Source organism: Pelecanus crispus, chromosome 7 (assembly GCF_030463565.1).
Source record: "Pelecanus crispus isolate bPelCri1 chromosome 7, bPelCri1.pri, whole genome shotgun sequence".
NCBI classification, from domain to species: Eukaryota; Metazoa; Chordata; class Aves; order Pelecaniformes; family Pelecanidae; genus Pelecanus; species Pelecanus crispus.
In genome coordinates this window covers 2,610,579-2,752,763 of record NC_134649.1, presented here as the reverse complement: position 1 = coordinate 2,752,763, position 142,185 = coordinate 2,610,579, and the positions used below count along the sequence as shown (strand labels likewise).

The window sequence follows — 142,185 nt, the reverse complement described above, 5'->3', positions numbered from 1 at the left end:
ATTGACTTTGGACGCCATTCACTGGCCCTGAATCAGAGCGCACTGCTTTATGGAGGGAGTACGGCCATCCTAATAATGTTATGTACAATAACCAGCAAACCAGGACCGCAAGGGGCATGCTATAGATTTTGGTCGCCTTTTATAAACATGGGACTTGAAATTGCCCTCAAGGCTGGACATTCAGTGTCCTGAGCTCCTGCACATGGTTCTGGATGGGCTTCCAGGCTGAGATCCACAACAGGGTCAGCACATGTGAGGAACTGCAGATCCACGAGCAGCACAGGACTGGGAAAACGTACGTACAGAAGCAGTTGTCTTCTGTGCCGCTCTGCAGAGAACATCAATATCTTACTGGTCCATCTAGGGAGTTTGTGTGCTCCCCAAGTGAAGTGCAGCAGTTCATGTCTCAGTCCCGGGAGTCACTGGTGGCCTTCGGAGAGGCAGCCCTCCCACTTGGCATAATGCAGCGGCAGCCTTCAAATTGCCACTGTGTTGCGGGACTGTACCAAGGGATGCAACTGAAAGAATCCCTTCTAGTGGGAAAGAGAGGCTTAGTGTTGAGCTCGCTTGATTTTTCTTTGCAGGAGAAGGAGTGATGATGCCAATTCTGAACTCAAGCATGGACTTTGCAGAGGTTAATGTACCCCTGGAGATTGTGGAACAAAACTGTCTGTCAAACAAAACTGTTTTTTGGGGCAGGGAGGTCGAGTGCATAAAAGTACATTATATTCTGTTGACCATTAATTGTATAAATAAAACACCACTAAGAATGTTTTTATATGCCACTCTGTTTTCTTATAAAATATAGGGATTCTTGAAGCTGTGTAGAAATTCCATAGTAAACACAAAATCTGTCAAATTATATCCATTCCACGGAACATGGACAGTTATTTGCAATTCTCTGTGGAGTAACAGTACCATGTGAGCAGGAGAGGCTGCAGGTCTTTCCACAAACAACAGGGACAGAACAGCAGAATAGAAAACTCCTGCAAGTCCGGCCCCACGTGCCCATCCTGGGAAAAGGATCTGTCATTCCCCAGATAGGGAATCCCTCCTACCTTTCGAAGACAGCGTGGGTGATGCTTCATGAGGATTAGTGATTTGAACATGATGTTCTGATCTTAAGACCCTTCCAGAGGGCAGGAGCGGTTGCAGTTTTTCCTGCGTATTTAGTATGGAGAAATCAGTGGTTTGTTCACAGTCATGGTCTCCAGTATTGCCTGGTGCCCAGCAACGAGGAGGCATCACTATGGTTTTTGGAAAACTTCTAGGGCATGTCTGGGTGATTCTGACAGGGGCTGCCTGCCTGTGGCTAATGAAAGGTTTTCACATTCCTTTCCATATGCTTTGAAATGCCAGAGGAAATGTCCCAGTGACTCAAATTATAGGTGTTACTTGGGAGTAACTGCTGCATTATTGTCGAACACCTGGAATTGGCAGCAGGCAGGCTGCACGCTGGAAAAAGAAGGAATTGGACACTCTTAGCCACCCCTTCCTACCTCCAACAAGAGCTTGCTAGGCAGCCCTGCCCCTGGCCTTTGTTCAGCTGAAGTAGGTGCGGAGGAGCTGCAAATGGTCACTTGGATGAACCTTGCCCCATTACCACCCTCTGGTCTGGTTCTGTCTCTCAAATCTTCCTGTTCCCTGCTAAAACACAAGATAATTTAGTTTTAGTGTCGAAGTATTCATTCCATGAAGCTAAGCCACGGATGGATTTGGGTAGGTATCTTTGCAGATATTACTGGATGTTCACAGAGGATAAAGCATATCTGTGTTCCATGGAGAAAGACAGCTGGGGATGTTCCGCGGTCCCCCTGCTATTTATTTAATTTATTTAACATCTTGACAGTAAAACCGTTGGAACCAGGTTTGCCAAAGATACTTCTTTTTCTTCCAACTTATCATCTCCTCTCAACCTGTCTAAGAAAAGCATTCTTGGCATGGCAGAGGCAGCCCTTTATCCCACTGCTTTGCCTTTGAAGTTGGGTTCTCCAACATGATTGGTACATGGCCAGGAAAGAAAAAACAAAGTCTGGTACTGCCAGTTGGCTGCACATTCGTTGCACAAAGGTGGTATTGAAGGAAAACCTTCCATTTCACAGAAGAAATAGTGGGAGGACAGTATTGTTGTTTCTGTTTACATTACCTGATGCAACACGGAAGCTGCATTCAAGATGAAGGGCCAGGTGTGCTCCGTGCAAACTCATATTGGCAGCCAGCTCCTGCACTGACGGATTTAATACAACAAACAAGTCCGTACCACAGTCAGGGTTCTGCATTTCTTACCGCAAGGTGAGATCTATCATGAGTGTGCCCTGGCACTGTTGGCTTCATCATAGAAACTACCTGCATCTTGTTTCCTGTCTTAGTCAACCTGCTGAAAAAAATCCCCTGACAGCGATAAGGCGGTTTGTACATGTCAGCCTGCTAAGTACATGTTGTTTGGAGCTGTTTGCTAATATGTATATGCCTGTAATTGCCTTACCTACATTGGTTTATACTGTTGGTGAATTAACATCTGGTAAAAATAGTGATTGGAATGGGACCTCAGAAGTACCAGTGTGATTGTCCCAGAGTATGAGAAAGAAAAAATACTACTGAGCTGGGATCCAGAACCTCTTACCCTGGTGAGAGCTTTGAAGCACCCCTCTGTGGTGCCAGTGTTGATCCATCTTGACCACGGGGTAGACATAACGCTGGGTGAAACCCTAGCAGACACACTCAAGGAGAACTGTAGGCAGCAAACAACCATGGGAATGGCTGAAAAATGGAAATTAAAATAAAGCAGGTCTTCCGTGTATAACCTCTTTGCGATATTGATGGCAGCAGCTTAGCCTTGTCCCTGCAAGGAAATTGTGGAGATTTAACAGGTGTTGGTTTGACTGGGGTCCTGCTGCTCTGTGGGTGCATTGAGGGAGAGGGGCCAGGGTGTATTTTCCTTCCATTAGGTGGTGCAGGATGGATCTTTTCTAAGTGCCTTGTGATGAGCAAAGTCACATCTACTGCTTGGAAACCACTCTTTAAGTGATCTAGTTAGACTGGTACAAATCTGTTTTCTAGATAAGGCTAAAAATTCCCAGTGTTCAGTTAATACAATCTTAAACAGCCCCTCTGCATTTGGTCTAAGACAAATTTGGGTGAGGGCGGTTTCAGCCACAGGGCTCTAATACTAACAAGATCAAATGGCATCTTTTTTGTTATGGTGGCAGCCTTTTTGTTCTTTCTCCTGATTTATGACAAGGATTCCCATGGGCTTCCACAGTCTGCTCCAGAGAAGTCTGAAGCAGTATGTGAGCCAGCGTGTGGTTAAGCCTTGCTCAGTTCTTGACCAGAAGCATCAGGGTTCTACTCAAGCTTTGTTTTCTACCTTTACACTGCTGCTCCAAAGTGGTTTGGTTGCAATATTAACAGGCTGCGAACCCTTAGTGTCCTAAAGCTACCACTGAGAATTTGTCTTTCAGGGCTTATGATAAACTCTTCTGGGATTTTTTTGGTCTTGATGGCCTTTTTTGTTTCTCTCCGATTTGAGTAGGAGGCTCCAAAGTGATAAATCCAGTAGTACCTTTATTAAGGTGCGTCTGCCATGTGAGATGTCATAGCTGTGTATTTCATGCAAAGACACTATGTGGGTAAGTCAGCGGAAATATCACATCTAAAACACAGGCCTTGGGGTCCTGTATGTTGTCCTTAGGGTTTAGGGAACGCCTTGTATTAGTGATCTGCTGAATGGCAAGCTCGTCCTTCAATTGGCATAGCCAAGTTTGGAGGAACAACTTTTCTGCAAGCAAAAAGGACTGTGCCCATTCACACCGAGCTTGCAATATATACAAGTCTTTTCCTGTGAGCACTCAAAAAATAAGGAAAAACTCAAAAGTAGTTACTTGGGTTTGCCGGCCATAGAAATCTGGAGCTAAGATGGACTCCAGCCTGCCAGAGCTAGGGAGCTAGAAGGTGGCATGTGTGGATACAGTCGCCCATTGTGTTTCAGTGTTGGTTGTTGAGCTTGGCTGTTGAACTCCTCCTTCCAGCTATGATTTGTCACCAGGATCCTGAGAACAGGGAACCCAGACAGCGTTGTCCTCAAACATTTTGCAATCTCCTCATTGTCCGTGTTGCAACCTACCCATCGGGAAGCCGATAACCCCTGCTGTTGAGGTTTATTCTCATCTCCTGACGTGGAGGTCTGTTCCTGTGGTGGTGGAGCCCCGTGAAAGCATCCACCCTGCTTTCACGGGGAGGAGGGCTGGCTCTGTATGAGGAGTGTGCTGCCAGCGTCTTGAGTTTCAACCTTTTTTGTTGCCTTGTTGCACCATTACAGCTGTGCTCTATGGAAATTGGAGATCCATGCTTGAGAGAGATAGGTCTGCCCGTGTGTCGTGTTATGTAGTGTGCTGAAGACTGCATGATAAAGGAGGTTCACAGGCGCAGCAGTGTTGTGGTACTTGAAAACCCGTCTGGGATAAATGCTGCTTTGGATCTGTTGTGAATTCAGACTTCCAGCCCGAAATGAAAAATAAGGCCTTGGGGAGAAGTGTCTGGGTGACATTTTGGATTGTGCTTATGAACTAGTGGGGGTAGAAAATCTGTTAAAGACCCGAGAGGCTTTAATAGCTTGGATGATGATTTACAGCTGTTTTATTCAGTGATTTATAGACTGCTCCTTATCACAGAGGCAGGATACAAATACTGAATTTAATAAAAGCACACAATTCTCATTTCTTTCTCAGAAACTTATAGACAGAAAGGACATTCCACAGTAAAAAGCAGTCTCTTCCCATCATCTAACCACCCCCTCACACAAAGATTTGAGATTACAGAGCACAGCCAGCACTGCCTGGGCATATCTCTTCCCATATAATTTCCATAATACAGCCCTTTCCTCTGACTGTAATGCAGACTCCCTAAATATACAGCCTGTTACCATAATGCTACATTCCTGCTCCCCCTGTCTGCGAGAGGCACCTCAAAATAACATACAAAGACTTAGCTCTCAGGAGTCCCAAAGGAAAGGATCGGGTTTTTTCTGGCAGTAGGAGCTCCACATCTTCGCGCACGCTCCAGCTGGCTGGGCCAGACCGAGATGGGGTCATCCTCACGTGGGCTCCAAGAGCACGGAGGAGCTGATGTCTAACCAGGGCTGCCCGGCTGTTGTACTGATTCAGAGTCCATATCCCAAACAGTTAGCAGTTGCCTCAACAAACTTAAATGGGTGAGGAAAGTGAGCTCTAGATCAGAGGAAGGACATGGCTGAGGTCACCCTGACCTCATGCTCTGCCTGCTAGGCCATGCTGCTTCCTCACAGCTGACCAAAACCCTCCTTAGAAACCTTCTTCCCTACCCTGGGAACCATAAGAGAAAAACTGAAGTGTCCCAGCTGTTGGACTGATGCTACCTCCCAGCACGTGCTCGGTTTCTGTGTGGAGGTCCCTCACCGTATCTCCACGGGTGTTGGTGATTAGCTCAAGCACAAGTCGCACAGGCATCAGCACCATCTGCTAATACCAAAAAAAATTGCATTTCCATGTGGTACCTCTCTGCTGGGAAGCCTAAAACACCGTGTAAACAGGAATTAAGCTTGGATCATCCCAGTGTAATGAGTCATTTTTATTAACCCTGTTTTCAGACTAGTACATTTAGGTTCAGAGGTGTTAGATGACTTCTCCAAACAAAACCGTGGGAGACCCAGGAAGAGACCTCCAGGATCCTGGTGCTCCCAGCCCTGCTAGAAGGTGCTGCTGCCTTGGCCCAAGCTCCTGCTATGGTACAATAACTGTGCTGGTGGTAGCCAAGAGGAGGTGGAGGGGTACTGCTATCCCTTTCCTAAATATCATTGTTGCTAAGTGTTTTCCAAGTGCTCTAATCTTTCCAGCTGTATTGTGATTCTTTGATTTCGCCTCCTGTCCTCAGTAATTGTTTTTTGCAAGTAGAAATAGCCTGAGGCGGAACTGGAAAGCAAATAGGATCACACTGAATAAATCCATCTTCACGGTTCTTTTTTCGTATACGCCTTTATATCAGTTAGGTTCAAAGAAAGTATCTCCTTACTCCGCCTGGACTGTTTAGCATTTTTTATTAACAAAGTCCTCTTTTAGGCTGTAGCCCATTGAGGTTCATTAATCAACAATTGCCATGAAGTGAAAAATTCTCAAACTTCCAAAAATCTTTTTCTTGGAGTGAGTTAATACTAACAATGAAGTTTTCCTTGGCTAACTGTCCCCTGCTTTGATGTGTCTGGGTGAGAAACTAAAAGCCACAAAGGTGTTATAAACTGGGCACCGATCACAGGTTTAGACAGGCTGGTATGTGCTTTTAACCAATAAATATATATAGTATCACAAGAATTAGTATTTGTTTTGTGTGAGAGAGAATTTTTGGCATTTCAATGATTTTCTTATCAGTTTTTCATTAGTTGAACTATTTTATTTTTTTTTTAAAGAACAACAAGTTCCCTTCAATGTCCTGAAAATGGCACTGAAACTGGTCACCCAAACCCCATTCCTGGAGTAACATTAGTTTACATTATTTCTGGCAGGAGCGATAATACAGCTCTTCTTAATTTTGGGAGCAGGCTGTTACTGAAACATATGCCTCTGCAGTTTTGAAAGCTTTTGAGTACCTCTGGAAGCCCTGGCGCGGTGAGCTGTATTGGCAACCAGCAGACGTGACCCTGTTCAAAGGTCCATTCCTGGGGCCAGGCGTGGCAGGAGAATGTGCCGCTGCCCTCCACATGGGTGCAGAGCTGATGTGCGGGGCTTTTTCACTGTTATTACTTACAGTAGTTAATTTTTTATAAAAATGCAGGCAGAGAAAAAGCTTGGGGCTTACTTCTGAGCGTGTAAAGTCCCTAAACCTGCTCAAGGTTACATCCCTAAATAAAGCCTTGCTCCTGAGGCCAGTAAAATAAATAGGAAGACTCCCACGCCTTTCTATGGGCCAGTGAATGGGGACGAGGGACCAAATAGCTCCTGAGAGCAGTCAAGCTGCTTAAGTGCTGTTTCAGGCCAGCCAGATCCACGCTCCGAAGGTCAGGAGGAGGCAGAGCATTCCGCAAAACCAAGATTGCAGAAGTACGAGCACTGCCCTTCCAGTGCCTGCAAACCACAGACTCCAGCAGTCCTCTGCCCTCCAGCCGAAGAGAGTGAGAAGTTTTGTGCTTCACCGACATGTTCCTCGGCTTTGCCTTGACTGCTGGAATTGTTCTGATGGTGTGAAGTTATTGCTTGCGTCATCTTTCCACAGCAGTATTGTTATTTTTTAACCTACTATAAAAAGCAAGCAGAAGAGGCACGGCTCTGTCCTGCATAAATAAGATGTAGTGTTTAACGCTGATAATAGTTACCAGGGTGCTTCTTCCTCCAGTGAGTCTGAAGTGGATAAAATCATCCATCTTTGTTCCTGTTTTTGTGTGCGTCTATTTTTGTTGCTTACATTTCAAATTACTGTATTTTTCTAACAGTTAAAGACTGCGTTTTGCACGCATAGCACATTCTATAAAACCCTTGGAAAAAAAATTGGCAGTGTGAATTCTCTCTCCAGTGGGGTTGGAAGGATTTTAAAGTCTCATGAAGCAAAGACCATGCCAGCTTTCTGCATACAAATTCTGAAATAAGTAGTGGTGATCAAATAGCTAATGTGCAAGTTTCATATGCGCACACACACGCGCGCACGCACAGAGGGAGTACCAGCTGTCGGAGAAAAGCAAGGCTTATGAACAAGAGCTTGTTTCTTATCTCACATCAGCTCATATTCAAACAGAGTAAATATTTCACTGCAGTGAGAGAGGTCTAAAACTTGCAGGGTTGCAAGAGCGAGGCCCGTTCGTTCCGCCTACGGTAGGGAGGTGCGTAGGGTGCGTCGGTGGGATGTGGGTTCTCCCTCCAGCTCTGCTGATTCTTTATTGCGTGGAGGTGGGTGACTCTCCATGGGCCTGGTGGTGTCCCCTTGGAGATCCACAGGAACCTCTTTGGGAAACATAAGCGGCTTGTTCCTTTTAGTGTATGTGCCTTGTTAGGGCCAGTTTGGGGAAAACAAGATAAAATGAATGGGAATGCCATTGACGTGTCCCGTCACTTGAAAACTTATTGCTGAGATATAAGTAGCAGTCGGTTAGTGATTTGTAGCGATTTAATAATTTCAATGCAGTAATATTTAAAACCAATCTAATAGAAAATAGATGGGAATTCTTCTATAGCTGGCAGGAATACTCCACCATTGTCCTTATTTTTATATCATTTTAATGAGGCTGTTTTTCCACCCTTTTTCCACTCTGTTGGTTTGCTTTCCCTGAAGAGAGTAAACAACTCCATGCAGGAAGGTGATCCGAGTTCCACTGTTAATAATTTGGGGCTTGAATAAGTGAGAAGTGCTGTTTACAAAGAAGAAAAAAAAAAGATAAATACAAAAATCAGAAGCTCTGTTTGGCTTTGCAAACAAAAGTAGCCCAAAAATAAACAGGCCTACCCAGCAGAAAAGAGACTCTGAGGGGAAGTGGATGCCAACTGAAGAGGCAGATGTAAAGAGCATTTCCTATTTGGTTTAGCAACTGCAGACTTTTGTCTCCAGTCTGCATGCATTTCCTCCAATGATTCATCATAAATGTGCATTTATAAATAAACTCCACCTTGGTCTGGCACATTGAGTGCAGGCTGGTTACTTAGGGGGGGAAAAAAAAAAGTCATACTCCCCATTTTTGCATGATACCTGTGTGGCAATATGTTTTTATAGAACTGTTTCCAGGCTGTTTATATTATTTATGTTGAGGGATTGTGACTCTGAGAGATGAGACCTGTGGTTTTCTCATTTCATCTGAGTAACGATTCATTAAAGAGCTTATTTAAGCCAGCCCCGTGTTGTGCTGTCTGTGTTGTACATGTCCAGGGACTTGGGTTTGGAAGGTGCTCCCAAGCCTTGGGCTGAGATGGCGGGAGGCTGAGAGCGGTGAAGCTGGGTGTCTTTGGGGCTGGAGAAAGGTGTCATTTAGCAGACTGTCTCTTCGGCGGCTTCCCCAGGGACATGGGGTACGACAGTGGCTGTCAGGAAGGCAGAGTGCGAGAGGCTGAGCAAACCCACAGTGTTTATCCCTCTGCATTTTTTATGTTTGTTGAAAACAACAGCCCAGGAGGATTCCCGTAGCGGTGTCCAAGAGAGACCCCATTGCAAGGCTTCTTGTAGCGAAGCCAAGTTGCAAGTTATTTCTCCCTCTGTTGAACTCCGGACTTGAACCTGGCCTTGCAGCCTTACCAGCATGGGAAGCCGCCACAAAATAGCTTAGAAAAGTTGTAACAACCATGCTACGTTTCTGTGGTTCATTAGCACTCTAGAAAGCCAGTGCAATTGCACTTGGGCTGTGCCCTTGATAGTTTGGGTCCAGATCCCTGCAACCCAGCCCAGCTATCTACACCCTCGACCCTCAGACTTGGCTTCTTACCATCCTCTCCCCCCAAAGCTCTGCACATCTCCTGCCCCGGAGGCCCTTCCCATCTCCGCTGCCTTCCCAGCCCCACGCCGTGCTGTGCTGGGAGCTGAGCCAGCTTGCCGGCGTCAGTCCTGGAGGGCCACCAGCAACCCCAGTTTTCTTTCCCTGCCTTGCTCCTATTGTACCTATAGGGCTTCTGTAGTACCTATAGTACTGCCATAGTATTCATCCTATGGGATGAGTTTTGCAGTCTGAGTACTGCAGGGGGGTGGGGTGTCAATTTGCACATAATAAGTGTAGCTGAAGTGCCTTTGAGGACAGCAGCAAGGTTTGATACAGCTGGGAGGAGCCCACGTCAGGTGGCTTAGGCTGCGGTGAGCCAATCTTACGGTCAAGTCTTCATGTAGACACATACCCTCAACGCGCTGTTTTCATGGGATTGGAGCCGGGTGTCGTTTTTCCCAAGCAATGTGCCATTCTTTTATGCCAGGTGCTATACTGAACGCTTCTGCGTTGAAGTGTATTGTACTGCCAGATGTGTGAGTGGCATTCAGGAAAGAGGGATCCCTAAAATTGTCCTGAAGGTAATATCAGCACAGGCATCGATCACACAAAGCTGCAGCTTTGCCATTTTGCTATTTAAATATCTCTCCGCTGGAATGAAGGTGAAGGAGCAGTTAAATAAATGTAAATCTTTTTTAAGAACAAGAGCTAGTCAACAGTAAATGTTCCTAACTTTTTTTAATGGGTCTAATCCTGAGCGTGTTCAGAGCACTCCTGAACTCTTACTGACTCGTGGAGCCGCAGCAAAAATCTGCAAACCAAAGGGCTTCTTTCTCTGCAGACAGTGTAAAGGTGCAACGCAGAGAAAACAAAGGCAAGGCAGTCTCAGACTCTGCACAGCACATGATTCTCTAATAAAAAATGTTTGGCCTCTTCTCAGGAATAACATGGCCATGCTTGTAGCTCCAAAAGAAGCCCTGAATGATATTAATACATTCATTAGAACAAGTTCAAAGAAAATCATCTTAATTAGCTTGCCTGGCTGAAACTGAGGTTCATTAATCTAAAGTAGATTAACCTGATGGTAATGCCATTAAAGCTGGCTGGGATATTAATGAAATATATGCAGTTGCAGAGAGCCCAAATGTCCTCCTGCCAGTCACGGACTGATAAAACTGCCTGCATTTTCCGCAGTTGAGGTTGTTTTAAGGAAGACCTGCCTGTTTTACAGCCACCACCCTCGTTCTGTAACTCCGCCGTGGCGTTGCTTTTGGGACACGTTAAAAGGGGGAGAGCATCCCACAGAGAAACGCAGCAAAACAACTCACTTGAGCCTTTTGTGCGAAAAACTTGCTCGAGCAGAGCGTGCACGTGCACGTTTGGAACAGGTAGGGATTTGCCCATGCAGGGAGCATGCAGGCTTTTTATAAGGCAAACTGTGGTGCGGGACTTCGAAAATTTGACCTGCTTTTCAGATATATGTTGGTGCACAGTATGCAGTAAGGATCTAAAAGCTTCCAGAAACCCAGTGAAGACCCAGAGGGCTTAAAATGGCCTTCTCCTTCTCCCCAGGCTCCAGTATTCTTAATCTCAACTCTTTTTAGTCTTTGACACATCATTAAAGTGACAGTTCAAGAACAGCTCCGAGATCAAAGGCCTGCAGAGCTTCTATCATGTTGCAACGCTTTCGGCAACTCTTTCTCCAGGCCTGCTTCTTAACTCCCTCCCTCCAGCCAGGAGGTTGAATCTCTCTTGCTGAAGGCCAGCAGGAGCCGGCAGCGCTGCCTACGTCCCTTCCCTGCCCCTTGGTCTCCTTGGGCTCTGCCTCTCCGCTGGGTCGCTCCGGGTTTCGCTGGACCAGGGCTCAGCCCCACCGCTAAATACGGTGTATTCACTGATTTTGGTGTATGTGCGCTGCCGAAACAACTTCAGGTTTGGGCATGGCCATATACAAATACATACAAATCTAAAATGCAAATAGGGAGGATTTGCAAAATCAGCTCTGATCCGGAGTGCCAAGAGAAGACATGGGATGGAGCATGAGATGGGGAAGTGGGGAGACCGGGGTTCCTCTCCCAGCTCTTCCGCTGGCATGTAGAGCTGTTGCAGAGAAACCTGCTAGTCTCCTGGAGAGGCTCCTGGGTTTTGCCACGTGTACCTTCGTGGTGCCTACACAAGTGCATCCGAACGGCTGGTTTCATGCTGTAATGTGCCCAGTGTCCGGCACAGGGTACCGGTGGTGCTGAGCAAAGGAAGCCCAAGGATCCTGAATTTTCTATTTACATACCCCGCACCTACCTAAGTATCAAATAAGTTTTACAGCTTCATTGATATATATTTGTAGAAAGCTTTGTGATCCAGAAGTGAAAGGAAATATATAGGTACAAGGTATTGTTCTTAGGACAAGATCTAAGGACCTTCCTTCCTCTGCAGTGGCTCCAACGTGGATTTTCAGACACGGAGGACTGAGCTCTGCCAACCTCACTGTATTGCCTCTCCCTAATGCTGAATATTCGGTGACTAAGTGTCTTTCTCTTGTTGCGCCGTAAAATGCTGGGTTGGCGCACAGCTTATTTACAAGGTAACACAGTGTGATGCATCATAAAGACACTTTTGAAGAATTTCTGTTATTAAAAACTGCCCATGGAAAGAATTAGGTCAGGTGTTTACAAGTCAAAGCTTTGGGGATAATTAGGTGGAAGGCAGCAACTTTAGAAAAGAGGGTTATTTTCCAGCCCTCCGAGAAGCATGCAGTAATGCGTATGTTAGCAGTAACCTCTCATCAGTGAGTTTCCCACCTCCTTACTGCAGGATCTGTTACAGCCATTGCTTTGGGGATGGGGAAGAAAGCAGGGCTTAGAAAAGCCTCCAAAAATGCACAACCCCCTGAGCAAACCTGTTGATGTCCAGGCTTTCTATAAACAGCCGTCAAAGTCCTCTTAAGGGGGCTTCTTGTAAATACAAGCTCAAGCTTGCTACTGCTGCGCAGCGAGGGTGAATTCTATACTACCTTTGAGGAAGGAAAGTTGTTTTCTTTTTTTTTTTTTTTTTTTTTTTTTAGAAAAAAAAAAAAAGGCCACTTGTTCCTGGTGGCAGAGCATGTGTGTGGAGAGGAGGGACGGGACAGGACGCTGGCTGTTTGTGCACTTCAAGCAGAGCGACCTCCTTGAACCCCACCGTGCACAATGATGCTTTCCATGGAAAGTCTGGCTGTATTACCTTTGGCAAGGGCTGAGGGAATATTTTTGGAAGCTTTAAAATCCTCTGTGGAACATGCTTCATTTTTGTTCATATACAGTATCTTTATATTTATTCAGTAAAAAAAAAGGTTTCTGTTTTGCTGCAATTGGCTGCCCGACTCTTCCCCTTCAGCTCTTCTCCAGTAGTGCCCAGGGTGTCGGAAAGGCTGGTCCTCGCGGGACGAGAAAAAGATCAGGCCTAAAACATCAGCCCCTGCCATATTGTACTGGTTAAAACTCAGCTGCCCCCCCTCCTAAAAGTTTGTTTAAAGTGGTAAGAATATAACCTGTTCAAAGTGAGACCTCCAAGGGCCTGGTTCCCATTTGCATTTAAGCCTTTATGCGGTGCTGGAGCAGGGTAAAGGGGCCCTCTGTCCTAAATGGGAATCAGACCCCACATCTGCGTTTTTCAAAGTGTCCTTCCTTTCTGCAAGCAAAGCCAGGAAACGTCTCTTGAATGGGAAAGGGACAATTTGAAAAAAAAAAAAAAAAAAAAAAAATTGCAAATCAAGGTTTGCAGGGCCGGATGGTGCGTGCAGTGTTACCTGGCGGTGGATAACCGTCCGGGCTGGGTCCCCGGATCTCGCCCTGGACCGTCTTGCAGAGAGGTCGAGGTGCAAAACACGGGAGGTGTTAAACCCAGTTTTAGCTTTGGGGTTGCATTTGGTAGCTGGAAGGAGCAGGGTGTGAGCAGGAATGTGGGAAGGCGAATGAGTATTAGGGCATCCTAAGAGGAGTTTTTATAACTTTTTCTTTGACTAGATTTAGGAGACAAGCGCGATCTGCTGGCTCTTCCTCCCTTGGGTCAGCTGCCATGGCTAAACCAGAGCGGTGCCAGGAGGGGAAGGTATCCAGGTGCCACCAGCCTGCGCATCCCGCAGCAGGATGGGAACAGAGCAGGACAGGCGGGAAGGCCACGTTCCGGCTGGGCTCCGGCCTGGGTCACGCTGCTCCGCACCAGGGATTTTTTTCCATATGTTTTGATGACAACAGATTCAGGCAAAGACAGGACTTCTAGCAGCTGCTTTAGAATTAGCCATTCTTTTATGTTTTAAGTATATTTGGCAGCGCCTTAGGAAGCAAGGGAAGCATTTGTATCCCCATGATACAGAGAGCAACAGCGGGACGGGATCGCGGAGCCAGCTGAGTCACCATCGGGGCCAGACGCAGAACCCGCTGTTCCTGGCTCCCGGGCTGGCGGGGTGCGTGTACCTGCACGCTTCCCTTTTCCCGAGGGGTGGGAATTGAGCACATAGCACCCCGTGCGACAGCCACCAACCCTCTGAGCTCAGAGCTGGGTCAGGAGGAGGCTCCTGCCTGCTGAGCCTGCGACCCATGTGCTTTCCAGCCACGCTCCTGGCTGAGGCGGGCCGGAGCTGGGGCTGCCTGCCTTTCCCCGAGCTGCAGCACGCTTCGCGCCGCTCTGCCTGATTTGTCTAGACTAAGTGAGAACTTGGCCTCGTGCAGAGAGTTTACAACCTGGATGATGGGCGAGTCTGGTCTTGACTGTGGCTTGTAGCCGTACCAGCGAAGGAGACTGGATGTCTCTTCTGCAGAAGCCTGTAATCTTCAGCGGGCTGGTAATCGCCCTTTGCAGATGATAGCACGAACTGATTTGTGAGGGGTGATCGCCGGCGTACAGGTGACGTGGCTCTGCTGCTGTCCTCGGGGCAGCATCACAGGGTATGTGGGCTAAAAGCTCCCTTGGAAAATCCACTCGTCCATCCCCGTCACAGGGCAGGATTGCTGTCTGGCAGATGTGGGTCTGACGTTTTCTTGCAAACATCCCTCGATGGAAATTCTACCTGACCCTTATAATCCCTTTTATAATTGTCCTAATATCTATCATGAATCTTCCTTGCTGTAGTTTTCCTTGTTCTGCCTATCCTAGACATGGAGGAGGGGCTACCCAAATATGACAAGTACAAGCATCTCCTCTGCGCCTATGCCAGTTTTGAGTTTGCAGGTTAAAATCACCAGAGTGATGCCTTCATAAAATGTGGTTACAATGGCAGAAATCTCTTCCGCTTCACCAAGTTTCAGCCCCAAAAGAATGTGTGAGGATGAGTTAAACTCCAGAGAATTGGGATCTCTAGGAAAAACAAACACGAACAGCCTCTTAGCTATGGCAAGTCCACTATCAAAACCCCTTTTCAGAAAATGTTTAGTTAAAGATTTAGTTTGGAACAAACATTGTTAAAGCATGACCATCGGACTGCTTATTGGAGCCAGATGTTGATTATAAAGACATTTGGGTCCATTCAGTGATTTTGCATGCCCTGATAGGCTGGGGTGAGCAGAAGGATTTGGAAAGCAGTGACTCAGATCCTCAACTTGCCCAAAAATGCACAACCCCACTGAAAGTGCCTCACCCTGTGCCATTACACGGAGATATTCCATAATGGCCAGCATCCTTTTTGTCTTTCTTTTTATTTTGAGATTTAATTATTTTTTTTAGGAATGACTGGCCTCTCTCGAGTTGTCCCTCTTGATTTTTCTGTTAGTCCTCCAGGCTTCTTGAACAGTCTTTTAGGAATACTTCTCCCTGAGGGCTGACTTTCTTAACAATTAAAAAATGAGTATCTGTTGACCTAATCCTGCAAGCTGTCTGGGTGTGACCATCCCACGTTAGCGAGTGGAATGGTGCCCTCAGAAGACGTGCAGAAATCTGACCCCTGTTTCTAAAGTGAAAGCCAGCAGAGCCAAGCACCCAGCAAGCTGCGTGCAGGTTTGGCCAAATCCACGTGCTGAAAAAAAATCAAAACCAACAAAAGCTTTGCAAGGCTGATTTTATTACTTCTTTTTTAGAACTGCTTCTTCGATTTTTACTGCTTGAACGTTGATTACTGGCTGCTTTGTGGATGGAAAGCTGGATGGAGAAGCTCAGCGGGAGAAAAATAAATGTGACGGTGGGCCAAAAGTGTGCTTCATTTCCTCCGGACCAGGCTCGCCTGTGCTTTTGGGGCCTGATCCTTGATGGAAATGGGGTTTGGAGCAGGTCAGGGTGCTGTGGGCTTGGCTGAGGTGCGGGCTGGGAGGCAGTCACTAGATGGCCATGTGGTTTGTCCCTACCTGTCCCCCCTGCTCCTGTGCAGGGCAGGGATGTGCCAGCCCCCAGCCCCACGCACGGGGGGCTCAGACAAGCTGAAGGGGCTGCAGACAAGCTGAAGACCCCTCCAGGGCTTTTGGACCTTCCCTAGGAACTGATCTTGTGTCAGGGGGGAGTGCTTGTGTGGAGCGGAACAGCAGTGCCCACAGTTGGGGACCTGTGACACATGGGAGACCCTGGTGCTCTCAAGGCTGAAGGGTCTGCGTCCCTGGGGAGTCGGCCTGGCTCTGACAGGGCTGAGCTGTCCCGAGCTCCATGGGTGCTCTGCAGGGGAAGAGGTGGGTGCCAGCAAGCAGTGGAGGTAGGACCAGGCTTCACTGGGAGCTGGGTGACAGGACTTAGCTGGGGTCTATTGCAGGAAGAGTTCTGATGTGCAAACCCATGTATTTTTTCCATCCTGGACTTCCTTGAGATTAGAAGAGGAGAGGAGAATATGGGGAAATAACAGAGAACAGCAGGGCAGATCCTCACAGCCTCTTCTGCCCAAGTGATGTAGCATTTGGGACTTGCACCCATTCCCACTTGGAGCACATCTTCTGCAGACTGTCCTGAGAGGCAAACCAGATGTGACAGCGGGGAAGAATTGGGGGATTTGCTTCAGAAGTGCACTCCGTAAGTAAAACACCATTGCAGGAGACCCCTGCTCTCTCTCCTGTCCTGCCTCAGGGGGCACGGGCCGGATGCTGCTGTGTCCCCAGAGCCCATAGCTACATGCTGCAGATAGGTCTTGGGCTTAGCATTGCTGGAAGACACAAAAGCCTTTGCAGAAAACCTCACAGAATGACCGAGGTGAAAAATTAAATCTGCGATGTGAAAAGGGAGTCTACGTTGTCACAAAAACATGCGTTTCCTTGTAAGTAGTACATCAGCTACTGAAACGTTGCATTCACCCTTTCACATGTCCTCTTTGCCTGGGATCGGGAGTGTTTTAGAGAGGCGTGTAGTTCCAGCTCATGCCGCGGATAGACACTAGCGTCCACCCAATGGGTGAATGACATGCTGTTTACTGGAAGGTTTGGTTCCTTAGAGCTAAGCTTGACAACGCAGCATGCCTAGACAACACAGCAAACTTTGCTCAGTGGGACAATTGTCCAAGGCTCATAAGACTTTCCACTGCCTCGAGATTCTGTGACATGACTCAGAGCTGTAAACATTGGCACCAGCTGCTCTTCTCACTGAAACCATAAACCCATTAAGGGAAATTTGTTTTCTAAAAATAATCTGATCAATGAAAGGACTCTCTCAGCATCCCCAGCCCCTTTTCCCCACCTCCCTTGTAATGAATTCCTCGTAAATAAGTTCAGTTAGAGGCATATGATGCCTCTTACCAGTCTCCCCATTGACCCAGTTGCAGTCCTCCAAGTGAAGATATTTAAGGGATAGTGTGGGGCCTTATTAAAAGATATTTAGCTCTTCGGGGTGTAACAGGGAGAACAGAAAGGAAAGTCATGACTGTAGCACAGTTCTTGTAGGAAGAGGCGAACATGGCCCCGGTGCATGGGAAGATTTATAATTTCTGTGTCATATTTATAATATTGATGCCTACAGATGGTCAGCACTGTGCAGCTGGTGAAGCCAAGCTGGAGGTTTGGCAGGTGCTTTTAAATGAATCCTGTGGCATTACACTCCCTGGATCAACTCTGCTTTTCTTTTACTGTATCACAAAAGGGAGTCTCAAGTCATCCTTCATGGTTTAAGGGAATCAAAGGATCGTCTCCGTATTGTTTCAGATGTCAGCGCAATCTGGATGAAGGCGCGTGGGGCTGGGAGTCAGGCAGCTCTGTTTTCTAATCCAGGCTCTTCACTTTGTACTCTGGTCCTCTGTCTGCTCTCTAGCTGTCAAGTGAGGATCAGGCTAATGCAAGGCCATCTGGCAGGCAAAGGCGGATTGGTTGGCTAATACTGTGGAATGCCAAATATTACTGTGTGCATGCTAGTAATTTTGGAAAGCCAGCAATAGTCAATCTATAATTTGCTCTTTGCTTAAGTAATACTCCACTCTATTCATGCAGTGTTGCAGAAGGCTCTGTTCAGATACTGCTGTGATTGCGTTGTGCAAGAATCTGCTAGAAAAAATGAATGCTGAATTCTGCACCGAGGTGCATGGCACGGACAGCTACACTTGAGGTTGGATGTGATTCTGAATATCCCTCAGCATGGATGCTGGTCTCAGATGCCTCTACCTTCATGACAGCTGATGGGGTGATGGTCTGGAAGGGGAGAGCTTTTCTGGTCCTGAAAGGCTGTGACTTTGTCCGGTGTGAGCAGAAGTGGACTAGAGCTCTCAATGTCCTAGAGTCATAGAATCATCAAATCATTTAGGTTGGAAAAGACCTTTAAGATCATCCCATGAAGACTGCCACGAACCGCCCAGACCACCCAGCTCCACAGCCCTTCCCAGGCTGGCAGCTGTGCTCTTCCCAAAAAACAGTATTACCAGTTCAATGGCTGACCTTACTCCTGGAGTTGTGGGTCACAAATCTTATCTCTTACCTTTTGAATGCATTGATATACTTTCAGAGTAATACATTTATGGTCCAATCTGCTGTAGATAGAAGGAGAGGGCAAGGTGCATTTGGCAGCAGTGGGGCTGGTTATACCAGCGTGTTTTGTGTTTGGTGGGAACCCGTGTAAAGGTGACCTGCACTGCTGACCCAACACCTGCCTCAAGGGGGTAACAGTCGGGGATCCCGCTGTCCCCTGCATGTCAGCTGGACGTGGTCATGCTAGTACTTGTGCAGTCCTGAGCTGTCTCAACAGCATCTTAGTGGTCTGTCACAGAGGAAAGCTAGGGAAAAAAATTGAAGACGAGCTGGTATAAACCATCTTTGCCTTCCTCTTGCTCCAATGCCATTTCCTCTCTCCGAATCTGCCCCTCACTTCTTCTGAAGGATCAATATCCTTTTAAATAAATGGAAAGTGATCACCTTGAGCCAGAATCCATGCAGGCATCTGTTGCTGGCTGCAAAGCAGTGCCATGCCGTCACTGTTTTCTGCATCATCAAGTACCATCCCACGAAGGTCACTTGGTGCTTTCATTCAGAAAGTACCGAATTTCATTACTTTTTGCTGCTGACCATGTTATTTGCAAACTGCAAGTGCAAACCTGTTTAATCTGCCTATTAAACAGAGATGTTGAAATAACACAGAACAAAACTGCCGGCTGAGAGGAGAGGTGCCAGCAATATATTTGTGGCCACAATAGAGAGAAACCTATCACAGGATTAATTCCTGGTGCCATGGGCTGATCTTTTCATAGGGAGGCTTGCAAAAAGGCTCTTGAGACTTGGTTTGGCTTGGCACACATGACTAGTAACTGGACAGATCTTCTCACCTTTTATCTGATCACGCTGCCCTGTACTTTGCTACTTGAGACACTGGGGGTTTATTATTTTAATAAACCTGCTTGGTTTTGCCTACGGCTAGCTTTGAAGCAAGCTCTGTCCCTGTAATTGGGGTCTGTGGTAGTTTGGGAGTTTTTCCTGCTATGCTGTTGTTCAACAGATGCTTGCAGCTCACTCACGTTATGCTGAAGACCTCAACTGAACCGAGGTGCAGTTTTGCTCTTGCTGTGCAGGGTCAGGTGAGCCTTCCTCCAGGCCAGGAAGGTGACCACACCTGGGGTGTCAACGCATGCTCCCATGGGTGCCATCAGCGACCCATGGGTGCCATCTCCCAGGCAAGCACCCTGGGGCAGACAGGGAGCTGCCACACGGGTGCTGGCCTCTTCCATCCCAGCGTTACTGGGAGAGGTGGGAGGGTGGTGGGCAAGCGAGGGAGGCTGTCCGGGACAGGACAGGGCGGGGAGGAAGAGAGCATCTATCATTGCAGCACGAAGGCTGTGCTCCCCCCATATCCTTCCCCACAGATAAAGGACTGATGCTTTGGGGAAGGGGAACGGTGTCTGCAGCCAAGCAGGAAGGAAGGAAAGAGGGAATATGGAAAGAATAGGGGAGTTTCCAAGAGAGAGATGGGAAAGGAAGGGATGTCTTCAGCAGGGGAGAGAAGGAGCTGGAAGATACGAGTGTTTGGAGCGGGGTGGCCTTAGAGCAGTGGAGATAACCCAGCCCTGGGCATGAAGGGATGACAGGAGGGGCACAGGACCCCTGAAGTGGGTGTGTGGGTGGGTGGAAGGGCCCCAAAGCAGCATCAATGAGGTGCCCTCAAATCCCTGTTTATCTTCCTGGAAGTTTCCATTGGAAGTCCTGGCCAGGTCCCCCCATGCCATCCTTTTGCAGTGGGACAAGCATCGTGTGGTGACCTTCGCCATCCCCAAATCCATCTCTTGGGGGAGGCACAGGGGCAGGGTGCATCCTGAAAGCCAGGCACCCAAGCAGCCAGGAATGTGGGTGCAGTCCCGACACGTAAAAGGATCGTTTCCACATGAGTTTTACCACTACTGTGGCACTGTTGCTGTCCTGATCCCAAGTCTCGGCAAAGATAATTAGTTTATTTTTAATGAGTGCCGAGATTCTTGCACAATCAAATCAAAGGGACTTTAAGATAAAGTAAAAAAAGTTACTAAATTAGGAAACTAGGGTTTGCGATCGGTGGAGACCTTTGGAAAGCTGACATAAATGCATGCTGGGTGTTTAAAAACAGAAGAGAAATAAAAAATAAGTATTATTTTTATTTTTTATTCTGCTGCTGCTGTTAGTAATAGTAGAAATCATAGCATGAGCATTTCAGCTCATGCTTTTTAACACATCCCATGGTTTCGAAACGGCCCGAAGAGTGATCTTTAAATTCCGGGAGCTGGCAGCGCTGCCCGTGCCGGGCCCAGCCTGGCTCCCGGCGAGGCAGCAGGCAGGGTGCAGCTCCCAGACCGTGCCTCTGCCTCCCATTCGACGCTACTGCGAGATTTCAGTCGTGCTTTGCCGTGAACAGCCGCAGCCCTTTCTTTTCTAAACATGTGTGCTTTGAAAGGGAAAAGGTTGTTGCCAGCATGTCTGACTCCTTCGTCCTGACAACATCCGACCATCCATGTTATCAAGCCTTACTGGGACCTATCAAGAGACATAGTTAAACAAGCTCGTGTTTATCTGAGGGAAGCTGTATTAATTGCGCAGTGGGATAAAGAACTGGCCGGCACCAGGCAAATCTCTCGCTGGCATGGGAAAGGGACAGCAGGCCTCCGCTTAACAATGGGCCGCAGCTAAAGAAAGTCGCTTAGCGTTGTAGGCTTTTTTTCTTTGCAGACTTCAGTATTTTTTTTTTTAATAGCTCTTACTCCCGTGTTTTGTTTGCCCATTTTTAAAATAAGAAAACAGTAGCAGCTCTGCCGGCTCTCGGCTCAGCGGTTCCCTTAGAAGCACCGTTGCAGGAAACGCTGTCGCTCCGGCGCACGGCTGCGGAGCCGGGCTGGAGCTCAGGTGCTGCGACCCCTCCATCCTGTTCCCCGTGCCTGGCGTCTCCCGTTCGCCGCCTCTGCTGCCGCTGGCGGCGGCGGCCACGTCTCACCGTAATCCACCCCGGGTTCGCTTTGGGCAGCGAGCTGCTGAGCTTCCAGCCAGGCGTCTGCAAAGGCTGTGGCATGGCTCTGCTCAGCAAGCGCCTGAGAAAATGTGTTTGGGGTTTGCTCAATGCCGGGGGGCTTGAGGATGGTGCTGGGTGTTGGGTTTTCCGTCGGGGTGCAGAACGGGCTGGGGAGCAGTGGTCACTCCTGGCCATGGGGAAGGCTCGGTAGTCCAAGGGGACCTTCTCAGCAGGGAATCCTTGGAGAAGATGCTGGGTTTCTCAAGGGAACAAGACCTGACAGCACTGTTGTTACCCCCATCTCAGAGCAAGTATAAAAGGAGGCTGTGCAGCTAAAGCCCATCAAATCATCAAACCGCAAGGAGTGAATAAGAGCGCTGCGTTCCGCATGGTTTGTGGGCTCATGCTGTTCATCAGGTACCTAGAAAACTGGGATGGAAATATTTCCAAATCCCCTCGTTTCACAGGTTTGAACTTGAAAATCGGTACTGAAAATATGTGGTTTGCTGTTTTAAAAAAAAAAACAACCCAACCCTCAGCCAGTCGGAGAAGCGTGGCAGCACCGGGTGAGCTCCGTGGGCAGTGCTGCCGCACGCCAGCCGTGTCACAAGCTGGGAGCTATCGATTAATTCCAAACAAGCCTCTTGGAAACAGCCAAGAGGCATGGAAATGACCCGCCTCGCCCAGCCAAAGGGAGAATTTCTCCCCGATGGTAGAAACTGGTTCAGTTTGGGCATGATTCGCTTATCAGATAAAGGGAGCTGCGTTTGCCTGCAGAGCCCGGCCCGGCGGGGAGGGGAGGGAAGCCTGGGCCATGCTGTGCCACGGAGGCAGGCGAGTGACCGCACCGGCACCGGAAAGCAGCACAGACCCTGGATCATGTCCTCTTGTGAAGAACCAGGCTATCGTCGATTGCCAGCTTTTGTCTGACGATGCTTCACTCAAAGCAAGATGTAAGAAAGGGGAAACTACCAAATGAATCACATCCCTTTTCTAATCTTATTTTCTCTTGGGGGTGGATTTGGGCATGCTCCAAAGCCACAGCCTAATTTAAATCAGGAGAAAGGTGGCTGTGAAGAGCAGAGAAGCAAGAAAGCTGGGAAAAATGGACAGAAATATTTGTCCTTCCATGAATGAATGTCTGTCCTGATGGGAAATGGCCACATCTGGTGATAGAAAACAGAGGTTTCTTCTAGACGCTAATCGCCCGCTTTTTATCTGGGCTTCACGAGCCATTTTAAATACTGTGTTGTGATGTGACTGGAGGCTTAAGAAGGGGAATGGTTCCTGGCTTCCCCGTGTCTGCTGCCCTTCCTAGGGGATGCTGACAAATGTCTTGGGGAGATAGCGAGCAGCTTGCAGGAAGGAGTCTCTTCAAAGTCTTCTCTCCCTTATCTCCCCGCTGGAGTTGTTTTGACAGCGGCTAGTTAGAGACAGGAGCCCTTGCTGGGATGAAGTCAAGATTGCAAGAAAAAAAACAAACCCAAGAGACTGCATCGGCAGCACACACTATAACTCTAATTTGGAGTGGGCAGATGGAGACTGTGTGATTGCTGCTAGGCCAGGGAGGCTCAGCCAGTCTAAATAGTACTAGAGGTAACGTGAAAGGTCATTCCTGGTGTAGTTCAGCAGTTTTGTGCTGCTAGCGCTCAAATTCGTGTTTCAGCTCTGAACAGGCTCCTAGGTTCGTGGTGGTTTTTGTGATAGGGGCAACAGCAGTCCCCTGCTTTCCCTTGCCCTGCTGGCTTGGTGAATGGCTCAGGGATCTCACCTGGTTTCCTTGCTCCCCACTATTTGCAGACGTGTGTTAGCCAGTCCCCGTGCACGTCCCTGGCTCGCACCTGCACCGTTGAGCTCGCTCGGAGGTCTCGCACTAACTTCTTTCCCCACCTTCGCTGCCAAGTGCAGTGTGCCTGACCCCTCCAGCTTGTGACTGAAATCACTGGCAGTAAGATCCCACGGATGGAGGCTGTCTCGGGGACTCTGTGCTTCCGACAAGCTGCGCAGCGCTCGCCCACAGCCCGTCAGTCCTGGGTACGGATGCTGGGGCAGGCAGCTGCTCCGTTGCCCTCACAGCCCATGGAGGTGCCCCCCGCTTGGCTGTGCAAAGGGCTTGCAGCCATGTAAACATGCCCCCAGATTCTTATTCTGGCTTTCCAATCCCATCTGCTGACCAAAGCCATGCTTGCAAGCAAAGCCAATGCATGCCAGGCCTAAAGAAATCCAGTTTTGATAAATGGTCGTCAAAAGACATTTGCTCTGATGGCTCTGCTGCTTCTCCCACCACCATCTCTGCCAGGTCTTCAACACATGGGTGAAAGGCACCTTGGCAAAAAGGACCCATGTCGGGCAGGATGACACCCATCTGTCCAGTCATTTCCATTTATCAGTGCAGTTAAAAAAATAAAACCGTGCCTCTCTTTTTAAAGCTTTTGGCAATATTTTTAGCCCCTCAAGCTATGTAATCACAGCTCCATGACACAGAGAGATAAGCTAAGTATTTAGGAACACAGACGGGATCGGGGATGTGGCCCAGCTAGTCCTATACCCTCTTTCTGACAGTAGCCGGCAGGAAATGAATCAGAAATTTTTGCAAAAATGGCTGGAAAGATGATAAGCCTCTCTCCCCAGATGCTGTCTCATGGACTGTTTCGCTGTGCATCCGAGTGTGGCTTCCACCCCTTGCCTCTGCGTAAGACAGCGGTCCTGGCTCCTATGGAGCTCTGAACCTATGCAAGAAGTCTTGGCTTTTTATGTTGCACGCTGCAGGACTTGTGGAGGCAGCCAGTTCATCCACCTTGCCAAATCAGCGGAGCCCAGGAGGTTGGTAGGTGCGCAAGCCCCAGCCGTTTGTACCTTGGAAGCTACCATGGCTCTCACAAGGCTGTGGCTCACTAAGCTCCGTCCTGAGAGGTTTCAAGTGCAAAACTATCAGTGGAAGTAAACCTGTTCTGCAGAGGTGGTTGAAGACCCTTTGTAATGGATAGAAACCCCACCGTTCACAAAATCCCTGTGATTTTGTACTTGGTCCCAAAATATCAGCTGACGGCGCTGAATTTGTTGTTCCTGCTAGCGTAGTTCATATCTATTCCTACTTACGTGCAAAAAACCCTGTCAGATGCAATTACAGACAGAGCTCTCCCTCATGCCTCCTTTGGCCCGAGCAACTCTGCCTAAGAAATTCTTCAAATAATACAATTTCTACATTCTTCAGTAAGAGCTACCTCCTGCGGGGCCCCTGGAGCCCCCCGTTTCAGAGCCCTCATCACCCGCTGCCAGGCAAACACCTTGCCTGCACTCTCCCCTTTGCCATGGGGGCAGTGGGATTGGGCAAAGCCGCTGAGGGCCGAGGGGCTTTGATGGTCTGCTGGAAGCCCAGAGCTTTGGGTTCAATGCCTCCGGAGCACCCGTCAGCAGCTGGCACGCAGCAGAAAACCGAGCGTGCAAACACAAGGTGCGCATTCAGAAAGGAAAGGGCTATTCAATTTTTGGCCGGTTTAAAGTAGCGTTGGAGCATCCTTGATGTGTCTATAAATAACGAATTATTATTTAAGGGAACCTTTGCATTAGTGGTTACTATGGCAATGAATCATTCGGTCCCTGCTGGTGCCAGATTGAACATTATTGTCTAACGTTCGTCCAAACAATATTCAGTCATGGTGCAGTTAGTTAAAGACTTAGCAGATGTTCTAAAGTAAATTCTCTTCAGAGCTGTGCGCCCTGGCAAAATGCCGTTTTCTAATATCTACGCTGAATATGTAAAGACTACTGAATTTCTCTGTTTAAAAAAAATGTTTGTTAATTGTCTGTACCAAGCCTGTCTAATTAATTGCACATGGATCCACCCTAATGTGCAGGGAGAAATGTAAGTGAATCCATTCTGCCACAATTTCCAAAAGTATAATAAGTGCATGTAAAAGCTGTAATCACTGGCTGTAATGGCTTCCTAGTTGCAGGCTGTTTCGTAGACTATGAAAGTATGCTGTGTGGAAATAAACCATTTGTGCATCGGACTGAATTAAAACCAAATGCTTGAACTTCTAATTAAAATTTTTCTTCAAGTCGGGGAAAGGAATGGCTTAATTACCACCAAAATGCTCTCCTTTTCTTCCTTTCTTTTCTTTTTTTTTTTTTTTGTTCGTGTTGTTGTTCATAATTTAGCCGTGTCCAATAGTTTTTGGTACATCTTGCATTACTGCCCAAGCAGTCCCCGAAAGCTAGGTTTGCTTTCCAGAATACCTGCCCATGTGGTCCTCATTGGCTCTGCTTTCAAAGTTTACTGCAAACACATGGATTGCTGCCTACACATTCCAGATGCTAAGTAAGCTTTAGGAAAATGAAAAAAAGAGGCAGAAGTGTGCGTGGGGTGGAGGCGGGGGGATAAACAGAGTTAAAGAGAGATACCGTTCCTGGCAGAGACGAAGATGCTAACTTCCATCTTGCATAAATGGCAGTGCTGGAATCAGTCGGGTTTGTTATTTCTCCCTATCTTGTACGCTGTGTAATAGAGGGCTTTTTTTGAACTTTAACATTTGGACTTCTTAACAGACTGTTCTTTAGTGTGGTTTGGGAAGGACAAAAGAAGATTTTTGTTGATTTGGCATAAATTATACAGTGGGTATTTTTGGCATAAATGTTGGAGTTTGATGCTTTTTGTTGGTTTGGCAAAATATACCTTGAAATCACAAAAATATGCTTCTAATTACAGAATGTATGTTGCAGTGATGTGGGACAGTGAAGTAAGGAACCTTTCAGTATTTATATTAACTGAATCAAAAAATTAACCTCTTCCTGTTGAATGTTTACAGCTGGAACCCAGTCAAAGAATCTGAGGCTGGAGCTAGTAATGCCTAATACGTTTCTGCCTCAACAGCAAAGATAAGTAATTCATTATTCAGATGCTAAGCATTCAGCAGGCCAGTCCCAGCACTTAGGGTTTAGACTTGCTTGCCAGGAGGACTGGCAGGTACCGTGGGCCCCAAATTTAAGCTGTATGGTGACGTTTTATGAAACCCTACATGAACAGAAATCTTGCAGGGAAATAAAAGGGCGAAAATGCAACAGAAACGGGTTCTTGTTTAGACTGAAACCTCCTCCTGCCACGTTTGTCGCTCAAGCATTTCGGCAGCCTGCTAGAGCATGACAGGCAGAAAGCAAAGCTGTTTTTACTGCCCAGGTAGAGCAGAAAGCAGACAAACAGCTTTCACAGTTCAAGCAAAGCCTGGTTTGGTCAAAGATCTTCTCAATGCCCGTGGTCCTTCAGCAATAAAAAGCAGGGGGAAAAGTGTTTTATGAGCTCGAACAGGACCTGGTTCTCCATCCAGCATCGCCCAGCCCAGCTGGATCCCCCTCTGCGAGCCGTCCGGCGCCGGTCCTCTCCTGCGCTCTTCGTCTGAGCAGGGTGGCAGAGTGCTGACTCTGCCTCCGCGTTGTTGATAAGGATCGTTCCTCCTCAATGACCCTAATTAACAGTGTATGTAATGTTTTGCCTGAAGAGCTTCCTGTGAATGGTTCTCCCAACATGTCTGTCTTGTTCAGAGATGCTCTTTCTGGAATTACCATTAAATTGCAGTGCTGCGTAATTGCTCCGAACAGTTGTAAATCTCATTTAACCCTTCTCGCTGCGCAGGTTATGGAATGTGAGCGCCGCAGAGCATTTCCAAGGTATTGGATTTGAGTGCACTCTTTATATAGCAAGAAAGACTTTTCTGTGGGCTTTTTTTTTAACGTATATATATTTCTCCTGAAGGGCTTTTTATTAAGCCAGGCAGAAAGTATTGAGTAGAAGTGCAAGACCAACTAACTAATTTAGTGCACCCTGGACAACTCTGAAGGAGATTGCAAAGGTTTACTTGACAAAACAGGCACCAAACATGTCAACATTTGGGAATGTTACAGAAAGACTATTATGGTTGCAGGCCCTTCAAACACCAGCAGTAGGAAACTACCTCGCCCTGCAGCGTATAGGCAGCAAGATGCAAAAACAATGAGTGTGAAACCCACTCTGGCTGTATATGTGCAACCTCAACTTGAGCAAATCATATCAGCTCTCACGTCATAAAATATAGAAAGGAATAAATGCTTTCCCCTTCCCGTTTCTTTAGGAATGGTTATACAATTCCTGTGGTAAAATCTGCTTTGCTGTGCTGGTTGCTAAGATAATATGATCGTGTTTTGAACAGGGGGGGAAGCAGTCTTTTTATTACTGTATATAATGGCTTTTCCTGTTTCTTGGTCATTATAGTTATTCTTTTTCTTTTCTTTTTTTTCCCACGTTTCTCAGTCCTTCTGAGAGACATCAGGGAAAGACTTAAGTTTTCTAAGGTGCTTGATGGCAGTAAGAAAGGGAGTCTGTGGAAAATCAGTGGGATGCGTGCAGGTAAATTATTGCCACTCTGGAAAATTTGTTGCCTCAAAACACCTGAGAAGTTGGTGGTAGTGGTAATTTTTCTGTTATTGTTGTCCTTTTCTTAAAAAAAGAAAAGGAGCGACGTAAGGAGCTATCATATGTGGGCCAAAAATGCCAGTTTTGCCCATGGTGCTCACTGGTGATGGTTCAGTTGGAGAGAGGTTGGGTTCTCCCAAAAACACTGGTTCCCCATTCTCAGGCAGCTTTTTGTATGATGGTGGGCAGGGGATGGCATCTCTCCGGGCCTCTCTTTCCCTACCTACAGTATGGAGATAAGGCAATTACAGGATGCTGAAAGGACTCGATGAGCTGGTGTTTTAAAGTGCTGTGTGTGGGGCAGGGACTATTTATTCCTAATAATCAACCAGCACCTTTTTAAAGTCTCCATTCGTTTTCCCCTTACAGTTCTTCCTGTATATTCTTAATTTTTTCTCAAATTAATATGAGGAACAGTCTTCCAGGGAAAGCAAAATGATGAAATGGAGAACTGCTGTCAGAGCACTGGGGAGCAGAGGTTTCTGAGGAGACCTTTGCTCAGCTACCGTCAGCCAAGCCTTTGCCCCACCAAGAACACGTTGACCACCACCCCGTCCTGGTGCGCGATGTGGCAGCCCGCTTTGCTGGTGTGCGCACACGACAGCAGCTGTCGTGCACGGGCAACGGGGTTCTTGTGTTTTCCAGCTGAAATTTCAGGCTTTGGCTTCGTATAATTGCCATCAGCATGGACAATCGATGGCGACTCTCCGAGCCCCTTGTACACAAGAGAGGGACCTCGGCTTTCCACTGATTTCTCCACTTGGGATGATTTCTCACGGAGATCTGAAGAGAAAAAAGTGATACGTTTCCCATTCTTTGAAGAGAGACCTTTAACTTCCGTGGATAAAATAATGTGTAAAACAATGTTTGGGAAAACTTCCAGGGGGCTCGTTTCGGCTTTACAAAGGAACCCTCCGCATTTGAATCCTGATGGGAAGATAAGATAATTCTCCAACACTGTTTAGTTATTGAATGCGGTATAAACAGCCATCCTCTCTTCATCTCCTGAGAATGCAGCGCTATTTGGGAAATAGTGTTACGAACAATTAGAGTAACTGGAATAAACTCCACATTCCCCAGGAGATCGTGGACTCTGTCCTCATCTCTGCTTGATGGCTGTCAGTAAGGCTGTGGATCTGAAGGTTGCTATTCCTATCTTCAGGGTGATTTGCTGAGGTCTCTAGATGATTTTAGTCTTTTAAAGTAACCCAAACTTTAATTACATGAGCAGTCATTGCCATTAGATCTTTTCTTGGCTTCTGTCGGTTCCCCAGAAGACTGTGAGTGCCGTTGCTGTGCTGTGCTGGGAGAAGAGCCGGGAGGTCTGCTTTAACGCGCTGGGATAATTCGTCGCACGCCGGGATGGGCGAGTAGGAGCACTTAACAGGCAGGAAGAGCCGTAGGGGAGACAGACCCCACGCTTGCTGCTCAGTCCACAGCAGTGATATAGCTGTGACAGACGCCTCGGCAAAAGCAGTTTAAGCCTGTGCGTGGCTCGACGCTTCCAGCGTGTGCTGTCTCAGAGGCTGCTGGCAGGGCAGCATGGCGCGGGTAACGGGAGGAGCGGGGACATGGCTGTGGCCGTTTCTCCTTCATGGGATTTGGCTTTTCTGGCCCGTGCAGCAGGGGCGGGAGGGGAGGGAGCACCGCTGGTCTTCACAGCTGCGGCGTTTTGCTTTCCTGTAGCACCGAGCCTGGGAGGAATCAGTCATCTCGGTTGTTTGCATCACATTTTGGATGTGATTTTAAAGGGAAAACCTTGCTCTGTGGAAGCAGCTGCAGTCAGCAGTAACAGCGATATGCCCTACCCTTTATCTAGAACTTTTTACTAATAAGTTTTAAAGCACTTCACAGAGAGGTCAGAGGTATTATCCTCATTTAACAAGAGAGGAACTATTACTCATTTTGCTCTTGACATTCGTCTCTCATTGCTCTTTTGTTACCAAGCCCCTGTAACAGCAAAGAGATCCCTTCCACTCAAATTTATCTGCAGGGAAGGATGCTGGAGCAGTGACAAAATGACAGTGTTGGTTGGAGACCTGTGACTGTAGCAGCGCAGTGGTTAAGTCAGCCAGAGGAATGTTTTGCCAGTTTGTCTGTTATTTTTTGTTTGTTTGTGTGTTCAGCAGAGCACTCTGTTATCTTCCGCCCGTCCTGACGCCATGCTTTTCCTGTTTAAAATTCCTACTTCTGATTTTCCCTTTTTTTTTTTTTCCTTTTTTGCTTCCCCAATTGTTCTAGTTTTATGTTCCCAGCAGCAATCACCAAATGATATCTAACAAAAGCATTTGAGGATATAAGCATTTGGTGCCTCTGCCTCATTCTAATATGTATTCCCTGCGCAATTCTTGGTTCACCTCTCTTGCTTGCAAGACTGGCTCAATATTTCTTTGCCTCATTAACTGAATTTTACCTGATAATTCATCTTTGCAAAGGGAGCTCATAATGCAAACACGCTGAGAACAAGTTGGTATCTTGCACTAGACAGTAAAAATGGGGGGAGAAGCACAAGCTCCTTTCTCTGGCGTCTCACGCGACAGACACTTGCCACACCGCGGGTAGGGTGCGATGCGCTGCGTGGTGCTTCAGGCAGGCTTGGCTCAGGGACGGGTTGTGCGTCAGACCGTGCGTTTATGTGGGGATGGACCAACATGCCTCAAAGTGGTCAGGAGGCTCTTCTGATATAGACTCGCCCTAAATTAGGAGGAAACTTGTTTCTGGTACGTCATTGCATGCTGGCACAAGGTGATGTGACCCTCTGCATTGCCCGACAGGGACGAGAGCGGGGCAACACTTGGTGAGGGGGTTGAGATGAAGAGTTCATTACTGGACAGTCTTGTTGCTGTTGAGTGCATTGAATGGTTTTGAAGGTGCTTTCAAGTGTGCTTTCAAACTCTGCTAGTGAAACACAGGAGGCATTGAAACTTGGTGCCCTGCAGGTATTAGTTATACAGTTGGTGCTTTCCAGGGCTAATCTTTGTGCCAGTTGTTGCACAGAAAAGTGGAAACGCTGTGAAGGGCCAAAACATCCAAAAATATCCAACGCTGAAGGCTTTGCAGAACGCTGAGACCATGAGAACATCGTGTAGAGGGCGCGTGAGAGACACCGGCAGGGCAGAGACCTTCTGGGTTGGTGTCAGACGTATCTTCAGAATAACTCACCCAAGCTGTGTACCAGAATACCGAGTCCATCTCCTTCCATCAGTGCTCGGAGACTGCAGCCTGCAGAGACTGGGCAAAAAACAGCCGGTACCTGAGCTTCTAGGCTGCCCTTCAGCACAGAAGACAGAGAAGGACTTCAGAGAAGCTGCCGTGATTACGGCACTGTGGATGTCCACTGCAGCCCAGCGCAGGAAGGACGTTACTGTGTATGGTGTCTGCACGGATCGTGCAGAGGGAAAGGACAGGCACTTCCAGTACTTTCTTACTTTATAAAGCTTAAATTTTTAATAATCAGCTTATGACTCATTTCACACATCATTTTTGGTTTTGTAGAAACGTCTGGCTGTCAGAGGCAGCAATGGTGCACCTTTTATGTAGTTTTGATGATGCCTGTGATGAATTTGGGCTATTTTGTCGGGAACAATGTGACAGAATTACAAGAGAGTGTGAAAGAATTGAAAACTCAACTGTCTGCAGATGAGTCAAAATAGAAGCAATATTGCTTTATTGAGGACTGAAGTAATCTAGGTTCATCAAAAAGACAAGTTACCGTGGTTTGGATCTCTGTGCTATGAATACCAGCAGGAATGCTAAGGAAGCAGTTCTGTGCCTCTCTCTCACACGCACACAAATACACTCAGTATTTTGTAAAGATGTTCTTTTGTCCCTCTCTGCATGGGAAAATGTGCTTTCCACCCAAACATAAATTACTGTGCAAACTGCAGCTTACAATTCAGAAGTCTGCGTTTTTAGTGGCACACTGTGCAGATCATTTTGGCAACAGCTCTGAGCAAACACACCAGGAAAAAGCACTTTGGGTGAGCGGCGAAGAAGCAAACAACCTGAATTCACTGTAATGAACTTTTTTGGAAGTCCCAAAGAACTTTTTCGTGGCAGGGACTCTTTTAAAATACATTCTGACAATACAGAGCTTGGCGAAACAAAAAAAAACCCAGCAAAACCCAAACCCAACCCCCTGACAACAGCAGAAATCCAGAAGCTACTCATGCTTGTTCCCAGATCAAGAATTAATGCCGGGGAGTAACGACCCGAAGGAATCATGATCCCCTCACCCAGACAATCCCAGACTTTTCAGGCTCCCTTAAAGACTCCTGTTCCAGTATAGTCCCTGATTTGTGGCGTTAAACTTTTTATAGTTTTGCTTATCCTAGCATTTAAGGTATTTTCAAACTTTCATACGCTTTAATTTGTTACATTTGGAATGAGACGCTGGGTTTAGCACATAAAAAGGGTATTTTCATTGGAGATGTGATGAACAGTTCAGTGAGGAGGAACTTCTGACCGTGGCGACCTGCCATCCCACAGGTAGAGCAAAGCACAGAAATGCACATGGCACAGCAGTCCCACCAAAAGGCTCACGTGGACGGGGAACGCCTGGGACCGTCAGCAGAGCCGAGCCCTTCACTGCCAAAAAGCCCTGCTTTGCCCAGTCCCCGGGAGCCATCGGGCTGGGAAGGCTTCCAGCCGGGCTCAGGAGAGCTCACCACTCAGCTGGATCTCATCCATTCCTCACTGAGCTGCACAGAATGGAGAAGCCCGGAGATCTTCTTGGAGGATAAATGTAGTGAAAGATCAAGGTCAGAGCCCATTTCGTCAGGTGGATAGCTGACCTCAGCCAAGGAGGGGTACCAACCAAACCAGCGATGTTCGGTAACGAGGGAGAGCGCGGCTAAAATGGTAGAAAGGAAGTTGGGAACGATGCTTGGTGGGCTGCATGTGTCAGCAGAGGATCTGGCACACAAGGGGACTGGAACATGGAGTTTGCAGAAAACTTAATAAACTTATTTTTAGGTGTTTGGCTTTCCCCTGTTCCTAGTTGATTCTGTGGCAGCTCAGACCCTGGGCTAGGGAATTGCATTTGAATTTACCTCTCTGTTTGTAACATCCCATTACACCTAATGTCTCTGATGGAAGGATTCAATCTGCTATTTTGGAACAACAGAACTATTTCAGAGGGACAAATCCCAAGTGAATCTGGGAGGTGTTGTGAAGGAACACCGTTTTACCCCCTCTGCCACGGAGTGTTATATGCTTCAGTGCCGCTCTTCTGCTGAGAGAATTGCCATAGAAAGTTCAACAGCAACAATATCATTTGCTTCAGGGAAAGATTCCAAACTTGGGCAACAAACAAAATTCATTGCACAGTTCTGCACTTCTGTGGATTCATCCCACACTTATTTAGGCATTTGATTGCATGGGATGCCTGAAGTAGAAGTGTAGTTGCTCTTGGCTCCCTCTGTAGTGGAGGAATGCAGGTGAACACCTCCAGGGATTAATTAAGATCTTAGGGAGTAATTAAGGTCTTAGGCAGTGCCCACTGGAGATGCATACAGCTCTCCACTTACTGTGGAGGGAGCCTAAGGTGACCAGACTCATAAGCTTGTGAAATGTCTGTAAGGTGGGTTGAATCTTGGCTTGGGACTCACTCACATACCCTATCTATCTGAGTTGTGCATCATCATAAAAAAGAAAATGCAAGTTTGTGGTTTGTGTATTTCTCCCACTTTACAGGTTACTGTATAATTCTCCTATTCAGGTAGATCACAGCAAACAACTATCCAAATAAATCACTACATTAGAGAGCAAGGCCTTGTAATGCTCTCTCAAGGGTTATTGTACGATGACCATTTTTTTCCCCTACACTGAAGAGAACTGCATGTGAAAGTGTAGCAGACAACTTTGAGGAGACACTTTGTGTGTGTCTCATCAGCCCTTGTGGCGATGCCACAGGGATTTGCCACCAGCAGAGAAAACAGCCCAGGGCTTCCTGGACAGGCTTCTGGGATCTTCTGCAAGGTGACAAGGTGACAGCTTCAGCCTGAACTGGAATTGAAGTTGGGCTGCCTACAGGACGGGATGGATGAGAGCTGCTAGGTGTCAGGGAGGTCCTGAGCTCCAGGACACCTCTGGCATCTATATCAAGAAGTCAGCATAAATGGTTGAATCCTCTGGGGGATGATTCCTGCAAATGATCTAGCGCTTGAAACCAAACAGAAGGCAAGCCACATGTTCATGCAGAAGGCCGAAAGTGTAATGCTTAGATGCGTGTTGTTGATTTAGCCGAGTTTGCTTGCTTGGAGGCTTGAGACTGTACAAGTCAGCAAGATGTGATTTGAAAAAACTGCTGTACCACAGAGCTCCTGGTCACCAAGTCAAACATCTGGGAAATAATATGAAAGGTTACGCGTGCAAAGTGCAATGATCTAGCGGTACCCTCGCTGCCTGGAAGGGGACAGCGCCGCCAGCATCGCGCCGACCTATCACTCCTATGAATTTTGATATAGTGCAAATGTGCAGCACACGTTGCACAACTGTTGCAATACTCTAAAAAGAGATTGCCAGAGTTTCAGTATTACACTTTTTGTTGGGTAAAGCAGCCTGCCGAGATCCAGAGCCAGTCAGAGGTTTGCTTCTTGCCTCATGACTCTCCAAAATTCAACTATTGTGAGCTCTTTGCAGGAGAGATCCTGCCATATCTGCATCGGGACAACTTGCACAGAAAGCCATCACACCTTTCCAGTAAAGCATTCATTATCATGCTTGGTGAACACAATGACAGAGATTGCAAAAACAAACAAACAAGACAACAAACCTTTGAAGTGGGACAGGGAGTGGCGGCTCTTGAGAAATGATCTTTCATAAGATTAAGAGGTTGCCGCATAAAAATGCAGCCTTCCCTATACCATTAAAATGCAATGCACCTCAGGCCAAAAAAACAATCTGTGCAGCTATTTTTAGGAAGCGTGTTGGTTTGGGAAAGTCTCTGAGGAATTCCCTTGCTCTCTGTCCCATCTAAAAAAAATTGCGGGTCCAAATTCCAGTTCTGTACAAGTGTAGCGTTGGGGATGAGGTCAAAATAAGTCATTTCCAATTTCTTGATTTGCATTTTCCAGCTAGAAAACAAGTAAATAAATACAAATCTGTATGAGATGACCTATATTCATGAAAGTTCCTTCTGAAGATTTTGTGGAAGATCAGCCCGTATGTACACAAGGATTTTGGATGAGGATTCAGATGAGGATCTTGCTGAATGAGCGTAGAGCAAGGGGCCACTTCCACCTCTGGTGGAACTTCTTCTCTCTCAGGTAGAAGGCTTTGGGGACAGGACTGGGAGCAGTGCGGCCCTGTTCATATTAGTGAAAGTTTTGCCATGGGTTAGATGTAATGTTAACCCTTGAAATTTGGTCTTTAAAAAAGGATTTTTACTCGAGGGAGAGCTGGCTCCCAAATCGTACCAGGGACCGTATCTTTTATCCAAGCCTTACAAGACTATCCCGTTCTGTGTCCCTTTGGCAAGTGTAAAAATAGGAAACGTTACACACGGGGGGAGCTTCCACGCACTTTGTTGCGTCTGTCTGCAAAATGTTAGCCAGTGCTTATGGTATCATTTTGGATGAAAAGTTCTCCTTGACATTTAATTATTATCAGAATTAGTCATTAGCACTGTCGTCATCACAAGGAGTTTTGCCACTGATGCAGTAGGACCGGACCTTGGAGCCAGAGTTAGGTCAGGCCTTCCCATGTGTTTGTGTTTGGGATGTAGCATGTGAAAAATACTGTGTGGGGAACAGTTTTAACGGAGGAAATTTATCAATCCCCAAGCTTCTCTTAGGGTCCTTTCAGAGAATTTGTTGACCTTACGGGAGTGTCCGAGAGCCCGTCTTTACTGAAGGACTCGAGATGCTAGACCCAAGATCCAGTCTTTATGCTTGCTGAGCTATTAGAATGGGAATCTGTTGCCCAAGTCTTGGTTGGGAAACCTGAAATCCAGAGAAAGCACTCACCTTCAGAGGAATGCTGGAGCACAGGAGCATCTTAGCCCATGGCTGTGCTCAGCTGGCTGGTTGCGGCAGCATCCTGTGCTGACGGGTTTGATGCTGAGCGCTGTAGAGCCTCTTTTCTTGCAGCAATCGCTGCTTCGCACAGCAGCCCGGGGGAGGCAGCTCCTGCTAAGCTTGCAGAGGGCCTCGTGCAGGGGCACGATGGTCTGCCCATGCAACCAGCCCTCTTCCATGCGGGCCAGACCCAGCAGTGCCTCCAGCCCTGCCAGCCCTGGGGCTCGGCAGGAGACGATGCCTCATGCCAAGGCAAGCATCCAGCGTGTCCCTTTGGGAATCGGGTGCTCCTGGCTCCCTCCCGGTCTCTTTCCGCTGCCCCAGGCGCTGACTTTCCCCGACTGAGATACCAGAGATTGGATGGATTATCTACTGGCTGTTTCCAGACTGCTGTTTGTTTGGAGAAATCATATTGGAGATAAGATGTTAAAATACAGATAATTAAGTTTCCTTGATATGAGTGTAATTCTGAATTGAGATTTAAATAGCCTGCTTTGAATTATGCCTTACATGCCTCTCTGTGGCTTTGCTTTGGGTCTCTGCTGAAGGAGACGAGGGGGAGAGTCCTGCATTGTTGACATTTGCTCTACAAAACATTTCCAGCTCTTCGTAGGGCCTTTTTCAGAGAAAGAAACCAGTTCAACCACTTCCCCATGAACATTACATTCTTTACACAGCCAAAGAGCAGACTGTACTGCTGCGAAGAGCAGACTGTACTGCTGGGCTGGCTGCGATTCTTTCCTTTGCGTTTCTCTCATTAACACCTCTTTGTCTCACACCGGGGAAATTGGGGAAGTTTCATCTCGAACAGAGGGCAAATTGAACTGCGAGGAAACCCTCCTTAACAATGTGCAAAGCCCTTACACACGAACGTAGAGGAAAATAGAAAAGCCTTCCAAACCTGAGGGCCCTGCTGTCAATTATGGCAACCGTGAAACGTAATAAACTTTTTAAACAGCATTGATTGATGTGGGATTCTGTTTACTCTGTTGCTCCAGCAATAAACCTTCTGTCACGCCAGCCCCTCCGTCGCATGGTCTGGGGTAACGCGGAGATGCAGAGTTTGTGAGCAGAGGGAGGTGCTGGCAATTCAGGACCTGCTTCTTCCCTGTCCAAAATCACTCTGTTGTAAGCAGGAGACACAGTTTGGGGGAAGTGAATAAGCAACTGAAAAGTGAGTTCAAAGCAAAAAAGTTTGGACCATCAACCAGTAGCAATTATCCCCAATCTGCCGGAAACCAAGCTGTCTCGGACTAATTTGAGCTTTCTTAAGATATTAGTCTTCTGGTTTGAATCATATTTCTGAAACTGGGTAAGAGGCATGTGAATACTGGGTAACTTTTAAACCCAGGGCAAATTAACACCGCAGCGTCCGACAGTCTCTGCTGAGCAGCTCTGCATGGTTATGGCCTGACCTTCATTCGCAAGAGCCGGACACGGGGGCAAAGGACTTGCCGTCTTCCTAACCTTGGTGCCCGTGCGCGGTTAGCATCAGTGCAGAGGTCTGGGGCTGCCCGGGGTCTTTGAACATGCCAGGGCCGATGCTGACAGTTAGCAAACATCTTCATCTGCTAGAAGGGCACCGGGTCAGGGAAATTTCTTGTAGGGGAAGACGTCTCCCCATGCTCTGTTTTCTGCCTCCGTTTCAGGCTGTCCGGCTGATTATGGAGAGATTACTTGGAGAAGAGGCAGACCAGTGCTTACCGACTCTGTTTTATTGTTAGGCAGAAGCTTTCTTTTCACTGTCATTAAAAAAGTGTGTGTGTGCGTGCGTGCGCACGCACAAAATCCTGTGTGAGGCTGATGGACTGTGCTGGGTAGCTTTGAAATTCGAGTGGGCTCCTCTAGGCTATGTTTACGCTACAGCATAATTTGTGCGTGTGAAAGAGCCTCTACTTCTGTTTCAGCAACATTACAAGGATGGAAGTAATACCCTGTGACAGCCTCTCCCCCCAGTCTGCGGACACGTTTCTGGAGTATTTGTTCAAGAGAGAGTCCTGGCTAAGCAGCACGGCGCAAGCGTGTCCCAAGCGGATGGGGAAACCATCTGAAAAAGCAGCTCCTACCCCAAAATTCACACGCAAAACCCCTTTTGTGGTCATTGCCCTGCCAGAGCCTTGGGTTGCGGAAGGCTCCGGATCCCTTCCTGCTTATTTCTCTCCAAAAAGTGTCATTGTGTCGCTTGGCCACTCAAACTTTGGTCACACCACACCATCGCAGACGTCGGGGGATGCTGGGGCAGGAATGTCACAGCCATTCGAGGCACCTGCCTGCTTCCCTGCAATATCTTAATAGGGGGAAGAGAGTTTACTTGATAAAAACGACCTATTATCTCAAGCAGAGCTTTATAGTGCTATAAAGCAATTTCTACGCTTTCAAAACTGTCGCGTCAGTTGTGAGATGGAAGTACCATAACAGTGTAAGAGAGACCTGAAAACGCAGGTGTAACCATCCTGACGCCACCAACAATTTTGCTAATGGTCAGTTGTGCAAGCTTCCGCAGAGAGAGACAAAATTGCATCTGTCTCCAAATCGGAACTATCTGAAAAACCACTGCCTCCCCCACCTCCCTGAAAGAGCATGGTTAAATGTGTGTTTAAATAAATTTTAAATGAGTTAATTGGAATTATTTGAACTCATTTGAAAAAATCACCATGTGAGAGTTCCAGATCCCACTGAAATTTTATCCTTAAGAGAGAAAAAGAACAGAAAATCCATGAATGCCATTAAAGGTTTGAGCATTGTGAACTATTTGATACAGGGAAGGGATTTGGGCACCACAGCGATGGGCAATGGTGTAAAAACCTAAGATGGACAGACAGCTTGAAATCCTTTTAAATTTAGGAGCAGACATGGAAGTGGGTTCACATCCAACAGTGACTGCCTTCCCATTCTTCTTACATTTACAGTAATGGATTTGAGGGCTTCCAAGTGTCCTGTGCTATTGATTGGAGATTTTAATGAGCTTTAAATTACCAAAGGGGTTTATGGGTCAGGTGCCTTTGGTAGAGGAATTGTTCGTAGGCACTGGAACTGGGGTTCAAAAGCTGCTCCTGAAGCCACGCAAGCAGGATGCCTGAGTCTCCGGCTGCCAAGCACCCGAGTGCCCTTGCCTTGCCCTACTTATCTGAAGAGGCTGTCAGCATGTTCTATAACTAGTGGAAACCACTTTAGAGCTGGAGCCAGACACCGAGGTGCCGGGGTCCACATTTCATTTCTGTGCATGGGAAAGTTCGGAAGCAGATACGGCCAGATCCTTCTCCCAGCAACATTTTCCTGCCTATCTGGTTCTCAGCCCTGAGCTGGCATGTCTGAAGATTGACATAGGCCCTGCTGTTTGTAGATATCTTTTTTTTCTAGGAAAGAGAAAAACGTGGCCATCAAACATCGTTGCAAAAGGTTAAACTGCAGCAATTTTTAGTGCAATCTGAGAATTTTAATTGTACATTTGCAGAGAATTTAAGCTTCACTGTGGGAAACGCGTTCCAGTGCACTGTGTAACCCAAAATCCAGCTAAACTTCAGTTGCAGGGTGTTTGAAATTCATCCTATTAACAGACCTATTTGGGTGTAATGACATCCAAGAAGCATATTGGAAAGTTGGTCTAAACTGGTTACTTTTCAACTGTGTAATTAAACAAGTTGTTCATTAAGAAGTGGCTTTAACAAAGCTTGGTTTCGTCGGGATTTGTAGTCTCTGTCCCTTGCATAGTTACTATAATAATCCTATCTGTGCTGGATGATTTCCCATGGTCTGCCCATCTCGGTCCCTGCCGCTCCCTTGCACGCTGCCGTGCAAGCAGGCAGCGGAAGGGGCTGGTCACTGCCCGGCTGCTCCCGGTCACCCTTTGGGGAAACGACTCTGCCTCTTGTCCCACGCTGCGGGGCAGCTGCTGTGAAAATTGAGGTCTCAAGGTCTCTGTTCTTCTCAGTTATTGGAAAACGGGCTCAGAAAGCGTGCGAGGAGGGACCGGCCTTGCAAATGGACACAGGGGCTGATGGCACAGGTGCCTTTAGGCAAGGTGAAAGCTTGCTTATTCGTAGGTACGCCCAGTCACGCTGTGGGCTCTGTGGAAGAGCCTTCCCTTCTCTCTCTGCGCTAAGCTGAGAGCGCGTTGCTCCCCGAGAGCCGGGCAAAGCCAACCTCCTCCTGCTGCCCCAGGCAGCGAGCAGACAGGTGAAGGTGCCAGTTTTATGGCAGGGACACGTTCCCAGACTGAGTGCTGTGTAATTTCTCACATCCTCCGAGCCCTCTCGTCTCGGCGCCCCGAGGTTCCCATGGAAGCCAAGGGCAGTTTGTCATTGACTCCACAACAAACAAACCTTGGTCAACGCGTGGGCTCAACGCGACAGGTTATGCTGTCACTTGAAGTAACCAAGATGTATGTTCAAAACAGCTGCCCTGCATTAAAGAATCAGAAATGTAGCAGCGTTAGCATCCCAACTTCTCTTTCTGGATTCACGCGTAGGGTAAACCCATCCCTAGGTCTTACTCCTGGGACACTGATGCTCAGTTTCTTCCTCCATTTCCTTAAAACTTTTCTTTCAGCACGACCTTGGGCAAGTCCATTATTTTTGCTTTATTTTCCCAAGTGTAAGCAAGACCGGCAGCACTTCCCAGCGTCGGAAGGGTGCTGCGGAGGTGGGTACAGCAGGGCTTCGGAGGTACGCGGGTGGTGCGGTAAGGGGAGCCCACCAGCAATGTTGTGTGAGCAAGTCGTCCTACATGTAAGCGATCACAAGATCTCACCTAAAGATGGAATAAAAGAGCTTTGAGTCATGAACGCTTTGCAGGTGCAGACATTTGGAGTTTCTTTGTCAGGCGAAGCGATATTATTTTAAGGGAAGGAGAATGTTTTCCTAGGGACAGGTTATGCTCCTTAAGAAACACTTCAGATATTATTACTTTACACAGATTCCTGGTTGGGGAAAAACAGAGTTTAAAACCAGCCAGAACTGTTAAAATTTATGGTATCAAAATATATTCTGTCAAAATATTTATACCATAAACTAGCATCGTTAACTGTCCCCTCATACTGCTCTTGGGAAAGGAGGGAGAGGAATCTGAGATGTCTGATGTGTAAATTCCTTCATTTATCGCTGGTTTATTGCCTGGCATAGCAACAAAAAGTGGCTTTAGAGTTTGAATGAATACAGATCTGAAGGAATTCCTGTTGTTGAACAGTGCTTCTGTGGGCTAAAGGGGTGTTTTCTAAGTGACATATTTCCAGAGGCACCTACACACATACTTAACGTCCCAACCCACATGCCGGCACACGTTATTAGCCTACAATTACTCTTCAGGAGTTGAGCAAGCAGATTCTGCTCCCATCGAATTGTGTAGCTGCAGAAAGGGACCTGGGGCTTTTGTGTGTGAAAATACGAGGCTGAAATATGTACGCGCCGAGACCCTGATGCTCTCATCTTCATGGCTTTGCCTTGCCTTTGATGTAAAGCTGTGCAAAGTTTGTGTAAAGCCGGCTACAGATCCTCGATACCAGCTTCCAGCACACCCCTGTGAAATCCCCTCTCCGCCTTTTTTTGTCCTATACTGTTCAATTAGAAGGACCCAGGGATATGCCCATTTTTTTAGAGGCCTCCACAGTGCAATGCTTGTCTGTCCAATGTGAATGGAGTTGCACCGAGGGAGGGACAGGCACCCTGCACCCTGCACCCTGCACCCTTCCTGTGGGCTGCAACAGGTCTGCAACACAGTGACCACGGATCTTTAATTCCCACCACCATCCACTCTCCCCACCCCAGCATTAGCAATGAGCTTTTTGCTACCAGACCACTCTAGGGAAAGCAAACAGTACCGCAGTCTTTCATAAAAATGAATTGTTCTGCTTCCTGGAATTATTACTTTCTGTCTTATCACTTATCTATTAATTACCAGTGCTTTTGGATGGAAAGCAGCAGATAGACAGGAGTGCATTACACACATGATTTAAGACGCAGGGTTACAGTGTCACCTTTTTTTATTATTTCACAGAAGTTTGGGTCTTACGTAGCGATTGTTAATATTTGCATTCGTTTGACTGTGAATGCCTGGAAAAAAAAGGCATCTATGAGTTTGTTTATCTTGGCAAAGGCAGTCCGATACGTACAATGCATCTTTAGTATTTGTAACAAGTTGAAAAGCAGCCTGGAAACGGTGATGTCTGGAGACTGTGGTGAAGTACTTCCCAGGGTAAGAACCCCCAGCGGGGAGTGGGTGTTGCACTGGACCCTATTTCCAAAGGAGGTGCTGGAGCAGGGTCCTGGGCTGCGTTCTCAAGCCTCTGCCAACCCCAGCTCGCGAGATTCCCTTAAAAATCCAGCAAATGCGTATTCTTTTAAATCGTTAACAAGGGAGTTCTTTTTCTCTGCCTTCTCCCTTTTGCATTATTGGGGTTCCTGGGTTTTATGCTTTTCTCTGTAACCGTGAAGGCTAGAAAATGACTTCTGAAAAAAATGAAAGTCGAGATTCTGGTGCATTCACAGGTCTCCCAGGACCAAGGCCTTACAAAAACCATCAACTATGAGGATACGTTTGTAAGAGTTGGCAATGGCAAGGTTTTTATGTCCAAGTGTTTGTGCAAGTGAAAGCCCAGATTTTCATTTGTCTGAAAATTATATGGTGTGATAAGGAAACAAAGTGCATGAAAAATATGGCCAAGAAAAAGCAGCCTGCAGTTTCAGAGATGGGGTGAAGGCCCTGTAAAAATGTGTTCCATTAAGTAAATGAAACGACGGTCTTCCACGTAATGCAGGGGGTGATTCAGCCCTTTCTGTTTTCTGGGACATAAGCATGTGAGGAGACACCGTTTGTAGCACGGGGATGTACAGTGAGGGTGTGCGAGAGGTACCTGTCAAAGTAAAATAAAACTTCTCTAAATATCTCAGATCAGCGCCTGCACAAGTGGGTGATCCAGACAAGTTTGTCCATGTTATTAAATGAAAGGGAAAAAGAAAAGAAATCTGCTGTTTCATTAAAGGGCAGATGAAATCCCGCAGATTTTAAGGGATTATCGGGCATTTAGGGCTGCAATCCCACAGCCGCCGGGGGTGCGCGGGGTCCGTGCCGGCAGAGACACCGCGCCGCAGCATTGCTGCGTTCCTGCGGGTCGCGGCGAGCCTGTAGCTCATCAGAGGTGACAGCAACGACTACGTGTCTCACCAGAAAATGCCATCACCGGAGTGATTAACCTCAGAAATACTTGGAGACGGGCTTTTTGTCAAAGGACAAAGGTAGTTCCAGCGCTGGGGAGAGGCAACTCATAAATAGAGCTGATGGAAAAACGCACTGATCGCTGCTCTCCGGGCTTCAGGCCAAGAGGCGGTGGGCCTGGCTCTCTGCTATCTTGTTTGACCATTTACACTGGTCCTGTGGGGATAAATGAAGCCACTGAGGTTTGATAGCGTGCTGCAAACATTTTGTTCTTATTTTGCAACGTGTCAGCTTTTAAAGACACCAGCGTGCGGAGTGCAGGGTGGTGGAAATGCATCCTCGCAACATGCAGAGCCACGGTTCCCAAACAGCAGTCGCTGGTGACCCCGGAGGCCATGGGAAGGGGCCTGCAGCTCATCTGCAGGCTGTCATCAACCATGAAACTCACCTCTGCGTCCCACCGCTCTCCTTCAGGGGCTGGCCGGGGCGTGCGGTGGTCTGCAAGAGGCTCCTGATGCTCCACAGTGAGGAGGTTTGGGAGCCATCGGGCAAAGCATCAGGCAGAGGGTTTGGGAACCACTGGGAACAAATTGTTCCCTTGGGGTGGCAGCGTCCGTGCCGGGAATAGCCCCCAGTGCCAGGCTGGGCAAGGGAGGTGTTCGGAGGAGCCTCTTCCAGCTCTGCCTCTCCTTTCATAGCACACTTACTCACCCCGTGGGCATCAACTTTGTGCTGTGATGGCCCTGCCTGCTCCTTTACGATTAGGATAAGCCTGGGACACGCTATGGACAAGCCCAGGGATGAGCCGAGGACGAGCCTTCGCTATGACCGCACATGAAGATGGGGCTCACCAAGCCGCTGCCTGCGGTGCCTGTGCCTGCCTCTGCCTTCACACTGCTCCCGTCGCTCCATCTCCTCTGATGCCGGGAGAGGAATTCCTGATGTTCGCTGAGACAGGAGTCCAAGACAGGCTCCAAAACCCAACTCAGCAGCTCTCACCAAGCCTGGCCCTACACGTTGCCAAGTGAGACAGTCACCCAAATACAAGCGTCCGCTGGCAGTCATCGCTGCCAGATCCCAGAGCCCCTTTGCAGAGGTGTGAGGGAGCAGGTTTGGCTGGCACGGAGGGAAGGAGAGGCATGCCGGGATTTTGCTGTTACTGGTATGCAAGGCCAAAGTCTTTTTTTTTTTTTTTTTTTCCCCCCCCTCAAAAATGTATATAATGGTTTACACAGACAGGGTTTGAATGTCCTCAGGCAGCAGATGTGTCAGTAGTTAGTGATCGCTTGTTACTTTCTGGCACCGTAACAGGAGCGGTGCCAAAGCTTTGGTTGTGAAATCTAAACCCACGTGAGCCAAGTGTCACTGACGTGAGAAAGAGGTCAGGTTCAGGAAACCTACAGAGCACGGGGGCTCGAACCCGAGGACGTCTTGGCCAGCCCCGAGCCATTCAAGACTAGGTTTCAACTTGCCCACATTTCCGAACCGTTTCTGCTTTCAGCGATTGATATAAGCCTGGGGTTTTTTTCAGCTCAGACTACGCCTAGGTTTTAAGAGGAACCGTAAAAAATGTCAAGCGTGTGTAAAACAGGGGATCCCAGAGAAGTTGTCTCGGATAACAGGAGCATTCTAGGCAGGAGATAACCTGACCTTGCGGAGCATGGCTGGGGCTGCGCTGGGGGTGCGGCGTCACCTCGCCGTGACCACGCGCAGGACCCTGCCCTCAGAGGCAACCTGCTAGGACCCCCCCAAAATGTGTGGGCAGGTCCCTTTCAGGTTGTAAGAGGCTTCTCCTGCAACTGGGGCATTTGTCCCTCTGTGTTTGTGGGATGTTGGCATTAAGAGGAAAGCAAATCTCCTTGAAAAGCTCTCGTTGTGGGCTGAGCTCCTGTTTTTCTTATGAAGGGGCTTAGTGGTACCAAGACAGCCCTTTGCAGGCTGACATATGTTCTGAAAGGACGTTCAAGCACAGATAAGAGTGCTTCCAAAGCTATTTGTGTCCCAGCCAAAGGGCCCTGGAATGGGAGCAGACCTGCATTTTATCTCCCAGTGGGAAATGAGTAAAATTAGTTTTCTGGAGGAGCAGGGTGAGACTGGATGCTTAATAGCCCAACCCCCTGAGTTACAGATCGAGCTAGCTGAAAGCTGGACTTCACTGGCCAGGCTTTGTGTTCCCCCTCTCCTAAACTGTCCCAAAGATGAATCAATAAAGAAAGTTTCACATGCAACTGAGGTAAGCACAGATCACAGATCGAGGTTTGAACAGGTCAGTGCGGTGCTGGGATGCAGCAGGTGTGACCTAAGTCACTGTAATATAAAAAAAATCCTCTGAACATTCACCCTGGGTTTTCACTGGATTAAACCCAGACTTTTATGGAGGATTTGTCTCCTTTTTCTGTTATTATTTTCCCTTCTCAGCACAAGAGGAATTGGGAAACCATGTGGCAGTGCAGGGCACGGGCAGGGTTTCTAGCTCGCCTGCAGAAGGAGAGGGGTGCAGGGGGACCAAAAGCCTTTGTATGTAAGTAGGATGAACCAACCGACCTCCAAAGGAAAAAACTTCTCTTTTCAGAAGCACTTAAAGCAACTGTGTGTCCAATTGTCGGGGGGATTTGAGCAGCTGATTCCAGCGTGGAGAGCTGAGTCATGTGAAGGCTGCAAATCTGATTCTCCGTCTGTGCCCAGACTTCTAGGCTTCAGTGGCAGGCAGGATTTGGCCTTATCCAGTCATCCACAATACATCTGCTTGTCTCAAGCGAAATCTAATTTGGCACTTTTTTGAGATTTGGCCATCGTTAATTATGCCGGCAATTAATGGCATAATGTAGGCTCCGAGAGCTGATGAACTTGAGTCTGCTACAGAGTCAGGGCTTGGCTTTGAAAAATGTTTTGAGATGCCATTCTTATGGAAGATGTTTTACCGGGCTCTTTATTTAGGACAAGTCCTAATGGGCATTTGGCTCAAGAAAGAACTAATAGTTACACAGGCTATTTAAACACGACCTGAGATATTATAGGTTGGCAGTGCGCGTTAAACAAAACTCTATACTTCTGCAAAATTGAAATGAAATTTAATCATGCAGCCAAAGCAATGCACCGAGAAGCAGTGAAACATCGAGCTAGCAGAAAGCTGGTAGCAGTTGTTTGCTGTCCTGTTATTAACTCTGATTTGTTACTTTAAAAAACTGCCTCTTACTTACTTGATCTTTCTAGTGTGATCTTACAAAGCATAGCCCTCCTACTCCTCTTGGAAAAGCAGGAAAGCATATTAAGAGCACTGATAAAAGGTAAACAAACCAGGAGACACAAAGTTTCTTGATATGCTCTAATTGAGCTAGTTTCCTTACTTCGGCTTTGAAAAGGAACAGCCATAAGGCATTCTTGAGAGAGCCAAGTGAACTGTTGTTATCTCAAAAAGGTCTCCTTAATGTCTCGCTCGTGGGGGCTCCAAGTCTGCTCCGGCCATTGCCTGGAAGTCTAAGAAAAGAAGTCTACTGGCCTCTGTGATAAAGCACCCATTTTTAGGCCTTGGGAAGGATGGGGTTGTTGACAGTTTATTCCTGTGAAAATTCAGTGCGGCCCAGTCTCCTGATTGTAAATGGAAGGAATATATGGCAGCACTAATGCAAAAGGTATGTGATTAGATAGTCCCGTCTGCTATCTGCCCCAGCTTTCTGCTGATAGGCAGCTCTCGCTGGTGCTAAATGGGAGCCATCAGAGTTGCCAGACTGACGCCAGGCCCTTCATCAACTGCCTCGCAGATAAGGGGAGAAGGCTGCAATCTTCACGTAACACAATGTTTCCCCAGTGGGTGAACTTGAGTATTCCTGGCTGCATCTTTCACAGACATCTTGCGGAGTCAGTGAGGGGCTAATATATAGTTTCATACTGTAAGGAGTCCAAAAGTTCAGTGTAGGAGATCCTGTCGCAGCCACACACGGCTCACAGTTATCTGCCCGGGCTTTAACCTTCTCTTGAACAAGACTAGATACGATGCTGGCAGAAGACGACCCCTTGGATGGTGCCAATGCTCCAGGCTCTGAGTTGCCCTGTATTCCTTGTCCGGTGGAAGCCTGCCCGGCCACAGCACACCCCGCACGATAACTCGCCTCAAAACCCGTGCTCACAGTAGAGGCAAAGATAGAAAAAACATGATCTGCTATAAAGGACCCACTTAGGCTCCATGGGGTTGCTCCGAGAAAGCGCTGACAGGGTCCCCATCGGCAGACTGGTGCCGGCTCTGCCCTTGCAGGTAAGCAGCCTCCAGTCACTAATGGTCTGAGCCCTGAAAGGCCACTGTAGGGCAGAGTGAAGGTGGCTTCAGCATGTACACGATGAAGTCTCCAGGTTGCACGTTGCTCCAGTTTGTTCTCTGAACTCTGTGTAACAGTATAGGGTCGGAGTGGAGCAGTTTCTTGCTTACCTGAAACTTTGTGTAGTGGTGGTAGACTTTGGTCCACAAACCTGCTGTGCAGACCCAAAGAGATACTCTTCTATGGGCCTCCCACCCACATAATATCCAAGTCTTTGGAGATGTAAGCCAGCAAAACCAGCTGTCTCAACCTGGGTGGCCGCTTCTGGTTTCTGCTACTGCTTGGGAGCTGGAATAAGGGTCACAGCCTGTCTCTGCCCTTTACTTGGAGCATGGAGCAAGTGGAGGTAGATGTTACTGGTGCCACAGCTGTCTCTGCAGATTTCCAAGGATCTAGGTAGGCACAGCAAAGTTTCTGCCACCATTAGCTTCACTGCATGCAGACAGCTCCAGTGAATAATCCTTCTAAAGGCTTTCGCATGTGGCCGTTAGGACTTAGGCAGTACATGAAGACCTTCATAAACCCTGTAAACCCCCTGCAATGAAATGTATTGCAATTAGGATCTCGGGTACACTAGTTCCAGTTAGTCCGGAAAATGATTTGAAGGCACCTATATGTTATACCACCAAATGCCAGCGGTTTCTAGGAATGTGCTGGAAGCACTAGGTAGACCTGAAAGCTACACAGACAATTACATTTCCTCCTTAAGCCTTATCTTTTTCCACACCCTAGAAAAATCTTAGAGCTTATTCATTCATTAAAACAGAAGGGAACTTTCCTCTAATCTTTTCCAGGTGACTCATACACTCTGTCAGAGCTGCCATCGGAGGCGTGACGAGACCGTGTGTACGTTGACCCAGGTTTTCTCTGGTCATTCCAGCTGGGGTGCCCCGAACAGCGTTTTCATGGCAGAGTGGATTTCCATGCTGGCTACCTGGCCATGTGCGTGCCAAGCCGTGGGGTAACGCTCGCAGCTGATCTTGGGGCTAGAATGAGTTACTTAGGTTTAAAGCAAGCATGTGCATGCCTCCCTTTGGTACAAATCGTCTCTTGTTTAGAAGGCAGCCATCCCCATGGCCAAACGTGTGATACAGCCAGCCGGGCAGCTCGCGAGGGACGGTGAGCACAGTGGTGTGCCTGATCAGAGCTATGTGTGGGCTCATGTCAGTCATTGTTTGCAAGTATTTGAGTGATGGCCAGGACTGATACAGAATCATCGAATCGTTTAGGTTGGAAAAGACCTTTAAGATCATCGAGTCCAACTGTAAACCTAACACTGCTAAGTCCACCACTAAACCATGTCCCAAAGCACCACATCTACACATCTTTTAGATACCTCCAGGGATGGGGGGACACCCACCTCTCTGGGCAGCCTGTTCCAACGCTTGACAAACCTTTCAGTGAAACAGGTTTTCCTAATATCCAATCTAAACCTTCCCTGGCACAACTTGAGGCCATTTACCTCTTGTCCTATCACTTGTTACTTTGGAGGAGACCAACCCCCACCTCACTACACCCTCCTTTCAGGTAGTTGTAGAGAGCGATGAGGTCTCCCCTCAGCCTCCTCTTCTCCAGACTAAACAACCCCAGCTCCCTCAGCTGCTCCTCATTGGACCTGTGCTCCAGACCCTTCACCATATAAATGTCTACAGAGCCTTGAAGATTCATAACTGTCAGCACAGAATAGCCTCCTACTGAAAATCCTTATCCTTAAATCCAGGAGTCAGGCCTTTATTGGCAGCTGTTTGCTGCAGGCACCCAGGGCAGTGCTGTGAGCGGTTCCCTGTCAGTCGGCTGGAAGTTCAGACAAGCCACATAGTCCGACATTACAAGTAGTAAGTGTGAAATTCCGTTTAACTGAAGAGGCCTGCAAATGGGAAAAAAAAAATAGGGATGACATTTGCAGCAAACATTGCACTCGGTAAATAACATGCCTCAGCTCACTGCACTGCATTTATTTGGTGCTTGTTTTATTCTTCTCTTGCTATGTGCTTTTCTTCCTCTGTCTCTTTTAAAAACTGCCTTGTACTTGCTTTTATTGTATTTTCCATGGAGTAACTGTACGCCAGTAATTTTGCAGCGAGATAACTGTGAGATTTCCCATTGAGTTTGTTTCTGATTTCTTTTAGCTTGCCAATTTAATAAGCTGTGTGAAGCTGGAGATAAGTTGGAGCAGTTTCTTAAAATGCACAACTCAGGTGCAATGCATTGCTTAATATAAAAAAGAAACAAGCATCATTTGGGAGGGCTGATGGATGGCACTAGCTCTAACACCCATGCATGGCTGTCTGGGTCTGGTGCATCACCTCCTTCAGCCAGAGAAGAGCCAAAAGAGTGCCCACAAAGGAAAAAGAAACAAAAATGCACTTCTTGCATGCCTGCTGGGAGCCTGTTCTGCATGTGTTAGGCCAGGTTTTAGAAGCAACTTGAGAATTTCAAGTTTCATTTTCACACCTGAAAAAAGCAGGGCTCCACACGCTTACCAGAGAAAGCTGCCTCATCGGACGTTAATATGTTATGGACATCCTGTCCGATGCTGAGGCAGTGGGGTGCGGGCCATTCATTTCTGGGAGCAAATGTGAAAGCCAAGTTTAAACATGCAGACCACTGTTTATTTCAGTGAATCATGCATGCTTAGGACCTGATCCTGCTAGCTCCAGAACATCTCCTGGGAGATCTTGAGAGCTCTCCCTGATAATGCAATTATCCCTTTTCAATTGGAAGACTAAGGCGGCAGCTCTGTTGCTTTGGAGAATTGCAAGAGAGGGCTCAGTGGTTTGGGTTCTGCTTATGAAAACCCGTTAGGGGCTAGCTCACCCCATTAATTGCCTGAGTAGCATCTTGCAACGTGCACAGATGTGCACAAACAAGTGGTTACATGAACAACAGATGCAGTGAAACACACACACAGGTGCACAGCCATGGGTTGTTTCTGCTTGTTTGCTTGCTGCATATACCACAGGATGAGTTTAAGGAGCTGACTTCAAGACCATCACCATTTGCAGCAGCAGAACCCATCCAGGGGGGAGACGACCACAGGCACAGCGTTACATTTTCTCCCATCACGTTGTCCGTTTCCAGCCTGGTGGAAAGCTCAGAGCTGCCAGTGGCAGGACTCTCAGGGATTTCTATGGGTTTTGAATCCAGCCCTGATTTACTGTAAATCATTCATCACCTTTTTCTTTTTATTCAGACAGAGCAGATCTTGGTGCTAACTGTTGGGCAAGATCTGATAAACCTAGAATGAGCAGGGTCCCTTCTGAAGCGAATGAAGTGCATACCTGTATTCAGGAAGTTTTATCTCTTTCTTTCACCGTACCTCCTGTTAGTTGCTTGGCAACTAGAATAATATTATTGCGCACACACACATTATATTAGTTCTTACCTGCAGTTAGAATTTATTTATCATTTTTATTTAGCAGCTTCAAACCCTGCCATTTTGAATACTGCACTAGCTGCCGTACGGAGCAGCTGCCAAAAAGGAGGTAGTTCACAGCGTTAAAGGAATGAGTCACATTCTTACACACTCGACAGGATTAGACATTTCACTCCTTAATGCTTAAATGGAAGGTCATTAAAACAAGCCTGCGGTTCGGGGAGGATACCAATTCCATAATATGCTTATTTTGGTGGCAAGTGAAAAGCTTGGTTTGAATCTAAATTGGCTCACAGTGTATCATGGCAGAGCAGAGCGGCACTGGCTCTGGTTTGTGTCGGAGGGTGCAGCCAGTCTTTGCTGACTCCGTTCTTGCCTCATTGCGGCCACCCATGTCTCAGAAAAGCGGGGACTTCCCTGAGACTATTTGTGATTTATATGGTGGTCCTGGCAGGGTCGCCCTGGAGCTCAGAAGCTGGTGGTGCCACAGGCAGGCGCACGAGAGCCCCTGCCCCGAGCGCACGCAGTCCGGGGGGCAGAGGAAACAAGGGGTGTGGGAAGCACTGGGGAGAGATCAAGGCTCGAGGGAGACTGTTGTGTTGTACGTAGGGTCAGTGGCCCACCTTTGGTGGACCACCAGTGGTCTACCTTTTCCAGAGAGAGGTTTTAGAAAGCCATTGGTGTTCCCCCACACCTTGGGAGGTAGAGTCTTTCTCTGTTTATTATGATAATAAAAATAATTTGCTCCATGAGCAGCAGAAATAATGAAGCTCTGGTTTCCTCTGTACTTTTGCCTTGCGATTGGATTTCTGGTAACAAAGAAAGCACAGCCTCCAATTCAAGCTTTTTCTGACACAGTATTTCCAGCCTGCCGGTGGATTCTTTGGTGTCACATCTTCTGAGCTCGTAGCGGTGCTCAGAGGCTGTCCTCCTCCCGGCTGCAATGTTCACGGTGCCCGTTACATGTGGTGCGGCTGAGCCTGCCACGCTGCTGCTAAATTAGATGGTGACTGATGCCTGACTTTAAAAGTCCCTGCCATGGTTGTGGGGAACATGTGCACATAGGCACACATGCACTGAGAATGACTACATAAGCTTTTGTTTTCTTAGAAGACCAGGTTAAAACATGAGAAGTGTTGTATACTGGGTAAAGGCATGTAAAGGATTATCTCCCAGTCTCCCAACTTGAGCCCGGAGAAGGGCTCGGGAGGAGGCTGGAGCAGCAGTGGTGGGGCTGGCCGACCCCACGGCTGAGCAGGACATGGAAAGCATGTGCTGAGAGCAGCAGCCGTGTAGGGCTGGGTGCTGTTACAGGGTACGAAGCATCTGCAGCAGTTTGAGAAAAGCACCGTGAAAATCGTTTTCACAGCTAAACATCCCCATATATCTGAAATATGTCAGTCTGTGTCTCTATCACGGACGCCGACTGTTGCTTCAGTCTGGTGGAGCTATGAGCAATTCATAAAACCCAATGCCTTTCGCCTTCTAATGGAGTGGTTGAAGCTGAGGGGTAGATGATGAAACGTGTTTCTCTTTAATCTGCCTGGATTAGGTATGTTTCATTGCTCACTGGGAAGAAACTTCAACAGGATAAGTGATGTTAACAGCAACTAATCTGATGGTGCCAAAGCAAGTTCCTACAGATCAGTCACATGAAGCTGGTGGAAGAGGCAAAGCCTTGCTCTGCGGTGAGCGAGGGGAACGCTTTCCTAGTCTGTCAGCTGAAGTACATGAACAATATGTTCTGAAGGCCAAGGGCAAGTACAAATGATCATGGTGATGGTGCCAGCCCTGATCCGTGGGCAAACAATGATTTAATTTAAGAACAGGGAAGAGAACAGAGGTGACCTACCACAGTGTCGGGGGCGGGGGGGGGGGGAGTTTAATGCCAAGGAGAGGCAGTTATTACTTCAAAATGAAGCTGCTATGCTTTCTTGATGGTGGAGATCCTTGAAGGAAGTGAAACCTGTAGTTATTTGGGGATTTTGTGTGAAAGACGTGTTGTTTTTAAAATTAATGATTTTTAGGCTCAGGTCAGGTTTGGGAGGTGGGGAGGGGGGCAGGTGCTGTTTTATAGTTTGTGAGTGCTTGGAGTTGAACACTTGGCTTGCGCCGTTTCTTGTTTCACCAAGATGTCTATTAATTTTATAAGTTTTAAAAAGGAAAAGGACTGAACCCCTCTGTTCTTTCAGAGATCCATACCAGAATGGCACGTGTACTCGGTGTTCAACCTTTTCTGTTGGTCTTACAACTGTGTGTCATTTTTGCATGCATCCCATTCCAAAATTGGTGCTAGATTCAGTTTTTGGCCTCTCTAGCACAGATCCAGAGCAACTCCATTGGCATCAGGTACCACTTGGAGCAAGATCTGGCACACAGTCTCCTTCCTTTTATCCTTTAATCATCCTTCTATGATTCTATGATTCCTTTTCTGTTTCCTTGGAAGCTCTGGTCCTGTCTGTAGGTTGGATGTTGTACTTGCCTTCATATAGTCTAAATATCATCTCACCCGCTACCGAAGTAGCTCTTAGCCCCTTCCTGTGATCCCTGTATGTTGCCTGCTGCTGGACACCCTTGGTCATACCAGAAGTGGCTTCAGCCTGAGAGTCTGATCCAGTGCCTGGAGTAAGATTTTAAGGTGAACAGGCAGCACAGGGTACAACTGTGCTTTCATCCACGTTGGCTGCTTGAATTGGACCTTAGACTCCCAAATAACTGAACAGTTTTTCTCTTTCAAACCTAAAGCTTATGTTCTGCAGAACCTGATGGGGCCAGCAGAGAAAATGTTGATACCAAAGGACTGTGTCAACCTCCTGCCGAGACTCCTGACTTCCAGCTCTGTGCCTTAACCACAGGGCCACCCCTTGTCCCCTTTGATACGACCATTTATTTGTAGACCAAAAGCAAGCTGATGAAAGCCACCAAACAGCATCCAACTTAGAGAAAGCATCTGCTGTGCATACAGACCTCCATTCAACCAAGCGCCAGGACGGGCAGACTGGACTGTTGTGTTAAACAGCTCCTCTGTGCCACCGCAGAGCTGGTGGCGTTTCAGCGGTGGATAATCACTACATGTGCTTTGGAAGGCTCTCGAGGATGAAAAGGCTCTATGCAATTGTAGATTTTTTTTTTTCCCCCCTCGAAGGGCCAGCATTTGGCTTGGACTATCCAAAGCAGTTAAGTTTATTAATAGTCTGTTTCTGGAGCCGAAGTGACTCCATAGAGGGGAGTTATTCTGTGCAAAACAAAACAGGAAAAGAAAACAATGTCCAACTCCTCCGTGCTGGAGGGGCGCTCAGAAGCGGCATTGTTCCACCTTCTCACGTGGAGCAGAGGAGACCTAAGACAGAGCAGCCATTGCAGGAGGAGTGCGATGTGGTCCAGCACAGAGACGCTCTGCGGCGGGAGGGACATAGAGAGAGCATTCAGGAACGAAATGTGACTGCCTCTTTTGAAAATGAGTCTGTTCCTGGCCAAGTCACTGGCTTAAGCATTCAGCAAGAGAATCAAAGCGGGGGACTTCACAGGCAGCAGCACAGTCTGTTATTTGATGGGATCCAAGTGCTCGTACCCTTGGAAGGGAGCAGGATACGTGGATTCCCATCATCGTTCGCGAGGTGTATGCCGGACAGTGAGCCTCGCTCCATCTACGAAAGTGCAGTGCAGCTTTTAAGTGTGTCTTAAACCTGAGGTTTTGTGCGGCTCCTCTATTTGGGAACCAGTTCACCCTTTTTTCAGCCCTCTGCCATTGGGTTCCATCCCTGGTTTCTCACCTTATACACAGCTAGTGGCCGGGGCTTGCAGACACAGGGAGAAAGCGCATCAGGACAGCAGAGGAGATGCAGAAGACCCAGGTGAAGACAACAGTCAAGGAGCAGGCAGACAGATGGCTGCTCTTCCAGGGACTGTGAAGATTAAAGGAAGCCTGTCAGCTCAGGAGAGCCCTGGGAGGATGAGGTTGTTTCTTTTTGCAACTGATGTTGTGGTTTTTTGATTATGACTTCCAAGTCTTCTTCCCGTCCTGGCTAATAAAGCTATGTGGGCTGAAAAGGACACGGAGAGAGAAAGTAGGTTTGCTCCAGCTCTCCGTAGTAAGCAACCTGGCATTGTGAAACACTGGAGACAGTTGTTCATTAGAAAAATAAAGCGTGGAACGTTTCCCATGGCAGGGAGCTCTCCCTAGAAATGTTCTTCATCATGAAAAACCCAACATCATCCGGCTCCTGCCTTTCCCCTCCTCTGACTAAATATAAAATATTCTTCACATGCCTCGTTCCACTGGGATTCTGCAGCGGTTTGAGCATTGCTGGCTTTTTTCACTGCCATATTTCAACATACGCCCCTTATGACAGACAGCAATGTGCCTTTCATCAGTTTTAGCTCTTGGGTTAATTTTGCCTACAGAGGAAGAATAAGCTGTAAACATCCCTCGGACAGGGGCGCTGAAGCCTGAGACGAGTTTGGGGAATTACGGGATTACAAAATGGCGTGAATTTTAGTGACAGTGCAAGGTATCCACTTAATGACAACTTCAGGTTCCAGCAGTTCCAGTAAGGAAGTTTTATAACACTAAATCTGGGATAAAAATGGATTATTGGCAGTTGCAGAGTTTTGGGGAAAAGGTTTTTTTCTAGTTCTGAATAAAACAAATGGTTTACAATTTTTCTGGGAAATGAGGATTTGAACAAAAATGTTGGTTTGGTTGAATGCATGATTGGACTTGCTCTCAAAACTTTGTAGCATTTTAAAAACAGAATGAAATGCCATTTAGAAATGGAGACGGCTTCATCTCAAAGTGTCAAAATGCTTCATTTTGAAATGCTTTGAATTTTCTTCTAATAGAAATTCAGCATCCATACTGATGTAAGGAAGTGACCAACCTTGGGCTGGCGCACGTCTGAGACAGCTCATTTTGGATCTTTAACTTAAAATCACTCGCCTGGGCGGAGGAGCGCATGACCCATCACCAGCGACGTCTGAGGGAGGGCGAGCTGGTGCTGGGCACCAGGTAGGCTGCAAGGCAAATTAACTCATTATACCACAGGCTCGTCAACTTGTTTTGCTCCCTTTGAACACCACAAAATTCCTCCTTGTTAGTCACTATTTATACAGTTGCACACAGATTCCTTCTTAAGCATTCACATATTTTATGAAGTTAGAAAAGACTTTTAAGATGCACAAACCCTGATGTTTTTAATGAGTTTAACAATAAACAGGCAGAGACTAAAGTGTGCATAGTCCTCGGGTCAAACCCACACCGAATTTCCACTGGCCTCAGCACAGAGTAGCTTCAAGCCCGCGCTTTCACTTCCAAATCACGCTGGGCTGGTGAAAACAGAGTTTTCACTGATGCTTCACACATAAATGAAGAATTTTGGAGTACTGGGGGTCCCTCAGAGCTTGCTAATGGCTCACTGGCGTGTGCTGGAGGCAGCTTTGGTTTATTTTATGCAGAGGAACTCTTGTTTGATGTGTCCTGCTGGCGTCCAGCGCAGCGCGGTGCAGAACTGGCAGCAGAAAACTTTCTTCACATGCCTTTACATTTAACCAAGGCAGCTTAATTGTTACTCAGTGAAAGCACAAATCTGCAGCAGAGGCATCGCACCCACTCCAGGGAGAGGAGCTCAGATTAAAGGGCTGACAGGGAAAGACCCTTATGCAAGTGCAGAAAGATCGTTCCGAAAGATGCATAAAACACAAGACGAATCTTTAAATATTTATTAAAAACAAAGCTTGAACGTTAATTCCGCCTCACACATCACCCGTAAAAGAGATTCTAGAGATGAGGAAATGAAACCACAAAGCCAGTAAGTGATTTGCCCGAGGCCTTAGCCATAAATCAGGCTCTGAACTTGAGATCAGCTCTTCCTGCTCCCTCCATCGCCTCTCCCGACTCCGTCGCCTCTCCGTGATAAGGCGAAGGGCCGTGCTTAGGCCCGCGTTCCCCGAGTGCCAGCCGGGAGTGATGCTCATCGAGCTTTCAGACCTGGGTTCTGCAGCGAGAGATGAACCCTGCAGCTACACGGGGAGCACCAGGGAGCGGCCATGGTCTCATAACTTCTCCCAAATGTTATCACGCTGAGATGAAATGACTTGCCTTCTCCAGCTTGTGAGTGTTTTCATGGCCTTATCAATGAAAACACACCTGAATTTGGTTTGGTAGGGTATTCTGTGTAATTAGTGGGAAAAATGATCGGTGTTGGCAGTTTTGTGCTGTGTAAGAGTTGTTAAGTCTCTTTTTAGAGTCTTTTTGATTTTGCCCAACTGTTTTGTGATTTCTAACTTGGGTGGCCCAAGTCCTACGTGTGCAACCATGAGGCCACCAACAGACCAGGAGCACCGGTCCTCCTCCTGGAGACAAACCCAGCTATCTTGATTCCCTTTTGCAAGTTGGCCTTGGCCTCGGCCTCGGCTGTGGTGAGCACCCATGGGCAGCTGGGCTCCCCAAAACTGCCTGGGTGCCGGGGCTGGGTCACCGTCCCCGCACCGTGCTGTGCCACGCCGCGCACAGCGGAGCCTCCCGCCAGATACGCTTCCTCCCGTGGGACTCTCCAGATAACTAGCTTGGGTATTAAAAGTTGTTTACCCTGTGCTTAAAGCAGGATGCTTTCCTTATCTGCAAGCAGAGTAAATTCCCCCCAGTGCCGCCGCGCCGTCATTCCTGGCCCGCTCCTGACTCCTGAGCTTGCTCAGCGCTGGTGGTGGCTCTGCGTTATCTCCCGTCTGCAGCGCAGACAGACCCTGCCTGGAGCAGCCTCCGGGCTCTGCAATACCAAGACCAATGTCTTCAAAGACTGAAAATTACTCTGTAGTTTGAATCTTTAACAGCACATGGAAAAAAGCTACAGGAACTGGCCTGTATCATGTCTCCGAATGGCTTCATAAATATAACACTGAGGAATTTGGATACTCTCGTGTGTGTCCATGATGGATGTTTGTATTCTAAGAAATGCGTTTTCTGCCTTTCTCTCTCTCTCCAAAGCAGCTCAAATCCACTGTGCAGCGTTTTTTTTCCTGTCCCTTCCTTACCTGCAACCCCCGTCCCACGTCGCCGGCGATTGCACCCGCACCAGAAGGCAGGGTTTAGCCCGCGTCACTGATTCCCGAGCCAGCGGGCTCCGGCGGCTCCTCCCGGGCCACCGCTGTTGTTGTCAGACCCCCATTCCCATCTGCCTGAGACGCAGAAGCCACATGTAGAAAGTTCAGATACAAAGAAGCTCGATGGAATGTATTTATCTAAAAACAATAGTGCGTCTGGATGGAAAAATCAGTGTTTTACACCAATCATGTGGTTGTTATTAATGTTTTCCAAAACATCCAGAGGTACCTTATGTGTTAAATAAGAGGGGCTGTGCTATTTTGCTTAAAAAGCAAAATGTGCATCTCTGCACCTAAAACTGCTCTTGTATTTCAGCCCTGTATTGACGCCCAGATGGCTGCCAGAGGAATTTCCCGTTCCCCCAAATCTGCAGTCACAGGGCTCGATTTCAGCCCAAGACGCTGCAGCAAATATTTATGGTTGCGTTTCAACGCTTCTTTTCCATTCCCTTCCTCAAAACAGGAGAGCGTCCTGGAAGCGCGGATCGAGCCTGAACTGCGTGGCCCTTGCAGCCCTGCTCTCTGCGTTCTGCTGCCCTGCGTGGGCCGAGGTGCCACCCCCAGAGCCGGGCAGCGCCGTGCCGAGGGCAGTGCCGGTGAGTGCTGCGGCGGTGCCGGGGGTACGCTGGGGGTCCGCCGGCGGGGACGATGCTCGCAGCCAGCGCAGGGCGGTACCGCGGGGTCCAGCTGGGTTTTGCGCCCCGTGCGTTAACCAGGCAAAGGAGCAAACCCAGCGCAGAGCTGCGACAAGGAGGAATTGTTTAAAGCAGCTCCGGCAACAAAGGCCAAGCTGGAGGGTTCATTTCCTCGGCTGCTGCAGCCCCAGAAACCCAAGATCCACTGATAGCCATTGAGCAAGGATTTCCATTTTTGGTGCGAGCTCAGCCTTAAAATAGACAGTCTTGAGCGAGGAAGAAACTCTGTTGACAGAACATAGGGAACATTCCTCCAGTGTACTTTTGCAAAGGACTATCTCTGTCTTTAATCTCCGCGCCGTTTCCTGCAGGTCTCCCGGGCCCAGCTTCCCTCTCATTGTTAGTGGCGCTTTTGGAAATGACCTCAGGCAGTTTGCAGTGACTGGCGACCCACGGTCAGAATGACTAACCCAGTCTGTCTCCATCCCTTGGACATGTCCCATTGACTAAATAAATGACAGGCACTGACATGTGAATAGAAACAAAAACAGCCTGACAAGTGAAATCTTAACTCTTTGGAGCAAAGAAACATCTGGAGCGGAGCGGAGGGGAATCGCTGCAAACAGTCCTGCCGATGGTGAAAATACAGCAAGCCTCCCCGATGGTGAAAATACAGCAAGCCTCCCCGATGGTGAAAATACAGCAAACCTCCCCGATGGTGAAAATACAGCAAGCCTCCCCGAGCTGCTCAGGACACATGCAGATTGGGTAGACAAACACCTCTAATATTATTTTTAATTGTTTAAAATTGTTTTCTGAAGCTTTTTATCTTAGCACATCTTTAATTAAAAGCGCGGCCGTGCGTTTATATGGCCATTTGTGTGTCTGGGTTCGGTGTGAATAATTCCACTGAACATTACAAGCAAGGGTTAACGACGAGAGCGCCTGTCGCAGGATCGGGGCCCTATGTTGCACCCATAACAGTAGCTCTATAACTCGCCATAGGGGAGCCTATAGGTGCTTCCCACCCATAAGCACCCGTCCGACAGCTGATCCTGGTTCCCCCAAGCCTGTATGGAGCCCGTAGGCATCCGCTGAAATCAGCTTTCGGGGGGACGTAAGGGGAGCTGCAAGCTGTAAGGGGGATGTACGTCTTTATGCTTCTCCTAAAGGCCGCCGGCGCAGGGTGCTGTCACACCTCAAAGACTGAATTCCTCATCTGAGCCCCCGCTAACACGTTCCGCCAAGCTCCCTCCAGCCCCCAGCCCAGCTCAGCGACACCCGACTTCGAGAACACGCCACGCCACCCCAGCGTGATAGATTTTTTTAGCTGCCTTTGAAATCTAACAATAGTTTTACCAATAAGAATAGAATTAGTGTTAATAAGCTACATCGGTGGATTTTTTTGGTTGGAAAAGTAGGAAAGTATTCTCTTTAATATAATCAAAATGTATTTGAAATGCTGTAATTACAACAATTAATAATGCTGCTTAGCAGTTATTAGCACTCGGTGCATTGTTAGGATGTCTGCATTAGCTAAGGTTTAATAATGAGGTTCATATAAATCCAAAAGAAGAAAATAATGATATGGGGAGTGGTTGTAGTGCTGTGGTGTGATGGCTTCTTGCTTTAATGTAAGTAACAAATAATTCCCTCTGGCTCTCAGTATTTGTGGATAAGGCCATAAAAAAGGAGGAAAAAAAAAAAAGAAAGGAGGAAACCTCAGCTAATAAAAATGCCACCCTTGCTTTATGACTCTGAGAAACGTTTGTTGTTTGGCTAATGACGATATTAATAACTCGTGTTGGGATGGTTGATGTCATTCTTTCATCCCGTGCATTTCACATTTGCATCCAGAGTACGGGGACTGCGGGCCGGCGTTTGGCAGCGTGCTGGTCCTCGGTGCGCGGCACCGTGGGTGCGGTGGGTCATCGTCACAAACACGGAGCCGGTGTCACAGCGAGGGGACGCGGGAGCAGGGGTGGGCAGCAGCCCTCCTTTGGAGGTGGCTTCGGAAGCTGTTGGCAGGTCTTGCAGCTGAGATGAAAATGATGTCCTAACCCAGCTTTGGGGATTTTTTTTTTTTTAATGCAACAGAATTTATCGTCTTTTCTCCCAAATTACTCTTGTCTTTAGCTGTTGTTGACCAGCTGCTGTCCCCTACCACAGGGCTGGATGAAGCTCAATGAAGAGAGAGCTGGTCCTATGAAAAGCTGCACAAGAATTGCTGGGACTCGGTTCTCTCAGATCCATCACCCAAGCCCTCAGCCAAGCTCTTCTGCACTCTCATGTGCTCCTCCTCTCTCTCTCGTTGCTTTTTGGTCTCGGATCACCACATGTGATCACCGGGAATTAATCATTATTCACTCACTAGCTGAATAAAGAGGCTGAGAGCTAAAATACACTCACTTTATATAAAATTTGGTTTTGGTCAGATATTGTCACCAGGTATCTGCTCCAGTCAGTGCTCCACCCTCTCGTTCTCATCCCAAATTATGCCAGGAGAGCCTGACGGGCCATGGGAAGCCTTCTGCTGTCTCCAGAGAGCAGGACAGTTTTGCATCCCTGTGCCAGGTCGGCTCTAGCGCCAGCTGGACTTTGGATAGGGTGGGTAAGAGCCAGCGCGCAGCGGCAGGCTGCGCGGTCGGGCATGGTCCCAGGTAGTCGCCCACATAAGAAGGTAAATAAATGGTCGGATTTTGGCTGGGACCTGTCCACCGAAGGTGATAGGAGCTACGCCAGTTTACACCCTCCAAGGGCTTGGCTGCTAGAGACGGCTGGCACCAAAATACCAGCGAAAGGGTTTTGTGTCATAAACGCATGCCGAACTATGGAAAACCCCAGTCGTGGCTCCAAAAGGATGATACGGGGTCTGCAGAGCAGACCTGCACCTCCAGCGCTGCCTGACTGGTGTTTCATCCGGGCACAAACCAACGGGTCCGTGCCCACGCGCGGCTGTGCTGGCGGCCAGGACGGCTGCCCGGCGGGGAGACGCGCTGCTGGCACCCAGGGAGCCTTAGGGAAGAAGCTGCTGCTTCTGATCATCTCGCAACAGCCTGAGAAGTTGGAGCCAGCAGTTTCCTGGACAGAGACGGCTTCTCAGCACAGTTTAAGGTACAGAAGGACCGACCCCGCGGGGTGCCTGCTCAGAGAGGGGTTTTCTCATTCCGCGGTGTGGCAATGGGACGGCGAAGATCCCCTGGAGACCAACCCCTGGCTTCCAACCACCATCTCCTTTCTCAGCAAAGCCTGCTCCATGTGCTGGGTGTCTAAGAAGCAACTGTGCTCTTGCTGGGGCAGACTGTATACTTCTGTGTCCTGGTGTATATTTAAGGATGATTTGCTCTCGGTAACACCCAGCAGTGCCAATGACTTTAGGGTCAGCTCCTTTCCTCCCTAGTCCTGCTTTCTATTTTTACATGCTTCTGCATGAGCAAGCCCTCGAGATCCTGCAGCCAGCTGCCAGCAGAAATACTCAAAATACAGTTTCAACACAAAAAGAGATGTAGTTTTGGTAATTTAGCAATGATTGCCTCTGGCTACCTTTGGTCCAGGCTCAAAACAGAGAAGACAATATTCTCTTTTTCCCACAATGACTTTGAGATCCCCATTTTGAGGTTGCAAGAAATTTGGGGAAGCATCAGACCAGTGCGTGCTGGTCCCACAGATGTGTCCTGGGACCAGCTTTTGAAGCCTGCATTTTTTTTTTTTTTTTTTTTTGCCCTTGCTGCATTCAGCCTCTCCAGCCAATGACTCAGTCACTATTTCTATTCTCTTCCCACTTCTGTTCCTGCCTCTCCAAAGTTTTGGTCAGTGGCAGCAGTTTTTGCTAATGTCTTGTGGCTGCTTCTCTCTGAGTTATTATTGGAGAAGCCTACGAAATAACAGTGCTGCTCTTTAAGACGCTACTGCACCACTGCAGAAAATATTTACCAAAGATGTGGTAAGCAGCTCTTTACTGGAGTGACTGGCGTCTGCTCTGAAGCGGACCAGACGCCAGTCACTTCAGCAAAGAGCTGCTGCAACAGAACAAATTGCCCAGGGCAGCAGATCTTGGGAAGGGAGAAAAGCCAGCAGCCCAGTCTGTCTGTCTTTGTGTTTTCTAAGGGAGAAAAATTATCTTTTTATAAGCCTGCCCTAGTTGGCTCTGACCAGCTCTTCCCAGAAAATACCATCGTAAATAGAAGAGCAAACTATTGCATAAACGGACAGGTTGCCATTTATATCCGACCTTTCTCAGATCTGCTTTGATGTCTTCGTCAACCTATGCGTCCTTCTCGTCCAGCCCCACCGTGTTTTTAGCTCCTGCTTCTAGGAGAGCACCACTGGACACAGCAAACCTCAATTAAAATCCATTTTTGACATATACGTATACTCCCTCTGCTCTCTGGACCACCTCCAAATAGAATAATCCTTTCTTTAATCCTGCCCTGCCAGGGAATTTCCAGGTTTGTGTTTGCAAATTCTATGGGTAAATATGGATAGGGGTAGATTTTTTTTTTTTTTTTAAAAGACACTGGGCTTGGCATATTATGCAGTTTACTGCTAGATCGGTGTGGTGGCAGCATGCAGCTCTGGACTGTTTTTCTTACTTGGATAGACCCTTCCCAGCTCAAAAATGACAATTCACCAAAGCCAAGCCAAAAAAAAAAAAGTAAAGGGCAGTCTCAGAACTGGGTGTTATCTGCATGGAAAAGGCTCCAGAAAGGCAGACTGTCTCCACAGGCTGCTGAATAAATGCTGATAAAAAGGACAAACTCCCGTGTGTTTGTTATGGGTGGTGTGGTTTTTAGATGTATCCTCTGGTGGACACGGGCGGTTGTAATTCCCTTCCTATTTGAACAGAGCATCTGTTTTATGTGATATTACTTGACTCCTATAGCCAGACCAGGACAGGAGTTTAATGGCTAGCCCTGCTGTTCTGCCTACAACTGGGGAAGTAAAGAATGAGGCTGAGGTAGTCGCTACGAGTTTCTGTGGGCCTAGAAATCCCCAAACTGCTCTCATGCAGACGAACGGATGGACTCAGCATGTCCATCTCCCTCCTGCTGGAGTCGCAGAGGCTGCACCATCCTTGGACTGGCTGAATGTGACTTCTCCTCCCCATCCACTTCTCCATCTTGCACCAGTACCTCCTCATGTGAGTCCTGGGAGCCCATCACTGTGCTCACGCTGCTGCAGGATCCATTGGAGGGTGGTTGCTCATAACAGGTAGGATGTCCTCCTGGATAAAGCACTAGATTAAGGCCCAGGAGTCAACGTCTCCATCTTCTCCATCCACATGCCTCATTTTATGAGACCGTCAGTTCAAAAGGACATAGAAAATTCCTGTCAGTGGCATCAGGAAAGACTCTGAAAGGTTTGATGACAGGTAGATCTTCCCCTGGACCAGCAAGCTTGGTTCCAGAGCCCAGAGGAGTAATGACGCCTGTCCTTCACTCCTGTGCCGCAGTGTGGTCAGGAGATCCACGTCCTGTAGCCGTCTAGTGAATCTGTAAAGTGAGGTAGGGCCACAAGATCCTGTTGCTTTGAGGAATTGTAGCTTTGCTTTCCAACCCCAAGAAGTCCTCAGAAACCCACATTCAGAAGAGCTGTGATCTAAGCCCCTCCGTCCACTCTAAGAAGAAGTCACATCTGTATTTTGTTAGTAGCGCTCGTTGGGTGTGTACAGCAGTTTGGGAACTTCTGCCCTTGGTCATCCTGGAGAGAAGCTGAGGGTCAGAGCAGGTTTGGGACATGACAGCTGGGGAGCCTCCTCAGAGGACAGTTCGGTCCCCATGGGCCATTTGGACGCTGACACCGGGGGCCACACTGGGACTATCAGCTCTGTTTCACTGAGCATCCAACCAGCAAGACCTACTCGTAGCTGCTGGGCACAGGACTGGCAAGACCGTCGAAACCTGGGAGTGGCGTTCGCTTGGCTGGTACCAACCTCCCGAGCGAGCAGCAGTTCTCAGCAGCTGCCGGTCTGAATCCAGTGCACTCAGCTGGGGAAAAATGGAAAAGAAAGGGACGGTTTTGGGCAGGGGCTCCCCAGCTGGTGAGTGCACGTGGCTGCTCGCAGGTGCTCCGTGAGGGGTGGGGACCCAGAGCAGCTCTTGTGTCCCAGCACAGTCCTCGTCAGGAAGGGAAAGTTTTTAGTGCTCGACTTTCACATGAGCTCTGTTCCCTTTTCTGGCACAGACTCTCCCCGTTACCTTGCGCAAATCACTTTCCCTCGGACCGGCGAAGATAATTAGACCTCCGCATCCCACCAGGCTCCACGGGAGCTGGGCACCGACGTGCCTCCAGGGATCCTTTCTGCTGCAAGCCCTCCAGATGAATACAAGAAAAAGTCAACAGCAATTCCTTGTCTCCCCAATGTTGTAAGAAAAAATACAGTGCCAGTAAATTAACAGTGCTTGCAGGGGATCAAGAGGGAGAGCGTAAGGAGGCGGTACAGGGAAGCTCCGGAGGCTTTAGAGTTGGGTTTGATTAGGCAGCAGGAATTGGCTGATAGATAGGATCTCGCCCAATTTGAGACTCTGCCCGGCTAGCCAGAGGACGGGCTTGTGCGGCAGATGGCGGCGTGCATTGCTGGTGCTGCCTGCGCTCAGGAAATGGAGGAGGAATAAAAGTTATTGACACGAAATTTGCTGAACCTCCGAAGGCGTTTGGCTTGGGTTCAGTTCAAGTCCAACGGCTTCTCCGTTTTCCCCCCGGCCGGTTTGCGCCTGCGCGGTGGGACCTGCCGCATGCCTGAGACGCGGCCACGCGCGGGCGGCCAGCAGAAAGCCGGGTGATGGGCTGGCCGGCCCGGGATGCCCGGCTGCCGGTAGCCCGTACTCGCCGATCGCCTTCCCCGTAACGCCAGCGAAGGGAAGCCTCAGCACGCTTCGTGGAACTCTTCGTCCTTTTCAATGTAGGGATAGCTCTGCTTTGCTGAGGTTACGCTGGATTTTATGAAGGTGTCTGCTTCAGCCCGCTCGGAGGCAAGTGGTCTTCTCGGCCGGGATTTTCAGCACCATTGGGAAAGACGGGAGAAGATGCCACTCCTTCTTCATGTTTCACCGTGTGCCCTACCACTGACGCAAGAGCCAAGGTGTCCCTTTGGCTTGTGCTCTCATCGGAAAAACTGCAGTTTTGCCTAGAAGAAACAGCAGACGCAAATGGTTTGGAAATTGTAAGAGGTCTGTGTTCATCGCTGTGGTATTTGCTGCTGTTTCTTCTCCGTGGATTGGATCCAGTGGGAAGCTGCACCCTGCATCTCTTTCTCCTTCAGCATCCTTTGCCCTCACTGAGGCTGGCAGCGAATGACTTCAGGCTGTGAAGCCACCGCTGGTCCAGCCCAGCCCCCTGGGAGCGAGACGCACCTTCTGCAATACTCCCCAAAATTTCTCTTTTCAGTTCGCGCCGCCTGGGATATATAATAATGAAACTTCATAGCAAGGATACATGTCTCGTTATTCTGTATTTTTCAGTGGAGAACGTGTGCGAATATTCATCTCTGGCTGAATGTGAAGCGACAGCACAAGGCAGCGGGACTGAACAAGGTCCCTCTGGCCGTGTTCGGGGAGAGGGGCAGCTCGAGAGAGATGGAAATACAGATTTTAAGGGGAAAACCCCACCTTTCTCTGCTGTGGAGGCTGGCATTAGGTTTGGATGAAGGCAGCCTTTCTGTCATAAAAAACCTGAGACACCAGCGCTTTCCTTGGATTGCAGCAGGACTTTACTGGGATGGCCTGAGTTTGTTTTCCTACAAAATGAAAGCAGCAGCACAGGGGATAATCCTGTACTCATGGCACTGGCCTGACTTGTGGTCCGAGCCCCGTTCGTCCTGACCCAAACCGGGGAACTGAACGTCATACCCCCTATCTCAGATGGGTCCTCTCATCTCCAGCATGAACGTCGGACTCTTTCTCCCTCAATAACCGCTTGATGATTTATACAAACTGGCCCAGCTGCACCCAGAAGGGATTTAAAGAAATGGGGCTGCGATCGCCCGTAGAGCTGGGTCTTCTCCTGCGATGTGAGAGTCCATGTCCCTGCTCCACGCAAAGGACCTCTCCTGGGGAGGGGACCACCATGGATGGGTGCCATCACCCACCAGTGAGTACCTGTTGGGAGATGATTTTACCTCTACGGTTTGACTAGAAATCCAGGCTTGAGCCCAGGCAACCTTTCCAATCAGCACTTCGTGGAAACTGGTAGTTTGCTACCAAAACAAAACAAACCAAAACAAAAAAAAGTTTTGGTTTTGCCAAACTGACATTTTCTGACACAAGCAAACATGTTGTCAAAAACCTTCCCAACCACTCTGCTGGGAATGTGCTCTTTGCCATCAGTCCCCAAGGCTGGAGCGCTGGGGTGTTGAAATGTTACTACAGCCCTGGAAACTGTGAGTCAGCTTGTCCCCACCCACAGCAGATACTCGTGGGAAGGGCCTTGAAAAGCCTGGAAACTCAGCAGCTCTTGCCTTGTGGAGTTTCCATTAACCCATTAACATTGATTTCAGGTCCGGTGAAATGCAGGATTTGGCGAATTTCTATCAGATTTTGTCCCTTTTTCCCCCCCGCCCCCTTCCTGATTCTGCTAAATTCTGGAGGATATGGAATTTCAACGCGTCCCTAAGCAATTCGGCTGCTGTGGCCCCGGTTCACCCCCCGAGCCCCGTGGGACAGGCAGCAAACGCAGCACCCACCGCGGTGCCACCGGATTCGGATGGGGTCGCTGGATGGCGAAACCTTCATCCCACTCGGAGGAAAGGTGCCAGGGCAAACTTTGCCAGTGCAAAACCCTCCCGGCGGTAGCGCTGTGCTAGGAGATGCATTGACTCGGGCATCTCCTGGCAAGGAGAAGGGTCGTGCAGCGATGTCCCAGCTTCACCAGGAGAAGATGTGCGGCTGCTCTGCTCCCCTCCGTGTACGAGCCTTGCCGCGCTGGGACACGAAAACCCACTTCGGGGGCGCGAGGTTGGCGGGACGTGAGCTGCGCTTCCCGCAGGCGAACTCAGCGCGCTCAAGCTAAGCCCTGTTTTCCTGTGCACACAGTTCAGAGCAGTCTGTGCAAACCAATGACCTCAGGCTATCTTGGAGCCATCTGCAAACTGCGCTTCTTGCCGACTGGAAAACACGTGAAGGTAGCAAATCCCAGGTCTTAACTCGGCGCAGGGTGATGGGAAACAACCCGCGCGTTCCCCTGACGCGCGCCCTCGCCTGCGTCGCAGGAGCGGTGGCGAAGGGCGGCTGCAATTCCAGCCCGGAGGAGCCGGGATGGGCTTTGCCGTGGCTGCATCCCAGCCGGGCCGGGGGCACACGCCGAGGTGGCGGGGTGAGATCACAGCCTCTGCACGAAGGGATTCAAGATGCCGAGGTCTGGCAGCACCGAGTCCAGCGGTTGTGAAATTCTCCATAAAGGAAAATTCTTCAAACATCTTTTTTTTTTTTTTTTTTTTTTTTAAACTTTGGATTTATCAAAATGCCTTGTTCTGATTTTAGCTTTTTCCATTTTGACGACGGTCCAAAGTCCTATCACAGCGTGTTACCGCACAGAATATAACATTTGCAAGAGTAAAACGAAAAGTCGGTTTGAACTGGAAAATCACGGCTATGTCATTAAAACAAAGGAAACGGGACATTCTGATGTTGTCAAAACTTTTTTTCTCTGGTTCCTTTCAAAATCAGCTTCCAGCAAAACCAGCCTGATTTTATGAGGCATTTTAGTTTTTGGCAGAGCCCCTCGCTCTGGCGCAGCAGTTTTGTCGTGGTTTCTCTGGCCGGGCTCCTACGCTCGGTGCCCCCGTTCCTGGATGGTTAATTCGGGGCGCAGTGTGTCCCCCCGCCTTCGCTGCCCCTCGGCATCGAGTCAGTGGGGTCCCCCGTCTCAACCCCATTTTCAAGGCATTAAAATAATCTACAAACAGCTGTTAAAACGTCATTTCAATGGCAATTATTGGTTTTGCGTTTTAACCTCTGCATCCTTCTCTTTGACCGGAAACGTATAAAATACTAGAGATTAAAAAAAAAAAAAAAGCAGAAAATGATGAGATTCCTTTTTCCTTACTGAAAACGCAGAGCGCAGCAGTCCGTGCCTTGCATTTTTGGGCTCTGCTGTCGCCCTCGACCGTGCCGGCGTGGCCGCGCTGGCAGCGCTGGCCCCTCTCCCCCCTTTCCCCCCACCCCGGCTGCAGTTTTGGCTTTGGGAAGAGGTCGGTGCCGGTGCCCTCCCGGCCACCCACGGTCCTCCTGGGTCCAAGAGGATTTGGCTTTATATAGTACCTGGGAGATCCGTGTCAGATAAGACTGGCAGGCTTTCAAAAGCTTCTCTCCAGCTTTTGTGCCAAGACCCATAGGATGTGTTCCAGAGCATCTCCCAGGAATGTCTGTTATTATGACAGGCAAAAAAAAAAAAGAAGGGGGGGGGGGGGGAAGAAAAAGGCAGTGAACAAGCACATTGCTGTTAATTACTAGAAATCCTTTAATAACCAACATTACTATAAATTATATGTGCATTATGACAAGTACAATTGAGCGCTCTGTTTTTCTTGCCCACATTAGAGCGCGGAACAATGTACTCTTGTTGCAAGAGCTGCCGTGGATGGCACTCGGGGTGAAATGGGGACTTCTCCATCGCATACCTGCGCCCGCAGCAGTGGTCGGCCGCCCCGGGTCCCGTGAAAGCGCCGTTGTTCTTCGCGCCGTATTGCGCGCACCACGATTATATAGAGTTGGATAAGCAGTGACACGCCGCTCGCCGCAATAATGACCTATCCTTCGTTTAAAGAGCGCTGTAGTTAAGATTTATATGTATTTACATCTGGTAATTGCACATTTGCGACATGTTATACTTTGGATGATTCTTTGTAACTACGATATTGGAAAGAAAAGCATGAGCTGCGTTTCGGGAGGTAAATCTCGGGGTCACGCGGGACAGGTCGATCGACGTGGCTTTTAAACAAGCGTTGGAACCTCTCCGGAGCAGCCCGGGGATGGGCAGGGATCCCGCGTGGCTCCAAGGTCCAGCAAACCCCAATTTCCGCTTCCATGTCTGAAGCTGAATCTATTTTGCAGCCCTTCCATGCCTTTTAACTTGCCTTTATTCCCTAACGTGAAAAAAACCCCGTTTTCCTACCACAGTGGGACGTTGGCTGGCTTTTGTAAACAGCTCCAAACCGGGATACAGGTGTGAAATGTGGCTGTGCCGCCGGCTGGGGTGGGCGCTGGGTTTGACCATGGCCATCCTGGGACGTTATTTCCGTACCAAGTGAGTCAATACCCAAATAATATCACCTGGTTTTACTCCCCGTTCGGTTTCTACGCGGGGAGGGAGCCGGTTGGAGGAGGACAGCGCGGCACGGGACTGTCAAGCCCCCCGACCGTCGCAGTTAGGAAACCCAATGGCGGAGGCAGCAGGTCCCTTACAGGATTTATATGATTTTTTTTTTTTCACCTTGCCTTTTTAGCGCGGCGAACGGCCCATTTCCTAAAACCCACCCAAAAAGGGCAGGGGAAAAGGAGCTTTGCCCTTGGTCCTACAGGTCGGTAGGGGCAGAAGTAACCCCAAAGTCCTGTTCATGTATTATAATCATGTCGGTGCGAACCTCAGCGGCGCACACGTATTGATTTTAAACGGAGCATTTTGGAACGCCTTACGTCAAGCTGATGCACGCAAACGAAGTTCGCCGTAAAAAAAAAAAAAAAAAAAAAAAAAGTCCAAACTTAACCAAGCATCTTTAAATCCCATTTTTAGGCGTATTAGTGCAGCCTTGGGGAAACGTGGGCGTAAGTTTTCAGTTACGGCAAGAGCTACCCGAGAGAAAAAGTACGAACGTCGGGGTTGCCTCCAATTTATTGGCTGAAATACTGTTATTGGGTTGGGTTGAGGTGGTTTTTTTTTTTTTTTCCCCTAGTTGGTCAGCTGCTGGGAAATAAAGATTTATTTTTGCTCATTAATAAAGGCTCCCCGCCGGCTCTGGGGCTGCCCCTCCAGGCACTGCTCCTTGCCCCCCTGCTCTTCCCCGCAGGCTCCCACCCACGCACGCCGAGCCGCTGCCCACGGGGCCGGAGCCCCCGGGAGCGGGGCCGGGGCGGGGGAGCGGAGCCATTTTAGGGCGATTTCATTTTATTTTTAATTTTTTTTTTTTTTTGGGGGGGGGGGGTGTCCCGTCCCCACACGCAGCCCCCCGCAGCAGCCTCCCGCCGCCGTTCCCACCCGGCCGCGTGGGGCAGGACGCGGCGCCGCTCCGCCCCCACGGGGCCGCGCTTCCCCGGGGCCGCCGCTCCCCGCCGCCCGCCTCCCCCCGCGGGGCCGGGGCACGCCGCTCCCCGCCGCCCTGGGCCCCCGCGGCGGCGGCGGCGGGCGCAGGGACCCAGGGCGGCGCGGCCCGCGGCACGGCTTTCATTCACGGGCACGCCGCGAGGAGCGCGGGGGGGGGGGGGGCGGAGGGGGCGGTGCCGGCGCGGCGCTCTGGCCAATAGGCGACGGCGTAGCCGCGCGTCACGCAGCGGCGGGCCAATGGGCGTGCGCCGGGCCTGAACTTTTGCCACGGCGGACAAGTTGATACATCGCGGGGGTGTGTCCCGCCGCGGCGGCTCCGGCGGGGGGGGGGTGGGGGGGGGGAGCGGCTTTAACCCCTGCGCCGCCGCCGCGCCGCCCTGACCTACTTTCCCCCGCGCGGCAGCGGCGCGGCGGCCCCCGCCCCCCTCGGTCCCGGCGGGGCTGGAAGCGCGGAGCGGCGTGGGGGGAGGGGGGGTGCTCCCCGTAGCGGCGGGGAGGGCGGGGGCTCCCCGCGTTGCGGCGGGGGGCCGCGGTGCGCGTGTGCCTTTAAGAGTTCGGAAACTTGAGCCGGTGTTTGCGCAAGGCCCGGTGCCGCGCGGAGCCGCCAAAGTGTCTAGACTGGCACATGATGGGCGGCAGCCAATCGCGCCGCCGCTCGCGAGGGGCCCTGCCCGCGCGCCCCCGGCCACACAAAAGCCAGCGAGGGCGGGCGGGCGCGAGCGGGCGCGGAGGCGGCGGCGGCCCCGGCAGCCGCGCGCGCGGGGAGCGCGGGGAGCCGGCGGCGGCGCGAGCGGGAGCGGGAGAGCGGGAGCGCCGCGCGCCCCGGGACCTCTGGGATACGTACAACTCACGTGCTGACACCGGCCTTCGCTCTGGGCTCTGCTGCTGCTTTTTTGCCTTTTCATTTTTTTTTCATTTTAATTTTTTTTTTTCTTGAGAAAAACCAATATTTTGGGAACCGACGCCTCCGCGCGCGGAGCCGGCGCCGCTCCCCCGCCGGGCGGCCCCCCCCGCCCCGCTCCCCGGCGCTGCCCCGCGCTCCCCGTCCCGCTCCCCGCCGCCCCCCGGCAGCCGATGTAGGGCACGGCGCGGCGCGCCCGAGCCCCAGCGCCGCCACGGGAGCGGCCCCGCACCGCCGCGGGCGTCGGCGCAGCCCCCGCGGCGCCGTCTATGCCCGCGCCGCGCTCCCTCCCCGCCGCCTCCCCCATGGTGCGGCCCCGCCGCGGGCCGTCGGCGAGTCGCTGGGCAGGGCCGCGGGGAAGCCGCCCGCGCCGCGCAGCCTGCGAGGGCGGCGGGGTCTGAGATGAGATAAAGCCGGCGGCGGAGCGAGGAGCCCCGCGCAGGAGGGCGGGGGGTGGCGGCGGAGAGCGACGCGACCCCCGGCCGCCGGCCTGTCGCATGTTCAGGTCCAAACGCTCAGGGCTGGTGCGGCGACTTTGGAGGAGCCGCGTCATTCCGGACAGGGACGGCGGAGATGGCAGCGCCAGGAGCGGCCGCGACCTCGGAGCCACCGGTAGCTGCAAGACCCCGGAGAAAAACCCCGCGGCGGAGATCCGCGCGGTAGCGCGCAGCCTGCTGCGGGAGGCGGAGGAGCGGCGCGGCGGGGCGGCGGCGGCGGGCGAGGCGGCGCCCGGCGGGGACCCCATGGCGGAGCGGCCCGGGGCCCGGCTCCGCGCCCCGCCGCGGCGGGAGGGGGCGAGCGACGGCCGGACGGTGACCTGCTGCCTCTTCAAGGAGCGGGAGCCGGGCGGCCCCCGGCCCCCCGCCGCCGCCGCCGCCGCCGCCGCCCCCCCCGACGGCGGCTCCCCGGAGCGGCGGGGCCGGGAGGCGCGGTCGCGGCTGCTGCTGCTGGAGCAGGAGCTGAAGGCCGTCACCTACTCGCTGCTGAAGCGGCTGAAGGAGCGCTCGCTGGACAGCCTGCTGGAGGCGGTGGAGTCCCGCGGGGGCATGCCCAGCGGCTGCGTGCTGGTGGCCCGCACCGAGCTGCGCCTGGGGGGCCAGGCGGCGCCCCCCCACCTGCTCCTGGGCAAGCTCTTCCGCTGGCCCGACCTGCAGCACCCCGCCGAGCTGAAGCCCCTCTGCGAGTGCCAGAGCTTCGGCGTCGCCGACGGCCCCACCGTCTGCTGCAACCCCTACCACTTCAGCCGCCTCTGTGGGCCAGGTGAGGAGCGGCGCTCGGGCTCCTTCCCGCCCCGCTTCGGCGACGGGGGGGCCGGGGCTCCCGGCCCCTTCCCCGGCTTAGTGGCACCCCCCGCCTTGCACCCCTGCTTGCACCCCTGCTTGCACCCCTGCTCGCACCCCTGCTCGCACCCCTGCCGCGGGGATGCCCGCCCGGGATGCGCCTGGCCCGGGGTCCCCGGGGCTGCCACCCCCCCAACCCAGTTGTGCCTAAAAAGCCCTTTATTTTTGGGGGGGGGGGGGGGGTTCGGCTGGTTTGGTTCCCCCCCGCCCTCCCGCGGAGGTCCCCCTGCTATTTAGGTGCAGAAGGGGCGATAATATGCAGTTTGCATCCTGCTGGCGCCAGGCTGGCTCGCTGTTCACCGGAGCGGCCGGGAGCCGGGCAATTACCGCCGCCGGCTTAAAGCCGCAGGGCCCCGCCGGGCGCACCGGGGCCGCGGCCGGGAGGGGCTGCGGGGGATGCCCCGGCCCGGGGGAACGCCGAACCGGGGGGAGCGGGGGCAGCCGGACCTCATGCATTTCTCGGGCTTTTCTTTTTTACCACCCCCCCCCCCACCCCGAGCACAGGGATCCTGGAGGACACCAACCTCCTGCTGACGGTCCCTTCCTTGGCAAAAGCTTTGAGATTTTTTCTTTTTTAAATTTATTTTGCAATCCGGGATCCTGCCTCGCTTTGCATCGCTTCTTTGAAAGAAACTTCTGCGCTGGGCGTGCTTCCCCCAGAGATCGCTAGAGGCTGGAAGCAGCTTTTTTGGCTTCGCTTGGGGTAGATGTGCGTTCGTAGGAGCTGTGCGTGTTCTGCAAGCGGGCAAAGTTTCCCAGTTGCTCTCCTGCAGCGGTAGTTGTTCTCCCAGCGGTGCCTGGCTGCAAGCCCTGTGCAGAGAGCAGTGGAGAGTAGAGCTTTTATCGAGTGGCTCCTTATCATTTTGATAGTGGGTGACTGTGCCAGGGCCCCACCCGCTCCGGGCGCCGGGGACGGTGGCAGGAGCCTGGGAAAGGCCTCGGTGCCCTTTTCCACACGTGTTTGCACGGCTCCTTGCAGAGACCGTCCGTGTTTGTCACCCGGTTTAGTGTGGGGTGACGTCGCTGAGCGGTGTGAAGACGCCTCGGTGCTTCGAAGAAGTCCCCTGTGGCAGCAGGTCTGGCTCTAGCGTGGGACCAGCCCACTGCGCGCACCGCAGGTCGGGCCGTTGCATCCAGATTGGGATGTTGGCGCCGTTATTTTTTTTATTTTGAGATCCTTGAGCACCCTGTGAGAAGAGCATCGTGCTGCTGGGCAGCTTGCTTGGTTAGGGGAGATGAGGAACGTTTTCTTAGAAGTGATAAATGGCCACAGGCCATCCCAGAGCCGTCACACGGGGGTTGCGGAGGTTGCTCGTAAGGAGCAAACCCAAGCTGAGCCGCAGTCGGTGGGCTGGGTGCGGCGCTTTCGGATCCGTGCGGGAACTGAGGAGCACGCCCTTGTAGTGGTCTACACTTGAAAGGTCACCCCCTTCAGTAGTCTGGGGTCAGTGTGATGCCATTGACTTTTCAGGACAGTTGCTCACTGACGTCGGGGTCTGCTCAACGCCGGTGCCGTGATAGAGCCCAGCCGGCTGCACGCTCCTCGATTTTAGCAAGTTATAGTTCAAGAAATGCATCACTGCCGTAATTCAGAAGGGGGAAAAAAAAACCCCAAACCACCCCTGTAACCAGCGTACGGAGTTGATGGAGGACCTTTGCCAGCCTTTCGCGTGGTCTTGACTCTTAGGAGGAGAGCAGGAGCCAGCTCCGTGGCCCGGTTCAGCACAGCCCCTCTCAGGACTTGCCTAACTTCAAGCGCCTGACTGCCGACGTGCCGCTGCTTAGAGCCGAGCGTGTGCTTGGGAGCTCTGCTGAACGGGGGCCGGGCTGCGCGGGGCGGGAGAGGCTGAGCGGGATCACGGGAGGCCTCTGCTGCTGAGCTGCTCCTGTGCCACGGGATTTGTTGGGATGGACCAAAGTTGCTTTGGCGGCTTGTTGGCTGAAGCCAGCCTGGTGTCAGGCTTCGTGTGCCAGGGGAGGAGTGTCTTTTCATCTCCCGACACCCTTTTTTCGGTGCGTGCGACGTGTTCGGGGAGCTCTTGTTGCGCCTGTGTGTGTTTGAGCTGTGGTTGGAGGGTTGTCTCCCAGCGCAGATGGTGAAAGCGTCGTTCTTTGGGAGCAGCGTGCCGTTCTGCGTGCTTCAGGTTGTGGGTGCGCAGGCAGGGGTGCGGGGCAGGGGCGTAGGGGAGGAGAACAGCATTTTCAGTGGTAAAGCCCCCTCTGAAAGGTCAAGGTGGAACCCCCCCCTTCTTCAAAGATTTGGAAAACTCCCGGTCTTGAGTTGCTTCCAAGTGGGTTTTCTACCATTGGGTGTTTATAACCTTGGAAGAGTTCCTACCCCAAAAGAGAAAGCCTGAGGGTTTCGTTGATAAACCGAACGCAGCACTAACATAAAGTTTTGTTTTTCCAGAGTCTCCACCACCTCCCTACTCTCGGCTGTCTCCTAATGATGAGCAAAAGCCACTGGGTACGTGTTTTCTCTCTTTTGATCTCCCGGCAGCTCTTTCATGCTGTGGTCCTGGTGTTGGTTCTAGGACATCCCTACGTGGCACGTCAGGCAAAAGCCAACAAGTCGGGATTTTATGGCTGCTCATTATTTCTGAGCAAGCATCAGCTGACGGGTTTTAAGAAGTAAATGGATGTCAGTTTATCACACCAAATTACCGTGTAGACACATGCATACTTTCCAAAATAATACGAAGCGCTATCTTTAATGAAGGCGTAATGAAAGGTTGCCAGACGCCATGTTTTGTCTGTGTGTGTAATCTGCGGGATGACGGAGCGGAGGGGGAGCCGGAGCTCCCGGGTGCCATTTGCATAACGCCCCGGCTGCGCAGCGCCGTGGAGGAACCGGCTATTACCCTTCCTCTCCTTATTAAAATGAGACGTAAACGCTTTGAAACTCGGCACTGTGTAATTGCTGAGTGGCTTTTCACTTTTCCTAATGAGTTATAAAAGCTTTTTAAAAAAAAAAGCTAGCGAAAGCAGCTGGGGTGGGTAGGCTGGGCGTGAAGGAAGGCTGCTGGAGAGCCTGGCACAGTGCGGCCTTGGAGCCCGGTTGTGCACGGTGCGCGTTGGCTTGGAGATGTCTTGAATTGGCATCGCTGCATCCTGCCCGTCCTTTCCCACCGCCCGCCTCTCGCTCAAGTAAATGGGAAGCAAAGGTGCCGGAGGAAAGGGAGGAATCCCACGTCCCTCTTGGGTTTCTTGCCAGGATCGGTGCAGCTGTGGCCACGTCGGGAGCGTGGGATTTCTGCCTTCGTCCCGTAGTCAGCGGCTCTGATTGAGAGAGGGGGTAACGACGGAGGCGAGCTGCTTTCGCGCCCCGTCGGGCAGGGACGGGGAGGTGGCGAGGGAGACAGGCGGGGTTTGCCAGGGCGATGGGAGCGGGGCAGCCTGCCTGCCTGTCCCACCCAGCCCCGAGGGGAGGCGGGAGCTGCCCGGTGCCAAAGGTGAGTCCCTGCCCTGCCAGGCCTGGGAGCTGCCCGCCACGCAGCCGCTCCGGCACCCGGCGCCCGCGCCCGTCCGAGGAATCGGCTCCTTCATCTCTGCGGCCGGTCTGCGGCATGGGGCGGTGACCAGGGCGTCCTGCAGAGCAAAATTCGCTGGTCGTGGGTTTTTTCATTTTTGGGTGCGTTTGTTTGCTTTTTTGGGTTTTTTGTTTTGTTTTGTTAGTTATGGAGAGGAAAAAAAAAAAAAGGAGTTGTCCCTCCCCACGCTCCCTTTTCCAAGTTAATTCGCTTCAGAAACTGCTTGTGCTGCAGGGAGAGATGATAGGGAGTGACACGTGACTTTATTAAAACAACAGCCAGGGATTGAAATTTGCTTCACTGGCTTGTTTGATTGGAAAAATAATAGTTAATCTGTGAGCAAACAGTTGAGCACTTAATTAGAGGGGTGTAAGCAAGAGAGAATAACAAAGACTCTTAACTTGTTAAAACAAAGTTTCCTTCGCTTCAGCAAAGAGGAAGGAAGGAAGGAAGCAAGAATAAACAGCTTCAAGAATTTTAATGGTGATAATTAAGTATAGTAACTATGAATTGTTTAGAGGCTTAATGTAACTTTATCCAGTAAGCACCAAGTTCCTACTTGTTTGATCAACTTAACTGCAGTTATTTTTGTGGTCGAAGCAATTCAAACTTTGCATTTGCATGGTGGAGCTGCAAAGTTAATCGCTGCTTTCTGGCCTGGTGGAGAGTTTCTCTCGGGGAGAGGTGGGCTGGTGACGGGAAGCAAAAGAGCCACGGCTGCTCACGTAGAGCTTGCAAACGCAGGAGGACTAAAAATGCTTCTTTTTTTTTTTTTTTTTTTCCTTTTTTTCTTCCCCCCCAGATCTATCAGATTCCACGTTGTCTTACACTGAAACAGAGGCTACAAACTCGCCCAACGTCACGCCCGGAGACTTCTCAGGTTGGCAGATTGCGCCTTCCCGCACACGTGGTCTGCGCCGGGCAGCTCGTGGCTGGGGCAGGACCGCAGGAGGAGACCGGGGGTTGTGGTCCTGCTGTTGGTTTATATTCTTGGTGTGAAAAGAAGGAAAAAAAAAAAGAGCAGCTATTTGAGCGGGTTGTTCAGATGTCTGCGCTCCGCCGGTTGCTGTAAGATGCTGCTTGGCCGATGAGCGTGCTGGGACAAGCGGGGACATTCGGGAGGTGGCCGGGGGGCTGTGCGTGACCCCCGTGGAAGCCGCCTGGACCTCACTTGAGCCCTGGGGTCGTGGGCTGGCGTGGGGCTAGGCTGTACGCCGTCACCGTTGTTATGGGAGCGGTGAGGCAATTTCAAACGGTGCTGCTTTGTGGTGGTTCTTGCCGAGTCCGTCCAGCTTGCGTTACCTGTTGGGTCCTCGCCCTACGGTGCAAACCCTGCTTTCCTGAGCAGAGCTCCCAGCTGCGATGCCATTGAAGCTCCTGAATACAGTTTTTGCTTAATTAGGTCCTGGTTTTTGCTCTGCCCCACCCCTGCAACCTTTCATTCATTTAGTGGTGCTCTGTAAGACCTGGCGTGGTTTTACCTGCGAGCAGGTAGAGTTGGGGCTTTCCTTTCCTTGGCGTTGGGCTGTGGCCTCTGGTGTCCCATCCCAGGCTGGGGGCTGACTGCGTGAGGGGCAGGAGGGGCCTGTCTATAGGACCAGGTTTAATTTCTATGTAAGAAATGGCCTGGTTAATGGTCTGAGAGCTAAGGTAGACAACCCTTCATCCTGGTGAATGAAGCCTCGTGTACCTCCTTCAGCAGTCGGGGTGGGCTTTGCGGTGGGGTAGGACTCGGGCACCTTGGTGCCCAGCTGCCGGGTTGCTGAGCGCGTGGAGGGGGTTTGCTGCTCTCTCTGGGGGATGCTGTAAGTCAGCGGTGATGGAGGGGACCCTTAGGGTAGTGGTCCATCAGCCGCAGCTGTTCTCTTCTCGTTCTCCGCCTGGAAGAGTTTGTGGCCGGTTTGGTGAGACCTGCGACTTCCTTGGGATGTTTAAGCCCATCCCGACTCCGCAGCCCTTTAAAGAGCGTAGCGTTTAAACAGCACGGCATCGCAGTGTCATGGCATGGTGGCATGTTTTCCTCCGGGCGTTTTCCCTTCTCCTTTTCCTTTAAGGTTCTCCTGCCGCGGTTGGTTTTGCCGCGGTGCTGCCGCGTGCCGAATCCAGCGTGCCGGCCCGCCTGGCTTTTGTTGTGCTGCCAAGTGTCCATAGCAGGGGAACAATTGATAGCCAGGACTTGGATCGTTCAGGGTTGTGCTATAATAAATATGTGTTTGCAATTCCTAACAAACATTCCTCGGGCTGGATACGCGTCCGTAAAGCTCCCCATGCCCATGGCTTTTATTGTAACTTGATAATTGCCATTAATTATAGCAGCCGAGTTTGAAAACCGGGGTTCCTGAGGATGTAATGGTTTAGCTTCTCTCCCAGCTGAGTCCTTTATGGGGCATCTGGTGGATTTTCTGGAATAGAAGAGAGATTGTAACTTTTACTTGAACAATATGATGATAACATGTGACTGAGATTGTACTGAAATCGGATACCTCCTCTCCCCCTGTGTAGTTTCCAATGGTGTAACTTTTAATAAGAGTCTGGGGCTGTGTGATTTATTTTTCCCCAGTGCTCATGATTGCTGAAAGAGGATAAGAGCTTCACTGAAGTTAACCCATACTTGTCATCACAGGGAAGTAAAAGGAAAAAAAAGAAAGCACTTAGACTCTAGTCTATCTGCCGTATTTCAGTTTGTTTATTCTCCATTTCAACTTATTTAATAGGTTTGCTTGAAACGTAGGCCTGTGTAAATGATACACGAAGCACGTGGTCTTCCCTGCCTTTTCTTGTGTGTACCGAAGGAGCTCCATGTGCATTTAACTCCTGTTCCAAAAATAAGTACATTTTGGATCTAGCATCAAGCCACTACTATTTATTGCTTCAGCTTTGATCATCAAAAAGGCTTTTCCTACTAAAACCACAAAACTCAATTTTGGATAACAAAGGGAACCATTCCTTCACTGTTACTCGTTTACTTGATGAACTTCTAAACAGGAAGTTTTAGCATGAAGTCAAAAGATCATCTCTGTCATATGTATAAATTTAAAATAAAAAAAACATACCCTCTTTTTGAAGTAGACCTTCTCATGCCTATAATACCACTGTTAAAAATAGAGAAAAATCTTCAATGAACCTAGCAGGCTTGCTATAAAATTCGGAGTACCGGTCAATGCTAAGTGGAAGCACAAGCTGTGTTCAGATGCGACCTTCTGTGTCGTGAGCTGGATCGATGGGTAATACCCCAGAGTCCTCCTCATCTGAGGCTCCAAGCGTTTGGGTCATGAAATGAGGCTGGATCAGTGTCCAGCCACAGCATTTCCCTCGGATGGGGGATGCTCCTGATTCCTCAGTGAGGTACAGCGGCTTGGGAAGAGCTGGGTTGGTGGGAAAAGGCACTTGGAGGTGTTGGATCCCGACGTTTCCATCTTCTGAGCTCAAGCAGCGTCACATTCAGGCTTGCGGGAGTACGAAGAGGGGCTCCATCTTTCCCTCATCAGATTATTTCTGCAGCCGTGTACGCCTGGCGAGCAGACGTGAAGAAAACCCGCTGGTTTGGGAGTTGTATTTTGAGCCCAGGTGTGCCCGTCCCCCGGCTGCCGGCAGAGCCTTGGGCCAGTGTCGGCGTCCCCGCGGCTCCCCCGGCCGGAGCTGGGGAAATACCAGGGAAAGAGCAAAATCCAGCAAGGCAGAAACAAAAGTTCATCCCCGTGACTCATAATTGGTGGAACATTTGTAGTAATTTTTTTTTTTTTTTTTTTCCCTTCCCCTCAGACTTGGCTCCTCTACCACATGCCAAGAAGCTGCTGTACCCGTTAGACTTGCCAGGCTTGTAGAGGGCTGTGCTGCTGCTGCGGGAACTGGTTCGGTACGGTGGGGACGTGCTGGAGCAGATGTTGCGGGCCACGGGCTTTGGGATTCCCTGCCTTCCCCTAAATCCCACAGGGCCTTCCATCCTTCACCTTCCCTGGGAAGGACCCTCTCTCAGAGACCATGAAATAGCCCCGCTCCTCGGCGCTCCCCGTGCACAGCACGCTGTGTCAGTCTGTCTTTTTGGCTAAAAAAGCCCCGTGAATTCCTACGAGTAGCGACCAGAGTTCTCGTTAGCGGTGGCATTCAGCTCTGGAGGCCCTAAGGCCCATGCAGGAGGGGAAGGGTTGAGCGCGGGTAGGAGGCAAGCAGTGGTGTTGCTGCTTGGGAACCTCCCGTAGGTCTCCACGCTGACTGGAGCATCGCTCGTGGCCGCTGCGGGTCTGGAGCAGCTCGTCCGTCCTCTAGAAACTGCAGAAATGTTGGGGCATCGGTTTTCTTTGGAGCAGTAATAAGTAAGGATGAGTAATTAGCTGTAGGAGCAGACAGGTAGTGATGGGTGCAGCTCACTGCTGCCTCGCAGCAAAGTCCCCGGTTGCCGTGCAGAGGTCCCGCACCGGCTGGGTGTCTCCACTGAAGATATTTAACAAAGACGATGCCTGCAGCAGCTGATGCCAAGCTCGTATGATGGCTATTTTTCCTCAAAATGAGCCACTCACCACTAGAGCCTGCCTCATGTGTCCCTACATGCCTGCTCGTTACTCCTTGCTTAATCGGGAGTCATACCGGTGTGCGCGCAGAAAGTTGCGTTGTTCGTATGGAAATGCCTTTGTGAACCCGTGTTGCCCGCGAGGCTCGAGCCCTGTGTGTGGCAGGGTTTTCCGGAGGGAAAGGGCTCCTTGCTGAGCGTGGGTGCCCGTGTCCGACCCGCCTCCCTTCAGTTCTGCAGCGCGTCGGAGGACTGCATCCCGCACCCCGTCCTCCTGCCGCGGACCGGCCGAGCCGCTGCCTGGAGTTAGGGGATGCTCAGCGCTGGGCGGATTCGGCTGGAGAAATGGGAGGGCTTGGTGCTCCGTAATGCACCTGAGCAGAGGGAAGAGGAGAAATAAGTGCTACCAGGGGAGAAGTGAGAGCTGGGAACGGGAGAAGGGCAGGAGGAGAGTGGGGACGGCAGGGGCTGGCGAGAGGGGTTGCACGCAGCAGCAGCAAGCAAGCCAGGGAAGATGCTGCTTTAGATTTTTCCAAAATTACTAATTTTTTTCTTTTTAGACTTTTGAAATCGATCCTCTTCCCATGTGCTAAAACTTTTACTTCAAGAGTTTCAGCTCTGGTGAACCCATTCGTAGCTGGGAATGTGCATCCGAAAGAAGCAATTGTGAGTTGGTGGTTTGTTGGAGGAGTGATTAATTCCCCTCCGCGCTGCAGAGCGGTGGGGAGCCGTGCCCGAAAGTGGAAGCGCACGCGTGAATCTGCTCCGAGCAGCTCTGCCGAGCCTAGAAGATAACGGGCTCCATGCACAGATGAGCTCTGCCCAGCGACTCTCTGTGTTACCCCCTCCAAAGCTGGCGAAGGATAAATGTGAATTATCGGAGAGAGGAGAAACAGAGAGACTGAATGGGCTGGAGCTTATTTTAGTTGTTTTTTGGTTGTGTTGGTTTTCTTTTTTTCCCCAAGGCCTGGGAAGGTGGAGAAGCTGCTTGCAGGGTGGTGGGACTGGGGGTGTTGGGTTTGGGGAGCAGGGTCCCCGTGCCCCGTCGGGAGGAGGAAGGCGGGAGCGTGCCTGTCCATCCCGGCTGATGACTCAGCCCCGCTGAAGCAATGCCACAGCTCCGGAGCGAGAGCCGGAGGGGTTTTTTCTGCTTCCAGCAATATTTAGGATGAACTTAAGGAAGCATATTTTAAAACCCACTGAATGGAGAAAGTGAACGTCTCTCTTCCTCTCCCCCCAGAAATAACAGACTGCAAGGATTTGTGCTAACAAGGAAATTTATGAAGATCCTGTGTGTTTTAGGAGTAGGAAAAAAAAAAAAAGCCTATAAATATGTAAGGCGGATATGTGTGGAAACTGGGCAAACATTGCCCTTTCCAGATTGGGGGAGAGATCATGAAATTACCTGTTAATAGGAAAAAAAAAAAAAAAAAGATATTTTTCTCATTAATAGGGTGGCAGTTTCTTCTGGGGCTGAAGTGTTGTTTTTGCAACTTTCTGATGATCGCCTCTGGCTTCGGCGTGTTCGGTGCCGGGCTCCCGCCGCAGCCCTGGGCGCAGGTGCCGGCTCGGGGTGGCAGCGCCATGGGCTGGGGGCTGCAGGATGGGTCTGATCCAGCAGCACCGTGGAGCCTTTTCATCCTTTCTTCCCCCCGTCCTATTGCAGAAACGTAAATCCATTTTAAAAAAAAAAAAAAAAAAAAAGCAGAGCATATCTGTGCATCCAGTTTAGTCACAGACAGATGTTTATTTAGGCCAGTAATGGTTTTGGTTTCCTTTTTCTTTCATATTTAACTTTAAGTTCACTGGCGTGCCTTACCCTGCGCAGTCTATAACAATCAGGGTTTGGCTAAAAACTTTTCTTGTCGGAGGAGCGAGCCTGTTGCCAAGAGCTACTTCTTTGATGCAAAAAAATACATCCTGGAGGTGCTTTGTCAGATGTTTTTATATTAAACATTTTTCCTCCATAGTTTTAGTTTGCCAACGGGAAATAAAGTGCATCTATTTTCCAGTGTGCTTCAGAGAGGAATTCTTTGCTCGATGCAAAGGTTTTCCCTGCGTGGCCGTGGCCGGCCGCGAAGGTTGGAGTCCCGATCGGAGAGCGTGACCACGCAGCAGCATCCTTCCCGATGGTTGGGAGAACTTCAAAACAAGAACCAGCCTTTGCTTTGGGTTTGTTCATGTGCGGCTTCTGGCCCTGCCTGGGGTTGACATCAAAGGCAACTTTGCAAACTCAGGGTGATTCATGGAATTAATCCCTGAAAGGGAAGGTGGGGAAGCTCTCGGAGATGGCATCCCTGGGCTTTCAGCGCCTGTCCCTTTCAGAGAGATGCAGGTGTGCTGTTTTATTCTACAACAAATGTCTTTCTGGGTTGATGCTAAATCTGCTGGAGCCTGTAAATTTACAGGAGGGCTGCGGGTTTTTTTTTGCATTGCGTTTGTGCTTGCCACGGTGGTGGCTCAGGTGGCAGCTCCTGGACTTGAAACACTCTTTTCTGTGGAGCAGAAGGGGAAGGGCAGCGATCATTGACCCCGCAGCCGGGTGGGCTCCTCGTTGTGTCCAAAGCCTGCTGATGGCGGTGCATCATCCACGAGCAACGTAACCCCGCGGAGAGTACTCCACTTGGATTGTTAATATGCAGCTGAAGATCTTGCCCAGAGCACTGAGACTGAGCGAATACACCCTTATTTACCAGCTGAAGAAAGCACCTTACATCAAGGGACGGGGCAACCCCCGGTATCAGCACAGGCTGGGGGATGCAGGGATGGAGAGCAGCTCTGCGGAGAAGGACTTGGGGGTGCTGGGGGATGAAAAGCTGGACATGAGCCGGCAATGTGCGCTCGCAGCCCAGAAAACCAACCCCATCCTGGGCTGCATCCCCAGCAGCGTGGGCAGCGGGGCGAGGGAGGGGATTCTGCCCCTCTGCTCTGCTCCGGTGAGACCTCACCTGGAGCCCTGCGCCCAGCTCTGGGGCCGTCAGCACAAGGACATGGAGCTGCTGGAGCGGGGCCAGAGGAGGCCACAAAAATGCCCTGAGGGCTGGAGCCCCTCTGCTGCGGGGCCGGGCTGGGGGAGCTGGGGGTGCTCAGCCTGGAGAGGAGGGGGCTGCGGGGAGGCCTGAGTGCGGCCTGGCAGCGCTGAGAGGGGGGCCTATGGGAAGGATGGGGACAAACTTTTTAGCAAGGCCTGTTGTGACAGGACAAGGAGTAATGGATTTAAACTAAAGAAGAATAGATTTAGACTGGATATAAGGAAGAAGTGTTTCACACTGAGGGCGGTGAGGCACTGGCCCAGGTTGCCCAGAGAGGCGGTGGAGGCCCCATCCCTGGGAACATCCCAGGTCAGGTTGGACGGGGCTCTGAGCACCCTGCTCTGGTTAAAGCTGTCCCTGCTCGCTGCAGGGTTGGGCTGGATGAGCTCTAAAGGTCCCTTCCAACCCAAAGCATTCCATGGTTCTATGATTCTAAGGCTGGGGAAGGCATTCCCTGTGCGCGGCTGTTGCTCCATTAAAGCCCTGCAGGGCAACTCATGTTGGGCCGCCAAAGCCAACAGCTGAAGCGTTGAGGTCTGCAGGAGCTTGCTCTTGCAGAGCTTGTGGATGACCACGCTTGGGTGACGATACACCTTTATGTTGCCACCTGTACCCAATGTCCCGACAAAGAGAAGCAGGAGAGGTGCCGGTGACCCCATCCGTGCAGAGCACGGGCCTCCAGAAGGAGGATGAAATTTCGGCAGTGGTCGTGCAGCTGTAGAAGGGTTTCTAAACCAAGGGACACCTGTTCATAAAAATATCCTACGGGTTATGAGCTTGCAATACAAGCCTTTTGGTCTTGAAATTAATTCGGAGCTGAGCCAGCTTAGTAAGGTGAGGAGGGGAAATTAATTTCGTGAAGGCTGAGGGACCACTGGGGAATTTGCTGGAGATGGGAAAAGAGATGGTTTGTGCTGAAGGTCTCCCGAGGAGGGAAATAAAGGTTGTTCTGAGGCTTGGCATCCCGCACAGTGAGAGAGCGTCATCACCAGCCTACACGAATACTGCCTTCCAGGAGGGAGGGTGTCTTCTGGACTGGGAGATGAAGAAACGTCCCTCTGTTATTAGCCGCACAAATGCTTTGCAAGAGCAACGCCGTTTTCCAGTGCATTGCCGAGCGGGGAGGACGGGAGGGAGCTCCCACAGCGTCCTGCATTTGACCAGGGGTGCTGTGTCCCAAGGACCTGCCTGCCCCAGACAGTATCTTTAGTTGAGACAGCTTCGGTGATGTTCCTCATCTGAACAGACGAAGCGGTGGTGGACTCCCTTCTTCCCAGGCGTTCTTCCCTGCAAGCAGCCAAGGACTCAGTGATTTTTCCCACGGTAGATGGGGCGGCTGTAGCAGAGCTGTGAACCGAGCCGAAATCTCCCCCGTCGCCATCCGTTGCCTGCACTGGTTCATGTGCAAGAACATCTTTCCTCTTTATGGCTGATACTATGGCTTTAATGCTCCAGCACAGACAGCGCTTAGAAAAACGTGGACAATCAGAGCTGTCCCTAGTCCACAAGAAGGAGAAAAAGGAAAAAAAACCAAAACAAAACAAAACTGGCTGCCAGAGCCTCAGGATCGTTTGTCTGGAGTAGCACAGAGTGCCTGTTGCACAAGGGGTGGAAGAAGGTTGGTCTTATCAATATTTGGCCCCGTGCCTAATGCGGGGATTAAAGCTGCTTTGCAGATGATACCTCTGCCTTTGTGTGCGTACGCATGGCTCCCCGGCTCTGAAGGAGAATTTGCCGTGACGGAGCCCGGCAGGATGATGCCCTCAAATGAATGTACCACGGGCAGTATTTGGGGAGCGCCATTTCGTTATAGGCAATACGCTGAATTTCTCAGGACGCTTCTGCAGAGAAGGAGAGAGAGTTGGCCTTTCTCTCCCTCCCTTTACCTGGAACCGGGATGGGTTTTCGCAGCTAGCCGGGATGTTTTCAGCCTAGAAGTTCTTGGAGTAAGTACAACACCCAGATAAAATATGTTTTTGTCTGTGGTTCATTGAGTAGTTATGATGCTTGGCCTTGAATCACAGAATAATCACATCCCTCACTTCTCCAAGCACCTAAGCATCACACTTAAAAAAAGAAACATCAGGAAGTAAGCAAGTTACTTAAAAGTAAATTAGTTTAATCTTTGTAGCCAAAACATTACATTCTTGCACGCTATTAGGAGTTGGATATGGCTTTCTAGGTAGTAAAACTTCTTTTGATGTAACTCCGGTTGTGTCTTTTAAACAGCGCATATCTGATGGTACATTTTTGTTTGAACTTTACTTTTTCTCTGTGCCTGTGTTTTGCTTTTTAAACGGATTTGCTGAATACTGGACATAGTGTATTTATGACCTTTGAAAACGGTGAATGTTTTGAAGGAGGAATTTTGGCTTCTCGTAGGGACCTGTAGAGAGAGGCTTGTATTCACAGTTACAGTAATAGATTTTTTTGTGGCACTTTGATGAGTGAGAGGTGTTTATAGGCTTGATTCATAACTGAGTTACTAAGGTTTTCCACGGAAATAACTTATTAAATCTGTGGCGCTCACCGAAACGATTGAAGTCTGTAGATTTGCTATTCATCAAAGGCACCTCCTTTCCCGAACTCCAATACCTAACTCAGCATTTTACCTCTGGAGGATGCTCAGACCCGAAAGGGCTGTGCGGTGTGGGAGCTTGAGATGTGTTTTAGTAAGAAATTAAAAAAAATACCGTAAGACAAACTGCAAAGGAGGGGGAAGGGGGAAAAAAAGGGAAAAAAAAAAAAGAACAACCCTGCAGGAAAAACATCCCCCGTCGTTCAGAGCTGCTGATGGTTAAACCTGGTTTTCTGGAACACTGCTTATTTGTGTGGATTTTACTTTGCTGCTCGACAGCCGAAAAGTACATCCCTTTACTGCTGCTGGCCGAGCTGCTGCAGGCTTTGAAGTGCCTCGAGCCCCTGGAACCGCAGGTTCAATTTACTGGCAAAGGAGACTCGGCTCTTTGTCCTTCCAAAGTGCTTGGGATCGGAGGGGATTAGGCATGCGGCTGCTGTGATTCCCAGCCTGCCGAGCGCTGCCGTGTGTCCTGCCGTGCCGTGGGCTCCGGGAGGGAGGAGAGGAGCGTGCTGCCTCCCCGTCCTGCTCCGGAATGGAGCAGGTCAGCGGTGCAAAGCAAAGCCAGCGCAGCGGGGGTCGAGGATGAGGAGGGGTGTTGGCTCGTCGATGCCCCACCTCGCTCACAGCGCATCAGATTTAGATGGTGCTTGTCCCAGCAGCGGGCCGCGCTCGCTCTCCCTCCTGTTTTACGCCTTTCCTTTGGTTGATTCTCTCAGAAAGTGGGTGTTTAGCCTGGAAAAAAAGCATTGCTATGGGGACTGAGCGCTCAGAGAGGGGAGGTTATGAGAAGTTGTGCAATGCACTGCCAGTGCTGGGGGTCTGGGCTTCGGATATTGCGAACTGTTGAATTCCTGTTCGGTTGGGGGTTTTTTGGGGTGGGTTTTTTGGGTGTTTTTTTTTTTTTTTTTGTAAGAACAAAAAAACATTTCACATGGAAATGCCTGTCTTGGCTGACCTCTTCCAGAGTTGCTGAACGCTGACTTGTAATGGCCTTGCAGCTCCTGGGGCTGGAGCAGGGATTAAATGGTCTCCAGCGTTGAAGCGCTGGAGCGTGTTGCTGCCCCACGGCCTCCTTCCCGGGGCTGCTTTTCCTTTGGTGAGAAGCTGAGCATCGCTTTGGTTCGTCATCCCGGGCTTTGGTTATGGGAAAACACCAGCAGCATCAGAGGATATAACTGCAATTAACACCAAAGCACTATTCCTGCCTGAGCATCTCCTTAATCAGCCTTTTTTCAGCCATTTCAAGGCAAGCAACTCGTGCCGGTGCCGGTTTGCTTCCCCAGCGGTGCCGTGTGGTTGCTTCAGTGCCAGCGCACAGGGCACCGGCGTTGAGCCCGTATTGGGGTTCAGGGTTGTGTCTCATTTTGGGTGGTAGCACAGGGATGCTGAGCTGTGGCCGGATGCTGAGCTGTGGCCGGGTGCTGAGCTGCATCCATCGAGCATCATGCCCGTGGCATGAGCTGCCGCCTTCTAACGCAGTGGTGATGGTGCGGTGCTCTATAGAGCATCGTGCCCCCACCTCGGGATGCAGCCGCCTGCTCTCGGGTGCCCCCGCACCTCATCACAGCCAGGCCAGCCCAGCCTAAAATACCCTAAAATACTGCGGTGCAGAGGTCCGGCCATGATCTGGACTCCTTGTTCAGCTGGTGGTAAATGAACAGATGGGCTGCGATGCTTCTCCGTGCAATCGGCATTTTGCATTTCAGGTTATGAAAGTCCGTGTACGAAACCTGCCAAAAAGTCAAACTCCCAACAGTGCAAGAGAGAGGGGTCCGTAGAAAAACTGTATTTTTCTTCGCAGCAGTTTTCTGTTCCTGGGGGAGTGGGAGGCCTTTCCTGATGGTACAAGGGCCCCTTGCAGCGGAGCCCGCGTGGTCCTGCCCTGCAGCATCTCCCAGCCCTCCCTGTCCCGCTCCAGACATGGTTCCCAGAGCAAACCCTGGACCAAAGCCCTCCTTCCCTCCCGACATGGCAATTAATGGAAGTGCCCTTGTGTCACATTTGCTCTCCCAGCTGGATGCTGGTGCTCAGCTGGACCCAGGGCAACTTGGCCGTCTCCCCGCCTGGGCTTTGAAGAGCTGTGCTGGTTGCTGCCCTCCCCTTCCTCCGCCTGCGTTCGGGTTTTATGGGTTTGGAGATGTTCCTCCTCCTCAATGCTCTTTAGCGGCTGAGGAGGATCAGGCTGCCCTTTCCTTGCGTTGGCGGGGTTTTAGAGGCTGGAGGAGGAGTTGGAGGCTTCATCCTGCTGCTGGATCTCTCGATGCAAGGAGGGCCACGCTGGGGATACCTGGGCAGGATTTCTCGCAGCAGCACTGCGGAAAGGTTTGAGACACAACCATGTCAGTTTTATCTACGTATTCCATTAGCAGGAGTGAAGCGCACCAGCAGAAAGGCTATTTTTCAGCTCTTTCCATTTATTAAGGTCTCATTTGCTAAGATTTTTCCATTCGAGGAGCCAAAGAATGTTAAAGACTTTTAAAAAAGTGCCAGCTGCTTTACGCTTTCACACATAGTGATGCAAACCACTGTTGTCTATTTAATAAAGAAAAAAAGCATTGACTGGAGGATTTGCAAAAAAACCCTGTAGATAGCTGCACGGAGGTGTAGCGCTTGGGTGTCCGGTTGGTGGGTGATGATAACGCTGCGTTGTCTTTAGATTTATTCCGCCTGTCTCCGGAAGGATGGATGTGCTGTTCAGAACACATCGCTTTTCTTTCCTTTATTTCCTTTTTTTTTTTTTTTTTTTTTTTGCTGCTTCTGGCTGTTACAAAGCATGGCCTATTCTGAAGGCAAGCGCCTGGTGCTGCGCTCAGACAACGGTCCATTTGTGAGATCCCGCGCCGGCAAAATGCAAGTTTGTCCACTTGGAAGAATGAGGCGGTTGATTCGTCTCCGCCAGCAGAAAGGCTGTGGGATCCCAGAGCATCCCTGCCTGCCCCGTCCCGCACCGGCGGCAGGGAAGGCAAACACGGGCGGTGATGGCTGGGAACTCCCCTGGTTCTGCTTTCCTTCGCTTCTGAATAAATGGCGTTGGTGTCGCTGGTCCCCAGCAATGCCTTTGCGAGCGCCATCGCATCTTCCCCCAAGCTCTGTAGCACACAGTCCTTGTGCCCTGAACGCCTCCTCTGGCTTTTGTATTTGTTGCCCTTTGAGCCCTAAAGTGAGCTGTGTGTGAAAATGAGCTATATGTATTTTTTTTTCCCCCATTATTCTTCTTAAGATCCAGAGAAGCCATGGCATAACCCGACTTTCGGCAAAAAGGGAACTGTGGAATTGCACTGAGTGGCCCCTTGCCTTGTGCTCAGTGCTGCAGGTTTCTTTAGGATCCACCACTTGGAAAAGGGAAACAAACGTGTAGGGAAAGGTCTTTACACTAATTAAGTCTAAGCAATACGCAAAGCATATGGGAAGTGCCGTACTAAAGTGTGAAAGACACTTTGAAATATCACAGAGACATAAATGATGCTGGGGGAGGTGAGACTGCGTGGGCTTGTTCCCGTAGCATCCTCCTCCTGGGCTTGGCTTGGCCGATGGGGCTCTCAGCTTGTGTCCAGGGGCCCATCGGTGCTGAATGCGTGTGCGTGGCGTTGTACGGTCTCTGTGTTGGGGTTTTTGATGGAGTAAAACTGTTGTGGCCCTTCTGGTGTTCGCAGGGTGTATCACTTTGACTGTCCTTGCCCATCCAAAAAGAGGAGCTCTCGTCCATGCAAGCATTGAGGTCAGAGAGCAAAGCTCTGCTGAGTCTCGCAGCTAATAGTCGCTGGTACTTAGAAAAAGCCCAGGCTCCAAGATTAGATCTGGTTGGTTTTGTCTAGTGCAACAACGTGGTGCATCCAGCTGTCGAGAGAGGAGGCAGATGTGAAAACGGGGAGTTTAATGTCTCAGACCCAAACTGGCCCTATAAAATGTGTGTCTGCGGCTGCCATTGAAGTCTCGAGCTGTTTCTGCCACGGGGCTGATAATGGTAAAACTGAATCCATGAGGTTTTGATTTTGGCCTATTCAAAATTAGAGAACTCTTTCTAATAAGGTTTTATGAAGCCCTGAAAACAAGACGCCGTAGTTCTGAGGGGGACGTAGACGCCTGTGCCAGGGTGCAGGAGCAGCCCTTCGTGGGGAGGCCAGGGCTTGTTTTTCCCCAAGTGTCTCAGGAATTGCTTTCTGAGATCTGCAAAAAACCTAACCGAACAAAAAAACCCCAACAAAACTTTATGAATCAACCAGGAAGCCAGTAAAAATTAGTAGTAACAAGCTCATTTCAATAGAAATGGGTTCGCTGCTCTGCCGGCTGCCAACCATTTATGAGACTGGCTGGGTGCCGGCGAGCAGGGTCCAGCACACTGCATCCTTCCACCCTCCTGCTGCTGGAAATAATTTGTGACTTAAAAAAAATAAATAACGCTATTGTGGAGCTTGTTTTATGGTTGGGGCCTGAGTTGGGCAAGGGTGACAGCTCTAGCTAGCTCCGGAGTTTGCAAAACCTGGCTGGGGGCTTTCTCCTCCATCTCAGGTGGGTTTCTGCTGGGTTTCCGCAGTGCAGGTGAGGACGCCGGGTGAGCGTTGCATCCACGGCGCATTCAGTCTCCTCGCCGGATCCAATGCAAGGGGAAGAGCTGGGTCGGGGTGGCCGTGCCGATGCAGGGAGCGTTGGGTGCTGTTGGGTGCCACGTGTTGAGTAGCCCAACAGCACTTGGCAAAAGCCTTTCCCGGGGCTTTGACACTGATGCCCCAGGCATGGCTGTTCAGGTCATGTTTTCTGCCCTTCTTGTTCAGTTTTCCTGCGGGGTGCGCGGGGAAGCGCCGCGTGCAGGGAAGTGAATAGGTCAGTCAGTCCAAATTACAGCTATAACGCCTTAACCTGCTGCGGTCTATAACCATCAGTGGCGATTGATTAACGCGGTGTGAAGGTCAGATCCCTGCGGTGGGATGGCTGTCGTGCGTGGGTATCTGCCAGCGCGGAGCTGCGGCCTCCGGGGATGCGGCGTTTCCCACAGGCCAACGTGAAGCCATTTGGGCAGCCCCCGAGGGGACCGAGCCCCGGGGCCGCCCCGATTCTGGGTCCTCATCACAGGATGGCACCAGTCTGGCTCTTACTCCATCACTCGGTCCCATCCTCCTAGTTCAGCCAAAGCCAGCAGTGTTCCTGTGGTGCGAGCTCTTGTCCTCATGGGATGGGGTGATCCTGGGATGAGGGGTGGGCGAGAGGAGACCCTCAGGGTATTTCATGCCCCTCAATGAGCTGGTGATACGGCGTGCACTTTGCTTCCCGGGCCCATGTCTCCGGGTGCAGACATCCCAGCCCCACCAAAATCCAAAGTTCTTTCCCAGTGAGCCAGGTACTGGCTTGTTCGGAGGACCAGACCCCATAGCAAGCCCTTTTCTGATTTGACCCATCTTTAAATATCGTGGGACGTTCCCAGCGTGGAGATCCATCCGACTTTCCCATTTGCACTGGGCTTTTCTTTCAAACGCTTGCACGGAGGGGTGGTCCGTACTGGAAGCCGGTGTCCGTGCCGCCCGTCAAAAGCCTTCGCCCGTGCCCGGCAGGCACGCAGGCGTCCAGCTGAAGCCGTGCCAAGCGCTGGGGACGGCTCTTGGGCTGCAGGCAGCCGCATCAGACGACGGCCGCCCCGTCCCGGCGGGGTGAGCGCGGAGCGGGGGGCGCGGCCGTTTGCACCCCGTTGGCAGCGCGTCGCATCTGTCTTCTCGTAGCCAAGCTGGTTTATACCCGGCCTCGAAAGATGTACGGCTGTCTCCTGGAAAAAGGGAGCGAACCAGTTTCTGGGATGCCGCGGGACGCTCTGCTAAAGCCACTCGTGTGTGAGTGTGGAAAGTTCCACCCCAGAGGAGAGCAAGGAAATTCCTTTGCGAGTACAAAGTAAGGTAAAGATCCTATGTGCATGGTGAGTTGCTCTTCCCCCCATTGTTGAGCTATTTTAATGAAAGGGAAATGTCAGCAAAAATATGTTTAAAAACAAAACAAAACAAAAAAGTCGCTCGCACATCACTGGTTTTAGAATAGGAGCGCTCTGGGCAGCTTCTTCGCCGCTGAAACAAGAAAACTAGAGTCATTTTTTCATTCCTAGGTAATTACGGCCACATATGTTGAAATATCCATGGTCTTTTCCACGTTGAATCATCAATATGGACCTTTAGAGCCGGATTGAATTCAGCTGTGCTTGAAAGGGTTGGTCATTTGAGACTTTTAACATTAAAGATCTTTGCAAATTAGTTTTGCTCTTGCCATGCTGAATTTGTTTGTGTAAAAAAACCTCAGTGGATTTGGTATGTGTCTGTCTTTGAAGGGCTTCTCTTCAAAGGCTGCTTGCACTTGGTATTTTATATGCTGAGCTCCGCTGTCCGTGAAGCTCCGCTGCTTCGCGGGGAAGCGTCAGCTAATGACTTCGTTAAAACCTGCAGGAAGGAAAAGCTGAGCGTAGCTTTTTGAAGCCATCAAGGAAACTGGATGCCCAGGGCTCGTTCCTGATAGGAAGCTAGCGCCGGAGCTCCGTCAGGGACTCGCGTGTGCTGGGGTACAATCCACCCCCCCATCCTGTAACGCACACATGAGGATGCACTTAAGCCTTCCCATGCACTGGCTGCGTGGAGGCAAGCAGATAGATACAGATTTTATATATATATATGTAGATGCAGCGGGGGGTATAGCTGGCTTTTTAATTATCCTAAATGAGGCTTGCAAGCATGCAGAGCTGGGGCAGGTTGGGCACCGGCCTGCGAGGTGTTTGGGGCTGGGGAGGTGGGCGTTTCGTCCGCGGGCGGTTTGGAGGGGTCACCGGTAGCTTGCGTTCTTGCCTTGCTGCGGCGTTTGCCGTAGCCGCCGGGCTTGCCTCCTCCCGGGGCTGTGCGCGGTTGCAGTCACCTTGGGTTTGGTCTCTGTGATCGATGCAGTCCTAAACGTGGTTCCCTCCCCGCCACTTCCCTGCTTGCTTTGGCTGCGGATGAAAGGAGACCGCGGGTGACCTGCGTGGCAGTTGGGAGATTTAGGGATAGCTGGTCCCAAAAAATTCGGCTGAGACCTTTGCAGTCAGAAGCCAACCGCAAGAGATGCAGTCGGACCATAGCTGTTGTTTAAAAAAAGGTAAACGGTGAAAATAATATTGCAAAGTTTCCCAATTCTTGGTTTGAAATCTATTTTTTTCCAAAAGTAATTCAATCTCGAAAGCAAAAATGCGAGAACCTGTCTAACATTGTGGTGTTTTGCATGTTTGGATCAGAACTGTCACCAAACAGGTTTTGTTCACGGTGGGGCAGGAAGCCCTTTCCCATCCAGCCTGACGTATGCGTGCACATCCCTGCGTGCTGCAAATTTTAATTGTTCATCTTAAAATACATAAGCAGCAGCAGTAAAAAAAAAAACCCGGTGCTTATGGAAGGGCTGTCACCTCCAAAGTCTTGGGCTGCTCAAGAGAGTTGCTTTTGGAGCCCAGCACAAAACCGAGGAAGGTTTATGTGAGCGGGGAGTGTGTTGTCGACGTTAAATGCAGCAGCGGCTTTGTTCCCGGGGATGCTTTTGGGCTGCCTTATCTTGCCGGCAGGAAGGGGCTGCCCCGGCTGGATGGATGTGATATGATTAATCAGGGTTTAAATGAGGACAAACTAACCAACACCAGAACATTTCTGAGAGCCAGAAGATAATCCCAGATCAGCCACGGCTCAAATCGCTGCCGCTCCGTCGCTGCCTTGCAGAAGGCGTTTGTTCCTCTCCTCTTCCCCCCCTTTTCTCCCTCTCATTGAGATTTCTACACAATATTATTTTAATCACGATACTCTCGCCCCTCCTTTTTCCTCTCCCCTTCCCTGCAGGCCGTCTTCCCCCCATGCAGGCTGCGAGAGGCACACAATGAGAAACAGCTGGCTCGCAAAGCGAATTTCCCCTCGGAGGCAGGAGCAAGCTGTGCGGAGGGGCCGGGCGAGGGCGAAGCTGGCACCGCGCGGTGCTGGGGCGTGCTCAGCCCCTGCTTCTCGCTGCCGCCTGGCTCTCCCTCAGCCTCCAAAATGCTTTTTCTCCTGGCTCTGTCCTCTTTGAAACACATGGTGTTTCTGCGCCTGGGGTTTTGGGCTGGCTTCTGAGCCGTCCCACGTCGGAGCATCGCCCGGGTGCCCGTGCGGGCGGTACGGAGGGAGGACCAGGATGCGGGATGTGCCGTACAGCTTTCCTGCTCGCTGCTCGCGGCCATCGCAGCGCAAGCTTGCTTGAATTAGAAGTTTGTTAAGACATGGCGCTTATTTGTTTCTCAAGCTCTTCTGCGGGTCAGGCTGGCTCGGTGCAGATCCCTGGTTTGCGTGCTTGTGGTGTGTTGAACACGGGAAGCCTCCGCTGGGATTTTGAGCCATGTTTTCCACCCTGTTCAAACACCCATGGAGGTCTTAGGCATTCAGAGGATGCTTCCAAGGCAGGCAAGCAAGTTGAGGTTTTAACTGCAAGTGAGGTTGGTTAAAGCATTAACAACTCACACCTGTCTGCTTCATTAAGTACAAAACGCCTGCTCACGTTCATCCTTCAGTGCCCACTGGTGCAGGCAGCGCAGCCTGGGAAAGTTGGGGTTCTGGCTAAAACATACATCAGGATTAACGTCTTGGCGTGGGCTCCTCGCCTTGGCAGGGGTCTCTGCCAGCTGCGCGAGGCAGTGCCCTTCGGTTGAGCCCCGCGGATAGCAAAGGGAGCCGCAAACGGGAGCCGTGGTGGTTTATTGCCCTGACAGAGGGATTTAACGTAGGGTTTATTGCCCTAACTGCCTTGCTCCAGTGCCTGGGTGAGGGAATTCACCTGAAGGAAACAGCACGCGCTGATCTTGGAGCTTTCACTACTTATTTTTCCTTTAAAGTTGCATTTAACGCTTGCGTCCTGTGAATAAGCTGAAATACTGTGTAAGGCGTGTAACATGCAGGCAGCAGAACTGGGTTTTCCAGAGTGCTGTATCTTTATCCCGTCCTAGCTGACGGTACAGGGATGGGACTGCATCTCCTCGGCGTGATGCTCCGGTGCCGCTGCTGTGCGTGGTGCAGACTCGTACACGACGGGCGACTTTTGCGGTCTCCAAACTGACTTGAATCGGTGCTACCAAGGCAGCACCAAGTGTTAGACGCCGACACAGACCCCGACTTGAAGTAATCAGGTCACCCTGATACCTTGAATTATTTTCCCCTGGTGAGATGAAGCAGACTGTGATGCAGGGAGAAATTCTCAACAGTTCAACGTTTCAGAGCTTCAGAAACCTGATTTTTCTGGCTAGCTCAACCCAGCAGCTCTCTGCAAAAGGGGTGATGAGACAACGCTTACCCGTGTGTGCCGGGATGCCTGCGTGCCCCTTGGAGCGCTCCCTTCCTTGAGGTGCTGTCCAGCCCGGTGGCGTTCCTGCAGCGAGGGGGAAAAATCGAGGCTGGGTTTTTGGAAATAAGGCGACTCGAGTACTCCAAGAGTGGTGCCTCTCTGTTTTGAGTAAGGTTGTGGGTGTTTATTTGAGGGAAGAGCAGCTCAGCCAAACATCCTGCTTTTAAACTTGACTTTGCAGCAGTCGGAAAGATGCCTGCAGCTATAATTGTGTGCAGCCTCCGACTGCCGCCGTTGCGAGCGCTCGTCTCTGGGCACGGACGGGATTTGCAGCGAGGGCTTAGGGACGGGCTCCCATCCTTTGGGGTTTTCTGCTTCATTAAAAGCTGTGATTGCCTCGTCTTTGCACTGGGGAAGTGCTGGCTGTTGTAGCACACGTCCATCAGGATGTCCAGCGTCAGGGGGGACGCTGGGTGTCTAGCAGGGCTCTGCAAATCTCACCCCTTCCCGAAGGAGGGTATTTGAGCCCTGAGTTTTGAGACAAAATAACAGGCAGTGGGAACTGCCAGTTTGGGGGGGCCAGATCTTGGTTTGGGGTCAAAACCGCTGTGGTTTTTTTTCCCCTTGTTTCAATCCCAAACGCAGCCCTGCCAGAAACTTGGCTCAGCTTCACCAGCAGAATTAGGAACGTATTTACGTTTCAGGGTTTGTAAGGAAACCTGAAACCAGGTGAGTTTGGCCGAGGCCGGGCTCTCGCCGGGGAAGGCGCGTGGGGCCGTGCATCGCTCGCCCTGTCCTCTATCGCGTCTCCTGCTGCGAAGAGGAGGGGAGCAAGGATGTGCATAAGGGAGGGTGCAAGCAGGACTTATTTTTGTAGATGTCTTTCTTAGCAAGAGGGCTAAAAAAGAATTGATGCTCTGCCTTTTACGTAGCATGCAAGAGGAAACCCTTTTTCTGCCAATGCAAAGACCCTTTCGTGGGTGGGATTGGTCTCCGCTCAGCAGCAGCCTGGGTTTGGCCATCGCAGGGTCCTTCAAGCTGCAGGAGAAGTTAGTGGCAGCTCTTATTTGTAAAAATTGATTCTAAGATAGGGGATGCATTAATCTGAGTTGTAACTTTACCATCTCCTGCACACCACAGCATTGTGCTTTTTCAGGCCCTGGTTCCTCTAAATAGTCCGTTTAAATCTTATATCGGCCACTTCAGTTTTTGCAAAGCTGGAGCCTGCGGGTTGCAGCTGTAAAAGGCTATCGGGATATCTCATTTACCTGCTTCAAGGCATGGGGGCGTGGTTTGTTTTTAGCAATACTGAAAAATACTGAATTCTGAGGACATCCTTTAGTTACGCAGGTGCAGCTAAGTGCCACCAATTGCACATCAATTTTGTGTCTGCCGGTAGAAGGATGCACTAATGTATTTACATTCACAGTCCCATTTCCAGCTTGATTTCACATCCAGAGTAACCTACGAGGATGACATACTACCCATAAGATTCAAATTACCTTAGTGAGATGTTGCTTTTACATGTAATTAAAGAGCTGATAATTTTTTGGGCCATTTTGATGCTGTCTGGGTAGCAGTCCTCGTGCTTAATCTTGGACTAGTACAAATGTCCGTGTCTGAGCTGTTCTTGTAGGTACTTAACTGCAGCCAACAGGGAGAAAAAGCCACTTGTAGGGTGCAATTCATCTTCTCTGTAAGGCAGAAGTCTAAAAGTCAGATGAGTTGTGCCCCAAAAGTGCTTATTTCTCATCATTTGCTGCTGGGGAGTGCAGCCGCGAAGCTCTGGGCTTGCTCACACGGACCCGGGATGCCATGATTTATCCTTGTGTCAGCCGAGCCAGCGGAGGGGATTTGGGTGGTTGCGAGGCATGTGGAAGAAAAAAAAAATCTGTTTTTAAAAGAGGGAAATGTACCGCGCTGGCCACTGAAACGAACAGCAAAGTTCTCCACGACTTCAACCAGCGCTGGACTATCTCCATTGTTTAATAGCGGTTGGGAGCATGATGTCATGGGCAGAAAATAGCGCCTGTTGTTATCAGAGTAAAAGTTTAATTTCTTGTAATCTTTTCCTGGGCTGCCGCCCCTTCCAGCCTTCCCCGCGGGAACCTGCGAGCAGATCTCCAGCCCCTTCCTGATTGTTTTTCCAGCTCCATTACACAACACGCGTTTGTTTGGCTTTGCAAATTGGTCATGAGCAGTGTCAATAGCTGGAGATACACAGAAAGGGGAATGGACTTTATTTGGGTTTTAGGGCCTTCTAAATGAATAGTGCCAAAATAAATACGGGGTTTTATACTGGGATGCGCTAACTAAACAGCCCTGCGAGCTCGTGGGGAGAGGTTCAGTGGAGTACAGCGGGGATGAAACCATCAGGGTACCCTGAGCGTTGAGCAGGGCTTGGGATTCATGAAGACTAATGTCCCCTTGGGTCTGGGTGGTTGTTTTTTTTTCTTTAATGATGGATTTACAAGGAAGTAAGAATGTGAGGGCTGGTAACAGCACGCTGGGTGACTTAGCCCAGTTGCCTTCTGTCTTTGGAAACAGCATTGTTTATCAAGCTCCATCTTAAAAGAAATTCAGATTTCCGTTCTTCTGCTACTGCGTTGTCTTGCAATAAAAACCTTGCCGGTGTTTCTATTCTGAATTGACTCATGGCAAGTTTATCCCCATTTATTCTGGATCCCTCTATCATTACTTGTTCCTTTAAGCTTTGTAGCACAGGCTGGGAGAGGGCAGGTTAGAGCTTCGTTGCGTCGCAGGGCTTGAGCGTTGTGCTTCATGGTTGCACGAGCTGTACCTCCTCAAGAAACTTAAGGACTTTAGATGGGCACCTCGGTGAATGAGACATCCCAGGTCTACATGGTCTGATCATGGCTCCGTAGTCATTTTAAAGCTCTCCCAGCATCTCACATCATGGTGGCAGCAGGGCACTTGTTTCTTCGCCATCACTGTTGTCTGCAAGCGTTAAAATGACCTTGGTGAGATGCTATCGCTGGGAAGCAGGGAATGGCCGAGATATCTGTGGCTGGACTCTTCCATTGGATGCAGTTGCATCATTAAAAGAAAAAATCGCACGCAAATGTTAAGCTTGTTGGAGCAGTTTTGCAGTGCTGATGGCAGAGCCATACTCCGTGTTTGGATGAGTAAGGCTGACTTCATCACCGATGGCAGACTGGAACGGCCCGAGTGTTTCTAAAAAGGACAATTTGAACGCCCAGGCCAATTTCTGCTCTGAGTTACAGCTGTCTAAATACAACCACGGTGAAGTCAGTTGAGTTACTTTGAATTTCTGGTCAATATTTGGAGCAGAACCTGGCTGTCCCCACGTGCAGTGTGGAAGTATTTATTTGTAAGAAAAAGAGGAAAATGTGATGGTGGTTGGAGAGTAAGTGTGGGTTGGAGAATAAGAGTTGGGCTACCTTGCTCATCATGAATTTTTACTGTCCTGCAAGAACTTTCCCTTTAGAAAACTGGTTGCCTCAAATAGCCGTGGTTGCTTGCTGAGGGCACTGGGTTATGACAATAAATAAAAGTGAACAGCGCTTCTAGAAATGCAAAGAATGTGAAAATGTTTAAATGATTTAGTACAAGAAAACTTTATTTAAACATTTAATCGGAGAGCGTGCTTTCATCTTTAAAGCATCGGTATTTGAACTCCCATCCAAGTTTTTTCCGGACTTTCTTTGCGCTCCATCATATACAACAGAAAGCCGTGCTTTGCAAAGTAAATAAACTTCCAATTCCCAGTTTCCATTTGTTGTCATTGCCTCAAACACACCTAAAGCATAGTAAAGAAACCGTTCTGGGGAAAGATTGCTAAACATGTTACTTCCTGCGTTAGATAGGAAGATCTGCATTTATTTTGAAGAGTTGGAGCTGGGAAACACCATGTCCAAGCAAATCTCATAAAGCTGCACGGCTTTCTGTATGGAAACCACCCTGAATACAGATGTGTCAGTCAGCACAACATCTTTTTTTTTCCTCATGCGGGGGAATAATCACCTCTGAGAAGTGCATCTCTCCAAACAGCACCCACGAGAGCGGCTGCGGTGGATGGTTGGCGCTGGTTTGGTTGCAGTCATCTGTACCGGTGAGGGATGCCAAAGTCGGCTGCAACAAATTAGGCTTTGTTTGAAACCTGCCACATGGCATTTGAAAAAAAAAATCATTTAATTCTTGAAATAGATGCGTATTAGTGGATGATTTCGGACTTATATTTGCCTGTATGACATTAGATTTGGTGCCGCATTTCTAAGAAAACTCAGGACTTCTCTCCTTAATGCTGTCCACTACGCAGTAACCGTAAATAGATTTTTTTTAAAAACAGTGACACTGGAGTTAGACTTGTTGCAATGACTCGTTGCACATAACCACGCTCCATTTTGGGGTGAATGAAGGGGATCAGCTTAGTAATTCTTTCCGTAAGATTGTGACCTTAGGGCCCCTTGGGTCCAGCATTAGCATTGGAAATGTCCCTGTTTGTGTTCTTAAAACCGTCTAAGCGTGCACCGCTGCGATAGCCTGCCGTGCTCTGATGGGGAGATTTATGCTTCCTAAGTACATTGTAAAATTTTATAAAGTAGCTTAAATATTTACACAATAAGCATTTAAGGAAACAGTTATGTCTCTAAAGGAGCTGCTGATCCTTTAGGTCCATCAGACCGTGGATGCGGGGTTCTTTTTAACTGTCTGACCTCCAGGAATTTCTTTTTTTCACCTAACTGTTTTTAAGCAGGCAAACAAATGGAAACTCATACACAGGAACCTATAAATAATGTTAATGACCTGGCTTGTATCCTCAAAAGCCAGGAAATTTAGGAACATGACGGCGAGCTGGCCCTTTAGCTCACCGAAGGGTGGGAAGCGTAGCTGGGGGGAGGAGGTGGCAAGGACAGCACGAGCCCTGGGGGTGGCACGTGTGTGTCCCCGAACAGGGAGGCAGGATGGCCACGGCCACCCAGCCCTGGCAGGAGGCACCTTGCTGGAGGTGCAGCAATTGCACGTGCAAGATCTCGTCTCCGTGCGGGGTTTGATTTATGCCTTGCAGCCCGGGGGGCTCCTGTTGCGAGCTTTGGGGGTTCAGGTGGTGCTGGCATCGTGGTTTGAGGGTGGCTGGTTTGACACGGGTGCTCTTTCTGACATGCGGGGTGTCCGAGACACAGGCAGTCGTTGCACGGTGGTTTTTTGGGAAGCATGAGCATCTCCAGCACTTTCACCCTGCCCTTGCAATTACCCTGATTATCCAGTCCTGCACCCCTACAGCATCCCCCTCGCTGCCGGGCGCTGAGACGACTCGCGCCACGCGGCTGGATGTGACTTGGGGTGAGCTTTGGCAGCAGGCAGGGCTTTGCCTGCTCTGCCTTGCGCTTGCCCCAGGACATGCACCTTTCTTCTGCTCCCAATTTCAATTTTGCAACACTCTAGCGATGCCGTATCTTCAGCGTGCCTACGAGGTGCCCGTGCAGCTTTTATTTCTTGCTTCTTCTGGCATGACTGCCTGTCGTTCAGCCTCAGGAACTGCTGAATTCTGCAGTAAGACCATGGCTTTGCAGCCGCTGGTGGCAACAAGCCGCACAGCCTTTGCCTTCATGGGCGTGTTAAGGAAGATGCGAGGGTCCGGCCAGGGGTCCTTCACGTGGTCTGCATCGAGGAGAGCAGCCCAGACCCCTCGGGTTGGCCGTTCCCTTTCGTTTAGTGCCGGCGCAGGATGGGCGTCCCCTGGGGTGGCAATAGGTGAGAACCTCGCTGAGCTGGCTCCCACGGGGTGGGTGCCTGCCTGCTCTCCTCCCCGTTGGCACCCGCCACCCCTTTCTTTGCGCTTCCTGAGATGCACGGGTTGGCTTGGGGTTGGTTTTTTTTTTTGGTTGGTTTTTTTTTTTTGTCCTCCTGCTTGCATGGCAAACGGATGTTTAGATCAGAAAGGAAATAGGATCGCTGTTTTCTCGGCTCCGCATGCAGCAAACAGCCCTTCAAAATAACTCGGGTGGCGTAAGTGCCAGGAAAAATAGCAAAGCCAAAACGTTGTAAGCAAATAATCGGTCTTTCTGTTAAAGGTCTCCTCTTCAGCTCTGAGTTTGCATATCAGACCAGTTGTTTTTAGGTTTCGTTTTGAGGTTTTGCAATTATTTTCAAAGCAAGCAGATTCGGTATGTGCTGGACGAGAGATTTTACTGATCCTGGAATGCTGCTTCCAGGTGATTTCCCTGGGACAGCAGAGCTTTTGGGTGGGGGGATTGTAATTACTGTAATTCAGGAGCTAAGATTTGGACCCCAAGTGCGCAGTGCTGGGTGTTAACCCTGGAGGGGGTGGCCCCAGGGGACAGTGGGGAGCCCACCCAGCCGGGCCCCTGCGGGGACAGCTCCTGCGGAGGCTTTTGGCCGGTGCTGTGGGAAGAGCACGGCCTCCCCGTGCAGCCCAGCCCACCTGAGTCACCCCGAGCAGGAAAGGTGCTCGGCAGGTTTGGAAAACTGGCTGGAAGGGCAGGCGATGCCCTGCCTGCTCCCTGCCTGCCCCAGGCGGTGCCGGGAGGGGCCACACCTGACGCCCCGGGGCTGGCGTTGCACCCGGAGTTTGTGCGCATGGCGCCACGGCCGCCCTAAAACGCCGATCCCAAAGGAAACCCCAAAAGCATCTCCCTGCGGGTGAGCACCACCGTCCTGCTCGGTAGCGGGACACGTGCTATCCCTTTAGGGATTTCTTTGGGATATCCGAGCCAGGAGCCAAATTGCTGCCGTCCCACCCTCCCTGCGGCACCCAGACCCGATGGGCACCCGCGCAGGACCACGCTGCCCGCACGGGACGGCGTAGGTGCCGCCAGCCCTTCCCCAGGCACCGGTCCCTGGCTGGCTCCTGGTCTTGTGCAGAGGAGCAGGATGTATTTAAAATAAGGAAAGTGATGAAGTGTCGCCCGGACTGAGCTCTTTCCCAGCCCCGCAGCCATCTAATCCCAGGTTTCGGCTGCTCGGCCTCCAAGCGAAGGGCTCGCTCGCTGCTGGCTCGGCCCCATGGGCTGCAGACCCACGGGGGTGCACCCGAGCCCGCTCGGCTCCGAGGGCTCCACAGACATTGTCACCCGTCACCCCCCCACCGCCGCACAGGCATCCGGCTGCTCCCGTGGTGGAAAATCCTGGATTTTGCAGGTTTGGTGGATTCGACAGAGGATGCAGGGCCGGGAGCGGGTTCCACTCCCTCTTCATCTCCCTGGGGAAGAGCTCGTTAGCGTAATGACTGCAGACACTGTGGTGCGCTGAGGGGGGCAACAGGGGCAACAGGTACTTTTTTTTTAGACTTTATTTTATTTTTTCGTTTGGAAATGCAGCCTCTCACAGTCATGCTGTCACAGTTAAAATAAGGTTTAAATTACAGGGCTGGCTGTGGCTTTTTCCCTTTCTTTCAGAATTTTTGCCAACTTGCAATTTACTTAATGAAATCCTGCTATTTCGTTTAACAGGGATATTTTTTGCAGATGTTGATTTAACCCAGCTTTATAAAATATGTGAACTGTGCAGTTTCTTTCCTATTTTTAACAATTTAAGGATTCTAGTGCAGGAACTTGACAGAGTTGATAACGTCGATAGCGTTGATTTGTTCGTACCGTACAAATACCGGGGTTGAACGATGAGGCTTCCGTATCATCCGCATCCCCATCAGAAGTACTCAGAAATGTTGCAATAATGAGCAAAAGTTGTCCAAAGTGGGAACTGTGTTGCTCATTGGAGCTTTGTGAATGTATTTCTGCAAAATATCTGAACCTGATTTTGCACTCAGTTATTCTTCAGGTTTCTTGCAGGGGGGTTCTTTGCATCCATGTGGATATTTTATATATATATATGTGACCTCTAGGAGAGTGGAGAAGAGAAATGAGTCTCTTTTAGGCTGCTGGCGGGCTCCCTTTTTAATGTATAATACCAGGCGTATTTCCCCCCAATATGCCTTGCTTTATTTTTTAAAATCAATTTCCCTTGAGGGGAGGGGAGGAATTTGACGTTTCTCTTTCAGCGCTCGGCTGTGTTCGGGGTGTGCAGTCTTGAACTCGTTAGCTATAACGAAGCGTTCACATGCTCCGTTAATCTCCCTGTCCTTGATTTACAAAGAGTCCGACCTGCTGTCCTTCCCATTTTCCTCTCGATGGGGAAGTCGTTTACTTTGGTACTTAATTTGCAGAGTTTATAACTGCAGCCTGTGCATTCCCCTCCCAAAACGTCTCGTGGAGGAGTTGCAACCACGAACCCTGCATAGGCCAGTCCTGAAAAGGTTATTTTTAGCTCTAAATTTCAACTGCCCTGTAAGAAGGATGAGAGCTTGTCCAAGAAAGGTGGGAGGGTTTTTAATCTGAACAAAGACTCTTCCTGAGCTCTGCTCGTACACCCCAAAATTATTTTAGCTGGGTTATACTGAATAAGCGTTGCTGGAAAAAAGGAGACCCGGAGCTAATGCTGGCAGCGTTTCTGCCGCGCGTCTCTGGCTGTGTCCGTGCTATAACTCATTAATCCTTTTCTCTTTCAACATCCTGAGCGAAGCTGGAGTATCGGGGTGTCTGGGATTCATATTAGTGCAGCAGGACAGGATGTATCCCATGGAGTTGTGTGTGTATTTTGGTATTTTCCTATTTTTTTTCCCCCTTTTCTATAAGAAACTGTGGTTTTTAGAAATGAAAACAAGTCCTTCTTGGCCAGGGAGGGTAATTAGCATGAGTCACCTCCACTCTCCATGTGCAAATACAGGGTTAGGAATTTTGTCATCTGGGAGATTATTGTGAAGATGCTTTCGGGGACTTTTGGAGGCCACACGTCGCTGCCTCGCTGGGCCGCAGCGATGCTTGTGGATGTTGTGGAGTTCATGCAAATACATCGGTTTTCATCCCTCATCCCCTGCTTAGCCCTTGCACAAATTTTCTTGCTCTTTATCTGAACATAAATAGACTTACAGCGCCATTCCAGGGAGTATAAAAACAACCCGAGGTATGTTTTTGGTCTGTGGGGGTGATCTTAGCCCAGGCTAGCAGAAATGCATGCGCTGTGCCGCATCTGCTCCTCTGGGTTGCTGATTTGGGGATCTGACAGGAAAAGGGCCAGGAGACCCCTCCCGGTGCATCCACCATGGCACGCAAACGCCACAAGGATTATTATCCACCATGTTCACGGCGGTGTAGGTCCTGCAAAGCAGAAACTGCTGGCACAGCATCCCCCGCTGCTTCGACTGTGAATGTGCAGGACCAACTATGGGGCTTAAATCCTGAGATGTTTAACTCACTGTTTAGTCTTTGCTTTAAGTGGGAGTAAGAGCCCATGGATGCTGGCCACGAGCAGTTGTCAGTGGAGCAAGCTGCTCGCTTGGAGTAAGGGCTGGAATAGACCCAGAAAATGTTTACACATAAATACATGAACTAGCTATTGGAAAATCTGGCGTGTGTGGGTGCACACGCATGCACGCATCCCTCTGCACGTCCCTCCCGGCCCGGCTGCGGCCGTGCAGACGTGCGCGCGTCTGCGTGAGCCGGGGGACAGGAGCCGTCCCCGTGCTCCCCACCAGCGCTGCGGGGCCGGGGACTGCCTCTGCCTCGCCGGCCGCCCGCCGCTGGGCTCTTCGCACGGCTCTTCATGCCGCATATTGACTCCATCCCCGTTGCTTTTAATTCCTCTCCAACAGATAGGAGCCCCAGGACCTCCCCGTACAGGTTTATCCTTGTAGCGTGACCATATTGGCTTGTGCACCGAGGGGATTGTTTCCTTGCAAAGGCCACGCTGGCACCCAAAATCCTCTAATTCCCTGTAAAACTTGGGCAAATCCACCACGAGAGAGGACTTGAAGCAACCGCAGGCGGCGTGACGTGCGGTGGTGACCGCGGAGCCGTGGCTCCCGGTCTTGCAGGGCTTGCTCAGACAGCGAGTCTCGGGGAGAGCTTTATCGGGAGAAGGATCTTGGGCTTTGGCCAGGGAGAACAAAGCCTGAATTTCCATTTCGCTCGCAACCCCTGTCTGCTTCCCATATACGTGGGGGCACTGATACAGTGCTGGGAGCCTTTTTTGAGGATGCTGGGGGAGAATGGTCAGGCGAGGGGAGGCATCAGCCAGAGCCCTTTTTGGGGAGCAGAGGATGGGCTGGGATGGGGCACCCGCAACCGGTACCAGCGGGGGTTTGGGATGAAAGCCCAAGATTTTTGCTCCCCCAGAGATCCCAGGCTGGGGTCTGGCGGCGGCCGGGGGCCGGACTCTGCACCCAGCTGGCCATGGAGGAGCAAAGCAGCTCATGCCTAGCCCATATGGAGAAAAACACTCGATGGGCTCCTGCTCGTGGCCCCCGGGAGCCTCCCCAGCCCAGCACTCCTCCGTCGCAGCTTGTTTTCCAGGTCGGTGATAGTTTTCTAAAGCTTTCGCAGTCCTTGATATTTGCGGTGGTATTGGCATGGAGCCGACAGACATCTGTCTCCAGCGCCTCGGTCTTCTCTCGAGGATGCTGCTTGTGGCTGCGCGGCGTCCTCGCTTCAGAGAAATCAGGGTGGCCTTGGGTTTTTTCAGCCCGCTTGCTGCTTCTCACGTCGTCTGCCTCTGCTCCGAACCCCCGTGGCTGGTTCTCAGTCGTAAATTCGATAGAGGTGCGATAGCAGGGTGAGGCTGGCTTTGTTCTCGCTCTGGAGGGAATGGCTCGGGCTGGAGCGCAATTGCAGGCTCTCAAAATATATCCGACGGTGACGTTTTACTTGGTTTTGCTTTGATTTTCCACCCAGGGAAGCATCTCCGCTCATTTTCTGGTTAGTAAAAATAGGAGAGCGTGGCAAAGCTGCTACAGTCGCAGCCTGCTTCGTTTCCCATGTCCTGTGCAAGCTCTTAAGCCCAACGTTTTCAGCTTTGCTGGCATTTTTGGGGAGCAGGTTTTGCACGACCAGCCTGGGACATCTGAAGGAAGCCTCGGGCAGGGGAACCACTAAGCATTCACCTTCTGGAAATGCCAAATTTTGGGCGGGAGCTGAGCTATAATTCGGGGTTGGGGCTGTGCTGAGCGCGCTGTGAGTAGGTGATGGCGTGCTGCCTGGCTGTGGCCTTTGCAGGACAGCCCTCTTTGTTCAGAGGAGCTCAGTGCCCTCATATTATCTACCAACGGGAGAAGAAAAGGGTTTTTTTTTTTTTTTTTTTTTAAAAAAAAATCTGTTGCTTTTCTCTGGAGAAGGTGTTCCGCAGTGGCCGGGGGGACATGTGTCCTGTGCTGGGTTAGCGGTCCTGCTGCCGGGGATGCTGCGATGCTCTGGGCGAGCGTGGCAGCGCAGGGGGAGGGGAGGCTCGAGCATCTTCAGAGGCACCTCTGCAGCCGCCTCAGCAGCCTCCTCGCCAAGTCAGCGTCCCAAAACACCTCCGTCACCTCAGTGTCTCCTCCACCCCGGCAGAAACCCCTTCATTTAATGCCAGCGTGAACCAGGCAGGGCTTTGGTTCAGCTGCAGCCTGAGCCTCGCACCTCTGGACCATCACCGTCCAGAAAAGCAATTCCCAGGCTCAGCCGGGAGCCGAGTCCGGCACCCGACGTGCTCTGCCCGAGAGGCATGATGGAGGCGGAAAGTGGTGTTATTCCTGTTTCTCTTCAGAGAGGACCTACTAATTAAGTTTCTGGTTTTAAAATGCTTCGAAGCGCTCGGCTGAAACTCCTCTACGAGCGAAAACTATTATTATTTATTTATACCATTTTCCAGAGCGTCTCCTCCACTGCGGGATGCTCTGGTTTGCCGCAGCTCTGGTCAGTGAGCAGATTATTTCCCTCCCCGAGGGCATCCGTCGGGATGTCTCAGAGCACCCAAAATCGCTCTGCAAAGGCAAAAAACGGCTTCGGAAGGGAGAAGAGCTCAGGAGGTCCCGCGGGATTTAGCCGGCCCGACTTCTGCCCACCAGCCCAGCCCAAGTCGGATGCGGTTGGCATAGCCGGGATTGCAGCAGGCGGCCCCCGGATTAATTAATAGCGAGGGCTGGCGTGGCGCCAGGCAGGAGCGGCGCGGGGAAAGGCGCGCTGGACGTTGCGGCGGCGGCTAAAAGGGAAATCTGCCGTCGGGTGATTTATGGGGTGATTTCTCCCGGATTCTCGGCGTTTTTCAGGCTCTGGGAATAAAAAAAAAAAAGGGGGGGGGGGATTGCGTACACAGTTGTTTGGAGGAGCTGAAAACGTGCGAGTTCTCAACCTAAAAATGAAAAAAGGGGATTTTTCCCCCCCTCCTTTCTTTTTTTTTTGTCCCAGTATCTCCTCCCCTCGCAGTCCAGCCCTGCAGAGAGCATCTGGGGAATGAGGCTTCTCCTGCCCTCGGCGTGCAGTCGGTGCCTTGCCCAGCTGGCAGCGGGAGGCAGAGAAAAAAGCCAACCCCAACTAGATGATGCCGGGAAGATTGTCAGCAAACCTTCTGATTTTACAGAAGATCAGCTAGTGGAGACCTTCCCCTCGGCCTGTCCCCCGTGTCTTTCACCAGCTCGTTTCTCTCCCCGTTTTTTCGGCTGGTTGGGGCGCAGGGTGGGGGCACCCACGGCCGGGCAGCAGGGATGCTGCGGGTGCTCAGGGAGGTGCTGAGCATGACCCCGGGATTTTGCCGGGCTTGGACTCACCCAGGGCTGGTTTCCAACAGCGGAGAAGTCTCAGCCAAATTCTGGTTGATGACAGGTCTGGTGCTTTCGTAATTGGCAGCCAACGCAGGTGATTACGTTTTGGGCTCCTTTTGAAGATGTATTTACATTGTTGTGTTAACTTTTACATGCCAGGTATAAAGCAGTTACATGCACAGCCCAGGAACTTAAAAGCGATGAATGTGCCTGCGCAAGTTGTGAGCAAGGGAAGCTGAGATTATGTGGAGACCGTTCGACTTTAAAAAAAAAAAAAAATTACCTAAATCTCTGAAAACATTGGCCTATAGAAGTAACGCATAAAAATGTCAGTGAAAAATACCTGAGTTGGGCTTTTCCAGTTTTCTTACTTTCTAGGACTTTTCACCCTTGGCTGAAAAGACCTTTGTAAACCATGCAGGGGAGCTGGGAAAAAAACTCATAAAATACCTTAAAATCATGTTCTGGACTGCGTATTTAATGGCCAGAGAAGGTACATTAGAAACAAACTCCTTGAACTTAGCTTGAAAATAAGCTAAGTGATGATGGCTTACAAATTTCCGGGCAGAACTAAACATGGCATGTGTTTTTCTTTGAAGGATATAAAAAAATTAGCGTGAGCTGATGATTTTGCAGAGTGGTTTCTTTTATGCAGAGAAAATTGTTTTCATCCTAATTCTTGGCATTGGCTCCTGTCCTGTGTTGCTTTTGTTTCTTGGGCTGCCATGGAAATGTCCCCCTTTCCCCCCCAGGCCTCTCCACGCGCCTCTTCCACCGGCTCTGTTGCCCGTCAGACCCTTTTTGGAACTAATTTAATTAATTAACCCAGTGCAAGCGTTCTTCTGAGTTAATCATCTACTGGGTTAACGAATTAAATTGGCTCATGGAAGGGGGGCTGGGGAGCACCAGAGCTCTGCTCCAAGGTAAAGGCTGGAGGTGAAGGAGGAGGAGGAGGAGATGATGGAGGAGGAAGGTGCCCCCTCCGTGGTGGGTACGGTGGCAGCGAGCGCTCTTTTTGGCTGTCTGCAGGGCTTTCTTTGGTGTTGGTTTTTGCTGGATGAGTGAGCGTCGCTGGTCTCAGCACAACAGCCACGTCCAACATGAGGAACATGCCAGGAACCATGCTGGGGTTGGAGGAGTTGGGACCCTTTTGCGCCACAGCAAGGGTGATGACACCAGATGAATTGTGATATGAAATCACACTCTTCTTTTATAATTGCGGCATGAGCTGGGCTGAATCTTTACATCTCTGTCAGCAGAGCAAACCAGCAGCCTGGAGAGAGTTTGATGCTCTGGAGCACGGGGAAGGTCTAGACTGCTGTCCCTATGGACATCGGCTGGGGACCTGGTGACGGTTTTTCAGGGCCTCTATGAATCAGGGAGCAAGTTTGGCTTGGTCAAAGCTGGGACATTAAAGGATCCTCAGTTGATCCTGGGCCCTCAGGAAAAGGTCCAGGAAGAAGACTGTGGCTGTCCAACCTCCTGCTTGCACCCATCTGTCTTCTCCTGGCATGAGCCTGTTGTCCTTCCATAACACACAGCTTCTTGCTTCAGTGGAGAAACCAAGAAATTATTAGAAAAACGGACTAAACTGTCCTTGTCGGGGCTTTACCTGACTTTTGCTGGGAGACAGCATGGAGAACCTCCGGCTGGCTCCGCTCCTCTGGTGTCCCCAAGGCCACCGCAGCCCGGCAGCCCAGGTCCTGCCCAGCCTCCTGCGTTCGTTTGCTGGTGGGCTTGGGAAGTTGCCGTAAATATCTATGGCGGAGCCAGCGCCGGAGCACTCCCGTGCGCTGACAAAGCGGCTGCTGGCCAGGATGCGGCTCACCGATGGCTGCAGCTCCTCCAAGGATGGCAAGGTGCCTTCGAAGTCCCACCCCACCGCTCCCAGTGAGGATGGGCAGAGAGATGGTGGCCGGTTTGCGGCTCTGTGTCGCCGGGGCATCTGTGTGGGGGAGCCCCGTGCTGGGGGCAACGCTCGGCTTCTCCCCAGCCCGGAGGGGCAGGGTCTCGTGCCAGGGGTGGTTGCAGCGCGGGGGCTCACGGGGGGCCGCAGTGATGCATTCCAGCTGAAACTTGTAAGGCAGAGGTATTTTAAGTATATTGGCTTAACAAAAATAGTTGTGAGCTTTGCTGGGGCAGATTGACAATTAATTTTTTTTTTTTTCCCCCTAGGGACATTAAAAAAAATCCATTTCTGCTGTGTTTTAACCCCTTCCTTACCCTGGGGCTTGTTTCTAAGAGTATTAATGGGGGATTATTTTAACTGATAGCTCCCCGGTGAACAGTTAAAAGATTTTTGGGAAATGTGCATGTTCTTTGTGCCGGGCTTTTTATCTGTACCTTGTTCACAGTGACCCACGTATGGCTGTAACCATCCTGCTTCCACGCTCCTGCATGTTGGGTAGTGTAAGCATGTGTCTGTGCTACGGCAGAGGGGAGAAAAAAGACTGACAATATATCTTATAGAGTTTAAAGGGTAAAACTGAAGACCTTTGCCATTGCGAAAGGATGTAACTGAGCTTCATGGCCAGAGGAGTATTAGGCGGACTTGAGATGCAGGAGTACGGGAGGGTGGGACATGAAAATGGGGTGTGGGCCGAGTCGTGGGGACACTTTTGAATATCCCGCTTCATCTCTTCGGGTGCCCAGCTGTGCATTCGAGTCCCTGTCACGTTTGGAGCATGCAGTGATTTTTTTCTTTACATGCATGGTCTTCCCTGTGGGCGCCTCTTAAATGTGTTTTGAAAAACCCATGAGCGTGGTTTGGGGTTAGGTGAGGAAGGGGGTAGAGGGGCTGGCATCACCCGTTCCTCACAGAGGGGGCTCTGCTTGGAAAAACAACGTGGCGCCACTTGCGACTGTTTCCTTAGGAGTCCGTGCAAAAATGGGAATATTCCTGAACGCACTGCAGCAAACTTCCCGTCTCACCCCCGTTTCCTTGCGCAGCAAGATCTTACTTGCAGCCGTATATCGTGGGGGTGTTTGACCTGCTGAGAAGAGGTTTGGTGGCTTCGGAAGAGCCGAAGCATGAATCGGAGATACTTTAATCGTGTGTTTTGTGATCTGCCCATGTTTTCCATCCTGCTTTTAAGTGCAACATCAAGCAGTGGGACTGTGCAGCATTTTGGTTGGGAAAAAAGCATCTTTCTTTTTTCTTTTAATGCACTGCTTTGAACTTCACTGGCATAAAGCACTGTCAAATCATAAATAATCTAAAACCTCAAGTTATTTTCTTTACCTCCACACTCTGCGGGGAGCGAAAGCAGCAGTGCTGCTAACGCCATGAGGATTTACAGTATTTGCTCTTTGCATTTATTCCTGTACCCGTATTCCTGCTGCCTGAGCTGTGCAAGACTTTTCCTGTTAAGTTCTGGTTTTGATTCTCCGTCTTGCTTCCTATCTTGTTTTTTTTATCTTAAATTGTTTGAATTTCCTTTTGGATGTGACTGCTGCGAGGCATTGCTGCAGCGGAGGAAACAGCGACTGGGAGAAACACGAGTAAACAAGAGACAGAGTTTCAGCCCGTCCATCTGATCGATAAAGGTGGCTTTGATGGAGGAGATAGCCCTGACGCCAGCCTAAATGTAGCTGTTAGAAGTTGTAGCTGCCTACAATGATAGTTGTTAAAAATGCGGCGTATACCATCGAGGGAGGCACTGCAGGACTAAAATATTTTTCTTTTTTCAAAAAGAAAGCTAACAAGCCTGCCTCTGTTCCAGCAGAAAGGGGAAAAAAAAAAAAAGAGGGGAAAAAAAATGGATTTTCTTGTCTGTGCATAAAGGGCAGCATGGAAAAAGAGGAGGAAAAAATGGAATATTTATTTAAAAAGCAGAGGACATGCTTTTCTGCCGGCCGCCCCTGCTGTCTGCCGAGTGGTAGTGGCTAATAGCTGGAGGCGAAACTAATACTTGGCAGGGGATAAGACACAGCGCAGGCCCCCTTGTATTAGGGGCTTGCTAAAGTGCTTGCTTTATGTCAGGGCTGCGAGATGAGTTCATCTTTTCAGGATTTGGTTGAGTGCGCTGGGAGATAAAAGAAGGCAGAGGAGCCCACCGCGGCTCGGGGGAGGCGGCCGGCAAGGGCGGCGATGGATGGGGCTGGGGGAGAAGAGGGACCCTGCCGAAAGCTTTCCGGAGGCAGAGGCTTTTCAGATGAGCCTTTTAACTGTCTCCTTTTGGGGTGTTTTATTTGCCTGCGGGCCACGGGCAGGTTGCTTTTGCAGCTGGTGCATGGCTTTTAAAGCCTTTCTTCACCCCCGGCCAGGAAAAGTGGGGCGGAAAGGAAACTTTTGGCTGCTTGATGTGCAGTTACCTAAACCTCACGTCCTCGCCCGTTTGAAGGAGCACAGGACATCTCCAGGAGTGCTTTGAGCTGGCAGAGCTGTCACTGCCGGGCAGGAGCCGTGACAGGGTGACAGAGATGAGAAGCACATTGGCAGGGGGGGATCTCGCCCCCCGAGATGCGTGCATGCATGGGCGGGCTGAAGCTCATGCCATAAACTGCATGGAAGTGATTTTGGTAAGGCTATTTCAGATGCATGAAAGCAGGAGGCGTAATAAAAAAAAAACCTTCCCCTGTTTTCAGCATATGTGTGGATTGATGATTTTGCCAAAATATTTGCCGGTTCCTGGAAAGCAGAGATGGCACCAGGAATGGTGGCACCTACAGCGAGATGTTCTTGTAGAATAGACGCTGGTTTCCTCCTGCTTTGCTTTCCCCCACTAGGTATGTTAATTTGCAATAAACCATGGGAAACACCTATTTAAATGTTTATTGCTCACTATTCCCCTAATTAATTCAACGGTAGGGGAAACTTGAGTTTTGAAGTTGTCCCATTCTTAGTCTGTAAGGGAAATTCAGGGGCTGAGTGGTAGTTTCTAAAAAAATGTAATAACAAAACCAACTTAGCTAATGGGCATGCAGGGCTTTGTGGAGGTTGGGAGGTTAAACAGATGCAGAGCTCGGTAATTGCTACCAGCCTCCGGGCCCGGCAGATGAAAAGCTCTGAGCTTGTCTGTAGCCCCCCCCAGCATCACTCGAGTGGGACAACAGCAAAATTTAGCATTTGAGAAGAGTTTTGGAAAGGCACTGTGGGCGTCTCAACTGTATGATGTCCCAGGGGAAAGATGACTGGAATCTGGACGCTGTGGAAGATGTACCTGCAGATGAAGCTCAGTTGTTCAGTACCATTTCTTTCTGCTGTCCTGCCTTTTTCATCATTTATGAACTACATCTTGTTTCACCTCTTAAAAGAAAACATGGAATTATTTGCTGTAGTGTATTTTAAAGAGCAAAGTATGCTGACAGTCTGCACAGTGGTAGACCAAGGGATGTTATCAGAGAAGGTCAAACGATTTTCATCTGTGCCAAGTTGTTGATTTCAGGGGTTTGTACAGATGTAGCTAAGGATGGTCTTGTTTCAGTAACATTCAGTTAGATAAGACTGTTTGGGTCAGATTTGTGTTAATGCCATAAACTTGGTTAACATCATTTTTGCAACTGCTGCAGAAATACCGCAAAGAGGTTCTGAAACTTTTTATCACCAGTTTCATCAAAGTTTCTGTTCTTGGTGGAGGCCTTAGTGCATCATATTGGCACTGGGCAGCTGGGAGGGGTTTCTAACACAGCACTGCATTTGAATCTTCTCTTCCTTCCCTAAAACTTCATGTTCGCATAGCTGGTACTTCGCAAGGCATCATGAGATACTTCAGGAAGAGTCAAGTCCAGTTGTCAGTATTTAATGATGTGCTTGGGTACCATGTATCTATCATGTACTTGCCGATGAAGTCATTACCCTTTCGGAGCAAGTTGGGTTGTTCGTTTAACTCGTCGTGTCCTGGTGATCCAGACGCAGGAGGGTCATTTGAGATGGCAAAGGAAGTACAGTTATTGGCCAAAGAGTAAGAATGGGAAAAACCCTTTGTTTTTGCTGATTTTTGTCATTAGCAGAGTGCAGCATTAGGATGAACTTATAACAGAGTGACTTGTGAGTGGTTTCCACTGAGGATGGCTCAGAAGCACAGAGACACAAAGACCCACTGGTGCCACTGGGACGTGGGGAAGCGTCCCACCCCACCACAAGGGCTGTGGCTGGGGGACAGGACCTGGTCCTTGGGGAAAGAAACCCAAGTTTGCCTCACCCAGCTCCGGGATGCTGCCATTGCTCTGACCAAGGGTCTTCAGCCATTTTCCTGCTGTGCAAAGCCACTAACTCTGAATTTAAGGGGCGCATCTCGCCCAGTTGTGTTCAGCAGTGCTTTTCCCATGCCTTTCGGAGGCCCAGGACATCACCTCCAGTATTAGGGACACGAAGCTGTTGGCTCACTCCTCACTATGGAGGATTGCCGTAAATGCAGGGAAATGGTGTTTGTTTTCCCAGTGGGTTTGAAGTGTGTGATTGCTGCAGGGTTTCCTTCCCAGTTAAATGCGCATCAAACTGAAAAGGGACTGTTGGCGGCCATGCTGGGTTCTAAAAATAATTTAAACAGACGATGGGGGAGGAAGGGGCCAATCTGACCTTTTCGGGGTGGTTTAGACCTGTGACGGGTGAAGGGGTCGGTGCAAGACGATGAGCATTGCCCCCGGCAAAGGGCATCCTGCCGGCCTCGCTGCATCCCTGCTTGCCCAATTACCCCCCTTTCCCCCATCTCCCTCCCCTTAAATTTATATAGTTACAACTCAAATTAAACTCTAACAGAGCCGCTTAATTCAAAGATTGTTAATGGGGAGGAGAGCCCGTTCCCCTCCGGGGTAATTTGAACCTGAAAAGAAACGGGGCTGTAGGGCTGCGCTTGAAATCCGGTGCGTCAATAGGGTCTCTGAAGCAAAATAATGGCATCACCCCGTGTGCGAGTTAATCGGACATGATGGCACGAAGGCAGAGGGGTCAGCAGGCTGCGGGCGCGTGATATATTGTCAGGGAGCTTAATGCCGGGCATGGAGCAGGGCTGGCTTGAAGCAGAGCTCCTTGCTTGAAATCCCAGGGTGGTTTTCTGTTAACCGGTGTGGTAGGAGCAGGAATGATGTTCAGCAAGAGGTTAATTCACCCTCTTTGGGGCTCTTATGGCTGAGAGCTCCCATCTTCCTTCTGGAGGCATCGTAAATTTAGGAGGCATCATAAATAAATTAAACAGATTTCTGGCAGTCTGCATCCCTCCTGTCTTCCTTGAATGTAATTCCTAGAAAGAGGAGACATTTCTCATTGTTCTGGAGAGAGTTCCAGTGGCTTTGTACGAGGACATGTATAGTTCATAGCAACTACTCCCCCTTGGCATGAAATGCCTCCTCAGATTTCATGTTCCCCGTGGGAACATCAGCATCGCTGTCAAAGAATATTACATAGCAGAGATAACTGTCGGGTCAGTAATCCAAGCACTTCATGGACATCCCCTGTGTTTCAGCCCGACACAAGTTGGCCTTTGAAAATGGGGGTACACCACCACAGCAATGCTGGAGGAGCCTGGGGACCCGCCAGGCTCAGGGGTGGCTGAGTTGCAGTGGTACGGTATCCGTGCCGGCTCTCGGTGGTAGAAGCGCACGTATCTTGAGTACAGAGGGTTCTGGCTGCTGGACGCAGGATTGAACATTAAGTTAAAGAGAGAAAGAGCCGTTGAGCTCCATGGGAGCTGGTGGGTGGCCCGTTGGGTCACCAGCCTTTCATTGAGCCTTCCTTCTTGGTGGTATTTGACATAGTTGAAGATGGGCGTTGGGTTGGAGATGGGCTTTGGGTTGAACACAAGTTTGGGTTGAACACAAGTTCAGTTCCCACATGAGCAAAGCTGGTGGGTGGGAAGAGCCTTTTGCTTACCCTCCATACCTGTTTTTTCCCAGGCGGTCACAGCAAACCCTGACTCTTCCTCTGCTTTCCCCCACAGATGCCAGTACGTCGCCTGATGCCGTGAAGAGGAGCCATTGGTGCAACGTGGCCTATTGGGAGCACCGGACACGCGTTGGCCGCCTCTACACAGTGTACGAACAGTCTGTCAGTATATTTTATGACCTACCTCAAGGAAACGGCTTCTGCCTCGGACAGCTAAACCTGGAAAACAGGAGCGAGACTGTGAGAAGGACTCGAAGTAAAATCGGCTACGGGATTTTACTTAGCAAAGAACCGGACGGTGTGTGGGCTTACAACCGCAGCGAGCATCCCATCTTCGTCAACTCCCCGACACTGGACATCCCCAACTGTAGGACTTTGATAGTGCGCAAGGTGATGCCGGGCTATTCCATCAAGGTGTTTGACTACGAGAAGTCCTGCCTCTTGCAGCACACGGCCGATCTGGATTACACGGACGGGCCCTACGACCCGAACAGCGTGCGGATTAGCTTCGCCAAAGGCTGGGGGCCATGTTACTCGAGACAGTTTATCACGTCGTGTCCTTGTTGGCTGGAGATTTTACTCAGTAACAATCGATAACGGTCAGCCTCTGACGAAAGGAAAAAAAAAAAAAAAAAAGACACAGACTATCCCAAATATCATCTACCTAGATTTAATATAAAGTTTTATATATTATATGAAAATATATATTATACTTGTAATTATGGAGTCATTTTTACAATGTAATTATTTATGTATGGTGCAATGTGTATATGGACAAAAAACAGAAAATGCACTTTGGCTTATATAATTCTTTCAATACAGATTTTTTTAAAAAAGAAAAATTATACAGCAAAAATAGGAGAAAGCCCTAATTTTGATGTATGGTTTTTTGAAATATTATTAATACCCAGACAAAAAGCTAATACCAGTCACTCATTGATAATAAAGTATTCGCATTATAGGGGGGGGGTTTAATTGTCTTTTTTGTTTTTCCCCTCCCCCTGACTGAAGTCCGCAGCAGTGTCTGCTCGGGCACTCTGCAGTCGGGGGGTTTCCAGAGGGGTGACCGCTGTCTGCCGTCTCAGCCAGGACCCTTAGAAAAACAATAAATGAGTTGCTGGAAGGTTGCCCTTATCTCCAAGAGGAGGGTAAATGAAGACAGTTTGAGAGCCAGGGAGCAAACGGAAAAGGTGAGAGGAAAACCTCCCGTAGCTGTTCTTGCTCAGGGCTCTGTGATCTCTCTGGTAACACAAAACACGATGGGGACGTCGTGAAGAAGAGCGTGCATGTTCGGTTTTGTGCAAATCAATGGTTATCAGTGCAAATCAATGGGTACCAGTTTTGGTGGGAAGAGCAGAACAGAGAGTGGCCCTAAAAAACAGCCCAGTAGGACCAGTTTGCATTATCAGCCTTGCACGGGGGTTGTCTGGGAGTCCCGTATCTCCCAGAGGTGTTTGATGGTTGAGAAACAAACGGTGGTTTTGGACAGCTCATGGTTGGGTGGATCCTCAGTTGGAGACACTGTAGCGTGGCCTGAATTTCAGGAACCTCTCCAGTAACTTGAAATAAGGCGGAGGTGAGTTGGATGAGTTGTGTGCAGATTTGTCCTGTAGATCTCCCAGTCTGTCGTCCAGGCAATAAACTGATACAGAATTGTTTGGGAAGAACGTGTTTGCTCTGAGGAGCAGTTGCAGCCAGAAGTCCTGGTCAAATGAGTTTGTCTCGGCTCATTTATTCTCTGGAAATCCTGGATAAAATCAGGCACTCCGCTGACTTCTGCGTGAGCTTCATTGCTGTCAGCGCTGTAGCACCCATGCACTTGCATGGGCAGGTTGGACGTTGTCTGGCTTCGCTTCATTAGTAAAGTTATTTGTTGCCAGTGACTAGTGTTGCCAAGGCTTAGAGTTGTATTGCAACTCCCTGTACATTTGATTTTCATAAAGTCCTGGCCTCTGGAGTCCAGTGGCTGACAGAAACACCTCAGCTTTCAGTGTTACAGAGGATGTTTCTGTAGCTCTCATATTTGCAGAGAAAACCATGCGATGAGACCTCCTCAATGGCTCAAAACTCAGAATGTAAAATAGGACAACAACTTACTATTAAAAAGCCCTCCTGATGCACGTCAGGGTCATACATTTTGGCAACCGGACTTGGTGTTCCTACAGCAGTTGTGAGCGAAGATGGGGAAAGTGGGGACCACGTCCCGCTACGGAAGGGAATGGCATCCCGCCAGGGAAGCGCACAGACCCGGGGTGGACGTCGGGGAGAGACGTGAGCAGGGAATGTCGCAATGACGTTTCCGCAGTCATTTTTCAAATTATAACCGTACTTGATCTTTAATTGGGACCACATTGGTTGAGTTCATGCAGCATCAGTATTAATACTTGACATCATGAATTTTTGTTTGTGTTACAGCCATTGTTGTCAGGGAACGGTGTCAAAACATGTCACTATCGTTTAAAGCCAGCTTTCAAGAGCTTTGCAGGGGTTTTTTTATCCCCTTTGGCTTAAATTTGGTGTGTCCTGCCATACCACCTACATCACTCACTGTATCACTTTCACGCAGCCGGTCAAGAGGCCGTTTTTATGTTTGTTTTTTTAAAGAGATTTTTGTTAATACTGTCCTCATTTTAACTGGGAAGAACCAGCCAAAAGCTGAGTTGCTTCTCCCTGTTTCCTTCTGTCTCCTCCTCTTGCCCGACATTTCCCACCACCACCCAGGCGGCTTTGCATTCACATCCCGAGCCGGCTGCTGCCTTCCTCCCTGTCCTCTTCCTCCTTGCCTGCACACAGGGATGCAGCAATGCCATCATTTCCCACTCTGTACTGGCTTCTTCTGTAGTTTGGACCAAATAGCACCAAGGATGGGCATTGTTCTTTGCTTTTATACCACCCATGAAAGACCACATCCCAGCGCCCACGGAAGCTGTCATTCACGTGCCGTTGATTTTCCCTAACTTAACTCTCTGTATTTGCAGTGCGGCCAGGCTGGGCGGGCAGCTTTCAGCTCCGTGCTGGGTTTGCATCAGTGAAAGGATTTTGGTGGGTTGAAATTTGAGGGTTAACTTTGGGGTTTCCCTTGTGCAATCCATCAATCGTGCTTAATTTTTCTTTTTTTTTATTACGCATGTGCTTCCCCAGGAATAAATCTGGGGTTTTATTTCAGTTGACAGCAAGGCTTTAAAGGGAACAAAAAAGGATTTTACAGTGAGGCAATGAAATAAGACATCAAATATTTTTTTCTGTCCCGTTTCTCGCCTTTAATGCCTTACTGTGATCATTCAAACTTGGGACCCTTTAATGCTTTAGGACTTCCAAGCTATTGAACTCCATTCTGGACCCTCACAAAGCTCAGCTGAAGCCTTCCCTGTGCGATCCCCTGCACGAGGTTTGAACCCGGGGGGCTGTTCGGTGACTGTAAGTCGGTGCTTGGAGCAGCCCTTGGGGTGGCTGTGGATGGAGAGCATTTACGGCAGGGAACGAACAATGATTTCCCTGCCGGGGTTTGCAGGAGCAGCTGGGCATCGTTGGGTTTTGCTGATGACCCAATGGGTCTCTCATATGCTGACACCCACAGCTGCTGGTGTTTGCTCATCTGCTCCAGCCCCTATAAAAACAAGATGGCCACAACCCCCTGCCCTCTGGGTAGTCTTCTGGGATCTGCTAAATGTGGTTCCTTCTCCCTCCAGGAACAGTCACGGTCTTCCAACACCCAAGGTAAGTGGCACGTTCTCTGTTCTTGTTCCTTTAAGGTCTATATGGGGTTACACTCTTTTCAGGGCAGAAATGAAAGCAGTTTCTTGGCAGGAGGGTGCTGGGGTGTTTCCCCCTGGGCTGTGCTTGGACCAAGCTCCTGATGCTGCTCTGGGTGCCCTGATACTGGGGTGCTGCAGGGCTTTGTGTGATTGCTTTTGAGCTGGAGCTGGTTTAGTTTTGTGCTGGGAAGATTGTTGGGTCACCCATGTGGCCATGTTATCACTGAGTGCTTTTTTGGAGAGATGTGTTGGGCAGTGCGGCAGGGAAGTGGTTTTCTTCTTCCTGTAGTAGTGCCTGGACAACCATCATGCTGCTCCAGGGGGTCGAACTCTGAGCTGAAGGAGCCAGGTGTGCCACCACTCAGTAGCATGGTAGGATCCCTGTAGCACCCCACAGCACTGCATGGTCAGAGGAGATAGAGGGGCAGCAAATCCCTGAGCAAATGCGCCTTTCCACCTTGTGCTGAAGGGCTTCAGCAACTCACCGACCTTTGAGTTTGCTCCAACTCATCAGTTATCTGTATGAAGAAGTTGTGGTTTTGTTGTAGGATAGGGTGTTGCATGGGTTTGGTGCCTCAGCTGATCTTAAGCTGGTGAGTCTCACTCCTCCAAGGCAGTGACTCCTTCTCAGGTGGAGCTTCCCCAGACCACAGCCCTCAAACTTCCTTGTCAATGAGGAGTAGGATCTTGATTCTGCAGAAGAGTCTGAGGTGAATGGTCTGACTCACGCTGGCTGCTTTATGGATCATCTGCGGAGGTGGTGGGTCACGGAGGTGTTCTAAGGTGTTACTCAGTGAAACTTGTTGGACATCTTTATCTGTGAGTGCCAAAGCATTGACGGAGGCATCAGCTAGTTTCCCATGGTGTTACGGGTGTGACTAGGAGGTTGAAGGCTGCACAGTCTGTTTCTGGCTTCCCTGTGCCAAATACACCCAAAGACTACTCAAATGGAAGTCCCAAATTAGTAATTCTCCTAGTATTGGACCTGAGTCCTTATCAGCTTTGACTTGCAGAATGTATTTATTTGACAAGATCCTCTTAATTTGAGTAATACTGCATTTTAAAACTGTGCAATAGGCTGATGAGAAGCAGCCAGATGCTGCTGGTAGGTCCCAGAGGCTGCAAGATGATGTTCATCATCCCTGTCCTTGATGTTTGTTGCTGCTGTGACTGAGAAGTACCTTTTACTAGCCAGAATGGGAAAGAAATCAATGCTAAAAGGAACCCCATTTAGCTCCTCTTCAAAAGAGTGGCTAAGATCCCTTTGTGGCACAGGTTTTGCCACAGTTCTACAAGGTCTGTCAGTCTTTAGACCATAATCCTTCTTCTCAGGATTTTATCTCTGCAGTAAAAGTGCAGGGGACTTGTTCAATGCATAATTGAAAGCTGAATATTGCCCCTCATGCATGGGCTAGCAAGGGAAAAAAAAAAAATCGCTTGATGCAGAGGAAGGAGCTGGATGTTTGTCTCAGGGTGTGATGCTGCTTGACTTCATGGTTTTTGTAAGTAATGGAATGTCTCCAGCAATTTGGGATGTGAGTTAATATTTTTAACAGAGCCAGTGGAGTTGCTGAAGTGTGCGTACATGTACCTGCACTTCCCAAAACTTCAGTGGGTCCTATGGGCTCAGGCTTTGTGCCTGCTCCGGTGTTGTAGCTGTGTGTAGCTCCAAGCCAGTGGGTGGGATTGAAGCAGAGGAAGAGCTTTTAATGGCTGCCCAGGACACGGCACGGTCCTGGGTCAGAGGATGAAGCAGCCATGTGGTTGGAGCTGCTGCTCTCCTGGTGCCCCTGAGGGGTGTGAAATGAGCCCCAGGAGCCAGAGTGGTTTGGGTTGTGGTTTTTTTTCCTAACAAACACCAGGACCAAAAAATCAAATGTCTCATCCAGGTAAATGGCCTCGTGGAGGGAGCCAGCTGCAGGGACGGGGCTGTGGGCTGTGCAAAACTACTGCTGGTGCTGTGCGTTGCCTTGGGTTTTGAGCTGTTGAATTTGGTGAGCGGGGCTGGTGGTGAATCTGCTGTGCTACCTGGTTGCCTTGGCTGGTTTTAAGCTCAGTTTTCCAAGAAACTGAGGTGGCTGCGGAGATGTGCTGGGGGGGTGAGAGAGATCCTGGTGCTTTCACCCATCGTGTCCCTCCTGTCCTTTGAGTTTGGGAGCGGGAGCTGCCTCGTGGGTGAATGTGGAACTGGTCTGACAGATGGCCAACATGGACCACTACTTTCCTAGAAAGCAAAAATAAAGATTCATCTCCATTTCCCCTCACTTGAGGTGGACTGGCTTGCCGAATCTGGCAAGCGCCCAGGACGGGAGGTGCGCTGGGGGTGACGTGGCACCGCATCGGGGTCCGCAGCATCACTTGGTGCTGGGTGGCACCCTGGGGCTGGTCCCTGCAGCCGCTGTCCCAGCACCGGCACCCCATGACTGGGTCCAGGAGTCTGAGATGCAGTGGTTAACTGTGGAGCATCCAGAGTTATTTCCTGTAAATAACATCTTTTGCTTTCCTCAAAGGTCTTATTTTCCGTTTGCTGCGTGATGAAGCATTGCTTGCTGCTTTGTGGATAATCCTTTCTATATTCGTGATTTGTATATGTGCTGGTGCGATGCACAAAGTAGCATCTGTACTATATACACTGTGGGAACAACCCAAAATTGCTCTGAAACTTGACTGGCTTACAATTATATTGGATTCTATTAAATTAAAACACATAGCACATATATTACACAATAAACCACAGCTATTTCATGGATCAAATTAAGTTTTATTTGGGCAAATTACAACCTTTCTTACAGTTGGGCCTTTGTGAAACCATTCCTTTTTAATAAAAGCAGGCATTTTTGGCAAATGCTCTTAAAGTGTGCATTCCCAATAATTGCATATACTGTTGCTATTCTTTCTGGGATATATGTGGCTAATTATCTTCTATTTAGGATAGGTTCAAATGAGTGGTATCTTCCCTTTCCTCCTCCCCCACACCTCCCTTCTGCTGGAATTTCTTATTGCTTTCCATTTTTATTAGCTTGGCTATGGAAGTTGGCAGGAAAAAAAAAAATCTTCTCCTCGTTAAAAGCAGGAGTGCCTTTCCCGGAATTTCTTGGGGAAATGTGACTCTCGCAGCCACCCTCTGGCCCTGGCTCAGGGGGATGTGGGGTTTGGGGGACAAAGCTGAAAATGAACCTCTGAGAAGCGAGATGAAACCTGGTGTGTGCATGAGGGAGCTCCGGGATGGGGGTGTAAAATGTGTCCCATTTGTGGAGGCTCCTTATTAAATAAATGTTATTTGTTTCTGCCAGCAAGGGGCGTGTGAGACAGCACACCAGACCCTGTGAACTGGCTTTCATGATTGCTCACCCTCACGCAGGTTTTGCTAAAATCAAATAAATGGTTCAAAAATTGTGGGGATGGACAGACGGGGGGGGCTTGCTCCCACATTTCCTTAGGAAACTCAGTTAAAAAAATAAAGCCCATCAGCTACTTTCTAGTTTTGAGAAGTGCTGCTCTGCTGTTTTTCCTGCTCTTGCTTTCCATTTGCTCTCAGGCCAGGCTTATAGATACCAATATTTTCTGGGAATAATTTTTCCCATAGTATTTTCAGCCTGGACCAGGACACAAAAGAAACGTCTGAAGTGCAGTCTTCCTTGGGTAACATCAGTGAATTCTAGATCAGTGAGACCGAGATAAACAGCAGAGCAGCACCAAGCTTCCCGATGCCCGAATGCATGGTGTGAGATGTCTGCAAGTTTTAGGCTTGTATTTCTTTACACAGCAGCACCTCTGGGTGTGGGAAGGGTGCTCAGCCCCTTAGCCGGGTGGGACAGAGACGATGGAGCTGTCACTGTGCAAGTCCTAGCACATTACATAAAACTTCAGAGCTTTTTGTCAGTTTTCCAAATCCTTCTGGGCACTATTGTCAGAAGATCAAGCACTATTATTTAGCCTCCCAAATCACATCTGGATGCTGTTTATGGGATTGTGTTCTGCATGATCGCATCTGAGGGGGGCAGGGGTTTACCACTGGCAGTGGGAACTGGTCTCAGGGATGCCAGACTGTCTGCTGCCAGGGCCCACGGACCGGTGGCATCTCCCCATCCCGCTCCGAGCCTGCAATCCCAATAAAGGCTCCTTGGAGCTAATGGTTTCCCTGTTGCTTTAGAGCTGCTGCCAAGCATTTGCTCAGAGGTTCCTCATCTGCCTGTTGGTGCTTCCCAGCTCCTTCCTTCCCCAGTTCCCTGTGTGTGACAGCCCTGTGGGTGCAGGCAACCTCAGCCCCCTCCAGCTGCCAATTTGGGTTGGGTGACAATCTGATGGCCCTGTGGCATATGTGATGGGACTGTCTGGGTCTTCCGCAGTTCCTGTAGAGAGTGGACATCAACCTGTGACACAAGGGAAAGAGGAAATGGGATTATTCTGTCCATATAAAAAACTCCCAGAAATGTCTGTCTTGATTTATTTTTTTCAAATAATAAATTGAGAGCATCTCTGACCTGTCGCCTGCTTCCCAATGTGGCCAGGATGGGGTCACCCATTGCTACTGCTATGTTGTATGTGATTGTGGTACAGGAGACACTGGCACTTGCTCAGTTGCCAGGGCCTCTGCACCAGGGACCTGTGGTGGGGCAGGAACCAAATGAAATGGCCACCAAATATTTTCAATGTCCTGCCTGTGTGACCGCGGTGTTGGAGGACAGTGGGGGCTGTGTGGCAGTGTCACTCTGTTGCAGCGGCAGGAGGTCACAGCCTGGCTCTGTCCCTGGAGCATGTCCTCCAGCCTTGCCTCACAGGGAAGAGCATGTGCAATGGGAGAAAATGTGGATGGGAGAGGAAGGGAGGAGTCCCTGAAGCATCTCTTGCAGCCTGGCTGTGGGTTTCAGAAGGAGAAGATTCTGGGCCTTGTCCCTGACTGTCTCTTCCATCCAACACCTGTGCCTTCTATTATCTTCCAACTTGGGATGTATGCTTTAAGCTGGATGATGCTCTTTATCTTGGCACTGGACTGAGTCAGGTCCTGCCATGCAGGAGGATGACATCTGGGACATGAGGCTTTACAGACAGGTGGTGCGAACTGCTCTGGGGAGCCAACTGAACCATGACTGTGGTTAAACACCAGCATCTGAAGGGCTTTGTGTGGAGCATGCACTGTGCCTCCTCCCATGGCAGCAGGGATATCTGACATGCCACTGTGTTTGCTTTTGGGGTGCAGAATTGAAACCACAACCCATTTCTGGGGAAGATACACGATGAGTGTGAAGTGCCTTCTCCTGAAGGATGCTGGGGGGGAAGGGTGAGAAGAAAACCCCTGCTAGTCTCTGGAAATTGCTTTCCTTCCTCTTCTCCTTCCAAAATAGCATAATTAACAGAAATAAACTTTGCAATGCTGTTGATTTTGAAGGTCTTGTATGCCAAGCTTGAACATGCAGAGCTCAACTGAGCAGGCGCTGAGCGCTGGGAACAGTTAATTATTACCCAAATGGTGTCTGAGTTAGTCTGAAAGGATTGAAGAATTATGAAACTGTAAAGAGGGAGGCCTATTCTTGGCAAACACTTACGTGATTCAAATGCTGGGGAATTCAGCATGTTTTTCTTCTGAGGACTTTGTAAGCCAGCCGATGGTCCAGATTGCATGGTGGGGATTGAGTGGGACCATCAGTCCAGGGGAGCTGATGCTGTAACAGCTTCTGCAGTTCTGTCACAGCAGCTGTTCAAAAATAGCTTTGGTGAGTCAATAATTAACCCATTGTTACTTCTTAAAACTCCCAAGCGTGTGAATTTCTGGATGCGATGGTTTGGTGCTGGATCTGTAGGAGAAGCTCTTGCTACGTGATGTGTTTGGCACTGCTGCAGCTGGGACCTTGCAGTGGCCCTTCTCTCTCTTCATCTCTGAAGAGGTCTTTGCGTACTCTTTGGGCTCACATATGTACAGTTTTCACAACGAAGGGGTCTGCTTTCCTATGGAGAGCCCTTTGGCCTTGGAAAGACCAAGAAAAAAGTTAAAATACATCAGAGTTTTTGGCAGAAACTCCCTAGTTTTTATGCTGAGAACATGAATTCTGCAGAATCCTCCTTTCTGTCATCTTCAGACCACGTGTGGTCCATGTCCAGTCTCTTCCGGATCTTAACCTCTTTGTGTCTGCCTGGGAAACAGAAGTCATGGTGCCTCAAGAGCTTCTACCTACTCTGCCCCACTGGACACCATGGTCTATGCATGAATTTTTGGGGTTGGGCCTCTTTCAAGGAGGATTTCAGTCCCAAATCTCATGGCAAAGGTGGTGGAGGTGAACAGCCATGTCAATGGAAAGAAGTCTCTAAAGGTGATTTGTTTTGAAGAGTTTCATTTGAACAGCCCCTGTTTTGAACCACAGTGATCTTTTTGTCTTGTGCTCAGTTCACTTTCTTCCAGTTCAAATCTCTGAAGCCTCATGAATAGGTAAAGCTGGAAACTGAAGTATATGATGGTTTAGAAATCCTTTAGTGACCCATGTCCTGATGCTTTTCTTCAAGCTGCCCCATGGAGCCCAGGGCCCCCCCAGCTGCTCACGGGGCTCCCCCAGTCCTGACTGCACTGTGAAGTGGAGGAGGCTTCCTGTGGAGTGACATACTTTGGGAGCTGAACCCTCAGTATGGGAAACTTTAAAAAGCTTTTTTCCTCCTACAGATGTTTTTCCTCAGTTCTAGTGAAACAAGTTAAGTGTGTGGGAATGCCTTCAGTGCTCTAACCTTGGGGGTTTGATGCCTTTCTAAAATGTCCGTCTTGCTTCTCTCCCTGTGCTGGTGTGGTTTTTAGCTGCTTCACTTGCAGCTTTTTGAGGAATAGCTACACATAGATGGTCAATAAGACTGTTCTGCTTTGCTCAAAATGTCTCTCACCAGGAAAGTCCCTGCTGAGTTGCCTTTCTGCTGTGTGTGGTGAACTGCACAAGATTCCCCTCTGGTCATTGCTTCTGGTATTTCAGAAAGGCTAATCCTTCCCCTCCTCCTCCAGTTGGTTGTGCGTTTGCAGAGTAATCCCCTATAGGACCTATGCTCTGCTCTGGAAAATGGCTGGAAGGAGCCTTTGACATCACTGATCTAAAGTACTTCTGAAAACTCTGCTGTTTCCTTGTGGGACCATGTAGTCCCAGTGACAGTCTGCTCAGGCGCCTGGTTGGAGCCTCTTGGACAAGCCAAGGAACCAGTCCCTTGGAAAAACACACCTTTGACATCCTGAGTCTGCCTCCATGGGTTATGATACTTGGCAAGGGGAAGTAGAAAGGGGTTCAGCAGCTTGAGATGTTGCCTTAGTTCATTGGCAAGGCTTTCCTTCTCTTTAAGTTGGAGACAAACACTATGAAACAATCTAGGATGAAGGTACGGGTTAGAGCAGGAGACAAATCCACCTGTACCTTCTGGGATCAGTGGTGTTGGGAGCAGGATGTCTGGCTGGGGTGCAGCTTGCTGTGTGACCTGTCACTAGGCTCTGACACGTGCATGGTGATGAGCGAATGAGTTGGATCAGCAAGGTGTTAGCACCACCAAACTTGGATCTGGAGGGTTTCACATGTGAACTGGAGGATGAACTCTCAAAGAAGCATCCAAATTACTTCTCCAGAGAAAGGGTGCCCAGAATGCTCTTATGAACCAAGAACTCCTTTTTCCTGTAGCACTGGAGTTCTTACCTGTCCTTCCTGCTTTAAAAATCATGAAGAAACCAAGTCAGAACCTGATTAGTTTGAAAAATGGTTAGCTTTGCAGTTTTCACCTACAGCTTAGTCCAAGAGCCTGCAGTCTCACAAATTGTTCCAGTTCCATCATTTTCTGATCAAAAAGTATTTAATGTTTTTAAAAAGTGCTGGGATTTTCTTTTAGTTCAGCTGATTGTTTTAGTGTTCTCTGCTTTTGTTGTTTCTTCCCCTTGTGTCTGTGGAGAAAGTTCTGTGGGATCTGTGCATAGTTAGCTGGTGTCTTGTTTCTCCTGTCTTGCATGTAAAGTTATTGTAAATTCCAAGAAGCAGGATAACAGATAGCAAAATGGAGGTTCCACTTCCAGTGGCCTATATGTTTAATAAAAATGACTATACTTATTTCTATTTTGGGCAGCCAGTGCCTAATAACCTTGCTTTGGTAATAACTGTTTATAACTTTATGCTTGTTAAGTTTAAAAACAAGTTTTAAGCTTGTTTAACTTTATGGCCTGCTGCTTGTGCCCAGGTCCTTCACTCAGTGCAAGCCACTGCCAGAGCTTGGCTCCTTTGGGGCCTGAGAGTGTCTTCCTCTGCACCTGGGGGTTTTGGGGACTGGTGTCATGTCCTTACATGGGTTTCCCCCTCCCTGCACGCATGCTCAGCCCTTCTATGGGCACAAAGTGCAAAAGTGCCACTGGTGTCCTGCACATAAATCTCCAGCAGTTCCCATAGGGAGAATTTCTCTGCCGGAGTGCAGCCTTCCATCCATGGGAAAATGACGGGAGACTTTATTCTTCCTCTCTGCTTCCCAGTTCTATCAATCCCTGAAAACTGACACATCACCTGACTGGGTCAAACCTGTGCTGGGTTCAGGAGGCAGTCCTTAAATAAGCAGTATTTTTGCTGCTGTTGGTATGTGGGAGCTATTAAATTGCAGTGCATGTGTAGTAACTTGGGCAGGAAGCCTCTCAACAACTGAGTGTGTGGTGCCCTGATGAGAACTGACCTCAATATTTCTTTTCCTTAAAGAAAAAAAACCTGATAGCCATGCCCTTGAATTCTTGCATTAGTAAATATCTCATGAAAATGTGCATGTGAACTGGTATCAAGCAATATAAAAAGGGGCTGTGCAATGATTTTGGAGTTGGTCAAGGTGGTTGTACCTTTTTACTCTGAAACTAGGCAAGCTGAGGTGGGATCTCCAGAAGGTTTTCGATATCAGCTTAATGTTGATAAGCTTTGGTTTATTAAATATAGAAGAAAGCTGTGAGGTAGGTTTTTAATGTGATGTGAAATGTGTTTCCTTCAAGACAAGTGATGGTGTGTGGAGGGGGAGGTGGGAGGTCAGAGCTGCTCCTCGAGTAAGACGTGGGCAGTCCTCCCTCTCTCACCAACCTACACTCCCCCATGAAAAACCCCTCTTTTGTGTGTTTGAGCTGATTCGGTACAATGCATCAGAGAAAGGGAAACAAAGTAAAGGCTCATAAAGCCTCTGGACATCACCTCTTGGAGCAGCAGTCCTTGAGTCAACAGAAAACATCTGCAAAACAATCCTGTGATCCTCCATGTGGGCGGGAAAATGGTATAGGGAAATGCAGCAGATGGACTTTCAAAGCTCAGCCTACTTACACGATTGTGAACGAAGACTACCAGAGCAACGTTGAACAAGCTGTTCCCTTGTTTTAAAAACACCTCTGGGATTATTGTTTTGAGATGAGCTGGGAAATGTTCTGTTCCTTCCTTTGCCAGACCTGCTGTTGGTAACATACCCCTCAGGTGGATCAAGGAGCGGGAGGACTCAGAGGCTGATACTCATTTCAAGCTGTGCGTGGTGCCGCAAGGCATTGCGTGTACACAAGTTCACTGCACCACGGGCCAGGTGTGGGTTTGGGCTGTGGTTTGGTAGACTTGGGTTGTCACTGATCCACTGCCACTTTGCTGGGCAGCCTCGTGTTGCCCCATCCTGATTCATGTCCAGGCTGGGCTGGTGTCCCCGGGCACAGTGGAGGTGACACCACCAAACTGGGAAGCACCAGGGCACCAGCAGCCAGCCCTGAGCTCACCATGGAGTTACACCAGTGTTGAGGGACTGGGTGAACCCAAGGGGCTGTGATCTTGCTGTCCCTTTGTGGCATTGCTCTGCCACCATGGAGGATGTTTCTGAGCACTGGGAAGTGCCTATGGGAAGGCTGGTGGTGCTGAGCCCCCTCCCTGGCCCAAACATCCATTCTGGTTGAGCAATGAAGGTCCAAGGTCAGCATCCCCTTTTGGGGCTCTGGCTTGTTGCTCCCACTCCTAAGAGGTTACTTGTGCTGAAGCAAGCAGAAAAATAGTGCAGCAAAGCAGAATTGCTGCTTGAGTTGCTTTTTTTTCTCATTAAAAAAAGAGGGAAGGAGAAACATCAAAATCAACCTCTTTCCCCAACAAATCCTACCCTTGTCTTGGAGTATTAAAAACATCCTGGAGCTGAGACCATGCTTGTGCTCCTCAATGTTTAAGGAGGATTTCTGCCAAGACACTGACCCCTTGTGGATTTTGCAAATGTCTTTGCATATCTTTTTCTCTTTGAAAGGCAAAAAAATTCCCTCTCAGACCTTCTTTTGGTCCCTTGCAATCCAGCGCTATCAGAAGATTTATTATTAAACGGAGGCTCCAGGGTGATTTATGAAATTACAGCTGAGCCGTATGGTGTGCTGGTTACAAATTGCAAAGATATTCCATGGGACGTAAGCTCCAATGAGCACGGGATATATTACACTACGGGGAAAAGGCGAGCTTAAAACCAGCTGGCCGACCGTAACAACTACAGCCACTTCTCTTTGATGAGAAGATGATATACATCTGCATTTAATACAAAACATGATGGACTAACACCCGGGTTTGGAATATCTTATACAAACTGGATAATTTTTGCTTGTGTTTTTCCAGAGCTGTTGCACCACTTTATTCAAAGTTATATTCATTTTTCCTGTTTCTTCACGTGTTAGCGACTCCTTGTTCAGCTTTATAATGTGCTGGGGACCGTTTCTCACTGCTTTCCAGAAGAAGGGTTTCTCTGCACTCTTTGAGCGCACACAGCAAGTGCTAGGGCTTGAAAAAATGATGCTGCAGTAACATACATGGAATCGCTTAGCTAAATTGGCTACCTAAAAATATACCCCAGATGTTAATAGGAAAAAGGAAACTGGAACATGTTATCAGAAAGGATGTCGACCTTGGAGTAAATCCCTCCCACAGAGACCCCTCCTCTAGCTGTTAATGACTGCACTTCTCCAGAAGTGATCCGTGAGTCCTGTTGTGGTGGGTGGACTCTGGGAGGTGTGATATATATTAAGGACACCTCTTGCAGCCTTCTGGTCAGTAGGAAGTCCCAGCGAGCCAGATGCTATGGGTTGCAAAGCAGTGGTGTTCCTCTGAAGATGAACCCAGTGGAGCTATGCTGGTTGACAACATCTGGTCTAAAAACTTTTGCCATCCACAAAGGCATGTACTGGCCAGGTCTTGGTAGCCTGTGAGTGGGAGGAATTGGTGAATTGACAAGATTGCTTTCAAGTGCTTTGATTCAAGAGAACAGCAAGGTTTCTGTGTGAGCAGTCTCATACTTTGGCTTGTTAGTAAGTCATGGCATTTTTATTTAATGCTCTTGATTGGGTAACAGATCATTTAGTGCTGATTTTGTTCCCTGAACTGGTTGAGTGTAGCTATTAGATCTGACTTCTGTTGTAAATATTTAATGGCAAGTCTAGGATTTCTCATGTTTTTGGTTTAAATTGGTTGTTATTCGTAACTAATCCTGACATGCCCATTTCCAGTAAAGAGTCCTTAAAGCCTGAATGCAACTAAACTTTCTTCAGTCTTCCCCAGACTTACAGACTGTGTCTGTGGTTCCCTGCCACAGCACTCCTGGGAAACACCTATAAATATCTACTCTAGGTAGAAATCCTGCTTTCTAGTAGTTGATGGCAGAAGTACTCGCATTCCCCCAAACCAGCTGCTAGCCCCACAGTTTTGGGAGGGAGCAGGTTGCATCCTTCCTGTTCCACCTCAGTCTCTTGCATCTATAGAAGCTGTGCCTTGGGTAGATGCAACCTCCAAAGCTGAGCTTCTCACCCTTGAGAAACGGAAAAGAACTTTGGAGAACTGTCCCCACTGGAAGCTGCTAGCAATAGTTGTCCTTTATCTCATTTGTGGGCCAACCTTGGATGGCAAAGTCCTCATACCTCTGTGGTTGGTACAATCCAGCATGTTCCTTGAGCTGGCTTCAGGCCAGGGTGCTCCAGCTCCCGGAAGATCCTGTTTCAGTCACCTTTTTAGGACTGTTTGGGCCAAAGTGTGCTTTGATGTCTGGCAGTTTGGCCTCTGGCACACCCCGTGGTCTGGCCTGGGAGAAGTGCTGGGAGGATGGAGTGTAAATTATAAATTTCTGCAACACCAAGCTAATCCTGGCTGAGCCTCCCTGTTCTAGCAGGGTTACGAAATACTGACATGGCTTTCTGAGATACTAATTAGGGATGGACAAACCAGAGGGAAGAAAATAAGAAATCCCTTTGCACTCTTTCTGGGGTTAAAGAAAGTTCAGCTAACTTTCTTCCTCCCCCCTGTTATTTTTCCGTTCAGTGCAGGCTCTTCTCATCCAGGTTCCAGCAGGGCTGGGATGTGGAGCTGCTGAAGTGCTGGGGGAGGCTGTAGCTGTCGCTGCAGGATTTCCAAACCAGGCTGAAACAAGCCAGTAACCTAAATCTGAGATTGCCTGTGTGACTTGGAGTAATCCTGCTGTTGCAGTCCTCCTGGCTCTCCAAACAGGATAAACTGATGTGTCATGTATCTATCAAAGATCTGGATGTTGTTCAGGGTAGCAGATCATCTTTAGTCCTGCTTTTGCAGGTGGGTATGGTGCTTGGAGGGGTAGGGTTGTGCTTGGTTGGTGCTGCAGGATTGCTGTGCTCGCCCAGGGTGCAGTGTCCGGCCGCTGTGGGCTGGAGGCAGCCACACCTGGGACTCCCATCCCAGCTTTGCTGATTCTCCCTGCAGCTGCTCTTCTTGCCAAAGTGGTGGACTTGGTGGTAGTGTCGGTGGACTTGGTGGTAGTGTCGGTGGACTTGGTGGTAGTGTCGGGTTACCGGTTGGACTCAACAATCTTAAGGGTCTTTTCCAACCTAAATGATTCTATGATTCTGTAAATCTTTCACATAGTGGAATGAACGCTTACAAATCCTTTCTGTGCTGCTGATGTTCCCTCTTTGCAGCTCATTAAATGTAGAAAGCAAGCTTTCTAAATAAATAATAATAAAAAGCAGCACGAGGAAATTAACATGCATCAGTGCATGTGCTCTGTTCATCTTGGTTTCAACAAGAGCCTCTTTCTGCAGACCTCCCTGCCACAGCGTGCTCTCGCAGTGCCGGCTTAGACCCCACATGGATTAAAACCATGCAATCACAAAGGATTTGTCTCTGGCTAATGAAGCTCTGTATCTAGTGCAAAATTCCTCTAATGCATTAGGAAATAGTTATCATTTTTCTCTGGCACTGCATTTGATAAGCAATTGTCTTTGGCCAAAAGCAATGCCAAGATTTTACTGCTCGTTACAGAGCTAAATATGTGACATTGCAACACATGTAATTGAGATAATTTAACACCCCGTTAACAGAGCACAGGAGTGGACTCTTCTCTTACTGTTGCTTGGGTCCACTTTTTATAAATCTTGCAGGTTTTTGGGAGAATTTTTTTTAGTGAAAAATGGACATGTTCGTCATGGAAGTCATTCATTTTGAAACACTGAGCAGAGGCTTTTTTTGCAGCAGGGGTGGGGGAAGCTGCTGATTTGTGATAGGAAATCTGGAGTCTGCCACGTCCCAGTATGGTAAACTGGGAACTAGTGGGTCATGTTCTGTAATCCTGCTTCAGGCAAGTCACTTCGTTTCAAGGGAATGTAAAATGAAGGTGATAACTTTGAATTTTATGATCCCTGTGTGGTTCCTGTGACATCCTTGTCACAAGGTAGGAGACATCTGAAGGTGATGGGACTGTCACTGCCTCCTGACCTGTGACCTTCTGTGTGCAGAGAGGTGGAGAAGTCTAAAAACAGGTCTTCTGAACGATCTTCAGAAAGGCTCTTTCAGGGCAATTCCAGATCTCATTAGAAGCAGGAAAGACTGGATGTTGCAATGGATCCCTGTCTGAAGAAGCTGTATTTCTGGTTGAGCCTTGCTTTTGAGCTCCGGGTAATGGGGCTGGATGTATTTGCATCAGAATACCTGGTTTCCCCAGGCGGCATCTCCAAGTCTTTTGATGTTCCTGAGCATATTCGTGCTCAGAGATGGACTTTTCTGTATGTGGTATTGCACTGAGGAGTTGGCAGCAACAGCCAAATCCAGCAGCTAGTAATTAAACCTGATAATCTTCTTGTCATGATTGTAGTGGGTTTGGGTGAAATCTCGATGGATCTTAGTGTGAGAGCATCCCTCCTTTGGCTTAATGTAGGCTGGTTGGTAGGTTCCTTTATGGGGGAAGGCAGAAGGTATTAGTTTGGGTCCAGGCTGACCCTTTTCCCTCCTTCGTGGTGGAAGCTCAGGATGCTGGGGGGCACCAGCATGGCCAGCAATCTTGTTTTACCTCCATCTCTTGGATGTGGAGCAGCTCTGGCTTTAGGACAGTGACCACAGTACTGGTCAGCCTGTGCCCTGTGACTTCCAGAAAGTGGCCTATTTTGTTGCTGAAACCCTGATTTAATTAAATTAGCATCCAAATACCAAGCGGGGTCTGAAGGCAAGGGAGCGCCTGGTGCTCCTGGAAAGCCAAGTCAAAGACACAGACAGCAAGCCACCAGCCCAGAGGTCCTGCTTTCCTGCCAGCAATGTTTCACTAATTGAAGGGACAGTTTAATTTTAGCCTTTCTGGTGGTGCTGTTCCTTTCTTAATTAGATCCAGCCCGATAGGAAAGAAGAAAAATTCACTTGAAACCTGCTGATGGGTTTTGCTTGTTCAGCAAAGCAACAGTGGGGACTGGTTTTAGTCTCCAGGTCGGATAGGGCTGTTCCTGATTAGCATGGGGAAGGCTGCTGGGAAGGGCTGGTGGGTTGCCTGTCTGCGAGCGGGGCTCTGCCCAAGCCATCTTTAACCAGAGCAGCAAGACCCAGAGAGGTCTTTTATGGCTCTGTGGTGTGAAATGACCTGATTTGCCACGATCCTGTTCATGTTTTCAGCAACACGTAGATAAAAGGCAGTGCAGATGACTTTAAAATTCATGGGTATTGCTCTTTTAACTTGCATCTCCCCCAGTAGGTTCCTTCCCCTGTAAAACACAGGTGAGCCTATCTTTACAACTGGGAAAAGCCTGTTGAAATGACTTAGGTTGACTTTGTTATGGCTCCAGTGAAAATTTTAGACACTTATTCAGAAGTCATTGCACTTGCAAAACTGGTTCCGAAGCACTAATCCAAGCAAGTGTGGTTTTGCTCTTTTGAGGCCATCAGGCTGCTCTTGTTACACGGCCCCAGTTTGCACTGTGCCTGATGGGATGGCATCCCATGGCTCTAGACATCCCCTTCCAAGGCTTGGTGACTATGCTGTAAACATGAGCTCTGAGCTGAAACCAGGTTTCCCTGGTCTGTGCTGCAGAACAAACAGTGCAGGTTTAAAAAAAAAAAAATCTGTGCCAGAAATCAGCCTGTTATATTTGCATTTGAAAAAAAAGTTGTTCTTCCCCTCCCCCTCAAGCATTAACTTTTTTCCATAGTGTCAGATTCTGTGATTTAATCAATTGCCTATATAAGTTCTAACAAGGTGTTTTCTTAAATTTAGCAACTCCTAAAACCTTGGTTTTGAACATTGAGCCAATTCTCCACCTGGCATAAGTGTTGCAGGTTACTTTCCCCAACCCATCAAAATGCTTTTTTGAATAATCCTCCCCAGGGTTTTTTTTTCCCCCTTAAATGCTTTTTGATCCCCAGTGGAAAACTTAGAACTACTCAACATTTGGAAATCTTGGGTTTTCAGGGCAAAAGGCAGAGAAGCAATGCTTTTGGAAGCTGGAATTCTTATGAAACTTGAAAACCCTTGTTCAGAGCTGCTGGTGTGCTTTGGAGGGAGCTCCTGTCCTGTGGGCTGATGCCACACTTGTGTGTGTGAGACTGGTTCCTTGTTGAGGGTTTTATCTTTGCCTCTGGTGCATGGAAGTCTGGAGCATTCTGGTGTCCCGGGTGGTTACTGGTGCCCCAGTGGCATTAGTGCACCTTCCCTTAGTTAATCTAATCACTCTTTAGGGTTGATGGGAGAAGGAAATAGTTGGGGGTTTTGCTTTGTAGGGCTTCCTACAGTGCCCATGGCACTACCTCGCCCCTCGTATTGTGGGTCCCAGGATGTGGGCAATGCCACTGTGGGTGTTTGCACTGGCTTCAAGGCGTCCCGCCCTTGCGAGGAGCCTGAGCCTTCCTCCAGCAAAGCCCCAGCAGGTTTTGTCGCAATCTGGAGCGCCTGTCAGATGGGTCCTGTACCCCTGGGTAGCTAATGACAACTGCAATGTTGTGGTCTGGCCATAAACAGGTTTAAAACGAGCTGAGCTAATTCAGTCAAAGGTGTGAGAGCGATCCAGAGGCACAATGAGTATTGTCAGCTCCTTGCTTTCTCCTCGGGGCGCTGTCCTGCTCATTAACGGGAGGCTGTTGAATCAAGAGTGCTGTGGCTTGTTTGAACTGCAGGGCTGCTCTGCTTACACACGTCTTCTCTGCTTTGAAGGCTCTGTCGCTTTTCAGTTTGCATCAGAACTGTAGGCTCTCCCCATCTGCAAAGCCTACTGAGCTCCTCTCCCTGCTGTGAAAAAAGACCTTTCAAATGGCTCCCGAGGTCTCTGAGGGCTTCTCTTCTCCTGAAAGCTGAATTGCCTGTTGGTTTTGGAGGCCCACGTTCCCCCTGGCAGCCTTCCACGTGTATATTTAGAAAGGAAGATCATACCTTCCATCTCAAAAATAACCAAACCTGATGACTTAATTTAGAGCATGAAAATGAAAAGCTCCCTCTTGAACTGCTGAGCAGTTCAGGCTCCCTCTTGCTTGCTCGTCAGCTGTGGAGTTTCCCCACTTGACTGTGGATTTCTGTCAGCTTCGGGCATCTTGTGAGTGAGTTGGGAGCAGGATTGTGGACCATGGACCTGTGTCTTCTCTCTGCTGTCACTGGCTTCTCTTTGTGTCTGGCTGTGTAATCAGGTGTTGGTGTCAGACCTGGACACTAGTCTCATGGCAGACTCTTTTCCATTACTACAGATAGATGGTTGTTTAAAAAAAAAAATTAAAGTCTCTTTTGGTTACTAATATAACTTTACATTTTCTGTAGGCTTTTGTGGGGCACCAGCAGAGAGCTATGCCTGCACACTACTAATAAACAGGCTGGAAACCTGTAACCCACATCCCGGCAGAGAAAACCCATCTCTACAGGCAGCAATGGTGTCCTTTACATGGGCTGGATCTTGGCCCTTTGCTTGCACAAGCGGTTGCATCTCCTTTGGCAGTTTCTGCTCACGTGGAGCAAGACCCAAGCCATGCTGGAGGCAGGATGCCTCGTTCCCTCCTTGCCTCTCACTGTGGCTTGCTGGGCAAGCCTAGCCCAGCTGCTTGGTTCCTTTACACCTGGTTTTATTTGTAAATCTGGGATAAGATGAAACTTTAGTGCTGAAATGGGGTTCCTCAATTCCTTTCTGGCTGCTTGGGGCTTGTCTCTTGTACATACAAAAGCATAATATTTAATAACGGTGTCCAAGTTTGGTTTGTTATCGATAAAGCTCTGGAGACCTGCAGAACAAAGGTGCTGTGTGCTGCTGTGATAAACGCTTTCATTTCACTCATTAAAGCTCAGCCTTACCTATAGCTGCTGATCACACCACTTCTTTTTACTCTATCAGCTGTACTATCTGAAGTGTGCTCTGAGTGATTGCAATGTTGAAAGGCCCCAGAGTTAATTGGCATTAAGAATGGTGTAGTATTATTAGGTGTGCCTTAATGTAACAATCTCCATTTTTGTGTATTTACTCTGTACTAAGTAAACGCGGAGATAAAAGAAGGTGGAATTAGCACTTCTCTTGCTTGCACTAAAGCCAAGTTGCATTATTTTCTTTTCTGTGGGTTTAGGCCTAAAAGTAGCTCAGGTATGTGCAAGTTTAAACAAGACAAACCAGGGCCCCATTAAAAATTACTCTCTCCTGGATAATATTCAACACAGGATTAATAGTAAAGAGGCTGATGTCATCTCAAAGCTCCTGTGACCCTTTGCACTTCTTTAGCACTTTGCCGAAATAAAATGTTCGTTACACAGAAGACTTTTCCTGCTGGAAAATCTGATGCTGCCGTCTTTCCAAAGCAGAGGGAGAGGCATTTGGAGCAATGTGCAAAAAAATTAATTGGGTATTAAGAGCTTAACCTGAGAACCCACCTTCTCCTAAGAATAACCTTGCTGATGCTGCATGGCATACCATGTGTGATCCCAGCCACATCCCACTCGTGGGCTAATGCTTTCCAGGGTGTCCGGCTCTCGTGGCCCTGCAGCATGGAGAGGACTGATAGCACATGCATGGCTTTACCCGTGCAGGTTGGAAGGCTCCTGTTCACTGTCCTCCCTGGCTTAGCAAGTGGTTCAGCAGGTGCCGAGCAAGGATGTGCTTTCCTCCCAACTCAACACTTTAGGGCTGAGTTGCTCCAGTCTCTGCCATCGTCAAGTGGGTGTTGTGAGCTGCTGGCAAGGCCGGAATTGGCATTGTACAGGTCTTCTGGGGTGCCATGGTGGGTACTGTGGTGGAATTGCTCCCAATTCATGCCGGGCTTATCTTGGCTGGAAATAAAATGACTGTGCAAGAGTTTGGTGGTTTTAGATAGTACAAGTGATGTTACATGTTCCCAGTGCTGTGCATGCAGAATGTCTCCTGAGTTTTAACTTTAGTTTTTATCTTCCCAGCGTAGGTTGGGCTCTGAAACCCTGACTTGTCCTTCAAGGGCTTGGATGAGTTGTGTTCTGCACTGCACCAGCCTGGCTACTGCTAAATTGGGCTGGAAAAGGGCTGGATTAAACCAAGGCATCATTCTAGGCTTTGAGGTTACGACTAGGTGTCTTGATAAGGAATTGGGCGTGCTGGAAAATAATTATATAGCAACTCTCATCTCTGAATCTTTACAAACATTAATTAGCGGATTTCATAAGATCAGTTAACTCATTTTCCCTGTGCCCGTAGGGACTGGTAAATATTACAGCTCTGCCCTGGTGCGCAGTCTGTGGCATCAGGAGGGCAAGTGCCTTGTGATGGTGTTAGTGTCAGAGCCTGCGTTCCCTTGTGACCTTGTTCATGCCGACTTTAACTCCAAAGGCATTGAGTTATATTCAGGTTTGCCAGGTTTGTCTCACAGGTATAAATAAATACCCCTGTGCTGGGTATAAGAGAGCCTGCCTTGGGGATATGGTTATTAGTCCCAGGTCCAGCCTCTGCTCATGGCTTTTTTCTTTTTTTTTCCCCACCAAAGTTCTCCTTTTTCTTAGTTTTATCTTGGGAGTCCACTGAGATGCTTTTGCTCCTTTGGGGATGTTGAAGGTCACCCTTGGAGCAAAGGTTTGTAGTTACAGCCTGTGAATCCCCTGTGCAGGAAAGCGCTGCAGGAGGAGCATGTGTGAAAGGGGGTGGCTTTATGGAACAGGTCCAACATCTCAAGGAGACTTCAGTGCTTTGCTAAACCCTAAATAACAGCCGTTGACTGGAGTCAGTAGGGCAAATTTTCCATAGCTTTAACCCTTTGTATATCCCACTGAGGTGGCTTTCCCCTGTGCTTCACAAAGCTGCACTTGCTATCAGTTTTGCGATGATGTGGCCAGACCTAGGGGCTGGCTGGGTGGGATAGTCCCCAAACTCCTGTTCCATATGTGGGGAGGCTGTGGGGAAGGTGAGAAGAAGCTCTGGCTGGCAGGGTTTGCTGCAGGAGCGATAGCCTGGTTGCCCTTTGGGTTGAGTCTTGGGAGAGTGGTTGTGCGTGGCTCTTGGAGGGAATGGTCCATTGGTCCCCATGTGTCTTTAACAGCCCATTCAGCAGTAATTCTGCCAGATGTTTGTCACATCTGAGCATGTGGCACAGGAAACCCCTGCAGCCTCATTACTGGAGGCCTTTGAATGCAGCCCACGCAGCAGCCCGGAGCATCTGTGTCCCAGTCCTGTGTCCCCACCTGCAGCACCCGGGCTCTTCTGTACTGCGGTAGCTGGAGAGGTGGCCGAGGTGCTGGCATCTTTGCTCTGCCCAATGGCAGGTCAGCGTGCCTGCCTGCCCGGGGCATGGAGCTGGGTGGCAGGAACGCCAAGGTCCCAGTGGTGACAAGACTCCTGTCCTGCTCAAGCAGGTCCTGTGAGGGATGGCACCACATCCACTGCAGAGCAGCTGGTGCAGCTGCTTGTCACCTGCAAAAGCTCATTAGTGAGGACAAGTGATGCTCTCTCCTCCAGGTAGTGTTTTTGATGATGTTAAGCCCCTCTTCACAGAGCTTTGTTTTCGGGGTTTTTTTATTGCTCTTGTTTGCACACCCTGAAGTCCCTGAGGAGTGTGAGAAGTGACTGGAAGCATCCAGAGCACAACTGTCTCCTGCAGGAGGGTGGATCCTGCAGCTCAGGCATTAGGAGCCTGGGCAAGGCAGGGGAGGGAAAGCAGATGGGTCTGAGCTGCAGAGCCAAGAGCTGCCTCGCTGGGGCACAGGCTCCGTGGCCACCCTGGGCACCCTCCGCTGGCCCCAGCTGGGGACTTGTGCAGGGATTTACTGGAGACATGCCCAACAGAAAAATGTCACGGGACAAGTTGTGCCTGTTTTCCCAAAGATGAGCTTTGAAACAGCATGGAGAAAGCAGAGCTGCTTCCTTCAGTAAGTGCCATCAGTCCTGGGCTCCTGGTGCCACAGCCCCTGCCAGGACAGAGCTAAGGGTGGCCTGGAAGGGGGCAAAATGCCTCTTCTGTGCACCCATCTGCTCTGTAAATCAAAGGCTGACTTGTCTTTTCCATGCTCTATTATATTTGATGAGGAGGCTTTGCAACTAAGTCTATCTTCTGCAGAACTACTCAGGCTTTTTGTATGTGGCTTTTTGTAAGGTGCATTATCTTACCCAAACTTCACTTAATATAGCCCTCTGTGGAGGTTAATCCATTTTAAACGTATCCCAAAAGAGCTGCTTTTGTGCTTTCAGTGATGTACTATTTTAAATATTTAAAGCATCACACAAGGCTTCTGGAGGAGCCAGTCTTGGTGTGACCTTTTTTTAGGTACTACTCTGCAGGAAATGCTGAGGAAACTACTGCTAATGATTAATCAGTGCTGAAGCCTGGTCTTAACCTCATCAAGTGTGGGAGCAGCAAATCTTTTAACCCTTAAATAGCACAAGTGCCTAAAGATAACTTTTGATTGCCGAGATATAAAATAAATGGGACAGAAGATAACAGGATAATGGGATGCCAGATTGATGCAGTTTCATGTGACACTGGTGAAGAGCACCAATTGCTAATGCCAATCAGCTCTGCTGTGTGGTGGAGTGCTGGGGCACTCGGGTGTGCAAAGGAGATGTGAGATCACAGCTCTTGAGCTGTGGCAGTGCTGGACTCAAGATCCTGTTGCTCTTTTTCTTTACAAACAGGATATGGTGGTTTAGCTCACTAGGTAAATACGGACAGCTTAGAAACTGGAAAGCCTTCCCATTTCACAAGGGCTTTCAAAACTGTGCTTGAGGGATTGCTTATCTGGCCTGTGTTTAGCTGTGGGTTTGACCTTCTGTGCTCGTTATTGCAATTTCCTCTCAACAGCTGACATGCAGAGCAGAAAATTGTGCTGTTTCTACTGAAAAATCCTCCTCGTTACAGAAAAAATATCTTTAACTTCTAATGCAGGCTTTGGCAGGTTAGCTGGGAAGGCAGAAGATGGGGCAGAAGCAGGGAGGGATGCTTGAGAAGCTGCTGTGTGTGTAACCTGCTGCAGAGCTGTCATCTCAAGGGAATGGGAGGCTGTGATGGACCTAGCAGGGATGATTTATGCTTGAAATAACTCCTCTCTGGCTATTTTTTGGAAAAGGATCCCTGAAGAGTTGTTCTTCCCCTGGTCAGGGTGATGCTGGAATTCTGTGTGAGGCAAGGGTGCTAGATGGCCCCAGGGAGGGTATCTGCCTGGTTTTTAGAGGATGCGGTCTGTCACCTTTGCTTTAGAGGTCCTTGCTTGGAGGATGTTATATGGTTAGAAAATATGTGGGACAAACCTTACTGTGTTCTTCTTTGGTTAAATTTGTTCAGTTATGGTTTGTCATGGAGTAGAGGACTTGCCTTTGCCATGGAGGGGACAAACAGGGACGCTTGCCCTTGTTCCTGCAGCTCAGGATTCATGTTGGAATCTGGGTGATAAAAATGAAGTTTCACAGAGAATGCTGTGCTTCCAAAATGGATATAAACCAGCCCAATTTGAGCTGTGAGCTGAACAGAATGACTGCTCAGCAAATGTGAATTAGGCTAAAACTGCAGTGTCTTGGCTTTTGTGGCTCAGGTTGAAATCCCAATATGCTGACAGGGATTGTTCACAACTTTGCTTGTCCCTATAGGTATTTTTAAAGCCTAATGTGTCTTTATAAATTAGGCAGCCAACATGTTTTACAGGCTCCCTCATACAATTCTTTTTGG

General features: G+C 49.6%; 1 protein-coding gene across 1 annotated transcript; it reads left to right on the top strand.

The window, feature by feature from the left end:
- Positions 1 to 71,928: 71,928 nt before the first annotated feature.
- On the top strand, positions 71,929 to 116,770 carry SMAD6 (SMAD family member 6). The gene is given in 7 exon segments (XM_075714258.1): positions 71,929 to 72,090; positions 72,184 to 72,282; positions 72,284 to 72,344; positions 72,347 to 72,691; positions 75,182 to 75,238; positions 77,104 to 77,181; positions 116,164 to 116,770. Coding segments are annotated over 7 exon segments (1,344 nt in total). The 3' UTR covers positions 116,706 to 116,770.
- The last annotated feature ends 25,415 nt before the right edge of the window (positions 116,771 to 142,185 follow it).